The sequence below is a fragment of the Typha angustifolia genome, chromosome 5 (genome assembly GCF_048772165.1).
Source record: "Typha angustifolia cultivar Huaian chromosome 5, ASM4877216v1, whole genome shotgun sequence".
NCBI classification, from domain to species: domain Eukaryota; kingdom Viridiplantae; phylum Streptophyta; class Magnoliopsida; order Poales; family Typhaceae; genus Typha; species Typha angustifolia.
This window is the reverse complement of record NC_133243.1, coordinates 1,195,883-1,340,061: the sequence shown is the minus strand read 5'-3', so window position 1 is coordinate 1,340,061 and position 144,179 is coordinate 1,195,883. Positions and strand designations below refer to the sequence as shown.

The window sequence follows — 144,179 nt, the reverse complement described above, 5'->3', positions numbered from 1 at the left end:
GTCAAAAAAAAATGACGATTGGTTATCCAACTTTAATTTTGAAAACTCTTATAGAGTTTCCGCGTAATGTTACATAACTTTGTGTTAATTTATTTATTTGATGATATAATATGTCGTTGCGAAGAACTCAATAATAGAAATTCCATTGGTTTGAATCGTAACATAAATGGATAAAGAAAAAATAAAAAAAAATTATATATTAAATTTTAATTTATAAATTTTATCTTTATTTTAACCATGATATATATTATTTTAGTGGTAATAGTTTGATACGACTCAGTCAGATTGGATCCACTCGCGGTATTGGGTTTATTGGGATAAACCATTTATTTAATTTGTGTTTGCTTGAGAAAATAAGACATTTTATTGGAGGGTGTTGGAACGCTAGTGACCCGCGTTTGAACACACCATTTGAATGCTTGCACACGTTCACAAAAACCAAAGAATGAGAATTGGACGTTTGGAGGGCCCTCGGCCTATTCAAATGTCTGCACGCGAAAGACAAAACAAAATTTGCGCATTTGAACGTGATCGAGCGTGTTTGAACGTGCCGCGTTGAGAACGCTTGATTTTTTAGGGATTTATTTTGGTTGTCTAGGTCAAAAGGGTGAGCCTCTATAAATATGTCAAAGAAATCCAAATTGGAGCTTTATCTGATAATTGTATTGGCATTGCTACCCCTTTCTCCTCCTTGCTCTAGCCGTCGGTGCCCTCTCCCACCTCTTTCCTTCCACCACCCAAGTTCTTGGATGGCCTCCTCTAACTCCTAATCCTCATCTTCTTTAGTAACTTCTCCCCTTTCACTCTAAAAGAAGAGTTCTCTTAGCACCTATATAGTCATTGAAGGGCTAACAAGTTAGGATTTATCCGACCTTCGGTCACTGTTTGGCTGATATCTTGAGATCTAGCCATCCAAATCCTGGTATCTTAGATTCATTGGAAAGATCACTTCAAGAACAACAACATAGCCTCAAATCTATCGGCTAGATCCTCCGAAATATTCTTCGAAAGTTATATCCTCAAATCTGTCCATAACAACTATCAATCGAATTAAACCAATTTGTAGCATTTGGTATTAGTGCCACCATTCCTCGGACCATCATGATCACCATGAGATTAAGAGTGACAATATATCCAAATTTTAGTAAGATCTAACGGCTAGATCCTTCAAAATATCCTTCAAAAGTTACGTAATCAAATTTGTCCAAAACCACTATGAATCGGATCAAGTCGGTTCATAACATAGTTCTATGGAGGCTAAGTGTTGTCAAAATCGCAAAAAAATGACCATAGATCATCCAAATTTAACTTTGAAAACTTTTGTTGAGTTTTTTCGCGTAATGCTATATAACTTTGCATTAATTCATCTATTTTGATCACATAATATATAATATGTTGCTGCGAAGATCTTAATAAGAGCATTTCAATAGTTTCAACCATAACTTAAATTAATAAAGATCAATATATGTATATATATTTAAAATTTAAATTTCTAATCTATAAATTATTTTAATTATTTTAACCATGATATATATTATTTTAATGGTAACAGGGGGGTTCCCGCTCGTCGGCTTCCTTGCGCCTACTGAGTTTTTGCGCTCGTTGACTCACGCACATGTCAGACTCCTCGGTCCATGTTTCAAGACGGGTCGTATGGGGAGCCGGTGGGCCGGTGCTTGGAGTGCTTAGGTGCCCTAAGGGGCATGCCATGACGACGCGCACCGCTTTATCGACCGGGTCGACAACGTTATTCGGACATGAACAACCGCCCAGGCTTAGGCCGCCGACGCGGCCCACAACGATTCGTGCACTGAGCCGAGTGGCGGACCAGCTTAGAGTCATTCCGCATCCGACCTGGGTGCATCGCCGGCCCCCATCCGCTCCTCCCAACAATTTCAAGCACTTTTGACTCACTTTTCAAAGTCCTTTTCATCTTTCCCTCACGGTAATTGTTCGCTATCGGTCTCTCCCCCGTATTTAGCATTAGACAGAGTATACCGCCTGATTGGGGCTGCATTCCCAAACAACCCGACTCGCCGATAATGCCTCGTGGTGCGACAGGGTCCACATCGGACGAGGCTCTCACCCTCCCGGGCGCCCCTTTCCACGGGACTTGAGTTCGATCCGTCGCTGAAGACGCTTCTCCAGACAACAATTCAAATGGCAGGGGAGTCTGATTCTCAAGATGGGCAGTTCCCGATTCGCTCGCCGTTAATAAGGGAATCCTTGTAAGTTTCTTCTCCTCCGCTTATTTATATGCTTAAACTCAGCAGGTAATCCCGCTTGACCTGGGGTCGCAGTTTGATGACCGCGCTGCAGTCCCACGGCGAGCCCCTGCCTGGGTTCTGGAGGGCCTTCCACGGAGGGGGCCAGAGGCACAATGTTCAGCTCGCGCACAGTACGTCCACCACTTGCCGTGTCTTGGCCCCTACCGACGGATCGTGCTTCAAACCGCCGCGCCCGTGGGCACGGAGGGCCATTGTTTGCTTACACCACCGCCGCCCCACCCGAGCGGGGGTGGGGAGGGGGGTGGAGTGTCGTTGGCATGACACCCAAGTAGGCGTGCCCTCAACTAGAAGGCCTCGGGCACAACTTGTGTTCAGAGACTCGATGGTTCGCGAGATTCTGCAATTCACACCAGGTATCGCATTTCGCTACGTTCTTCATCGATGAGAGAGCCGAAATATCCATTGTCGAGAGTCATCTGGTATTAATTTTGGTCCGCCACGGGGGGCGCTCCGTGTTTCCGTCTCTTTGTTTTCCTTGGCGCCAAAGCCAATGTCCCCAACCTTTGGCAAACTCAAAATGAAGTCCAAAGAGAAACTTTCCCGTGGCCGCTCAAGAATACAGAGCGGTTCCAACAAACCACAAGGCTTCACACGCTCCACCTTGTCCTATTGGCAAATGAGACAAGTGCGCACATACTCTTCAACGTCTTCCCTAATCTTTGGCCAATAGTAAGCTCTTTCCACAAGAGCCAAGGTTCGATGTACGCCCGAATGACCTGCCCACAAGGCGTCATGACACTCCTTGAGCAGTTCTCTTCTCAAGTTATTCGCCTGTGGCACATACACGCAGTTTCCTTCTGTCATCATGAGTCACTCCTGGATCCAATACCATCGCGTCTCCCCTTGGTCTACAAGGTTCTTGAGGGTCTCCGCCTTCGGATCCCTTTGCATTCCCTCGCAAATCTTCACCGACGCTTGCACTTGGCTTATACTCTCGTTCACCACCGCTTTGAGAGTAGCAAGTTCAGCCTTGCGGCTTAATGTATCTGCAACCTAATTTGTCGCAATCCAAAATAGGTGCATCGCTTGTGAAGTGAACGGCTGACTTAACTTTGCAACTTGAAAGTTGAATACCGGGCGATCTTTTGTCCATCTCAAAGACTTAGTCCGTGACAGATGGTATCAGAGCGGGTCGACAAGAGCAACATTCTTGCAAAATGGGGCGTCATAAGCAAGGCGGAGAGACAAGTCAAGCGGCAAATGCAGTAGATTTGGGCTAAGGACCAACAGTGCCAGTGCTGATTACAAAGCCACATCTGAGCGATTTTAAAAGGCACCGAAATAACAGGGAGCGGCTTGACGATATTGAGGCACACATCTCGCAACTGAATGCCAATGTTGCTCAAATATACACTCTTGGCGATAGGTTGGATCACTTGGAGACGTAATAGCAACACATGGATGACGAGGTCGAAACGTTGCGAGACAACACCAAGGAAGCTGCCCAACATCTCAAAGAGCAGCTAGCGGACCTCTCCACAAGGGTGACGGTACTCACGCGAGCCATGAGCACCGTGCAACCCACCGCATAAGTAGAGTGACATTCTGGAAGGGTCAGAGTGCCGGAACCGCGCTGCTACAAGGGCGCAAGGGATGCCAAAGAGTTTGAGAACTATATTTTCGATGTTGAGCAATACTTTCGAGTGGTGCGACCTGACTCGGAAGAAACAAAAGTCACCTTCGCAACGATGTACCTCGATAGGGATGCCAAGCTATGGTGGTGGACTCGTTATGAGGACATCCAAGGTGGCCGCTACAATATCAATATTTGGGAGGATTTGAAACGGGAGCTGAAGGTGCAGTTCCTTCTTGAAAATGTGGAGTTCGTTGTAAGGCGGAGTTTGCGACATCTCACACAAACAGGGTCGATTCGAGAATATGTCAAGTAATTCTCGACGCTCATGCTGGACATTTGGGACATGTAGGAGAAGGACAAGCCTTTTCACTTCTTGGAAGGCTTGAAGCCTTCGGCACAAACAGAGTTGTGACGTTGGGACATTCCTGACTTAGCGGCGGCCCAAGTTGCGGCAGAGTGCTTGACGGATTATTCAACCCATGAAAATCCAAAGAAGAAACCTTCGATGAACAATGCAAAGACCCAAAAGCTGAAAGGCCTTTGGGGTGATGCAAAGCAAAAAGAAGGGATCATGGCAGAAGGGTGCGAAACCGAACAAAAGTTCTGAGGATGGGTGTTTCCTATGCGGAGGGCCACATTTTGTGAAGAATTGCCCGCAACTCGCTCAATGCAGTGCAAGCCCAAGAGCAAAGTTCATAGAGCGATAATGAGAAGTTGATGGAGAGCCCTCGCATGGGGGCATTGCAACTTCTAAATGCCCTCAATGCTCAAGTGGGGGAGAAGCGACGATCTTTGCCTTCGAAGAACCGAAAGCCTAACGAGCTAATGTTTGTTGACATTGAGCTCAATAGAAAGTCGACCAAGGCGTTGGTTGACACTAGTGCTACTTATAACTTCATTGTGGACCATGAAGCACAATGAATTGGGTTGCTCCTTTCGAAGGACACAAGTCGAATGACTCAAGTCAAATGAAGGCGATGAATTCGAAGTCTCAACCGATCGCCGGGCAGCGAAGGATGTGCATGTTGCGGTTGGGTCTTGGAGAGGCAAAGCCAATTTCATGGCGGTTCATTTGGATGACTTCAAAGTCACTCTTGAAATGGAATTCCTGCAAATGGTAAGAGGAGTGCCAATGCCATTTCTTAATGCTCTTTGCATGATGGGGGATGAGTCCCCTTGTGTCGTCCCAGTTGTGAAGACAACGACAAAGGAGACAAAGCAACTTTCAGCACTTCAGCTGAAGAAGGGTGTCAAGAAGGGTGAGCAAACATTCTTGGCGGTATTGAAGCTTGAGGCGAATCCTTTGGAGAATGGCCCAATTCCTTTTGGGGTCGCAAAGGTCTTGAAGGAGTTTGGGGATATTATGCCGCCTGAATTGCTAAAGACCTTGCCTCCTCGGCGAGCGGTGGATCACAAGATTGAATTGGAGCCAGGGACAAAGCCACCAGCTCGTGCACCATACCGCATCTCTCCTTCGGAGTTGGTGGAACTTCGGAAGCAACTTGATGAGTTGCTTAAATGCGGATTGATCCATAGCTCAAAAGCACCGTTTGGGGTGCCAGTGCTATTTCAAAAGAAGCATGATGGAGAAGTGCTATTTCGCACAGGAGGAAATCGTATTCCTTGGACACCAAGTTGGCGTAAGTCGTATTCGCATGGACAAGGAGAAAGTTCGTGCAATTCATGATTGGTGAGTCCCATCGGAGGTGACGGAACTTCGCTCATTTTTGGGACTTGTCAACTATTATCAGCGGTTAATTGCAAGCTAATCGCAGAGGGCTACGCCGCTGATAGATATGCTGAAGGACTGTTCATGGGAGTGGTCAAGCAAATATCAAGAAGCCTTTGTTGATTTGAAGAGAGCAGTGATAAAGGAACCCGTGTTGCGGTTGAAGTTCACATGGACACCTCATATTATGCCATCGGAGTTCTTGTGCAAGAAGGACATCTTATTGCTTATGAAAGTCGCAAGTTAAATTATACGAAGCGAAGGTATACCGTGCACGAAAAGGAGATGACGGCGGTCGTACATTGCCTTCGTGTTTGGAGGCATTATCTCCTTGGGTCTCGCTTTATGGTGAAGACGTTGCCTTGAGTTATTTCCAAACTCAAAATAAGCTCTCTCCAAAGCAAGCAAGATGGCAAGACTTCTTGGCTGAATTTGATATGGTTCTGGAATACAAACTAGGTCGAACAAATCAGGTTGCGGATGCATTAAGCCGCAAGGCTGAACTTGGTAATCTCAAAGCGGTGGCGAACGAGACAAGTGCAAGCGTCGCTTCTAAAGAAGATTCGCAAGGGAATGCAAAGCGATCCGATGGTAGAGACCCTAAAAATGCTTGTAGATGAAGGGAAGACGCGACGGTTTTGGGTCCAGGAGGGACTCATCATGACAAAAGGAAACTGTGTGTATGTGCCACGGGCGAACAACTTGAGAAGAGAACTACTCAAGGAGTGTCATGACACCTTGTGGGCAGGTCATCCGGGCGTACATCGGACCTTGGCTCTTGTGGAAAGAGCTTACTATTAGCCAAAGATGGGGGAAGACGTCGAAGAGTATGTGCGCACTTGTTGGAGTGCACGAAGCATTGTGGGTTGTTAGAACCGCTCCTCATTCCTGAGCAGCCAAGGGAAAGTGTCTCTTTGGAATTCATTTCGAGCTTGCCAAAGGTCGGGGGCATTGGCTCAGTGTTGGTTGTGGTGGATCGGTTCTCAAAGTATGCGACCTTTATACTGGCTCCACTACATTGCACCGCTGATGAAGCAGCTCGTTCGCCACCGCTTTGAGAGCAGCAATTTCAACCTTGCGGCTTAAAGCATTTGCAACCTGATTTGTTCGACCTGGTTTGTATTCTAAGACCATGTCAAATTCAGCCAAGAAGTCTTGCCATCTTGCTTGCTTTGGAGAGCTTCTTTTGAGTTTGGAAGTAACTCAAAGCAACATTGTTGGTCTTCATCACAAAGCGAGACCCAAGGAGGTAATGCCTCCAAACACGAAAGCAATGTACGACCGCTGTCATCTCTTTTTCGTGCACTGTATACATCCAGGCACATCATTGCGAAGGTGACTTTTGTTTCTTCCGAGTCCGATTGCACCACCTAAAAGTATTGCTCAACATCAAAAAGAAAGTTCTCCAACTCTTTGGCATTCCTTGTGCTCATGGCTCATGTGAGTATCGTCACCTTTGCGGAGAGGTTCGCTAGCTGCTCTTTGAGATGTTGGATAGCTTCCTTGGTATTGTCTCGCAACGTTTCGACCTCGTCGTCCATGTGTTCCTGATACGTCTCCAAGCGATCCAACCTATCGTCAAGAGTGTATATTTGAGCAACATTGGCATTTAGTTGCGAGATATGTGTCTCCATGTCGTCAAGCCACTCCCTGTTACTTCGATGCCTTTTAGAATCGCTTAGATTTGTTATTGTATTTGTCGCTTGACTTGTCTCTCCGCCTTGCATATGGCGCCCCATTTCGCAAAGATGTTGCTCTTGTCGACCTGCTCTGATACCATTTGCAATGGACTAAGTCTTTGAGATGGACAAAGACCATGCGACACTCAACTCTCAAGTTACAAAGTTAAGTCAGCCGTTCACTTCACAAGCGATGCACCTACTTTAGATTGTGACAAAGCAAATACAAACAAAATACACAGTTTGGCAAAAAGATTGCGATTCTCTATTGATTGGAAAAAAAAGTTACAAGGCATGCCAATAATAAGAAATTTAAAAGGGCAAGATAGTCATCGAGGGCAAAATGAACACCATTGAACCAGTAGCACTTCGGTTACGAAGCTGGCTCACTTAATGCTTCTCGATAGTTCTCTTATACTACTAAGTATAAGCATTTCCAATTCTGCAACCCGGGGGGTTCAAAGGTCTTGTAGGGCATTACGTTTTGAAAGTAAGCCCCATTTAGATTTTGGCCCATGAGTTTGTACGCATGTGCAGGAAAAATTCCAAACTAGTGCTGTGACGACACTAATATTGCAATCCTAAAATTGCTTCACAAGGAGCTATTGAAAGAAACCAAAAGAAACTCAAAAACATGCAAAAGACATGGGGTTAGCATATCATTTATAGACTCAAAAAGCGGTAAATATAATAGGATCGACATTGCGAACAAAATGGTCCTAACAACGCGGTGCCCCTCCGCACAACGACACTCGTTGCTGTGCCACAAAGCCAAAAATGAGCCCCGTTGACTAGTTTTTCCCCGCATAGGCCCATGCCAAGCGCTATCAGCCCGAGCGTTCGAACGACGGGCGCCCGCTGCTTTCCCCACACAGGCCCATGCCAGGCGTTGTCAGCCTAAGCGTTCGACTAGCTCAACAAGGTCTTCTTTCCCTGCTGATTGTGCAAAGCCCATCATCCTTGGCCAATAATACTATGTTCAAACAAGGCCTGCGATGCGTTCCTGGGTGACCGGCCCCCTGTAGTAGGTTTTGTGTCGTGGCACTCAAGGAGGAGTGACTTGAAAAAATCTCCAAACTAAGGCACGAAAAGCAAATAAGTTTGGATTTGTGACCGAGAGCCCATCCAAACTCTCAAAATTGCATCAAAGAAAATAGAGAGAGAGAGAGAGAGAGAGAGCGAGGCCAAAAGAGCATGTTCAACTTCAAAGACCTGTGTCGCATCAATTAAAGGCTTCTTCGTTCAAGCGAAAAGACCAGCTAAGCATCAGCGGCTTGGTCAGCCTTTAACGGAATGCAAAAACAGCCCGCTCGCGCAATGCCCCGGCGGTAACGATAAGACGCAGGACTCTCAATTGAGATAAGCTAAGACTATCCAACAAGGACTACAATCGAGGGCAGCAACAACAACCCAGCCTGAAAGACAAAGTCGAAGGCTCTATCTCATCAGGGCGGCGAAGGGAAGCAATAATGCGGATGTCATCCCGCTTCCAAACCCCGATCTTACTCTGTCTGGGGAGCTTCCCTTAACTTTACTACTCGGCGCAAGGCACCCAGCTGTGCCATGTGTTTATTCTTTTCTTCAGGTATTCCTTTTCATAACTCTTCTTTGAAGGTCAGACAATTTTCAGATCTTCTTAGTCAGCCTACCCTTCCTTTCAAAAAAAAAAGATCAAGTTCTTTGTAGGGGTGGAAGGATCATCATTAGCATGAATTGGTGTCCTGGAAGCATATAGCTAGCGTTCCTTCTGAGCCAGGATCAAACTCAGATTTTGACTATGATAGCTAGTTGTGGGGCTTTCAAAAAAAAGGCTGAAGGCAAAGCTCTAGAAAGTCAGGCAATGACCAGGCTTCTTTCTACTACAACTCACATAGGCCATTTTCTTCGATTTTTTTGATCGATAATTCAAGTATCTGATCATAGGTGAAATAAATCCAATCCCTTCGCCTCTCGGAAGGGGAGCAGCAAGCGTAGGCGCCCGCTTCTGCTTCAATCGACTTCTCTTTTCCCATGCATGATTGAAAAGATTCCGTGCCGGACAATAATCAGCTTTTCCATTTTTCATATCGGCCAGTCTTATTCTGTCCTTCATGATCGAAGCCCTTTTTCTCTCTCAGGTGTAGTCTCGAAGTCGAATGGAAAAGATTCTTTTTAACTGCAAACTTATTTGCAGTGCTCGGGGATGACCAGGACGAGGGCCGAGATATAGATTTGTTGATTCCAAATGCAGATCCCATTTTAGGGGGCTTACGCCTTACACACGGAAGATTGGATTGTGCTCAACCAGCACAGGGTCCAACCATGGCATGTCGCTATAGGACTAGGCGAGAGGTTTTTTTTTCCTGTAATAAGGTAGTTTTGGGATAGAAGATCACCGCGTGAACAAAATCTAAAATAACGAATGTCACTCCCGAGGGATCGACCACTATCATACATTAATTTTTTAAAGCCACGATCAGGACTCGAACCCAAACCCCGAGATGCACTTGACACTCGATGAAATACATTTTTTCTATCGTGACTTTACACAACCAAGATAGGCTCACAAATCAACCACCCGAACCCCTTCCTTTTTCATTTAGAACACAAAAGGAGAAAGATCGCTTGTACTCGTTTGGGAATATGCTGCATCACGAGATTGATTTGGCACAAGGATCGAATCCCGAGACATGCTTTCACTGCTTGGAAGGCTCTTATGGCTAAGTTACTCACTCAGACCGAACTGAAGCTAGAAAGACGCCGATCTTCTTGCGATGTCAACTGAGGTTAATACCAAATCTGGATTTAGGTTCCCTTGGCTGTGGTTTTGCTGGATAGTAGACAGGGACAGTGGGAATCTCGTTAATCCATTCATGTGCGTCACTAATTAGATGACGAGGCATTTAGCTACCTTAAGAGAGTCATAGTTACTCCCGCTGTTTACTCGTGCTTGGTTGAATTTCTTCACTTTGACATTCAAAGCACTGGGCAGAAATCACATTGCATTAGCATCCACAGGGACCATCGCAATGCTTTGTTTTAATTAAACAGTCGGATTTCCCTAATAGATGAGCTGATTTTGGAATAAGAACGTAACCGAGTGGAGTTAGTGAGATGAGATCCCATGAATCTTATACTAACAATCTCATGCGTAGACCAATATATATACACTCTGCTCTTACCCTTAGCTGAGTGAGTATACGGGTACTACCGAGATGGGATCTAACTACTTGGTGATAATAGTGCAATGTCTAATACACATAGTATGATCATCATAGCTAAAGCGCATACAATATGCGAAATATGTATACAATCCTCATGACATAATAATGCATAAATGTTAATAAATAACACATGAACATAAATATCATAACATTACTATAGAATTAAAATGCTAGCTTCATTACTATGGTTATACTATCCTTAGATTACAGAAGAGTTATTTGCTTGAAATATCTCCTAATTATTTGCTTCCATCTGCATCACAGAAATCCTCCACGTATGGTAGTGAATCTAATAATACGATGAATATAATCACAGCATAAGCAAAAAAAATTTAGTCATTAAACTATTTAATTAAATATAACACGGTAGTTTCTTCGTGGGCTAGCCCAAATAGGCTGTAATCTACCCAATCACCACCAGCTCTCGGTTTGCTAGCTGTCCAAGCACAGCACAGAAGGAGGGGGTTTGGCCCAGCCCAAAGCCCACCTCCTTCACCATCACCTTCTTCCCCTCTTACCCGGTTGAGCCATGGAGGAAAAAAAAAAAAAAGGGAAAACCTCCGTTAAAGAGATGCCAATCCACCCAATGCGTGGTGAATGCGGCCTAAAAACCCCACAAGAAGATAGAGGATTGGAAGCACGAACGGCGGCGGCTGTGGCCGGAGCCAAGTCGCGAGGCCGACGAGAAGAGTCCACATGGCTTAGCCTCAATCGGAGGTTGAGCCGGCCGATGGAAGGTACCATCGGCCACGTGACACCGGGAGGAAACTTCCCGAGTCGAAGCCAGGCCGGACGGCGGTCGGCGGTCGGCGAATTTGACCGAACAAGATAAAATAAAACAAATCGATGATATAGCCCTTTATACTAGGTGAAACCATATTAAACATGAGGAGGCCAAGTTCACTAACCGCCGAAGATAATAGGGTGATCGGAGGGGTCCGGCGGCTCACGACGGCGAGAGCTTTCCTTCAACAGAGACGGGAAAGAGGAGAGAAAAATAAATAGAGGGGGAAGAAAATTCAATCTGCGGTAATAGAGAGAGGCGAAGGAAGAGGGGAAGATATTTATATATAACTTTTTAGGGATTAAGTTACGGCAAAGTCCGAAATCTCGTCGGAGATTTCGGATCAAATTGTATCGGAATCGGAGGTGGGGTGGAAGACGGCTTGTAGCGCACCTGCGGGGCACGTGAGATTTTTCAAAAAAAGAAAAGTAGCGCTACTATAGCAATGGGGCGGCCCCCAAACTGTAGGACCAATCAAATTTGTCTTTTTTCCTCCAAAAAGTAAAGAAATTGATGATGCACACCAACACTAAAGGATTAGTGGTAGGACGCAGAAGTATCAGAGATACTTTGGCCCAAGGCAAGAGTCGTTCTTCGTCGGAGCTAGCGGTGATAGGGGGTGGCAACGGGCACGGTAACGAGGGTAGCAATATTACATCTTACAAATTATCATAATTTGTATATATGCTCATACATAAAATCTAGACATATTACATCTCATAACTTGTCATAACTTGATTACGACTATAATCCATAGCTAATATAAAAAGTCAGTATATTTTACGTCGATTTTGATTTCGATTTGAAGTCATACTAGACTTGAATGCCCTACAAAAATCTCTACTAAGAGAAAAGAGGGAAGAGAGAAGAGACTTTGCTTTGACTTAGATTCCTTCCCTACAAAATCCCCCGTCTCCTATCTCCTTTGATCACCTATATATATTTTTCGATTTCCACCTAATAAATATGAGGGGCCACTATGCACTTTTCTCGGCAAAAATAAAAATGGCAAAATTTCAGCCCAAAGAATCTAGTTGCATCCTAAGGATAATAAAACTCATGCGTTATCTTTAATCGGCACAATAGAATAAAATAACATAAAAGATCAAGAATAGTTTCAAAATTAAGAAATAAGCCAAGTCGTCCAATATATAAATAAATAAATAAGAAATTAGAGATAATTAATTAGAGTCTTAGATAATAAGAGACTTAGTTTGATCCCTTACGATTATGGATCAGAATTTATTTTAAATTAATATTTACAATTTATTAGGTATCTTTTAGGATTCTATTATTCCTTTCACATCTATGAAAAAAAGAAGAAAAATGTTAGATTAATGAAACACTAGAATGAGTGTTTAAGAGAGACAGAAGAGAGAACAAGAATAATGAGCAGATTGTACCCTAGATAGACAGAAAGAGAAGGAGAGATAGAGAGAAAGTGAGAAGAAGATGACGGAAAAAACAAGAAAGAAATCAGAGAGACCTTGAATCCATGCTGTAAAAGCTAACTTAGACATGCATACGTATCTAAACATTAGACATGTGTACGTATCTAAACCTTAGGCAATGAAATCAATCATTTGCTTAAATAAATGCGAAATAAATATCAAAGAGTAAAGCAAATATGAACGTCATAATTTTTACGTGGAAAAACCCAAATGAAAAAAAAAATTACGGATGCAAACTCGGATTAAAACCAATCACTACACTTGTAGTAGTTATAAGACTGACTTACAAAACAATTCGTGATCCCCATACCTTGTTTCTCTCAATCTTGCTTGCTAAAACCTGAGATTCACCGCTTCTTGTGATTAATTCTCAATCTTAGTAGCCCTCGATATTGGTCTTTCGTCTAAATAACCCTTAAGACGAAAGCTTAGTGCATTGTAAAATAGATGGACCTTATTGGTGGAAGAACATTGTAGCTTTAAGAAATCTTTTTCAAAAGCAATCACCTACCTCTATAAAGTTAGGGCATCCCAACCCTTATATAGATTAACAAAATAAGGTCATATTCAAGCCAAAATAGAACTCTTGAAAGTCCAAAAACTTACATATTTTGTGGGTGCGTTCGAAAGCGGCTCGAGTATATTTGAACGGCCAAAATGCATTCTCTATATATGCGAACGTCTTATTTCACGTTCGAACGTGATGTGAAAGGCTGCAGGGTGTGGGGTGTGTTTGAACACGGCTTAAGTGCATTCGAACGCCTATTCAAACAACAAACTAGACAGTTAAATACAGAGTACCTGTTCCTATGCCTTTAAGTAAAATTTCATACTTCTTTAACCATCATAACACCGTTTAATCACTTCAATAATGATTCTAAAATCGTTTCAAATACTTTGACTTCAAAATTAATCTTCCACTTTATTTTTCATCAAATATTTCATAACTTGTCATAATTCGTACATATGCTATACATAAAATCTAGACACATTATATAAATAAAATTATATTTTGAAACACAATTTGCCAACTATATTAAATTTTAAATCTATAATTGACTTTCACTATTTAAACCATGATATATATTATTTTAATCATAATAGTTCCACGAAGGCAAAGTGCCGTCGGAATCGCAAAAATTGACGATAGGTCGTCTAAATTTAACTTTGAAAATTTGTGTCGTGCTTTTTCGTGTAATACTACATAACTTTGTGTTAATTAATTTATATCGATCATATAATATGTTGTTGTGAAGTTCTCAATAAGAGTATTCCAATGGTTTCAATCATAACATAAAGAGAAAACTTTGTGTTTATTCATATATTTTGATCGTTTAATATATTATTGCGAAGATTTTCGTAAGAGTATTCTAATAGTTTTGATCATAACTTAAATTGATAAAGATATGATAAAATAATATACTTTAGAATATTAAAATTTTAATATATTATTTATTTTTATATTCTAGTCATAATATATATTATTTGACTAGTAACAGTTTTACGATGGCCAGTTGCTGTCAAAATCATAAAAAAGAATGACTATAGGCTATCTAAATTTAACTTTGAAAATTTTAATTTGTTTCTTGCATAATGATACATAACTTTGTGTTAATTCTTCTATTTTGATCTTATAATATGTCGTTGCGAATATCTCAATAAAAGTATTCCAATAGTTTCAATCATAATTTAAATGGATAAAAATATAATAAAAAGATATAGCTTAGAATTTAAAATTTTAATATATAATTTATTTTTTAATATTTTAGTCATGATATATATTATTTTAATGATAACAATTATGTGAAAGACAAGCATTGTTGGAATTGCAAAAAAAAAAAAGATGATATGTCATCCAAATTTAACTTTGATAATTTTGGTCAAGCTTTTTGCGTAATGCTACATAACATTGTGTTAATTCATATATTTCAATCATATAATATGTCGTTGCGAAGATCTCACTAAGAGCATTTCAATGGTTTGAATCATAACTTAAATAGATCAAAATATATTAAAACAAAAATTTTAAATATTAAGTTTTAGATCTAAAATTGGCTTTTACTATTTTAACCATGATATATACTATTTTAATGGTAACAATTCTACGGAGGTTATGTGTTGTTGGAATTGCAAAAAAATGGCGATAGGTCATCTAAATTTTGAGATAGACAACGACCGCGCGGCACTCAACTTTCAAGTAGCAAAGTTAAGTCAGCCGTTCGCTTCACAAGCGATGCACCTGTTTCTGGATTGCGACAAAGCAAAGACAAGCAAAATACAAAGTTTGGCAAACAAGATTGCGATTCTTTATTGATTGGAAAGGAAGTTACAAGACATGCCAACGACGAGAAAATTAAAGGGGCAGGATAGCCATCGAGGGCAAAATGAACACCATTGAACCAGTGGCACTTCGGTTGCGAAGCTGGCTCACTTAATGCTTCTCGATAGTTCTCCTATTCTTGTCCGCCCACTTCTTCATCTTTTGGGCTGCCTTCTCAAGATAGGCTTTGGCAATTTCCGCATTCCGATGCCACTCTTTGGCAAGGTGATATGCCGAAGGGCTGCTGCCTGTGTAACCCACCACCAAAGTATGCGGTGTGGAAGGTTGTTGTCCCATGATAACTTCGAAGGGGCTTTTGTTGGATGCAGAGCTCCGCTGCAAGTTGTACGAGAATTGGGCAATGTCAAGTAGCTTGACCCAATCTCGCTGATTGGCACTAACAAAGTGCCGCAAATATTGCTCAAGAAGAGCATTTATTCTCTCCGTTTGGCCGTCGGTTTGGGGGTGAAGGCTTGTGGAGAAGAAGAGTTTTGACCCCAAGAGTTTGAACAACTCCGTCCAAAACCGCCCCAAGAACCGAGGATCCCTATCGCTCACGATGTTTTGCGGGACTCCCCAATACTTGGCCACATGCCTTAGGAACAACCGAGCTGCTTCATCAGCGCTGCAATGCGGCGGAGTCGGTATGAAAGTCGCATACTTTGAGAACCGATCCACCACAACTAACACTGAGCCAATGTCCCCGACCTTTGGCAAGCTCGAAATGAAGTCCAAAGAGACACTTTCCCATGGCCGCTCAGGAACGGGTAGCGGTTCCAACAACCCACAAGGCTTCGCGCGCTCCACCTTGTCTTGTTGGCAAATGAGACAAGTGCGCACATACTCTTCGACGTCTTCCCCCATCTTTGGCCAATAATATGCTCTTTCCACAAGAGCCCAGGTCCGATGTACGCCCGGATGACCCGCCCACAAGGTGTCATGACACTCTTTGAGCAGTTCTCTTCGCAAGTTGTTCGCCCGTGGCACGTACACGCGATTTCCTTTTGTCATGATGAGTCCCTCCTGGACCCAAAACCGTCGCGTCTTGCCTTCATCCACAAGTTTCTTGAGGGTCTCCGCCATCGGATCACTTTGCATCCCCTCACGAATCTTCTTCAAAAGTGACGCTTGCACTTGGCTTATACTCTCATTTGCCACCGCTTTGAGAGTAGCCAATTCCGCCTTGCGGCTTAAGGCATCCGCAACTTGATTTGTTCGACCTGGTTTGTATTCCAAAACCATGTCGAATTCCGCCAAGAAGTCTTGCCATCTTGCTTGCTTTGGAGAGAGCTTCTTTTGAGTTTGAAAGTAACTCAAGGCCACATTGTCGGTCTTCACAACAAAGTGAGACCCAAGGAGATAATGCCTCCACACACGAAGGCAATGTACGACCGCCGTCATCTCCTTCTCATGCACCGTGTACCTCCGCTCCGTATCATTCAACTTGCGGCTTTCATAGGCAACCGGATGTCCTTCAATTTTGAAATTTTTATCGTGCTTTTTCGCATAATGCTTGCATAACTTTATGCTAATTCATTTATTTTAATCGTATAATATGTCATTGCATAGATCTTAGTAAGAGCAGTCAAAGAGTTTCAATCATTACTCAAAACGATAAAAATATAATAAAGAATATACTTTAGAATATTATATTTTTTATCTATACTTCTTTTCATTATTTTAGCCATGATATAAATTACTTTAATGGTAATAGTTATGCGAAAGCTAAGTGCTGTCGAAATTGCAAAAATAATGACTATAGATCACCCAAATTTGACTTTAAAGATTTTTGTTGAGTTTTTCAGCATAATGCTGCATAATTTTCTATTAATTCACTTATTTTAAAAATATAATATGTCATTGTGAAGATCTCAGTTGGAGCATTCCAATGGTTTCAATCTTAACTTAAACGGATGAAGATATAGTAGAAAAATACATTTCATAATATTAAATTTTTAATCCATATTTTATTTTTTACTATGTTAGCCATGACATAAAATATTTTAATGGTAATAGTTATGTGGAGGCCAGGTGTTGTCGGAATCGCAAAAAAAAGAACTATAGATCATCTAAATTTAACTTTGAAATTTTTTGTTGAGTTCTATTAATTCACTTATTTTGATCATATAATGTCATTATAAAAATCTCATAAGAGCATTACAATAGTTTCATGGATGAAGATATAGTAAAAATATATATTTCATAATATTAAAATTTCAATCTATAATTTATTTTCTCTATTTTACTCTTGAAATATATTATTTTAATGGTAACAATTCTATGGATGCAAGGTGATGTCGGAATTGCAAAAGAAGACAATAAGTCATGCAAATTTAATTTTGAATTTTTTTGTCTAGTGTATTGCTGCATAACTTTGTTTTAATTTTTCTATTGTGGTCAAATAATATGTCATTGCGAAGATCTTAGTGAGAGCATTCCGATGATTTCAATCATAACTTAAATAGAAAAATATATATAAAAATATATAGTTTAAATCTTACATTTCAATCTATAATATTTTTCACTATTTTAGCTATGATATATATTAGTTTAATGGTTACAATTCTACGGAGGACAAATGCTGTCTGAATCACAAAAAAAGGATGATAGGTCATCCAAATTTAACTTTGAAGGTTTTTGTCAAGTTTTTCGTATAATGCTACATAATTTTGTGTTAATTCATAAATTTTGATCGTATAATATGTCGTTGTAGATCTCAGTAAGAGGCATTCCAGTTCTTTCAATTATAACTTAAATAGAAAAACATATAACAAAAAATATGCTTTAGAATCTTAAATTTTTTATTCTATAATTTACTTTCACTATTTTAGCTATAATATATATTATTTAATGATAACATTTCTATGGAGGAAAAATGTGGTCTGAAAAGCAAAAAAAGAATGATAGGTCATCCAAATTTAACTTTAAAGATTTTTGTTGAGTTTTTTAGTGCAACACTACATTACATGGTAACACGTTTAAGTAAGAGTATTTCAATGGTTCCATTAATAACTTAAATTAATAATGATAGAGTAAAAAATATTTTAGAATATTAAATTTTAAATTTATAATTCATTTTCTCTATTTAAGCCACATATATTATTTTAAAACTAATAGTCCTCTGAAGGTCTGGTGCTGTCGGAATCGCAAAAAAGTAACAATAAGTCATCCAAATTTAACTTTGAAAGTTTTTGTCGAGATTTTTCGCGTAATGCAACATAACTTTGTTTTAATTCATATATTTTGATCGTATAAAATATCATTGCGAATATCTTAGAAAGAGTATTCCAATTATTTTAATCATAACTTAAATGGATAAATATTTAATAAAATGATATACTTTAGAATGTTAAACTTTTAATCTATAATTTATTTTGATTATTCTAGTCATGATATATATTTTTTTGTAGTAACAGTTTTGTGGAGGCCACGTGTTGTCGAAATCGTTAAAAAAATGATTTTAGATTATCCAAATTTGACTTTGAAAAATTTTGTCTAGTTTTTTTTTCTCAAATAATGATGCATAACTTTGTGCTAATTCATCCATTTTGATTTTATAATATGTCATTTTGAAAACCTCAGTAAGAACATTCTAGTGGTTTCAATTATAACTTAAATGGATAAAAGATATAATAAAAAGATATATTTTAGAATATTTAAATTTTAATATATAATTTATTTTTACTATCTTAGTAATGATATATATTATTTTAATGGTAACACTTCTGAAAAAGCTTTGGTTGAGTTTTTTTGTGTAATGTTGCGTAACATTGTGTTAATTCATCTATTTTGATCATATGATATGTCGTTACAAAGACTTTAGTAAAATCATTCCAAAGGTTTTAATCATTACTAAAATATATAAATAAATTATATAAAATTATATTTTATAATTTAAATATTAAATCTATAATTAATTTTTATTATTTTAGCCATGATATATATTATTTAATTGTAACAGTTCTATGGAGGCTACGTGCATTTAGAATCACCAAAAAAAATGATGAAATTTAAAAAATTTGGTGAGTTTTTTTACGTAATGCTGCATAACTTTGTCTTACTTTATTTATTTTGATCGTATAATATGTCTTGCACATATCTCAATAAGAGAATTCCAATAGTTTAAATCATTATTTCAATGGATAATGATATAATAAAAATATATACTTTATTATTAAAATTTTACTATATACTTTATTTTCACTTATTTAACTAAGATATAAATTAATTTAATAGTAACAGTTTTGCGAAGGCTAGGTGAAGTCGGAATCGCAAGAAAATGGAAAAAAGGTCATCCAAATTTCTTGTGTAGCATATAGATCCATGACTTTGTGTTAATTCATGTATTTGATCATATAATATATCATTGTGAAGATCTAAATAAGAGCATTCTAATTGTTTGAATCATAACATAAATAGAAAAGATATAATAAACAAAAAATTTAATAATATTAAAATTTTAATCTAAAATTTATTTCTCTATTTTAGCCATCATAAATATTATTCTAACAGAATCACAAAAAAACAACGATATATCGTCTAAATTTAATTTTGAAAATTTTTGTTGACATTTTTCACGTAAGTTTAGATAACTTTATGTTAATTCATATATTTTAATTGTATAATATATTGTTTCGAATATCTTAAAAAAAATAATCCAATGATTTTATCATTACATAAATAGATAAAGATATACAATATATACTTTAGAATACTAAAATTTTAAACTATAATTTATTTTTATTATTCTAGTCATAATATATATTATTTTATAGGTGGCGATTTTGCAAATGCCAGGTCGGAATCGCAAAAAAATGACTAAAGTTCATCCAAATCTTTATCACATTTTTTCTCGTAATGTTGCATAACTTTGTGTTGATTCATTTGTAATATGTTGTTGCGAACATCTCAATAAGAGTATTCCAATAATTCAATTATAATTTAAATCTATATATTAGCCATGATATATAATTTATTTGACTCTTTAGCCATTATATAAATTATTTTAATGGAAATAGTTCTGCGAAGATCATGTGCTGTTAAAATGATAATAGGTCATCCAAATTTAACATTAAAAATCTTTGCTTAGTTTTTTCACGTGATGTTGTATAACTTTGTATTAATTCATATATTTTGATCATGTAATATATCGTGGATATTAGTGAAAGCATTCCAATAGTTTCAATTATAACTTAAATAGAAAAAGATATAATAAAAAATGTATTTTAGAATCTTAAATTTTAAATCTATAATTTACTTTCACTAGTTTAGCTATGATATATATTATTCTAATGGTAACATTTCTATGGAGAACAATTATTGTCGAAATTGCCAAAAATGGATGATAAGTCATCTAAATTTAGTTTTGAAAATTTTTGTTGAGTTTTTTAGCATAATGTTGCATTATTTTGTGTTCATTAATCTATTTCGATTATATAATATGCTGTTGTGAAGTCTCAATAAATATTTAAATGGTTTCAATATAACTTAAATAGATAACGATACAGTAAAAGAAAATTTTAGAATATTAAATTTTAAATCTATAAATGATTTTCACTATTTTCGCATGTATATTAATTTAATTGTAATAGTTCTCTTGATGTCAATTTGTTGAAGTCAAAAAATGTAATGTCGGTGGTCGGTCATCCAAATGTAAATTTGTTTTATTTCGTATATTTTGATTGTATAATATCTTAGTAAAAGTATTCTATTTAATTATAACGTAAATCAATAAAAATATAATTTAAAATATTATATTTTTAATCTAGAATTTATTTTTATTATTCTAGTCATGATATATATTACTTTACTGATAACAGTTCTGTGAAAGCCATGTTGAAATCGCAAAAAGATGTCGTTCATCCAAATTTAACTTTTAAAATTTTTGTTGAATTTTTTCGCATAATGATGCATAAATTTTTGTTAATGCAAGTATTTTGTTCTTATAATATATTATTTTAAAGATCTCACTGATGATAGCATTCCAATAGTTTCAATTATAACTTAAATAGATAAATATATAATAAAAAGATATATTTTAGAATATTTAAATTTTAATAAATAATTTATTTTTACTATTTTTTTCATGATATATATTATTTTAATAGTAACGGAAGCCAAGTACTATCAGAATCGCAAAAAAATGACGATATGTCATACAAATTTTACTTTGATAATTTTGGTCCAGTTTTTTCACGTAATACTTCATAACATTGTGTTAATTCATATATTTTGATCACACAATATGCCATTGCGAAGATCTTTGGAAAATCATTCTAATGGTTTCGATCATAACTTAGATGTATAAAGATATAATAAAAAAATATACTTTACAATATTAAAATTTTAATTTATTTTTACTATTTTTGTTATGATATATATTATTTTAATGGTAACAGTTTTGCGGAAAGTCAGGTGCTATCGGAGTCGAAAAAAAACGACGATCGGTCATCCAAATTTAATTTTGAAAACTTTTGTAGAATTTTTCGCATAATGTTGCATAACTTTGTGTTAATTTATTTATTTGATCATATAATATGTCGTTGCGAAAATCTCAGCAATAAAAATTCTATTGGTTTAAATTATAACGTAAATGGATAAAGATATAATAAAATAATATTATATATATATATAATTTTAATTTATAACTTTTATCTCTATTTTAGCCATGATATATATTATTTTAATGGTAATAGTCTGATACGACTCAGTTGGATTGGATCAACTTGCGGCATTGGGTTCATTGGGATGAGCCTATTTATCTAGTTTGTGTTTGCTTAAAAAAATAAGACCTTTTGTCGGAGGGCGTTCAAACGCCAAGGGCCCGCGTTCAAATGCCAGAGGCCTGCGTTCGAACGCACCATTCGAATGCCTACACGCGTTCATAAAAATAAAGAACGAAAATTGCGCGTTCGGACGGCCCTAGGCCTATTCAAACGCCTACATGCGAGAGACAAAAAAGCAGAATTTGCACATTCGAATGTAATTGGGCGCGTTCGAATGCGCTGCGGTGAGAACGCTTGGATTTTACGGATTTATTTTGATTGTTTGGGTCAAAAGGATGAGCCTCTATAAATATATGGAGAAAATCCTAATTGGAGTTTAATCTGATAATTATATTGGCATTGCTGCCCCTTTCTCTCTCCTTCTTGCTATAGCCGTCGATACCTTTTCTCATCTCCTTCCTTCCATCGCCCAAGTCGTTGGATAGCCTCCTTTAACTCATAATCTCCCTCTTCTTTAGTGACTTCTCCCCCTTCACTCTAAAAGAAAAGTTCTCCTAGCACCTATATAGCCATTGAATGGCTAACAAGCTAAGGTTCATCTGACTTTTAGTCACTATTTGACCAATATCTCGAGATCTAGCCATCTAAATCCTGAGATCTTAGATTCGTTGGAAAGCTCACTTCAAGAGCGACAACATATCCAAATTTTAGTAAGATTGAATAGCTAGATCCTTCGGAATATCCTTTGAAAGTTACATTCTCAAATATGTCCAAAACCACTACGAATCGAATCAAGCCAATTCGTAGCATTTGGTATTAGAGCCACCATTTCTCATACCATCATGACCACCATGAGATCAAGAGCGACAACATATCCAAATTTAAGATCCTCCGAAATATCCTTTGAAAGTTACGCCATCAAATTTGTCAAAAGCCACTACAAATCAGATCAAGTTGGTTCGTAACATAGTTCTATGGAGGCCAAGTGTTGTCGGAATCGCAAAAAAATGACGATAGGTCCAAATTTAACTTTAAAAATTTTTGTCGAGTTTTTTCACGTAATGCTATATAACTTTGCATTAATTCATCTATTTTGATCACATAATATGTCGTTGTTAAGATCTTAATAAGAGCATTCCAATAGTTTCAACCATAGCTTAAATTAATAAAAATCAATATATATATATATATTTAAAAATTAAATTTCTAATCTATAATTTATTTTAATTATTTTAACTATGATATATATTATTTTAATGGTAACAGTTTTGCAGAGGTTAGGTACTATTAAAGTCGCAGACAAAGGACAATAAATCATCTAAATTCAATTTTAAGTTTTTGTTAATTCATCTATTTTTTATCATAAAATATATCGTTACAAAAATCTCAATAAGAGTATTTCAATAGTTTAAATCATAACTTAAATAAATAAAGATATAATAAAAAATTATACTTAGAATATTATTTAATCAATAATTTATTATTATTATTTTAGCAATGATTTATATTATTTTAATGATTATAGTTATGCAAAGACTAAGTGCAGAGGGAGTTGCAAAAAATTAGACGATAGGTCTTCGAAATTTAACTTTAAAATTTTTTTTGTCTAACGTAATGCTATATAACTTTGTGTTACTTCATCCATTTTAATTATATAATATGTCCGTTGGGAAATCTCTCTATGAGCATTCCAATTAACGTATGCAACTCTAATGCTATCAACTCTAATCTTAAGGCTATCATGTCGTATGTAATTATTTTATACTACAACTTAACATATCATATCAAGCAATAATAGAAAAGGTTGATAATCCACTTGCTTGACACGCTAAATTTCCCTTGTGTCTAACTGTGGTACACTATGCCCAATCCTCTCCGATGTGGGAGCTAGTTCCGGAGAGCTCTGCCGTAAAAATACCAAGTCAAAAACTCATATCCCAATACTTAAAACAAGAGAATGGAAAAGGCCCGTGAGGGGCCCGCGATCGGAAGGATATGGCGCCGGCCATCAAACGTCGTCGGACCACTATAGGGAGGGGAATCACAGCCCAGGTCACCATGAAGGTGCCTCATTCAGGCGAGCTCCGATGAGCACCTGTCGACAAACGGCGTAGCGAGGAAGAAGGGTGGGGGCCGAGATGGCCTTGGTCCCGGGGAAGGGTCAATCGCCATGGCGAGGTGCCAAACGGGTGGGCCGAAGACTATAGTGCCCAATGATCCAATGGGTGAGAAGCAGGGCACCACCGTTGGCGCCGCGCTGTGCTCCACCACCCTAGGATGCTCATTGACCCCGCATGACGACGGCCGGCTACAGTGCCCCCCCCCCCCCCCCCCCCCGGCGAGGCTACAGTTCAAATTAAGGGATGAGAGAAAATGAATCTTACCGGGAGAGGCGAGACGACACCGGCGAGGGAAGGAAGATATAATGTTGTCTCCGATAATGGCACAGCAAAACAAAAATAGAGATAGGTGAGGTGAGGTTAAGCTTAGCTCGAAACATAGAAGGCTTTGATCGAGGAAGGGGAAAGGGAAGAAGAATAACTAATAACGTGGAAAAGCGAAGGGGAGGGCGCTTGTAATGGGAACTTAGAGAGACTACATCAAAGGGTGGTGGCTGCCGGTGACAGATGGCGAGTTGACGAAGGTGGTGGTGTGGGTGAACTGTGAAGTGAAGAGAAGATGGTGGTGGCCGCAGTTGAGCTCCACTAGAGGGAAGTGAAGATAAAGAAAATAGAGAAGAAAACAAGAGAGAGAGAGACAGAGAGAGAGATGTTATAGATAGCGACTAGAAAATATAATATAATATTTTGGGGGATGTCGGTTTTAACTTAAGTTGGTGGATTTGAGTTCGTTCAGAGACAAATGGGAACAGGCAAGGGAGAGAAGAAAGAAAGGGAGTGCAAGAAAAATAATAATCGAAAGAAATAATGAAAAGGATAATTAAATAGAAAAGAAAATAAGAGGGAGATAAGGAAATAAAGAGAACTAAGATTGGTTTCTATATATATGGGATTACTAATATCATTGCTATCAAGACTACAATATTATTATAATTATTATTATTATTATTTGTACTCATATTGGAATATTATATTTTCAGGCTAGCCTCAATAACATGCTATATTCCTATATAAAAATATATATAATTATAATCGTCAGATTTAATCGTCAGATTTTAGATTTACACTAATATTCATAATATATTCCTCTGAAGCAATTTTAACAATTTACTATATACTATTGTGTAATAAATGAGATACTAAGCTAATTAATTTATTTATTTATTTTATATAATTAAGTAAAGATAACATAGTTCATAAAGTGAGAATCACAACCTAGTGATAACTAGATTTTTATCTATTTTTATATGTTTCTTTAGATTTTTTTTTTATCTTTTTTTTATCAAGATATATTTTTTATATGTTTCTTTATAATTATATATATATATATATATATATATATATATATCCTTTTTATCTTATTTTATAATTGTATACTTAGACTAATTTTATATAATAAGAGCAAACTTTTTAGTCTTATTTCATAACTAGCATTTTATAATAATAGTATGTTTAAAGTATCAAAATTATATGTATAATGTAAATCTAGTTAGTTAATAAAAATAAAAGTAGTAACTCTAAACCTAATAATTATCATATTTTATACGAATGGACTCTAATTGGATAAACGACTAACTTCATAATACTTAAATATTTTCAGATCTCGAACTTCTTATTTGAGACCCCGTGGACTTTACTAACGATGAGTTGATGAATGATTGATAGACATGAGGAATACGTGATTTGTGTCTTCTAATCAGAGGTGAGTAGTATTACCTCCTAAAAGGTTTTCCCATAATATAATATATTACATATTATGTATACACATTATATTTTAGTCTTTAGTATGATTATATGATCCTATATAAAAATGATTACCATTGGGCATATTTCATCATTTATTTGATTAGATTGATCTTAGATATGAGTACACTAATGATGTCTAGAGATGATTGAAGATGCATGACTATATTATCATATCTTTACGTCGAGATAATCTCTAGCATGAGTATGCATGTGATAAACTAGCATGAATATGCATAATAGATATATGATTAGAGATTACATTGCATCATATTATTTTTTTACTTCTTTACTATTTAAATTTCTGAGTTGCATGACTTATTATAGTACTAAATAAATGAATATGATCTATCATTTAGAAGGAAAGTATGAAATCTGATTAGTAAGATAGTTGAGAAAAAAAACGTGAGGATATCAAAGTGGACGCAAGAGATAGGACGCGCTTGGTGGTTGATTGATCATTTGATATATTCGCAATCCTTTGACTTTACGTTCGAGGTCGTTAGTCTGTATACGTAGCAGACATTCGAACACATGTCGTTCGCTAGGGCTTATATAGTGAATTATTCTTATATGATTTCTATCAGCTAGAAGGATACCAAATCTAGATGGATGTTAATATACTCTTTGCGTATAGCAAGATATAATTATGACTGAGATACCTTTTGTGGTTGGTAAGATATGCTTTGAGCTTTTGGGCATGATGATAAGAGCGAGTACTAAATATTAACTGTGCATAGTAGTCATTATTCAACGATAACATTAATGATTGAGATATTGAGAAATGCATATGATTTCATTATCATCTTATATACATGGTATTCGATTGATCATCATGTCTCATTATGATTGCATTTGATATCATAGCATAGTCATAGTCGGCATGCATCATATGTTATATTTGAGAGAGTTATAATAATGATATAATTAGAAATTTATTTATACATTATCGAGAATTATATACTATCGAGAATTATATACTTGATCAGTCATCACATGATATCTGTTATACAATTATATATTATTAAGGACATATTTATATATACTCATTTATGACATGATGTTCCTTTCTGATTCATATTATTCAATACATGATTTGCTCTTTATTTAGCATCACTAATTCGATATAAAATCTATTCACTGAGACTTTAGCTTATGACTCTCTTTATTTTTATTTTTCTAATCCTCAAATATAAAATACCTGATAGAGATTTGAGATATCATAAAGAGATATTTTAGAGCAAAGATTAGGTGAGATAGACAGGGTGTGAATCACAAAATAGGTAAAACACAAGATCTGATTTATAAATATTAAAAACGTATTATGTCGTAAAAATATTAACGAGAGATGAAATTGCAATGAATTGAATAAGTTTTTTTAACATATTCAAAATGATACTAATCAGTGTTGGTATGAAAAAAAAAAAGAGAAAAATTCAATTAACAAAAAATTGATTCTATTATTATCTTACAACAAAATTTTTGACACCGACGAGGTTGAATTTTGTAGATACCACGAATGATGAAATTTAATAAGATTGAATAAAGCTTTTCAATGTATTCAAAATAACAGCAAAATAGCGAAATCAATTGATTTCATAATTTATTAACTTATTATGTCAAGTTCCAACAAATTACGTTATTTTTCAATGAATTATGTTATTATTTTAAGCTGTCATATTTAGCAAATTTTTAGTTCCTAAAAAGGTTGAATATGAAGATATTGATAATAGATAAAATTTTAGAGCTCTCCAATACTACGAAATAATAACGATCAAAGTTCATATGAACAAGATATAATAATAATAATAGTGAACAAAAATTGATTCTATTATTTAATAATTGATTATGTCAGTTACAACGGATTGTGTTATTTTTGAACAAATTACGTTATTGTTTTTTTAAGGTGTCATAAGTTTGTATCTTCTAATAAATATTTAGCCTCAATAAGATTGAATTTAAAGATATTTATGATAGATAAAATTTAAGAGAACTGAATAATATTTTCAATACGACTAAGATAATATTAATCGGAGCTCATATAATACAGATATGAACATTTTTAAATGTCGCAAGTCAATATTATAAAAAAAAAAATGTGCATCTATTCAATATATCTTTAGATAAATATTTAAGTATCAGAATAAATCAAATAAAAGAGGAGGCTCATTACTAGGTTTATGAGCTTTTATATATGTTGTGAAGACAATAATGATAAGTTTATTTAGCAGGTAAGAGAAAGAAGACAAAACAATATTCAATTCCTTGAGTATAAAAAAGGTAATATTTTCTCCAAAAAAAGTATTATATTAAGTGAAATACTTAAAAGTTAATAAATATATATAAAGATGACGCTGGCATTGCCGTAATTGCCTTAGGGGCCAAATAATTAATTTGATAAAAAAATATTAAGTGAAAGTAATCTTTTATTCTTTAACATGATAAAAGAAAAGCTAAACAATACAGACTAAGTTTTCAAAATTAAAAAGTTTTTTAAAAAAACAGCGAGAAGTAATGATGTACTTGAGTAATTTCATATTTTATTTAAAAACCAAGTACATCTAAAATCTTAATACTGTCAAATAATAACAATAATTTTGGGTTTTTCTGCGTATCCACCTTTATTTTAATATTATGGCAAACAATTACTCGTTTATGATGTTATAAACAATTAGATAAAATATGAAAAAAGACCAGTATGAAGATGAAGAAGAAAATTTGAAATAGAAAATAAAGAAGCATAAGAAGATGAGTACAAAGTCAACATTTAATTTAATTAGATACTAAATAATAGGCTCATACGATTCGATCTATATTAGCTCAACGCGTGATATTGCATTCATAGGAATAAGTCTATTTATTTAGTTGAATACGAAGAAGTAATAAAATTAATTTTTGCCAAAGTGCGTTGGAGTGCAAGGATCGCGTTCGAACAGAGTGGTTCGAACGCCTGCATCACATTCACATCGATAGAGAACGTAAATGATGCGTTTGAACGAAAACGGGCACGTTCGAACACGACCGTTCGAACGCCTACATCATATTCGCATCGATATAGAATAGAAATTCCGCGTTCGAATGCAATCGAACCTGTTCGAACACACCGCGACGAAAATAAGGGTTTTGTTAGGGATTATTAAGATTGTTTGGAGTTGTTTAAATTAATCTATATATATGTGGAAAAAGCCCTAATTGAGGTCTTATGTTATTTGGAATTGGTTTTAGCCTTATCTCCTTATCTACTTGACTCTAGCCATTGGCGCCCTCTTCCACCTCCATTCTTCCACCGCCCAAGTCTTTGGTCAGCCTCTAACCACCCTCTTCCACAACAACTTCTCTCCATTCACACCAAAAACTAAACTTAGCATCTATCTAGCCATTGGTGGCCTATCAAGCTAGGATTTAATTAACCTTCGACTACTATTTGGTCAATATCTTAATATCTAACCGTCCGAATTTTGTGATATTAAATTCGTTAGAAAGCTCTCTCCAATAGCAACAACATATCCAAAATTCAAAAGAATCCATTAGTTAGATTGTTCGCAAATTTTCTTAAAAATTATGTGCTTCATCGAGTTCAGAACCGTTGCGGATCGAATTATGCTAGTTCTTGACACAAACAAAGTTGAAAAAAAAATAAAATAAAATTTTCTGGTGCAAAAAAAATTGAAAATAATCCTGCATCCGCAAATTGAAAATCAAGTAAATTTTCAATAAAAAAATCCCAATACAGACTAAATTTTCAAAATTAAAATACTTTGAGAAAAAAAAAGCTAAAAGTAATGATGCACTTGAGTAACTAAAATCTTTACCGTCAAATAATAATAACAATAATTTTGGCTTTTTCTGCATATCCACCTTCATTTTAATATTATCGCAAACAATTACTCATTTATGATGTTGTAAGCAATAAGATAAAATATAAAGGGGTGATATGCAAAAGAACTCTATTTTAATTTCTCTTTTACCTCGGGAATGGGGATCGCCTCGATTGCTTGCGTTGCAAGTTATCCATGTCCATCTTAAATAGGCGTACGTGACGTTTTGAACGTTGTACAGTCTCATCGTAAACAGAAGGATTTACCCAGTGAAGTGGATATGTATCGCATTCTGACTACAATTTTAAAAGAAGAACAAGTACAACTTACTTGATAAGATATCACTCTAAACCAATTAGAACAACAACTACAATTTTCAAGGCACAATATGCCTCGAGAAAATAAGTTAAGAAGAGGATAAAGAACAAAATTAAACCAAAAAAATTAAATTAAGGGATCAATAATATACTTACTGCTTTGATCTTCTACCATTACCATCAACTAAATTAGCAAGATAACCTGCTTTGATCTTCTGCAAGATAACTGGAAGGAAGAAGATACGGTTCCAGATAATTAATTTTACCTTCAAAGAGAAACAAAAACAATTAAGCTAGCCCTTAACCTCCAAGTTCTAGCTTGGAGAAAGAACTATAATTGAGGACACAATATAATCAACAATGAATCAACTACCAAGCTCTTTGTATCGACCTGATTTGCCCACACCCTTTAATCTCCACTTATTCAAAGGGAAACACTCCAGTTCTTCATATTTTAAAACAGAGAGATCCATCGAAATGAAAAGCAATTTACTATAGCCCAAAGAGACAAACCAATACAGAGTGCAAGGTGATCGATCACACACCCAAGATCAAGGTTTGAAATCAAGATAGTAGTAACTGAAACCAACCTACCAAATAGTATTCATCTTTCCACTGATTTCTTCTGACAGTCAGGAGAGAAAGACAAATCAAACATAAAGTGAAACAAATTCAATAGTTCAATGTAAATCATGAGTAGAACAGTATTATGACTTCGCTGTGGCAGCAAAACATAGACTGTCTAGTAGCAATCAAATAAAATCTTACAGGTGAAGGCAAGATGGAAAACCAACAGAACATAAAAAATAAGGAAAAGATATAAAATTCTCCGATAGCTCACGACTCATGAATTTCAACCTCTAAAGTCTGCAGAAATTTATCCCCTTTGTTAGTACAATCCCTAGGACAAGTAAAACTATAAGTTCCTTTTTCAGCAAAGATGTAACAAAATTGATATTCTCTTATCAAGCTAAGAATATAACTTATTTTAACTCATTGCACTACTTGTAATCAACGATGGTCATGCCACAGGCACGGACCGTGCTGGCCGGTTACCGGCCGTGCCGTAAGAGGAGAAGGAAAAAAAAAAAAAAAACCGAGATACTCATCTTCGTCGTCGCTAACCACCGCTCGTCGCTCACCTACCGTCGTCACTCGTCGATCCGGATCCGCAACTTAAGTTTTAACCGATAACCTTATATATCTCTCTCTCGATTTCACCTCTTTTTCTCGATATCATCTTCTCCCTCGGGCTAGGGCACCCGACGCGCTCAGGCGACGGCGACGACGATCGGCGACGGCGACGGTGATCGACAACGGGTAGCTCGACGGTGAGCGACAGAACTATTAGAAGGAGTGCAGCACGGCAAGTGCCGACCGGCACGGCCATCCATGCTTGTAATGTTGAATCAAGGCATTTGCAGAATTCTTGGATAACTCATAGACTGGAACTACATCATGGACCCTCAATGTGAATTGCATTATTGTAGAATGCTTTTATACATTGTCTTGCCAGGTATTGGAAAAATCATTAAAGTGTCAAGACTTGAAGCAAGAGTATGTAACAGCACCCTATAGGATAGTATGGTCTCCTGAGCTTAAATCAAATCAAGCATTTAAGAAGATGAAACCGCATCATTCAAATTAAATATATGTGGCTGCGTTAGGAATCTAAAGCAAGGAAACAAATTTCTACAACTGTTAACTTTTAAAATAATCATGTAATACTTAAGTAAATGAGTCTATCTGAAAAAATTGTGCCTCTATAAGTAACTTTAATAAGAATAACTCATAAGAGAATATCAGAAGTAATTAAACTATAAATAAAACAAACTCACTTCAAAGTATAGCTCCTATCTAAAAGCTTAAATATCATCCCTCACATTCCTTGAACTTTCTATGTGAAAACAGTATAAATGTTGGAAATCTTGTTTGACTTACAAGATTCAAAGTCTATAGAAATTTTAACAATTTTACATTGTCATGAGGCACATTTTTTAAAGCAAATAACATCTAACTAATCAAATAAATATCCAGATATTGTACTATATTTAATTAAACAAAAAGTTTGGATAAAAAAAACTAATCATCATTGATCTACTCAACATTCTAACGTCAAACACACTTTCCCTTTTGGGCCTGTATGCAACTAGAAAGTTAGAGAATAGCTACACAAAATATGACAATAGATCTTTCCAAATAGATAACACAAATATAAGTTATTAGCAAAAAAAATTTAAGCAAAATTACTAAAAAAAAAATCAAATAAAGCAAACATAGTATGTAAGTTGCAACATGAAATCTAAACATTTACTTACAACTTTACCCAAATATTTCTTTGAACTGAATGTTTACAAATTAAATTAATTACTTAAAGATCAAATTAAAAGCTTTCCTTCATCGAATTTTAAAATAAAAACAATCTACTATGAACTAGCATTATAACATAAAAATTCCTTACCCTTACATATATTAAATCGGCAGTATACCAAATATCCCACCATATTGGCATGAAAGAGATATCCGTTGCAATTAAAACTTGATTAAAATTTTGTGGTACGCGCATGAAATCCATGAGCATCTCAACTAGATCTTAAGATATGAAATTCGGAAATATATATCACAAACGAGACAAGACAAGTTTAAAAACATTTAATTACTGACTACAAGATGTGTTTCTATTAGAACGATGACATCAGTAAAGAGTTCTTCTACATAAGTTAATTTAACTTCTATTTTATACCATCACTTTCCGCAAAAAACTACTAAGATGGTAAAGACAAACGCAAAAGGAGGTAATTTTCACATCATCAAAGCCACAAACAAAACCTTGTAACTTCTCTGCTTCCAAACTTCACGATCTCGATAGCACACTAACAAGCCCTTTGGTCAGCTTTAATCTTTTCAAGCGAAGCTTCATTATGCGAAGCTCCAAATTCGCTTCCTCGGCAGCCAAACCTCGAAAATCTTCGGTAAACTTATCAGCTAGCTCTTCATTCAAATAACCTAGTTGGTTAGTAAGATAAATAGAAACTAAATTGCTCTGTTTTTTTAGTGCTTCGTACAACATAGGATGAGCGTGCCCATCGCGAGCTTGGCGCTGCCCCATACTATTACTTTGCTGCCCCCATAAGGCACGGCCTGGCTCCTTTAAGGCTTCGTCGAGATTACCGCGCTCGAATTTCCTCTTCAGCATTCGCATCTTTTCACCCACCTGGGTCCGTGTGGGATCCTTCAACGAGATGCGGTCCCTCACGGCATCGCATAGCTGCTTACCGCACGGAATCATTCCACTGCTATTCCGGATCTCCGCCGCTGCCTCTAAGAGTATGATCTCGTCCTCATGAAGCCATTTCCTTGTGAAGGCAGAAGTCGGGGTAGTGGGATCCAACCTCTCCGTCTCCGGCGCCTCCTCCTCCTCCTCCTCTTGCCTTGGAGACGCCGATGGTGAACCGACCTGAAACGCCATTACTAACACAAGCAAGGACTGAGAAGAGGACGACGGAGGAGAGGATTGTAACCCTCGCACTTTTCAAAACTCGCGCAGCGAAGAGGAGGGAGGGAATGGGGGAAGTAAACCGACGGAGGGTGGGATGGGGTTTTCCTTTTCAGGAAGGTGAAATGGGGGTTAAAACGATTGATCGCTCGGCAAAATGATGGTAATAAGCACCGCCAGCTTTACCTTGGGTTTATAAAAGGCCAGCTGTATAAATTTGCTCCTTTTTTTTATAAAATAAAAAAATCATTTGTATTGAAAATAAAATTAGTTTTAAATTTAGCAATAAAATGTGTCTTCCTGTAGTTGGACTCTAACTCTAATAATGTGAAAAACTTATTTAGTGGTTTGATGGCTTGATTCAATTCTATTAATGACATATAATTTGAAGTCTAGACTAGATAGTTAAACTTAGTAGATGATCATATATATATATATATATATACACACTTTATTTTTATATATTAAATTAAAAAATTAAATATAATTAAATTGAAAATATCCCTGCGACATCCCAATAATATTCTTCCGTATATAGGCCTATTAGCATAAAAGGCTTTTAGATTTTAGTAATAACAAGTTTTGATCTTAAACTTAAGACTTCGTGTTTTATACTAGACACATTTTTTATAATAAAATATACACAATTTATATAAGAAATGCATATAAAGACTTATATTATTTTGAAAACTAAAAGACTTTTTATGCCAGTGCCCACAACTTGATTTGTTTTTGCTAAAAATAAAATAAAGGAAAAGGCGTTATAATACGGTTACCTGGTTTAAGTCGAATCAAATAAAATATCATGATTTAAGACCCATGATATATTGACCATTCCTATGTCTATTATATCTTTAGAATCTGCTTTCAATACAAGTGGGTGATTGATTGATCAACGTAGATCATGTTTGAAAAAAGAAACAATTGAAGCACTTATGTGCCTGCAAGTTTTGTATGCTACTGAATCTAAATCGCAAATGGACGACCATTTCGTAATAGAATATATTGGATTTGAGTTTTTAAATCTCAATAACTAATGTAATTTTATTTTATTTTTTACAATTAATAGATAGATTATGCAAATGATAGATACGTGGGTAGGTGCTAACCTAGTTGGGATGTGCTCAATCTATACCAAAAAAAAAATCCTCCTAATTTTGGTGTAACTATATGTTTAATTATAAAAATATTTTTATTTACTCATTTGTTTAATTATTTATTTTTATTTATTTTAATTCTAATTTTTAATTTACTTTTTTTTTGTTAAGAGTTGTAGTGTACAATTTTGGGTGAATAATAATAATGGTGAAATATGGGGTGTTTTTTATAAATCTATTAAAAATCCCTTTTATAAACCTCTAAGACAATTAAACTGTCAAAAGACTCAAAGGCCAAGAGGCCGAGTTAAAAAAAATACAGGCCAAGCGGCCAACTGGCAACAACTGACCACAACCCACAAGTAGCAGTTGTAGCCTGTAGCATACTAGCGCAGTAGCGCCTAATATGGGTGCTGGCCAATGGCCATAAGCAGCGCCCCAACAGCTGGGTGCTGGCCGCTGGCCAATAGCCACGTAAGCAGCGTTGAGCCAGTATCGGAGGAGGAAAGAACCACCACCACCACTCGAAATGGCTAGTTGTGCTCAAGAACGACACCAGAGAAGTCAAGGATGTGCAAGTTGCGTACTACCGTCGATGTCGAGGATGTGCACCGCAAGATTGCCATCATGCGCCATTTGCCTTGAAATCCTAGCATCGTGAGCTTGAAGGAGGCATGCAAGGACTAGAAGACGAGAGTGTGGTGCATTTGGTCATGGAGCTTTGTGAGGGCGACGAGCTCTTTGATCAGATCGTGGCGAGGGAGCATTACATGGAAAGAGCCATCGCCGCTGTCACGAGGACCATCGTCGAGGTTGTGCAGCTCTGCCACCAACATGGCATAATCCACTGCGACTTCAAGTCAAAAAATTTCCTCTTTGCAATAAGAATTCGCCGCTGAAAATCTTAATCGGCAGAGCCTAGCCTGGCTTGGCTAGCCCGATATCTCACGGGTCAACGGGTGGTAACGAGATAGACTATTCTAGCCCGGCTTGAACCCGGCCCGGACCGAATGATTGGTGGGTCGGGCCGTGAACAAATACTTAAGCCTGATTAGCCCGAAAAGCCCAGCCCGAACTCGAACCTGAACCCGAACCCGAACCCAGCCCGGCTCGCCCAATGATCACGTCTAAATATCCTCAATAAAGGAAATGGTAACGTCAATTACTATTTTAAGCTATCATTGATTATCTAAAACTTAAATTATATCATTAAATATCATTAAATTATACTATATTAATTATAAAAAATTAATCACGTGCAATTCCAGATAATTAGAATTAGAATCAAAAGTAATACAAAATAATATAATTAGTTATTTTAAACATTTAAATATAAAAATATAAAAATACTAATAATAAAAGAATAAAAATAAAATTTGAGTAATTAAGATTATTAGTTTTGTTATTTATATATCTAAATCTATTATTTCTTTTATAAGGGTAATATAGTAATAATGCTCTTATCCCTCTCTACTCGGGATATATCATCGCAACACTTAAGATATAGATCTCATCTATTAATTGCATACCAAATAAGAAATGATGTGGAGCCCATGGGATAATTAATCCAATCTCATTTTTATATCTCTTAAACAAATGCACCTAAGCTACGGTATGCTTCTTTATTGCTATATAAAGAGTAGATCCATCTACATGTAAAGTATGAAAGTATCTCGTTAGGACCTCATTTAGAGTATTTAGTTGTTACTACTTAAAAAAAGCCTATGCAAGCTTACTCTGCTTTGCGAAGCGCAAAGAAGGAAGAGTGCCGCACAGATCGATCTTCAACTAAGAAAACAGTTAAATTTGTGACAAGTCGTTTTGCACCGACTATTTGTACATTGCACCTCGACAAAAAAAGAGATATGGATTCTTTACATAATTGTTACCAAAGACCTTAATAACATCATAATTACCACCACATTCTTTAAATTATCATAATTATAAAAAAATTAGAATTACTATTGTGGTTAATCTTTGAAGAAATATTTATATAAAAAAGTCTTTTGTTTAAAGTCAACAAATGCACATGAATAACCAAAGTAGACTATTTTTTCTTTTAAGTTTAGCTTGTAATTTATCTATCACTAACTTAAAATATATATATATATATATATATATTTTTTTTTTTTGATCTTACTATATATCTAATAATAATGCACACCTGAAATGATCTATTCTTAGTTCAATATTTGAAATATAATTTCAAAAAGCTCTACAAAATCCATATCTATTCTTCCCTGTCTTCCTATCCTATCTATGAACTCTATCATCATTGAATCAAAACAAAGTCATTACTACTCTCTTTCAATTGCTACAATAATGGCACTAGTGACTTCTTTATTTCCTCAAGGTATTATTAGTTTACTATGTGTTGGATACCACTTAGCACTCATCCACCCAATCATACATTGACTTTGTTACCTGTTAAAATTTCATATAAATTTCAACATCATGGTCTCCACCAAAGAGGAATGCATATAAGTAAATGGGGTGCCCCCACTTGATAGCTTAACTTTATTCGTGACCTTTTTCCAGTACATGTGACTTGGTCAAATATTTGGGACCATTCAAAGGAGTTTTTGACCAAATTAGCCCTATTTCTCTTTTAAATAATAAAATAATTTATTTTATCGTAGCCGTTAGTAAAATACTGATAAGATCAATATTTTACTTTTTAATAAAACAATAACAAATTCAACGCTTTATATACATAAGTTAACAAAATAAAACACTAATCTTATAAGTAGAGTTTTTTTTTCTAATACCAAATTTAATAATTATTTAATAATTATTTTTTTAGATATATCGATAACGAATTCAGTGTCTATATTTGTAAGTTAATAAAATAAAATACTAATTTTATTCGGTGGTTTATATATGTAAAACATTGAATATATTTACGGCTTAATTCTTAAAATTTTTGGATAAAATGCTAATAGATTTTTCAGACATAAAATACCGATCAAATTAACATTTTATACATAAGAATAAGACATTAAACTTGTTAACGTATCATCTACTTAGATAGAACATTTATAAGTTTAACGATTTACTAACGACTATAGTGAAACTGATCAATATTTAGTTTGAAAAATAGTCTATTTCGGTAAATAAAAGTTCGATTGAGGGTTAGTTTGGTCAAAAAAAAAGTCACTTTTCATTCAAAAAAAACAAAGTGAGAAGCTTCCTAGATAACACCTTACATTTTTAGTGATGTTTTTTTTTATCAACAACCCTATGCTTTGAGATATTTGTAATCTCACTCCATTTTTATCTATAATTATATCTAAGATCTCCTAACCATTTAACTGTTAAGACCCCCTTAATTACATAAAACCTCTAAAAATACTTTTTTTTGGTCCAATTATCCATCTTAACATAGAAAAAATAAAAAATAAAAAATAAAATAATTATTTAATTTTTTTTGTTACACACTATATGATAGTAAAGCGTGAAAAAAATTAGACTATCAAGGGTCAAAGTGTTATAAAAAATAAATAAATATTATCCATATAGTCTATATGTAATTAACCCTTATAAATTGGTCTCATTTGTTTAGGTGGATTAAATTAACTCAAGTTGGATATTTTTCCATCTAAACGTGACAACTGACAGCAGCTTAGATTTGTTTGTTCCATAAACTATAATAAAATATTTAGTACGTGAATCCCAGTCTCTTTTTTCCCTAAGTCTGAATCGAATTTAAAATTTGATAATTGTCGGCCCAGGACATAGAAATTAAACATATATGGCAAAAAATATTGTCGCCAATACTTATATTATATTTTATAAATTACATCTTATATTTTATCTATTTTATGATCTACTTGACTTTTTTTTTTAATTTTTATTTAATACTCTTAGTTAACTCAGACGATACTGAAAAAAAATATTCTATTATAATATATAAAATAACGTGTAAATACGTAAATTATTTCTATCTTCTTTATTTTTTTTCACTTTCCAAAAAGAAAGAAGAAGAAAAGCAGGAGAAAAGGTAGTGACAGCGAAAGCGATGACCATGACGACAGAAAAGATACGTGAGAAAGATAGTGGAGCGATATAGAAAATGAGAGGAAATAATGATGATATTTTAGTAATTTGATCAACGTTAGTTTGTTAAAATAACTTTAGACTGTTAAATAAGAATTATAGGGAAAAAAGATAGGTCGGATTATAAAATCCTCAAAGATGGAGTGTGAATCATAAAATAGGTAAAATATAAAGTATGATTTTTAAGATATCATTTGAAATCTCATCAATATTATATTAGATGTGTTGTAAAATTTATTCAATTATTTATAATTTTATTTCTAATAAGTCTTTTTAAATTCAACATATAGTTTTAATTAAATATAATAGAAAAACAGTAAGTGAATTTAGAAGACCGTATTTATATATGTTTTAATTTTTTTTTTAAACCCTTAGAATTAGAAATGGAAGTCACTCCTCGCCACTCCCCACCTTTAATAAAAGCGTGGGGGAATAAAGGCTGTCCCCATGCCGGGCGGAGATCCCAAAACCGAAAGAACGAAAGCGAAAGAAAGATGAAGGAGAGAGTGAAAGACTAACCAAATCGAAGACTAATCATAAAACCGGAGATAGTGATCTCACTCTTACCACTTTCCAGTTTCTCCACTCTCTCTTCTTCCATTCTTTTCTTACTCATTTTAATAGTAACTATAAGTATATTTGGGAAGTGGAGTTGAAGATTTATTAGTATATTTTATTTATTTATTCTCACCCCACCCACCAATAAAACTCCACGCCAATGGTTGGTGGTATTTGGGAGGCATAGCAATTATAGCGTTGGAGAAGGGAGGAGGGAGGACTGGAAGAGAAGAAGTGGGTATGCTGTGCCTCAAAGCGGAGGCTTTGGGTCGCGAGATGTTTGCTTCCCATGGCGTTGTTCTTTCCGCGAATCTCCAAGAGTTGTAATAATCTCTTCCTCCTCCTGCTCCTTTCTTCTCGGATCCTTTCTCTCTCTCTTTTTGAATTTTTTTTTGTTCTCTTGTGATTGGAAATTGGGACTGTGGCTTTGTTCTTTGGGGTGGCTTTTGGCATTACGCCATTGTCGGTGCTCCCGTTGGCCTGGTGCTGAATTCTTCGTGGGGGTTCCTTCGCAGGGGAAGCTCGATTCATAGGGCGATGAAGAAGGTTGGTGGGAAGAGGGGGTTTGGATCTCGGCGTTCGGATCCGGCGGCGTCGTCGGCGTCGTCTTCTGGGGATGCGTCCGCGAGCTGTTCGGGACTGGAGGTGGGTGCTTTTCTTGATTTAGATCGATACCCATGTCCTCTTTTTTGCTTGATATGCTTGTTTCATGCTTGTCTAGTGTTTTTCTGCTATGCCTACATCTCAATTTGGTGGAATTTTTAGATTGGTTCGTTTCTTTGACAGTGATACCAAGCAAGCGTGTTTTGTTTTGTTTTTATTTTTTCTGTCTCATGTCTCTATCGATTTCAAGTAATTGGGCAGTGGAATTGAGGAGAATAAGAACAAACTTACTTTGGGACCCAAATGGAACAAAACTTTGACTTCTACCTTTGTTTCTGATGAATACTTTCTTGTGTTACTGTTGACCAATTGTCCTACCTTTTGATGTTTTCGTGTCGCGTAGGATGATAAGAGCAGCAGTAATGGAAGAAGAGAAGGAAAGCGCAGTGGAAGGATGCGGCGTTACCGAACCCATCTTGAGGAAGAGGTAAAGTGTGCTTTTCTCTTGTTTTGCTTACTTCTATCAGTAGTTGGTACATGTTTGTTCTATAATTAATCAGATACGCTTGTTGGTAGGATGACAGTTATTTCCATGAGAGTGTTACTGAGCCCTGATCATGTAACACATCTGAGGTGCTACAGGATTATTGTAGGAAAGTGACCAATATTATGTCTTATTCTAAAAATTTATGGCATAAGCAGACCAGCACCTGTTCTTTCTATATTCAAGGCTATTCTACTAGCCTTTTGGATCTATTATGCCTTTTCGGATTAACAGTTTCGGTTGGCTTGGATAATTCACTATCTACATGTTTGGTCTCTTTCTGATTTCGCAACAGCCAAGTGCCAAACCAATATATCATTTTGCCAGAGAACACCCTGATTATCTGTCTGTATTGGGTAGCAGTTTAATGTTGTCTGCAAGGTTTTGCCTTTCCTATTTTGTTAATTGATTAAGTGTGTGTCAATAGTTTCCTTCTTAAATATTAGTTATGAACATCCATAAATCTTCAGTGCCTGTGATTTTGATTAGACTTCCTTAAATGCCTTAACATCACAAATTTTGTCCATCGATCTTAGTGGGTCCTCTCGTGTATGTATTTACTTTAAGGACTTTAAGCATGTTGACCTCTTTCTGCCATCTGATCAAAGGTACATTCCAAGAACTATTTTGTCTGAACCTCTAGAATTTGTTGCTTGTAATTTTAGTGTACAATGTCAATCATCTGAACTACCTAAGAATATTGCGTGATATTGGACCCAGTTAAGTATTTATGATCGCAGTATATTTACCAGACTGCTACTAACATAACTCTGCAGGTTAAGAAGTTACAGAGGAAGCTTCAAGAAGAGATAGAATTGCATGTGGCTCTAGCAAATGCTGTAGCAAATAATTCTATCCCATTATTAAATTCTCCTACCAAGCTTCCATATAAGGTAATCTTCTTTAAGTGAAATCCGATGCTTTCCTTTCTTTTTCTTGATATTGATGCTGCATAACTGTATCGAGATATATCTGGTTAATGTAAACTTTCTAGGCTCAGGAGCTTCTAGCTAGCATAGCTTCGCTGGAGATTACAGTTTCAAAGCTTGAACAAGAGTTGGTAGCCTTGCAATTACGATTTTGCCATGAAAGGAAAGAGAGACAAATGGCGGAATCAAATCTAGGATTTGTACCATCTGTATCATCAGAACCACCTACATCGATTTCCAGTTGTACGTGGGAAGAGGTACATAATATATTTTCTACTGTATATGTCTTTGCATGAGGGTGTCACTTGGTATGATGATTAAATCTTTCCTTATGTCTCTTGATAGTGTCATTTCAAAATTCCCTTTCCAATAGGATGAGTTAACTTACCCTCCCAAGATCCTGCATCGATAGGTGTAACAAGCATTTGAACATTCTTCTTTTTTCAATCGCCTGTTATTTTTCACTGTCTTATTCAAGTGTCAGTTGTAATATCTTGGTGTTTCATTGCTCTAATTTCTTTGTATCTCATTTAGAGGATATCTTCATTGAGAGATTTGAAATTTGGAGGAAGTCAGATATCTCGAGCAATGGAAGAAGATCTATCATCTGGATATGAAGATGGACAGTTGGTTTCAGGAAATATACTTTTGGACAATAACCAAGTGGAGGTCTATTATGTTTATTTTCACCTTTGAGAAGTAGCTTCTTTTGTTTCAAATTAGTAATCTTCCAGATCTTTAGACATTAACTAAAGTAGAGATTTGTCCCTTTTTCTCTGCAGATGTTAGAATCATGCAGTATGAATGGAGGAAGGGAAATGAATGCATCTTTCCAACAATCTGATGAAACAGACTCGAAGATGGACAATATTAATAGGGACCTTTGGCAAAACCCGAATCAGCTTTCAGAAGAAATGCTTCGATGCATGAGAAACATTTTCCTCTGTTTGTCTGAATCATCTAAGGTATCCTCAAAGGTGTCTTCTTCCGAGTGTTCTTCATCTTCACCACTTGGGCACCTATCTAGTTCTTCATTTACATCTTTCTCGAATTCATCAATTATGCCTTCTATGTTACGAAGTCCTTCTGTTGAGTCAAATCACAATGATGAGATTATGGATCAAATTAAAAATTTTGATCCTTATGGAGTTAATGGGAGGATAAACTGGAGAGATATTGGAAGCTACAGTTTTGCACCTGAGGTATCTTGGATGTCTGTTGGAAAGGAACAACTGGAATATGCTGCTGAGGCGCTAAGAAAATTCAGGTTTGACACTAGTGAAAATTTTTCGTTCATGCTAGAATTGATAATATAAATCATTAAATTGCTTAATTAAGTACCCTTGAGACACATTCTACATCCATAATATAGTTGTGTTTACTTGAGCTTCAGTTAGATTTTATGAAAGGATCTGAAGGACCTTATCCTGGAATGCTCTTTCCTTTGCACAGTCTTTTATTTATAAAAATTTCCTTCTTAAGTTGCATATTCATGTGAAATTGTTCACATATTCTGTTTGGACAGAGCTTCAAGAGATTTGTGATTGCCAACAGAACATCAATAATTCAGGTTAGGCACCAGATTGGAAAATTTAATCAAAAGGAGGAAGTCATATGAAACCTAATTCATTAGTGTAGAATAGACAGATCTACCTTAATTCGCACTAATATATATGAAATATCTCAAACAATGAACAAGAAATTAGAAGATGGGATATAGCATATAACTAGAGAAAGAATGAGACTGAAATAATCTTTATTACTGGTAGTCTCAACTACTGATAAGTCGTTACAATATCCCACTTATAAAATTCTGATTGCTACAAAACAAACAACATTGGATGCCTCCACAGGAGAACCAACTAGGATTGCTCTGATAAAAAAAAATATTTTTCTTCAGTGTTCCAATTTCCTAGGTTTGAATCACTTTCAAAGGTATCACAATAACAAAATGAGATATATCTTTTAACAAGCACACTATCAGATTAGAGGGAAATCAATGTTGCCTATCAATTTTCTGCAGAAATCAATGAAAATAAAGATCGATCTGAATTAGATTGTTGATAAGATTAGAGAAAGTAAAGAGTTTGGGCATACAACGTACCTACCATGCACTTGGTTCAAATTCTATTATAGTGATTACAAATGATAGTTCACCAGTCTTATTTGGACATGTAATTTCAAATGATAGTTCACCATTATAGTAGTTACAAATAAGAAATATGAACTAATTCGATTTGCACAGTAGGTTATGACAGGAAACTCCTAATCAAATTCTTTCTCTTTTCTTTTCTTTTCTTTGTATGCTGTCCTTAGCTTCACAAGTCTATCCAGCTTATCCTCAGGGTAAGGTAATTACATGCTAAATAACTCTGTTTTCAAATGTGTGAGGATGGATTTTTTTTTTTAAAAGACGCTTGAAATGTAGGAATATATTTTCAGTTGTAGATGAAAATTAAGAGCATTTCCAATAACATTGCTCTTTCTTCCACCACTAAAGCAACCTATGCAGAATTCGTTCCCCCCTATGGCTCTTTATTGGTGATGTTGGTGAAGTATTCAAATTTCAACCCATTTTGGAAAAAAAGATTTACTTGTTAAGAAGTTGTTGAGCATTTACTTCAGCCTCATATTAAAAGAGAAAAAAAAAAGAAAGGCATTTACATAGATACTCTATCTACTCCATTGGTTAATCTTTTAGCTTGGCTCATTGCACTCGTATGTTGTTTTCTACCTGCTCTATCCTTTTTGATACATCCAAATATGTGGAGGACAAACTGTAATAGAATACGTTCTAGACTGAAGTGTTATCCAATTGATAGAAGCATGCACAATGCTTTTCCAAGCAACTTGTGCTTTCTCAACAAGAACCAAAACTGGGGGGGAGACGACAATTTGATGATTTCAAGAGCTAATGTGTTTTATGAATTGTCTTAAGTTCCAAAATATGTGATCTTCTGACCCACATGGAAGAAAATCTAATGCATAATACTGGTGCTCTCTGAAATGATCTCATATTCGTACTTTTAAGCACATAGAATGCTTAATTTTGTTTGTTTAACAAGATTATATAATGTCCTTGCAGTATTAGCTTTTCAGCGCACCTTACCTGGAAATCAGTAATCACTATTATTCATACAATAGCGTAGTTCTAGAAAGATACTCAGCTATGAGTATCTATACAATTATTTCTTTGATTATATCGATTGCAGATTTCTTGTGGAGCAACTGGCAAAAGTTAACCCAGCTACTATGAGTTGTGATGAGAGGCTAGCTTTCTGGATAAACTTGTACAATGCCTTGATAATGCATGTACGTATCGTACCCTTCATGCCAGTTTTCCTGTTTTCTTAATTGCATTGTCTGGTGGACTGCATGGCATTTGTGTATTTAGGGCAAAAGTTTGTCAACAACCTTTGGCACTTTAATACCTTCTGGTGCTTTTTCTTAATTGATGATTATATCCTAGATGAACTTGTAATTGAACCCTTCTTTTGATGCTGGTCAATTTTGATTTAGAAACTGCATGTCATTCTTGTCTATATCTATCTTCAGATGGATGTAATCTGACAGGAAATTGGCAAGATTGTTATTTATCCTTTAAAATCACAAATTCAATTACCTTGAAAAATACTGAAGAAAGATCAGTGGAGGAAATGTCCCACTTGTGTGTGGTTGCCTGACTAAATTATTCTGGTATCTGCAAAACTGTACTTTCTTAGTTCCTTCAACATATGTGGATATCCAACATTAGTGGGTTGGTTACGACATTGTTGATCTGTGCCGTATTTGCTTTAATATGCTATTACATTATATCTTCTGTTGTTATTGCTTTAATGAACTGAAATTTGTGCCACCTGATTTCTGTCAGGCCTATTTAGCTTATGGAGTTCCTCGAAGTGACATCAAGCTTTTTTCTTTAATGCAAAAGGTTTGACTAAATGGCTTTGCAGTCTCAGTTGTTATATCCTTGACAAAAGATAATGACAGAACAATATGTTGGTGCAGGCATGTTACACAGTAGGTGGCCAGTCAGTCAGTGCAGCTGAAATTGAATATGTCATTTTAAAGATGAAAGCACCAGTTCATCGTCCGCAACTTGTAATATTACATTGACTCTTAAATTGTTGTCTTCAATTTTGGTCATTAGAGCCCTTATTCCAACTATTTTCAGGCTTTGATCTTGGCTCTTCATAAGTTTAAGATTACTGAGGAGCACAGAAAATATTCGATCGACAACCCTGAGCCTCTAGCAGTATTTGCCCTCAGCTGTGGGATGTTCTCTTCACCTGCAGTGAGTTAATTGGTTGCTACATTTTCCGTATTATTAGCATAGGCTCTTTCTGTGCAATCAAATTATGCACCTAACACTATCCCTGTTTTGAGAAGATATGCCTTCATGCAATAAATTATATGTTAAGGATCAGCTGAACTCATCAACATGATAGACAACATTTATAGAACTCCGATCTGTTATTGTGCAGGTAAAGATCTTCTCAGCTGAAAATGTTCATCAGGAGCTGGAGAACTCAATGAGGGACTATATCAGAGCATCGATAGGTATAAGTGACAAGGGAAAGTTGCTTGTGCCAAAGTTGCTGCACGGTTTCGCCAAGGGTGTCGTGGAGGATTCTCTGCTTGTTGACTGGATCTGTCGTTACCTTTCCCCTGACCAAGTTGCAATTATTCGGGATTGTACATCACAGCGTAAACAAAGGCTCCTAACTGTCCGAAGTTTTACCGTCGTTCCATTTGATTTGAGGTTTCGGTACCTTTTCTTGCCTGACAACAAAACCATCGAGAGCTCTTCCAAGTATGAGTCTCCTGCCTAAGCTAAACATGGAATTGCTGAGAATTGGCATCCTATCTAAATGCACGAAGTATCCATTCAATGCTTAAAGTGTAGGTTGTTGATAGAAGGGCGGATTTTGAAGCAAATACTATTCCATTCAAGAAGATTGAAGAGGTCTGACCTAATGATGGTGTGACTAATGGCAATCAATCCTTGTATATTTTTGTAAATTGTGAGGAAGGCCATTCATAGAAAGGAATAAGCAGTAGATCATTAACAAGAAGTTCGTCTGAACATTTAATTCGGTGAGCCATGACTAAAAGGAACATGGATTGTAGGTTCTTCAGTGACTACTTGCATATTTGTGCTTGATGCTAGCAATTTTTTTCTAGGGGATGCATATCCAATAAAGGTGAGGAGATATTCTGTATAATGTGAGAGCTTGTAAATTGTAACTTGTCTTTCCTGAGGTTGGGAGAGAAGGTTGTATAGATGGTCAAATTTCATTCACTACAATGTATTTCAGTATAGTATTGTCAGTTGCTATTTTCTTAACTTCACTAGATGACATAAATGACAAAAAGCTTCCAAGTATTGTATGGTTGCATAACTTCAGATAGTATTGTTTGGTAGCATAACTGGTACAGATAAAGATTTGTAAACTTTAAAGAAAATATTACTAAAACCATTTTATCTCTATTTTAAAAGAAAAAAAAGGATGAAAGTTGAGAGTAAAATAATTTTGATGTTTTTTGTCTATGCTATCAAGTGATATTAAATAACTGAAGAGTTGAATCACCATAAAAAATATATGTTGAGTTATATGTGAACATGGCGATAGTTTAGGAATATCAATCATCATCATATGAAGAAGAATTACAACCCAACAGTTTTACAATTTTCCTCTCTCAGCTTAAACTTTTCTTCAGACCTCTCTCTCTCTCTCTCTCTCTCTCTCTCTCTCTCTCTCTCTCTCTCTCTCTCTCTTTCTGTGGATGGGCACGTCCTTTCCTACTCATCTTCTCATCTTTACCATGATGATGCATGTAATCTCGGACATATACATGAAGAACAGACACAACATCTCTCCTTCTCTCCTTTTTGGATGGGCACGTCCTCTTCCTACTCATCTTCAATTACCATGATCAATATACGGATACATGAACAACAACAACAACAAAAAGGGGAAAAAATGGCGGTGAAAAAAGAAGAAGAAACACAAAAGAATGGAAAAGAATGGAAGAGAAGAAGAAGGAGAAGGAGAAGAATTAAGAAGGATGAATGATAGATGGATAGATACATACGTACGTATAAACTTTGTGACATGAAGAAAAAAAGAAAGAAAAAGTACTTAGGTGCCTCCTCTCCTCAGGCAGAAGGATATATTAAATTAATTATATATGAGCAGGCTCGGAGTAGTCCTCCTCTCATTCAATTGCATTGCCTCAACGAACAAGCCACCGCTTGAGCCCAGTGTCTCAGCCTAGTCTTCACATGCTGCGGTTTGTCCCCTGTCAAATTTATCCATGCATTCAAAGAATTTCCAACCATTAATTCTCATAAATAATCAGCAAGAAAAAAAAAATAAAACAAACCAAAAGAAAATAAATTTTGAATATATATATAGATATATATACCAGGTCTAAAGATCTTCCAAGTATCTGCCGACGAGGACTTTGGCGGCGGCGGTGGCGGGGGTTGCGGTTGCTCGATAGGGCTCCTTGGGCTCGGAGTGCCGTAGAGGATGGAGGAAGAGGAGGCGGCCGAAGGGGTGGACGTGGCAGTCGGTGAGAACCGCATCTTAGGGTCAGAGAACTGCCGGTTGACGGCGAAGTAGAGGTCGAGGGCGGGGAGGGTGTTGCGGAGATGTTGCCCGCCGTCATCCTCGTTGAACCCGAATCCAAGCTCGATAGATCCCCGCAGCTCATCGAGATCCTCGTCCGTCAAACTCCGGACCCTCCCAGCTAACGGAGCTGATCCGCATCCGTCTCTCTTCTTCTCCTCCATCCCTTCAACCTCGCTGCTGCTCTCGCCTTCTTCCTTACTCTTCGACGTCATCCTGCGTCGCCTCTGTAGTATTTGGCGCCGCCGTTTTTCCCACTTCGCCTCCCTCGTCGTCTCCTTCATGGATAACTGCTTCGATAGCAGCCGCTTTCGGTTTCCGATCATGCTGCTGCTGTTGGCAGTAGTAGTAGTAGCCCATGTTTGAGGGGGCTCGTCCGTCACCGCCATCACCGTCATCACCACCACCTCCTCCTCCTTCTCGTCCTCCTCTTCCTCATCATCATCCTCCTCTTCATCATCGTCATCGAGTTCGCTCTCTAACGGCCAAGACGAGGAGGAGGAGGAGGAGGAGGAAAATGGTATGCAGTCCTTCACCTTTGTATTACTCATCATCCTTCTATTTATTTCCCAATCTTCTCAAGTACCAGAAGCTCCTCCTCTTCTGATGGGCATCGGAGGAGGAGGAGGAGGAGGAGGAGGGAGAGGAGGTGAGGAGAATGGTCTCCTAGCTCCTTCAAAAAAGAAGGAGATCTAAGGAGAAGAAGAAGAAGAGGAGGAGAGGCCAAAGAAGGGAAGGGATGTTAAGTCTCTTGTTTTCTTGAAGGGAGAAAGAGGAGCTCCCAACCCCCCGTCGCTCCGGGCTGCAATGCCCACCGCTCGTCTCATCCACTCTAAATTTGTATTTGCTGAGGGGGGGAAATGGTATGACCACCACTCCTTAATTTAGGTTGGATGAGCAGGAAAATAGGAATAAATCTAAAACTAATATATATATATATATATATATATATATATATATATATATATATGACCGAAATAAATCTCTTAATATTGAGAAAGCGATTCATTTTTAGTAAAATCACTGACTTAGACAACGACTTTTAACTCACATATTTCGCCTTCTCTTCCCTCCCTCTCTACTCTTCCACCCAAAATTCTTTCCTCTACCGCCCATCCCACCTCACCTCGACCACCTATTCTTCTCTTCTCGTCTTCTTCCCTCCAGAACCATAATTACCTATCTCTCTCTAGTTCCTTGACGTCGTAGGGTGAGTGAGCAACAACCCAAGCCAAGCCAATAAAGGAGGAACGCCGATGCCGACTGGAGCAAGTGGAGCCTATTGGGGGACTCTAAGGCGGTTGCAAGGGAGGATGGTGTTGGAAGGGGACGGGGAGGAGGAGAGGGAAAGTTGGTCTTGGCTTTGGGACTCTACCAATCACTAATGAACTCAATCACCGGTGGATAGAAAGATTATCTTTTAATGAGTAATTTTACTTTTTGCAGAAATTAAGTTTTTTCTTGCTTTAAGAAAATATGAAGTAAGAATTTTAAAGTATTAGATACATTTTTTTAAGAAAACAATTAATATCCGATATCTAAAAATCTAATTTATAATAGAAGAAGGAAGAATCGATTTATAGCCCGTAAGAACCGGCATGAGGTTTAGATTAATAGAAATATATATATTAACCACAAGCTTCTTCCTCAATCTTAACAGAATTTGAAATTCATCACATAGTTAATAACACAAATAAAATAAAATTAAGGAAAATTTTCAAAGTAAAATTACCGTTCATCATCTTATTTAAGAACATTTCCCAAAGAATCTTCCATCTTATTTAAGAATCTCTCTCATCTTCCATATCATCTCATCCTGTGATTGCTCCAAAGACTCAATTGAGGCAATAATTGTTGCTCAGACATCCATGGCCACTAGTAAGGAAATATCATCAGTACACTCTGCACCATTAATAAAGGTAATTAAACCCCCTATCTCCAAAATGAGCTCAAGTTAGTTTTATATACTAAATCCATGATAACTGATTTCTTTGAAAATTGAGTTGTGATTTCTTTTGTGTAATTTACAAAATAAGCCCAAGTTAGTTTTTCCTTTCAAATATTCATATTAATTTTCATCTTTATTTTTTTCCTATGTTTGATAAACAAAAATATGTTTTACTGTTGCCTTGGATGGACAAATATAATGCACTAATTTGGTGGGTATAATACAAAGGGATAAGGTAATTTCTTAATAATAATAACATCTATTTGGAATAATAACAGGAAGATCAATGCCATTTTTTTGTTTTTTTGCATGGTGTGATGATATCAACTTTAGATCTAAAGTACCATCTTAGTATGGTTGAGGCTAAAAGATGGAAAACAAGATGTGGACTTGCTGGATAAGAAGATTGCTTGTCTACATATATTTATATCCATTTATTTTGTGATTATTGTAATGGCCATCATGGTGTCATGTTTGGTGAATGTGAGCCATGACTAGTTATGTTGTTGTAATGAACTCCATTTTAAGGTCATTGTAGTAGCCTCTTTCTGTTCTTTAAATTATTTTGTCTAGATAGAAGACATAATGTACTAATTAGATTGATATGCTACAAATTTTGTATTAATGTAAAATAACTTGACCAAATAACTGCATTAATTAAAAATTTAGAAAGCTTGATATTATAAACAAAATGAGAAATTGCTTTAACCCTATTACTTGCACATAATTCAATTGCACTAACCCTATCACAAACATGAATATCCTATTGCATATAACTATCAAAACAAATATTAATATCATAAATATAGATATCAAAATGTGTTCCATAGTATGTTAAATTTTATAGATGGTGCATATAACTTATTTATCACCTGCACTACATCAAAATAGTTACAGGACCACCAGATACATCTCCAAATAGGTACAAAACAACTAGTTGCATCCCCAAATAAGTAGAAACCAATCTATGTCCTATGGCCAAATTCATGGACCACTTGTTATGATGATTTAAAACTCATATAAAGGGCAAACTTATCTAATATTATTTGAGGGCTCTTTGGACATTCTCCAAAGAGTGTAATAGGGATTTCTAGCCCATTCCATCGTGATGTCTAGATAGAGAGGGTTTTTTCTTCTAGGGCTTGGGTTTCAATAAGAGTGAAAGAAAGAGGGCGAGAGAGCTTGGGTTTGAGTTTTTTTTTTTGGTTAGACAGATTATTAGCACTCAAAGTCTTGAGCATGGTCATCTTATTTGGCTATTAAGGAGATGGTGGCATTGTCTCATTTGGGCTTCTCATTCTTGTAATATTTAACGAAGTAACCCCAAATATAGTTCTTTGTAAACTTTCTCCCGTGGTGTAACAACAGGCACAAGTCGGCTAGAATACTTTGAAAAAACAGCTAGACACACGTATGTATCTAAACCCTAGGCAATGATATCGCTCGTTCGCTTAAGTAAAAGTCAGAAGAAATATTAAAAACGAAAGCAGAGATGAACGCCGAGATTTTAATGTGGAAAAACCCAAACGGAAAAAAAACCATGGATCCAAACTCGGATCAAAACCAATCACTAGAATAGTAGCAGTTACAAAACTGACTTATAAGACAAACTGTCGATCATCACGACTTTGTTCTTCTCAGTCTTACTTGCTAGAACCCATGATTCACTACTTCTCGTGATTGATATCCAACCTCAGTAGCCCTCGAGATTGATCTTTCGTCTAGATAGCCCTTAAGATGAAAGATTAAGCTTTTACAAAAGTAAGACCTTGTCAATTGAAGAACCGATGTAGCCTCCAGAAGTCTCATTCAATAATACTTCTTCAACCCCCCTAGAGTTAGGGTATCATAATATTTATATATGATCTCAAAGATAGAACCAAATCCAAGTCTTATCCGAACTCACAAAAGTCCAAAAATTTGCAAACTTTATAGGTGCGTTCGAATGCGGCCCGAGTGCGTTAGAACGACATAACTTAATCTCATGTGCGTTCAAACGGGCTATGACTGCGTTCGAACGCACGCAGAAACTGAACTTTCTGTCTGTGCGAACGTTTGTACCCGCGTTCGAACGCGCTTGTGAACGTGGTGTTTCTGTCTGTGCGAATGCATGTACCCACGTTCGAACGTGCTTGTGAACGCGATGTTTCTGTCTGTGCGAACACATTGTGAACGTGTTTGAACGCGCTTATGAACGTGATGTTATTGTTTGTGCGAACGTATATGCCCGCGTTCGAACGCGCTTGTGAACGCTGCTCTCTATCTATGTGAATGCCCTGTGAACGCGGTGTGAACGCGATGTGAACTTAACCTTCTCACCATTAATCTTGCAATCCATCGAAACAAATACTTTCTAGACTTGTATAAACGCTCATGTACATGTATAAAAACACTTAGAATATTTTATACACAATTGCCAACAATTAAAAACTTAACAATCTCCCCCTTTGGCAATTTGTGACAAAACATCTAGATTACAAGTTATTACAAAGAATCCTAAATGAACATTCAACAAGTCTAGAATATTTAGCACGTTAATCCCTGCAAATAAAAAAATATATCAATCCAAGATCAAGTGAAAATAACTTAAAATGAAAAACAATTCAAATACAAGTTATCAAGCAAACACAAGTTCACAAGTAAACAAAGTTAACCATAGTAAAGCAAACAAAGTTCACAAGCAAACAAAGTTAACCACAGTAAACTTCCCCTACACTAGTAAACTCCTCCTAAAACACTTAATAGACTCACTCCAATCACATCTAACTCTCCCCATTTTTGACACAAATTTCCAAAGACTAAGAACTAGGAGGAAATTGACGGTGAAGGATTGACAACACGGAGTCGAGCATAGTCCCTTGACGAGCTTGCTCAGCCCGTAAATCATTCACGGCCAAATATAAATCTTACACCTGAGTGCTAAGTTGATCAAACCGGTCAGAGAATAGTGGTAACTCCCCCTCAGGGTGATAGGAATCATTGTCAGAACTGTCAGCAGAATTGTCGTGATGTGATGGACGTCCAACGGCAGAAGAGGAGGTTGGCTTGTAAGGTGACGACGGTTGATCATGAGCTTGACTCCTCTTTATTGTTATCCGATCCGATGGTTTTTGTGCAGTAAGCGAAGGTTCTGAGGCGTCCATTCTTACCTCACTCTGAGTGCACAGTTTGGTAATGAAAATACCAAACGACAAACTTTCACGAGGGGCTTCTTTTTGTGCAGCAGTCGAAATAGAATCGTATATGATGGCAGCCAAATCAATAGAAATCCCCGTCAGCATGGCATGAAGGAGGAAGGCTTGATCCTAACTGATGGCTTTCACACATGAGTAAATAGCCATTTTCTTGTAGTACAAATTAAACAATGTGCAAGTAGATATTCACATATATCATTTTTTTTTCTTGAATTTGCAAACAATGTACTGAATCAAACTGGACTCTAAACAAGACGACTTTCACACTAACTCATTGTAGCCCTTTTCATTGATCTTTTATGAACACATTTTTGATGACTAAGCATGAGGTCAAACTGTGCAAATCAAAGTCAATAGTGAGATATTTAAAAAAATATTTCGTGATGTCATGCTCATATAAGAATATACACACGTTATGAGTGCATTAAATTTTGTTTAGTTATTATAGAAGTCGAGAGAGTGAATAAATCAGAAAAGATACAATATACTACAAGATGACAAAATTGACTATAATAACTCATAATCAAGAAAAAGTCATATTCATATGTCAAAAATATATTTTTGAATCTAGAAGTGCATCAATTTAAAAAAAAAAAAATATAAAACTCTCGACAAATCTGAAACTAAAACCAAAGAGAAAATTTTAGAGTAAAAGAAAACCTAAAAAACGACATGAAATACAAAAAAACTCACAAACCAAAACACAAATAAAAGAAAATCAGTCCAAAGCAAAAATTTTAAAGAAGTACGAAGATACTCAAATCTCTGTATATCCAAAGGTTTTTAAATAAATTTCCCAATTGTTTTTCTGTCTCAATATGTTCCAGTAATATCATTTTGTCTTCAACTAACTCGCGTATAAAATGATGTCAGATATCAATGTGTTTTGTACGCGAGTGTTGAACATGATTTTTCGATATATTAATAACACTCATATTGTCACAATAAAGCACCATAGTATCTTGTTCAATACCATAATCCTTGAACATCTGTTTCATCCACAATAACTGAGAACAACAACTCCTTGCTGTAATGTACTCGGCCTCCGCAGTAGATAAAGATATCAAGTTTTGTTTCTTACTGTGCCAAGCAACCAGATTGTTTCCAACATAAAAACATCCACTTGAAGTACTTTTTCTGTCATCACATGAACCTGCCCAATCAGAATCCGTGTATCTCGATATGATAGCACCCGAGTCATAAGTAAACCAGATACCTAACTCAACTGTGCCACTGACATATTTTATGATACATTTCACAGCAAACAAATGTGTCTCCTTAGGTTCAGACTGAAACCTAGCACACACACCGACACTAAATGCAATGTCTAGTCTACTAGCAGTTAAGTACAAAGACTACCAATCATGCTCCTATATAGTGTCTGATCAACACTTTTTCCTGAAATGTCTTTACCTAGTTTGGTAGTTGTACTCATAGAAATTCTAGCATGTTTTGTATTTTCTAAACCGAATTTAGTCACAAGATCCTTAACATACTTGGTTTGAGCAATAAAAATCTCTCTCTCCAATTGAGTAATTTGAAGCCCTGAAAAGAACTTCAACTCACCCATCATGCTCACCTCAAAATGACTGTGCATGAGATCTGCAAACTCCTTAGCTAAAAATTGACTCGTCGCTTCGATAACAATGTCATTCACATATATTTGTGCCACAACTAAACTCTTGTTCTCATGTCTAATGAACAATGTCTTGTCCACTCCCCCTCGAGTGAACCCCATATCCACTAAAAAGTGGTCAACTTCTCATACCAAGCTCTTGAAGCTTGTTTTAGCCTGTAAAGAGCCTTTTTCAATTTAAAAACATGAGAAGAAAATTTATGATCTTCGAAACCTTTAGGTTGTTCCATTTAAACATCTTCATTCAAGATACTATTCAAGAAAGCACTTTTAACATCTATTTGAAACAATTTAAATTTTAAATGACAAGAAATGACAAGCAGTATACGAATAGACTCTAATCTAGCAACAGGAGTAAATGTCTCATCAAAATTTATACCCTCAACCTGAGTGTATCCCTGTGCTACAAGTCTGGCTTTGTTTCGAACTATATTGCCATGTTCATCACTTTTATTCTTATATATATATTTTGTTCCAATTACGTTCACATTCTTAGGTTTAGGAACTAAAAACCAAACATCATTCCTAGAAAATTGCTCTAATTCCTCATGCATAGCATTAACCCAAGAATCGTCTAACAATGCTTCCTTCACATTTTTAGGTTCAAAAAAAGATGTATAACAAGTAAATGATACCTCACTTGGGATGGTCCCTCGTATCCATAATTTAATCCATCTAGAATAGGAGGTCTAATAGATGATGGTCTATTTCTATGAAAATCCATGCCTATTTGATATCTCTCTTAGGGTGAGAGAACCTGCTCTGATACCAATTAAAAAAACAGCTAGACACACGTATGTATCTAAACCCTAGGCAATGATATCGCTCGTTCGCTTAAGTAAAAGTCAAAAGAAATATTAAAAACGAAAGCAAAGATGAACGCCGAGATTTTAATGTGGAAAAACCCAAACGGAAAAAAACCACGGATCCAAACTCGGATCAAAACCAATCAGTAGAATAGTAGCAGTTATAAAACTGACTCACAAGACAAACCGTTGATTATCATGACTTTGTTCTTCTCAGTCTTACTCGCTAGAACCCACGATTCATTGCTTCTCATAATTGATATCCAACCTTAGTAGCCCTTGAGATTGATCTTTCGTCTAGATAGCCCTTAAGACGAAAGATTAAACTTTTAGAAAAGTAGGACCTTGTCAGCTGAAGAATCGATGTAGCCTTTAGAAGTCTCCTTCAATAATACTTCTTCAACCCCCCTAGAGTTAGGGTATCATAATACTTATATATGATCTCAAAAATAGAACCAAATCCAAGTCTTATCCGAACTCACGAAAGTTTAAAAAATTGCAAACTTCATAGGTGCGTTCGAACGCGGCCCGAGTGCGTTCGAACGACATAACTTAATCTCATGTGCGTTTAAACGGGTCATGGTCATGACTACGTTCGAACGCGCGCAGAAACTAAACTTTCTATCTGTGTGAACGTCTGTACCCGTGTTCGAACGCGGTGGTTCTGTTTGTGCGAACGCATGTACTCGCGTTCGAACGTACTTGTGAACGCGATGTTTCTATCTGTGCGAACGCGTTCGATCGCGCTTGTGAACGTCAAGTTACTGTCTGTGCGAACGCATATGCCCGCATTCGAATGCGCTTGTGAACGCTGCTCTCTGTCTGTGTGAACACCCTGTGAACGCGGTGTGAACGCGGTGTGAACGCGATGTAACCTTCTCACCATTAATCTTGCAATCCATCAAAACAAATACTTTCTAAACTTGTATAAACGCTCATGTACATGTATAAAAACGCTTAGAATATTTTGTACACAATTGTCAACAATTAAAAACTTAACATACTTGTTTCACCTAGATCGCATTTTCGTTAACTCTGAAATACCGGACTTGCTTTTGCGATTTATTGTGGACTATTTGCTTCGTATTGCATCTGATCATGCCCTTATTCTTTTAAATTTTGGTTCCTTCGATCAGATTAAGAATACCTTTCAAATTTGAATGGTCTTGGTTTTAAATATCAGGAAGTTTTTGATTTAATCTCTGAGCTTTGGAATATCGGCATGCCTACTCTTCTGCCTCTCCTTTACTCTCTTTCAGTGACAAACTTAAACTTGTCCTAAAGGAACTCACTCACAAGATGGAATAAATCCTATTTAGGCCGTCTTGAGGTCCGGTTGGCATAAGGTTAAAAAAGAAATCACCTCTATTGAAAGGCAAGAGAGCAGGATGTCGCTATCTATTAATGATAGATAGCGACATTAATGGCATTGTGTTTACTACTGATTTGAAAGTAACGAATGATTTTGTTGACTGTTATCATGAGTTTTGGTGGTAAGGATGCCCGGGCACCCACTGCTTGGGAATGGGATCACTGGCCAGAGCTGCTACCTCATATTGGTAACTTTCGCTATGATGAACTCTTCACACCTTTCACTAGTATTGACTATTGAGGTGAGAAAGGCCTTAGGTTCTATGCCAGCAAAGGAGATCCTCTGGTCCTAGTGGTTTTCATTTTTTATAATAAAAAAATAATATTGGAATTTTGTAGGTCCCCATCTGGTCAAGTCTCTTTTACATTTTCAAAATAGTAGTACTATTCCTTGCTCTTGGGGTCAAACATTTCTTACTTTTATTCCTAAAGTGGGGAACTCGGTCAAGATTGTGGACTTTAAGCCAATCTCTCTCTCTCTCTCTCTCTCTCTCTCTCTCTCTAATGTTAACTATCGGATCTGGGCTAAGTGTTAGCAAATAGGATCAAGCCTTTGCTGTCTGATTATATTAGTTCTGAGTAAACTGTATTTGTCACAGGGAGACATATTCATGATAATACTGCTATTGCCCATGAAATTGCCAACTTTATTAATGGTTGTGCTTGTGTAAGTATATGTATACTATGATCAAAGTTAATTTAGACAAAGCTTATGACCGTCTTAATTGGGAAGCTATTTCTACACCTATGATCAAAATGTAGTTTCCTACCAAATTTGTTGGATGGATAACTGGTTGCATTTTTTTTCCTCCTACTTTTGCCGCTTTGATTAATTAATGGTTGCCCCTTAAATTGGTTTAAAGGAGAGAGAGAGGCATCCACCATGCCGACCTTCTTTTGCCTTATTTATTCATCATGAAGCGGTCTTTGAAGGGGGCTTTGTCCCCCCTTCAGATCAATGCGGATATTTATATCAGTCATATGATGTATACTGATAACCTCCTTGTTGTTATCAAGGTTTGTAATAGGTCTTGTAGAGCCCTCATATCTATTTTTGAAAACTATGAAAATTTAACAAACCTTTGGATTAATAATCCAAATCTGAAATCTTTTTTCCTAATTAGATTGACAGACGAGCTTAATTAGATCTTTTTCACCTATATTCTTAACATGAATCCTAGCACCTTCCCCTTTAAGTATGTATCTAGGATCTAAGATTTCTCCCAAGCATCTCCTGATCAAGGATCATAGAAGTTTTCAATCACAAATTGAGTGTAAACTACTTTCAAGTTGGAAGAGAGCCAATCTTACTCAGGTTGGACGGAGTTGTTCTCATCAACTCAGTCCTTAACTCTATGCCGGTTCATCTTATCTTATGGCTTTCCACGTAGACCCCCTTTGCGGTAACCGCCCGCATTGCAAAAATTTCGCATAAATTTTTATTGGGAAAGCGGATCCTCTAACAAGGGCCTTCACCTTATAAGTTTGAGAAAAAATTATTAGACCTTAAAGGGAAGGTGGTCTTGCTATTAAAGACCTGCGTACTGTGAAGTAGTACTCTTTGATGGCTTAGAAATGGTATTCCTTATCCTTAGTTCAATTGCAAATTTAGGAATAATCCTTCTTGGTCTTGGCGCCTTCTAATCATGGTGTTAAATGAGATTAAGGAGGGTCTAATTAAAACTTATTCAAAATGGTAAGTCCCACTAATATCTAGCGGGATCCTTGGTTGGATTCATACTATTCCATTGGATAAATGGCCCACCTTTGTTAACATAAATATAAATATGATGAGCTCTCTTTAAACTCCGTTTCTGATCTTATGCTATTCTCCTGAGGGATAGGGATAGGGATGATGTTTGGATTTTGTGATAATATAGGGATAGGGATGATGTTTGGATTTTGTGATAATATAAGCAATCAGTGAAAGTGATCACATGCTACCTTGCTACTTCACTTTAATATAATAATTTGTCTGAAAAAGAAGTATATTCTTAACTATAATACTAAAAATCTCTCCCAACGACAACAAATGCAAAAGGGATCAAAAACCCCCCCAAACTCTACAAAGAAATATGAAATGGGAAAAGAGGTGATTTCTCAAAATAAAACACTAAATTCTCACCTCCGGTAGTTCTTAGTGCAATTTGGGTACGTGATATTGACAACCTGTCATATTTGTGCCTAATCTCAAAAACCCTAGTTACGGAAGGAGCTAGAGTCGCTTAAATGAGAAAAAGAGCAAAACCCTGTCGATTTTGATCTAACAAACCAACGAGGTATTTTAGTCATTTAGCCGCACTCTATTAATATAGACCATAAATTTGATAGTATCAATTTAATCAACGTGGGGGCATTTGAGAAACAAAAACAGTGCCTCTGTATGTGCAAATACGATGTAGGTATTCGAACAGCGCATTCAAACGCCCTTTCCTTGTGTTCGAATACACTAGCTAGAAAACCTTATTTATCAAGAAAAGTAAGCATTTGAAACATGAAATAGATTCATAGGTTGTATTGATGCATGTGATGACCCTAGTCATATTAGTATCTCAAAAAAAGTTACTCTTATACATGAAAAATAGAAGGGAAATAAAAAAAAAAACAATGGAAACAGTGCTTGCTAAAGGAAATTACTTCTACTAGTGGGATGTCGCAACAGTCGATCTACTGCTAGAGCATATGGATATTGGTAGATGGTGCAAAAGGCGGGACTGTCGACCTTCGGTGCTTTGCTCCTCGATGATTTCTTGTTGATTGGAAATGATTACTTTAGTTGCCTCTTGGTTGATTGGAGAGATGGGAGATGTGTGCTCTTGCAAAGAGAGTGTGTGCGAAATGTTCTCACAGTGCTTCGTTGGAGGAGAGGTGTGCGGAGGATGAGAGAGCTTAGTGCTGGGCTCGGTGAAGGAAGCCATGGCCGCCTTGAGGAAAAGAGAGAGGAGAGAAAGAGGGAATCGTAATTGTAGCTGATTTGATCGGTAATTAGTGTTGTCAACTCAAAAAGGTAAAATAATAATATCAGGTTATTAATAAATTAGTTTTTAAAAATTGTACGTAATAAGATAAGAAAGAATGTTGAATAAATATACAATTTGTTTAGTTATTACACCAAAATAAGGAGGCTTATTCTAGAATAAACCTATTTTTATTCCATTAGTGAATGGGGGATTAAATTTAAAATTGAGCTATTTTAATATTTAACTATCATTTTGAAATAAGATGTCGAATTACACAATAAGAAAAAAATTATTCCCGAAGACCATGTATTTTTTTTTTGCCGCAATTGTGATATTTCAAAGTTGGGTAGCAATTAGAGGTGATCATCCGAAATCATATCTTACCCGTATTTAGAAAATATTATATCTTATTAGGTCGAGTAATGGGCCTCATAAAGATATTTCAATTTTCTTTTACAAACCTATACTTATATATTGATATCTAATTTACTAAATATCTAATATGTGACTAAAAGATAATGAGAACAGACATGCATAACGAGCCGGACGATGAATGAAGTTAGTGTATCGGGCTTTTAGGCCGAGTCAGGCGGGCAAAGGCCTAGCCTATGCAGCCCATTACTATCTTTGGCTCGAGTAGGGCCGAGCTTAGCGGCGTTAAAATGATCACCTCTACTAGTAATTATGTAAAAAATCCCTTAAAAAGGAAATAGTAGAACGGGAGAGCGAGACGAAAAGAAAAATGGCCGATACGATGAAGGTGGAGGGTAAGGAGGAGGGAATGGCAGGGCAAGAGTCACGTGACATCCGCTACCTCATCGTCCGGGCCGGCGACGGGAATCTGGTAGACCTCTTCCGCTTCTTATCCTACGGTGGCAAGACCCACGTGTTCCTCGGGGAGGACGACGGGGGCCCAATCCCGGCCGGCCACCGATGGGTCATCTTCGTCTCTATCCTAGTCCGCCGGCTCATTGCGTTCTTCGGGAAGCCCATGAAGTGGAATGGCATGCTCTTGGAGTTCCTCTTAAACCTCCTTTCCCAAAACGGTGGCCTCTTTGGCTTGCTCCGTAATCTCTTCACAGGTATCTTTAATTTTTTTTCTATGCTCTTGGAGATGAGATTAAACCATTTAGACGGCATTGCAATGGCATATAGAGATGTTGATGTTATATTTGAAGAAATAAAACAAATCTAAAAATAAATTCTTCATAGTGGTAACTGGTGTTGTAATCCTTTATTGAAGGGTTAATGTTGATGGTCTGATAGTAGTTGGATGGTCTTTCTTGTAAGAATTAACCTCAAGTAGTTAAGAGGGATTTGAACTGTTTTGGAACTAGTTTGATGTTGTATTGTACTTGTTATAAAGGAGGATTGGAGTAAATTTCTGTGTTATGGAATTGCAGGGAATGTTGTGGTTCCACAGAGAGGATCAGAAAGCTTTATCAGTGCTATTGGGCACTTGGACTTGCGGTTGGACCTCTGGAAGTTTGATTCTTCGACATTGGGTGTGGATGAGATCAGTAAGTTGGCTATTGATTCTCCCAGTACCGGAAGTAGAGTTCTGATGGATCTCTGCATGATGGCCTCAAAGCTAGCATATGAGAACACACACGTCATCAGGAATATCATCAATCATCGATGGAAGGTAATCCCTTTTGATCTCTCTTTATGAATTAAGAGTCATCTTAACGTAATATTTAGCTGAAACAAAAGAATGAATCTGCTATCTAATGATTTAGACCACCATGAGCTATTTTGAATGAAATTGGAGAACTAGTAATTTTATGAATCAAAGTAAGGCAGCATCTATTTAGAAGAGGTCAAATGCATGCCCTCAGACTAATAAACCTAATTGATGGATTAGGCTATGTAGTATGGGAAAATCTTGAGACTAATGAGTTCCCAGTCATTATACTGAAGACAGTGATAACATTTTCAACAAAGAATTTACTAAAGCTAGCCGCGGAATTAGTATCTTGGTCAAGTCGGTCTCATGTTTAAAACTATTAATTCAAACCAATAAGATGATTTACTTGGTTCAATTGTACCTCCAAAGGGGCAGCACAGTGGTGAAACTCAAGAAGCTTTTGAAGGATGTAAAAAGCAACCACTTTGTGCCAAAAGAAAGGGGAAAAAAAAAACTATAATTACTTGAACTCCTGCATGAGAAATGCTATTAATTCTATTAATTCAAACCAATAAGATGATTTACTTGGTTCAATTGTACCTCCAAAGGGGCAGCACAGTGGTGAAATTCAAGAAGCTTTTGAAGGATGTAAAAAGCAACCACTTTGTGCCAAAAGAAAGGGGGAAAAAAAAACTATAATTACTTGAACTCCTGCATGAGAAATGCTATTGTTGTTGTTGCCTAATGTTATACTAGGTTCAATGTGTTTCTTCTTTTCCTGGCAAAATATTGTTCTTGTTTTTTTCTAAAGCTAACCTGCCATCTCTTTTTATCTGAGGCAAGACCAGATGCACTTTGTGGACTTCTACAACTGTTGGAATGGTAAGCAACTGAATCCTCCAAATAGATAACATTGGATTAAAATCAAAAACTTAACTCCACACCTTCAGCATGTTCTTTTTTATATCCTTTTAAATATTTTAGCATCTTATATATGCATTTGATATGGATACAAGCATACAATGTCCTATATATCTTAGCTTCTTTTACATGCATATCACATGGATACATGCATGCATTATGTACTTGCATATTTTTTCTAGCTTCTATTGGATTTGTGCCTTACAAACAAATATCCTAAATCAAAATCTCTCTCTCTCTCTCTGTTACTTAGTCATTTTCAACTTTCATAGCTAGAGGACATCCCAAAAGGTTGCTCATGGATTAACCACAACCAAGTAGGTTTGTTGGGTTCTTGGAGTAATCTATAAATGGTTAGGGATCCACAAAAGTTGGTTAAGCATATACTAATATAATATCCATCAATGAAAGAACCTTTCAATGTGATGAAACTTGATGGACTAGTAGAACTTTGATCTCCAACATTGCTACCAAAGAAACTACTACGTTCTCTTTGCCTTTTGAGATAACTTCGATCTTTAGTGGATTTAAAATAATTTGAAAACATGACCTTATTGGTTAAGTTTAACTAATTGATCTAACAAAAGGGTAATTTTTGTACATATGCACTAAATTATAGGACTTAATATACAAATAGTGAAAATATAGAGTGCTAACCACAATTTTATTAAAACAAGGTCTTATATGCAAATTTTCATATTTTATTATAAAAAGCTCCTCTCTCACCATAGCTCACTAAAAAATATCCGTACACACCAGTTAAAAAATATTAATTTTTTTTAATATAATTTACTGATAGGTTTAATATGAATTTAAAATGGCTAACTTGCATTTATATTTTATAAATTTAATAATAATATTTTGGTACTGTTGCATGACATGCTCAATTTCCCAAAGAAAATAAATGTTTTTTTAACTTTTTCGTGTCACATCAATGTAATAATTACACCCATATTTCAAATCTTTTCTCACCTGTCTCTAATTTCCCTCCACAAAATAAATACATTTCACTCCAATTCAATTTTTTTTTAAAATTTAGTAAGTACACAATAAATTATCGAGTGCAGACTTATGAGCTTTTAAGCCTACAATAACTTTCTTTTTTTTTTTTTAGTTTGCAATACGGAAAACTTCTTAAAAGTATTCTAAAAATAATATTAAAAATATCATTAAAAAAGTTATATAGCCTTACATGTGGGCTTATAACCAAAAAAAAAAAAGAAAAAAAAAGAATCTTATATTATTATTTAAAAAATATTAACCTTACATTATTTTAGAAAAAATAAAATTAGATTAATAAAATAATACGTAAATACATGCTGCATGTAAGCCCGTTTGCGAGCATGTATGTACAAGCTTGCAAATTGGCTTACATGCTACATGTAAGCCCACAAATCAGTAATTAAAAAGCTTTTAATTAATTAAGAAGATAATATTTTTGAATTTTATCATTAAAGTCAAAGGGCATTTTGATCCATTAATTTTATATATCTTTTATTTTCCTCCAAGACCAATACATTTTTCACTCTCTCACATCACATAAAAAGTAATAATTACACTTTAGCCTAGTTCACAATTAAACACTATATTTTTTCTTAGCCCAGTTCAATGTATCTAAATAAAACTAAGAAATAGGGCCAACTAATTAAGTTCGGGGCTTAACCTCAAACCAAACACAACCTTATATGTTTTAAGGCTTCCACATTCTTTGAGCCATTTTGTGGAAGAAACAGGGTTTTCTACTTCATGTTAGCCTTGTCGGGCTATCTCCACAATCTTGTGGACATATGAAGGTACGTCAGAAAATTAAACTAATAATACCATGAGCAAGGACTTCACACTTTTGGTTTCATGAGATTCAGGCAAATTTTATTGCAAGAACATCACAAATTGTTAGTGATTCTTGTGCCACTATGAAGCAAGTAGACAAACAGTACCTAGAGAAAATCATAAGAACTCTTGTGTGTAAAGAAATTCATGATTAATTTCATCACAATCAACATAATACATTATTTATTTTTTTCTTGATTAGCTTAGGAAAGATAGAGATTTGTGGTTCGGTGAGCATGCATAACTAAAAATTATTGTGTGTAAAGTAGCTGGCCAAGCAGGTACTTAAGTAAGCAAAACTCCAATTCTGGATGAATTTGAATCATTGATTTTCTGATCCCTGACAAGGTCCATATTTTGTTGTTTTTCTTACCTTTTTAATGCAATCATAGATTTTCAGAAAGCAAGATCCACTCAAGCATTCATCCTCTGCGACAAACCTGAAGATGCCAATGTAGTTCTGATCAGCTTCCGTGGAACTGAACCATTTGATCCACATGATTGGATCACAGATGTTGACTACTCCTGGTATGAAATCCCACAAATGGGAAAGGTACACATGGGATTCCTTGAGGCTCTTGGATTAGGAAACAGAAATAATCTTTCCACCTTTCAGTTTGCTCTACAAGAAGGTCTTAAGTCGCAAAGCAGCTTCTTGACCCATTCAGTACATACTTCAGATAGTTCTGGTTCTTACACTGGTCAGAAGGATGAAATAATGGAGATGGATGAGATGATAGCATGCTATGCTATCAGGAATAAACTCAAGAGTTTGCTTAGTGAACACAAGAAGGCTAAATTTGTGGTCACCGGTCATAGCTTAGGTGGTGCACTGGCCATACTGTTTCCTGCCATCTTGCTCTTTTATGAGGAAAATGAGCTAATGGAAAGACTGTTGGCCGTCTACACATTTGGACAGCCCAGGGTAGGTGACGAACAATTTGAGAGGTTCATGGAAGGTCATGTCTGTCATCCAGTTTCAAAGTACTTCAGAGTGGTATATTGCAATGATCTTGTTCCTAGGGTTCCTTATGACAACGGCATTTTCTTGTACAAGCACTTCGGTCATTGCATCTACTACAACAGCTTCTATGTGGAGCAGGTAATCCTTTGACTTTGTCCTGTAATAATTTGTTGGAATGGACAATAAGAACTTATATAGTTGAATCTCTGTTCTTATAAGAAGGCACGGAAAGGAAGAGAATGTTTCAGAATTCATGGTGTCTTCGTTCCTCTATATTCCTAATAATAGATAAAATTCTCTGTTCTTACTAAGTTTCTCTTGAGGCTGTGTGATGGTATTTAACAATGGTTGCTCTTCCTTGATATAGAATGTGAATGAAGAGCCTAATAGGAACTACTTCGAGTTACGTTATCTACTTCCTGAGTACCTTAATGCGGCTTGGGAACTCCTAAGGAGCTTAACCATGAGCTACACATATGGACCAGAATATAAGGAGACCTTGTTCTCAATTTCACTCAGGGTGCTTGGATTGGCAGTGCCAGGAATTTCAGAGCATTGCCCTTCAAATTATGTCAACAGCATCAGACTTGGGAGGAGCAGTACCAGAATGGTTCCAACTTCCAAATGAAGAAGCACTGCAAGAAAAATTCAGAGTAGCATATGGTATGGAACAGTTAAATAAGCTTGGACTAATATTCCAAGGGTCTTATTTACTACTTTCCCCTTTTTTAATACTACTTCCAACATGAGAAAAACTTGTTCTTGGAGTTACTTTTCTTGATGGAATCTTTAACTCTATAGAGCAAACTTGTCAGGCAAAACAAGTTATTGATATATTCAATCTAGGGACCAAATAGTGGTAGCTAATATCCGAATCCATTCTTTTTACCAAATACGGAAAGTAAACGGATAATAAACATAATTATCATATCCGCGAAGTATATGCATGCATACTGAGTGGATGTTAGGTACATCCACATCTTCTCCTTTATTTTTGCAATAGATAAGAAAAATATATTACAGATCCACATAAAAGTACAAAATTTACTACTTATATATCACTGTTTTTATTATATTTCAAACCCATCTAGGTATTGGATATTATTTTTCGATTCATATCTATGTCTGCATAGACTATCTAGATGGTCATGTAGTTACAAATGTGGTCTATGGATATGGTCTATGGATTGTATATAAGGTCAGGAGAAAGATGAAGCATGTTATTTAATTCTATGGATAATAATACATATTTATTCCTGATCTTTCCTATTATTTATGAAAATGCCACCAAATCTCTCATTAAAAATGCCCTTTTTGCATCTAAACTTTCATAAAATGTGGTGCAAATTGGCCATTTTATCCCCAAGGAAGTAGTATGGTCTATGGTTGTATGCAGGCCTGGGTTACATTAAAAGGGTTTTTAAGTCATTCTGATTGGAGGTTTGATAGGTTGTGGAGGTCATTATATAGCAAGTTTAAATTAGCTTGATTGTGTTCAAATGTTGGAAAGAAAACATGCTCTTCCTGTTCACAAATTAGGCTTAGGCTAGATTTTGTTTGGAGATCCAACAACTCTCCATCACTTTTCAGTTTTTCAGATATCACTTTGGCAAGACAGTTATTCCATAGATTTCTTGACCTACTGATCCGTGGCATAGTTATCAAAACCGAATTGGACTGGGTAGTTGGACCGGTGAGGTGAATCAACCACTAAATCGGTTCAATTTTGTTATCAGACCGGATAAGTAATCGATCCGATAAAAACTAACAACTAATCTGCCGGTTGGTTTGGACCAGTGACACCTGCAACTGAATCATTTTTAAGCGAACAGGTTATCTGATTATCCTTAATATTTAATTATTCTATCATAACGGTATTTCAGTCCTAAAATTTTAAAATCATTTAGTTTTTTTACACATTTACTCTTAAAAAGGCTCTTATTTGCTTGTACGTCCTTCTAGAGTTCATGTTTACATATATGTAGCTCAAAATACATAGTTATTACATGTCTACATTTTAAAATCCTTTTTTTTTCTTTGCACGAATGTCCCTTGGAGTGTAATACCATTAAATTTGAACAATTTAAATTAAAAAGATTAATGCATAGTTTTTGCATGTATACGTTTTTAAAATTTTAAAATGAAAAAGATTAAAATATTATTATATTAGATTAAAATTATTTCTCTTAGTTAATTGTATTTTTATCTTTTTCTATTAAATGATCTAATTTGAAAAGTAACCATGATGGTATTTAACTATATATCCATATAAATAATATATGTTTTGAAAGATATACATACAATTATACTACTTTTGTATATATTTTTTAATTTTTAGAATTATTTAGCTATTTTTTTTTTAAAAACCTAGCAATCCGACCAAGTGAACCATCGGTTAAACTAATAACCCAGTTACTCAACTGTGATTAGGTCAACATTTGGTCTGATTCTAATTATATCCTTGTCTTTCTTCCTTTTTTACATAAAAAAAAAAAAGAAACTTCAATAAGAGGTAGCACAACAGCCTAAAAAACAATTACACAGAGCTATTAGGCCGGACCGGAGTCCCTAAACTAATAGTCCTAAATTCAGGTGCAGTTGCACCTGGCATGGACCACAAAAAATTGGACTAATTGGTCATAGCAAAATTGGCCAACCAATTGATAGTTTGATTGGCCTTGTGCAAAATATGAAGAAGAGAAATATGCTGAAACTGTTTAATTAACTATTACGAACTGGCTTGATTCGATTCGAAACAGTTCTGGACTCGATTAGGCTCATAATTTTCGAAGAATTCTATGAACAATCTAACCGATGGATTTTTTTGAATTTTTAATATGTTGTCACTCTTGGAAAGATCTTTCCAATGAATCCAAGATAAGATCTTGAGGACCAAACAATAGTCGAAGGTCAAATAAACCCTAGCTTGTTAGCCCTCCAATGGCTAGATAAGTGCTAGGTTAATTCCTTGGTGTTAAGAGGGAAAAGTTGTTGTAAAAGAGGGAGATTAGGAGTTAGAGGTGGCCAACCAAAGACTTAGACGGTGGAAGGAAGGAGGTAGGAGAGGGCATTAATGGCTAGTGACAGTTGAGAAAAAGATAAAGGCACAATATCGATTTCAATTATTAGATAAACCTTAATTAGGGTGTCCTCCATATATTTATAGAGGCTCACCCTAGAGACCCATTAACTAAGTTAAAAAACCTTAACAAACCAACAACTTTCGTTGCAATGCGTTCAAACGCCCCCGATCGCGTTTGAATGCGGAATTACAGTTCTCTATCGTTGTGAATATCTGCAGGCATTTGAACGGCCCGATTCCGTTCAAACGCACAATTTGCATTCTCTGTTTTTGTAAACGCGTGCAGACGTTCGCATACCCGTGTTTGAACGCCCCCCCAGCAAAAATCTTTTTATTTCTTTTAACAAAAATTAACTAGATGAATAGGCTCATCCCAATAAACCCGATGTCGCGAGTGGAGTCAAGATGGACCGAGTCGTATCATTAACTCATTGTTCAGATTGGTCATTAGCAAAAGGGTAATGATAATATTTGCATAAGTAGACCAACAACTCCAAATCTGTTTCACCCTCTAGGTGGTTAATGTTTAGATTGACAGCAGTCTTCAAGGCCTCCTTCAGAGCGATAGCTTAAGAATGAAAAGCGTTCATAAATTTGACTCCCGAAAAATCCATCTAATACCACTAGTATGTTTATGTTCAATCGAACTCAACCCTAGCGGATGCGCTATAGTCGAGGTTGCTATGCTTAGGGCTGTGGTGAATGTAATCATAGGTCATGAGAATAATATTCCTCCATATGAGATAAGCTAGGGGATTTATCAAGCCAAATTTGGTATCCTTGTCATACATGTCACCCTCCTTCAACTAATCACCCATAGTCAAATTCGAATTTTGTTGGGCAAGAATGTTCAATATTTTCAATATCATATTTTTCAGATTTTATCTCTTGTTTGCAGCCTCCCCCAAATCATTTTCCAAAAAAAAAAAAATCGTGCAGGAGCAATGGCGATTCCCAAAGTAGATTCTATCGAACCTTATCATCACATTCTTGAGATTGTTTATTTCTCAAGAAACGATAAGCTTGAGATCCGACACTTAGAATCCAGAGTCCAAACCCATTTGTCTTTAATCTTAGGATCACTCGAGAATGGTAAGACGCTAGGGAAGGCCCAAACCAGAGATATTCGATTTTCTTAGCGTCAAACCTAATGTCTATATTGATGTAGGTCGGTTTTCAAGACAGTGGCATGTTAAAAAATCTAGGGGTTATTTTTTTTCATCACCATTGTTCTTAGAGAAACCCTCCTTAAAATCATCGGCCCACCTTATCAATTAAGTTTCTAGTCTACTTTTCTTACCCCCAAAGATCCACCTTATTATATGTTTAATATTTAATCCACCACAATCTTTAGGTAGCTTGACAATATCCCAATTGATCAAATGTTTAACATTTAATTTCTAGTGTACTTAGTCATAGAATTAATAATTGACAAGGGAATGGCAGAATTACTCAACTCGTAGATAGAAATAGCATTAAAAAAAAAGAATTAATAAGCATAATCCTACCTTGAGATAAAGTATCTCTGATGCGAATATCACTGATAGGACGCGATGGCGTGTATACCAGCGCAGAAGGCGTCGACAGTTGATGATTCCTCCTATGGGGATCTGGTTCTGATTTTGATTTATTTAGGGTGTCTATTGTTTATTTTCTATGTAGGGTGTTTTTTTTACTTAATTCCATTGTAGGTCTATATATAGACCCATTAAATTTTCTTTGGAACTTAATGAAAGTTTATGTGATTTATTCTCTAGAGGATTTTGGTGTGAAACCATTTCTTAGGGTGGAGGTGTGAAACCCCATTCCTTCTCTTATATTATTTCCCTATCTCATCTTTCTCCACCACGTTTTGCATCAATCTCTCCTCTAGCCACCGAGTTTAGCCTAAATGCGATCAGTGGTATCTTTGAAGGCATTTACTCCCAAGCTCTTAAGAGAAAAGGAAAATTACCATGATTAATTTGCAAACTATTTTTAATATCAGGAATAACATAAGGATTAGTCCAGGATGGTGGATAGAAAGCAGATTCTTTTTGTTAATTCTTTGGTTAGCTAATTTATTATAATCATGAAAAATGTCTAGAATACCATAGCGGTTCTAAGCAGTGGTCGTCAGCATACATCATATGACATAATTTACAATTAGCATCAATAGCTAAGCCATCAATCAAGCTCTCATTCATTTTTGCACATAACATAGTCTAAAGAATCTAAGCAGTAATAATAAACAAGTAGGGAGACATAGGGTCCCCCTCCTGCCTGATACCACATTCACCCTTAACCCAGCAAGAAGTAGAACCATTTATTTATCAAAAAAAAAGAGTAATTAACATAAGTGATGCAAGAACTAATCTAAGGAAATCCAACTATCCGGAAGCCCATATGGTGAAGAGCCGTGAAAATAGCATGCCAATTCAATATATTATAGGCATTTTCCATGTCAAACTTAATTAACATGTTTAAATTCCAATTTCATGAGCTAAAGCAATGTTGTCCTCCCAGCTAAAAAAGGCTGATTGCTCAGGACTATCAATATGATGAAGCAAAGGATTCGTTCTATTTACCATTAGTTTGGTTAACAGTATATATGACATTGCACATAGGTGTGGTTCTAGGAGGTCGAAAGGCTTCCATTGAGTTGGGATTGTCTTAGGGCAATGCATACATCCAACCCCACATGGTGCTAATAATTTTTATAAAACTCCATATAGAAACCGTCAAGCCCAGCGGCCTTCTCAAAGGGCTTACTCCATAGCGTATTCTTGGTTTCATCTTTCGAAAAGGCCAAGATTAGCTCATCACAACAATTCGAAGGTATTCGGGGCAACAAAGGCCAATTCCATTCGAAGATATCCACATCCTCATAATTAGCCCAATTATCTTTATAACAGTCAATGAAAGCATTTTTAATATCCTCAAAATTCGAAACATGAAATCCAGGGTCAAGCAGCAAAGAGTTAATCCTATTTCGTCTACATCTTATGATGACAATAGTATGAAAATACAGAGTTTTTATCCCTAGCCTTGACCCGATTGTCCCGAGCCTTAACCATCCACTTAACTTCCAACTACCTCATCAAAGTAGCACGCTGGTTATAGAGGCATTGGAGATGAGGGTTGTTAGAGGGAAGCAAGGGCCCTTGCTATTCCATTAATTCACACTTAGCAATTTGGTTAACCACCTTACCAATTCTATTTTCAGTCTTTCCTATGTCTGTGGGGTTCTAGTTATAGACATGCCTTTTTAACTCAGACAACTTGTTGTTTAAGTTACTAGAACTATTATGATACAACTCAGTCGGATTGGATGCACTCACGGCATTGGGTTTATTGGGATAAGCCTATTTATCTAGTTTGTGTTGCTTGAGAAAATAAGGCATTTTGTTCGAGGGCATTTGAAAGCTAAGGACCCGCGTTCGAACACACCATTCGAATGCCTACATGTGTTCTCAAAAACAGAAAATGGGAATTGCGCGTTCGAACAACCTTGAGACCATTTGAACGTGCTCATTCGAACGCGTCACAGCAAGAACGCTTGGTTTTTAGGGATTTATTTTGGTTGTTTGGGTCAAAAGGGTGAGCCTCTATAAATATGTGGAGGAAACCCTAATTAGAGTTTATCTGATAATTGCATTGGCATTGTTACCCCTACCTCCCTTCTTCTTGCTCTAGCAGTCAACGCCCTCTCCCATCTCCTTTCTTACACCATCCAAGTCCTTGGTCAGCCTCCTCTAACCCCTAATCCCCCTTTTCTACAATAACTTATTCTCCTTCACTCTAAAGAGAAGTTCTCCTAGCACCTATGTAACACTCGGAAATTTTTTTTAAACAAAAAAGGGACCCATGCACGCGCCGAGCGCATGCGTGCATCCCAGCCCCTACCACCCGTCCTCCTTTCCTTCTTCTTCTTCCCCTGCCGTGCACGCCATCGATGCCCCCGCCCTTTTACTCTGTCCACCCCACTATCTCTCTCTCCCTCTCCTCTCTCTCAGGTATATCTCTAGCGGTACCCAACAACGCAGGGTTAGGGCGTTAGGGCGTCCATTGATGAGCTGGGGGTTCTTGACTCTCCCACTAAGGGCAGTGATGATTTAGAGATAGTGAGATATGGGCCCATGACTAGGGTCCTTAGTCTGATGGTCACAGGCAACCGGTGACACACAGTGTCGCCATGCATGTTTGGATGACATTATTGCTAGATGTGTATATATCCTTCCTCGATGTATGAGATAATGGATTGTTATGTGATGGATGATTTTCTAGATAATATCTACATTATGTGATGAATGGTTCGATGAGCTATGATAAAACATGATTAATGTCTAGGTGAGCATGTAATGACTAAACCTCCCTGACTTGCGTGAATACGAGGAAAACCACTATTTTACTTCTACGCATAACATGTAAATATTATAATTGAGATTTGTATGAATAAGAGATTGTATCAAGCTTTATACCTGTGTGGACTTATCCTTATATGATTAGGAGTTGGCATGTTCTAGGATAGTGACACATAGTCTTTATCGATTGCATTGACTTAGTAACTCATTGTAAGTCATTTAAATAAGCTTATTTTGCTGCTAGCAACTATAGGCATGCATTAGATTTGCATATGTGATTTCATTGTTATAAATTGTATAGATTCTACTCGCTAGGTTGTATGCTCACCACCTCTTGGTGGCATCATTTCAGAGCTAGGGGAAGCAGATGTGGGTAGCGAGGAGTAACTGCTTTTATTTCAATTATGGCTATTTCTATTAGTTGTATTGAACCCCTGCGATGGTGTTATGATTGGCATTGTATTTTTGGATATTAGAGTTGTATTTTGGATGTGTATCTTTGAAGGCTTGTTGTGGCCTGTGGAACTTGTATTCGGACTCATATTTGCTTGAGATTATTTATGGTATGAACTTATATTTCTATATGCCTTGTGGAAACATTTACTAACAAGTCACATGATGCACCGCATAGGGGGATCTACCCATGTGGTATACACGTGTATTTCGAGGTTTGGGTGTTTCAACTTTAGTATCAGAGCCTAGGTTCACCATAAATTCGGCAAGTCTTCCTAGATACTATTCAAATGCATAGGAAAGTAATAATAATAATGAATAACTAGTAATAAATGAACATCAAAGTCACGTACGATATTTGACATACTTGTGAATTGAGAATTAAACTGCGTTGAACTTACCAAGAATACTACCTAGACGTGCTCGGTCTGTGCGTGCGACTATTCGTGGACGGGCTTCAACTCCTATTGACGAACCAGCTGTCGGTACTTCAGCCAGTATCGAGGTCCTTGGACAGCTTGTCAGACAGCAAGAGAGGCTCATTGAAGAATTAGTTCGAGAGCGCACGACAGCTATGTCTAGAATGCACATACCGAGGGAGCCATTATTGCAGGTTGCTTGAGCCGAGCAGACTAGAGGTGGGTCCGCCTGGTCGCTGAACCATTTCATGCAGCTCAACCCCCCTTTGTTCAGTGGCACGACGAACCCCATGGAGGCGAATAGGTGGATAGTGGATGTGAGGAAGATCATAACTGCTTTTAAGTGCCTAGAGAGTCATCACTTTGCCACCTTCCTTCTCCACGGAGAGGCGGAAGAGTGGTGGAGAGCCAATGAGCGTATGATACTAGATCGCCTTGCTAGAGAGTACATCACTTGGAAGGCGTTTTTAGATTCTTTTGATCAAAAATATTTCCCTACATCCCTGCGTTTCAAGCTGACGAGATAATTTACCTAGTTGAGCAGGAAAACATAACAGTGGCACAGTATAAGGACGGGTTTAATGCCTTATCCTATATTTGCCCCAGAGTCATACCTGATGATGCTAGTAGGGCTGACCAGTTTAAAATGGGCCTCCGAATCAATATATGCAAGTAGGTGAATATGGTGAAAAATCTGACCTATGCAAAATTGGTGGAGAATGCTGGGATAGCTGAAAGGGACTTACTAGAGGAGCGCTCGTAGCGTTAGGAGCAAGTAGCAGGATATATAGGCTACTTTGATGAGCGTTTGTGTGGAGGTCATTCTAGTGAAACCTTCCTGTGATTGAGGTGCCATCCTTATGCTGATGGTGCAGGCTATAGTGCTACCTCGAGTAGACCTAGCCCTTAGGGTTCAGGCGAGCCTGGTAAGGCTCGACCTGCTGTTAGTGGTGGGAGGTCGGCAACAGTTTCGAGTAGTTCTGGTAGTGGTGGTTTTGCACAGCCGGGTAGAACCTGTTATGCTTGCGACAAGAGGGGTCACATATCTCATGGCTGCCTCAGTGCTCGCATTACATAATTCAAGTGTGGAGAGTTTGGGCATGTCCGCACGTAGTGTCCCCTATTAGTCAGAGCGCTAGTCACTCCTGCCACACCATCTATATCTGAAGCATCGAGAGCCAGCGACTAGGGGTTGCGGTGGCGCACGATCGGGACCTTCCAATAGAGGGTGAGGCGAACGTATTGGCCGAGTTTTTACAATGACCCTGCAGGATGCTGAAACGTCCAATGAGGTGGCCATAGGTAACAGAGTAAATTAATCATGTTATTTAAGTTTTACGTATGTTCTACTTATACATGATATCAGATCCTCCTTCCCAACCCTGTGCAAACTTACATAATGTGAAAATTGTATTTTCCTATTTTAGTTAAAACTTATATACGTAATGACAGGTACTATGACCTTATTTGCACACACCGCTAGGATTTTGTTTAACCCCGGGGCCACCCACTCTTTTATTTCTTCGGCCTTCCTGGAATATGCGAATGTGGCGCCGGGACCTCTTATTGAGCCCTTGGTCATAGCCACCCCACTTGGTGATTTTCTGGAAGTTCGCCATATTTATTGATCTTACACCTTGACGTTTGGCGAGTGGGACTTTTAGGCAAACCTCCTACCTCTTGAGATGCATGACTTTGATCTAATCCTAGGGATGGACTGGTTAGCCGCCTACCATGCCAGTATTAACTGTTACAGCAAAGAGGTTATCTTACAGCTTAATGATGGTATGGAGTGTCGACTATGGAAGGATTGACAGGTGGACCATTCGTAGTTAGTGCCAATCATGTCCATCGAGTCAGTTGGGACCCAAACCCTGACTGACTTACCAGTGGTACGGGAGTTTCCAGATGTTTTTCTAGAGGACTTCTAGGGGCTTCCTCCAAATAGGGGAGTTGAGTTCACATCGACCTGGTTTTGGGGGTAGGACCGATCTCCAAGGCACCTTACCGTATGGTTCTGAAGGAAATGGAAGAACTGAGAGAGCAGATTGATGACTTACTAAGTAGGGGACTCATTCAGCCTAGCTCATCCCCTTGGGGCGCTCCAGTCCTGTTTGTGAAGAAGAAGGATGGTACCCTCCACCTTTGCATTGATTATCGGCAATTGAACCAGCTGACTGTGAAGAACAAATATCCCTTGCCTCGTATTGAGGACCTGTTTGATCAATTGTGTGGGGGGCACGTCTTCTCGAAGATTGATTTGAGATCTAGGTATCATCAATTGAGAATTAGGGAAGCGGATGTCCCAAAAACTAACTTCCGTACTCAGTACGGGCTATATGAGTGGTTATGCCTTTCGGCTTGACCAATGCACCAGCTATCTTCATGGACTTGATGAACTATCTTTCACCCTTTCTTGGATCGATTCGTAGTGGTCTTCATTGATGATATCTTGATTTACTCGGCCTCATAACAGGAGCATGAAGAGCATCTTCGGTCGGTACTACAGGTTTTAAGGAGAGAAAAATTATTTGCTAAGTTCTCCAAGTGTGAATTTTGGCTGGAGGAAGTGGTGTTCCTTGGGCATGTGGTCTCAAGAGAGGGCATCTGGGTTGATCAATCCAAGATCACTGCCATTCTCAATTGGAGGCAGTCGAGTACCGTCTTAGAGGTCCATAGTTTCCTAGGTTTGGCCGAGTATTACCAGCGTTTTATGGAAGGGTTTTCAAAAATTGCCAGTCCTGATTGTGAGGAGAGCTGCCAAGAGATGAAAAGGAGACTTACATCTGCACCCATCCTTATAGTTCCTCATAGTGGGAGGGGCTACTAGTTCTACTGTGATGCTTCATTCTCATGTTTGAGCTGTGTTCTAATGCAGGAGGACGGACTTGTCACTTATGGTTAACTATGAGGCCGACTCTAGTGAAGAGGCTCAAAGTTGCATAGGCAGAAGTCCCACATTTATTGCAGGTCCTCCAGTAAGTTTAAGACTCAGGTAAAAAGGGTTTTTGCCTTGATGGAATGGGAACCCTAATGTATGAAGATAGATTCTGTGTACCTAATGTGGGCGAATTCCGTCGGGAGATTTGGAGGAAGCTCATCAGACCTCTTATAGTGTGCACCCTAGAGAGACGAAGACGTACTAGGATGTTCATAGATACTTTTGGTGGCCGAGATTGAAGAAGAGCATTGCAGAATTTGTATCTCGATGCTTGATTTGTTAGCAGGTCAAGATTGAACGTCAGAGGTCTATTGAGACACTCAGACTCTTATCCATTCCTGAGTGGAAGTGGAAGCATATCACTATGGACTTTATGGTGGATCTGCCAAAGACCTTGAAGAAAAAGGACTTTATATGGGTAATCATGGATCGATTGACCAAGTCAGCTCACTTCCTCCCAATCAGTACCACTAATTCTATGGATCATTGAGCCACTTTATTTCGGGATGAGATCTTTGCCCGCCATGGGGCACCAGTTTCTATAACTTCCGATCGGGACCCCAAGTTCACCTCTAGGTTGTGGCATCATTTTGCTAAATCACTCGATACCAAACTGTAATTCAACACTACCTATCATCCTCAAACCGATGGTCAGTCGGAGCGGACGATCCAAACTTTAGAGGACATGCTACGTGCTTCAATTGCAAACTTCAGACTCAATTGGTACCGACACCTTCCCCTAATTGAGTTTGCCTACAATAATAGTCATCACTCCAGCATTAAGGACGAAGTGGGAGAACGGAAGATAGAGAGCTCAGAGCTGATTCAAGAGACCGTGGATAAGGTGCGGAAGGTGCGAGAACATTTGCGGGCTGTCCAAAGTCGACAGAAGAGTTATGCTGACTGTCGATATCGAGACCTAGAATTTCAGGTCGGGGACAAAGTTTTCCTCAAGGTCTCACCGTGAAAAGGGTTAGTTTAATTTGGAAGGAAGGGCAAGCTGAGCCCTCGATATATAGGCCCTTATGAGATCTTGGCACGAATAGGACTGGTTGCTTGCCGGGTGGATTTGCCATTGGAGCTGTCTCAGATTCATAACGTGTTCCATGTGTCAATATTGAGGAAGTATCTGTATGACCCATCACATGTTTTGAGAGAAAAACCTATCCAGCTGAGGAAGGACTTGTCCTATGAGGAGAAACTAATGTGGATCATTGACAAATATGTGAAGACGCTCGAAGAAGAGTCGTACCTTTAGTTAAGGTTCTTTAGTGGCACCATGGAGTAGAGAAAAATACATGAGAGACTGAGGAGGAGATTTAGTTTAGTTACCCTCAATTATTTATCGACTCAGGTGCGTATTAAAAAAATGGGGACTCGCGCACGCGCTGTAACAACCCAATCTTTAAAAAAAAAAAAAAAAAAAATCATGGGCACGACGCGACCGGCCACACTGTGGCCGGTCTCGTGCCCATGCCAGCTGCTCATGCAGCTTGGTGGGGCGCCACGCGCCTGCGGCCGCTGCCGCAGCCAACTGGCTGCAGCCAGCTGGTCGCGGTGGGCCCTGGCGGGCCCCGGCGCCGCCACTACTCCTCCTCCACCGCCTTCCCTCGCTCTCTTTAAATCTCTCTCTATCTCTCTCTCTCTCTCGAGGCTCTCTCTCTATCTCTCTCTCTCTCTCTCGCCGAGGCCGGTTGTCGCCGTCGCCACCTCCACGAGCGCCGGTGAGCTCCTCTCTCTCTCTCTCTCTCTCTCTCTCTCTCTCTCTCTCTCTCTCTTTCTTGCCCGAGGGTGGGCTTGTCGGAGCCGAGCCACCGGCGAGAGGCCGGCCGTTGGCTGGCCAGCAGCGGCCGGTGCCCTCCCCGCCGGCCCGAGTCCGCAACCGCCTCCCTCTCCTCCTTTCTTTCTTCTCTTTCTCTTCTGTTCTTCTTCTTCTTCCTCCTCTTCTTCTTCTTCTTCTTCTTTCTTTCCTTCTTTCTTTCTTTCTTTTTCTCCTTCTTCCTCAGCTCCTTCTCTTTCTTTCTGCACAGTGTTGGGCTCGGCCCAGCACTGTAGCAGACAGTGCTGGGCCGAGCCCAGCACTGATGGCAGATGTGATTAATTTATTAATTAATTAGTTTATTTAGGTTATTTATTTAGGTATTTTTCTTCTTAATTAATGCAAATAGATTATTTAGACATGAACTATGTTAATAATATTATATATCCTTCAATATAATTTTATTAATGATAATTTTTATCATTAATGATTAATTGGGTATAAATATATGTAATACTTATATTTATTTATTTATTTACATATCTATTAGATTAATAGATAGATTTGTAAATTATAATTATTAGATTTATATTCTAATATTCTTATGATCTACATTTTAAGTAATTCTATTAATTTATTATACATTATTATTTTGTAACAAATAAGATAATGACTACATAGTCCCTAATTAATCAAGATATAATTTAATTATAATTAGGTTTTTATCTATATTTATATTTTATTTATAATTAAAATCTAGTCAATCATAAAAATAAGTAGAAATTCTAAAATCTAATAAATCATCATATTTTACTCGAACGGATTATAATGGGATAAACAACTAACTTTATGTTACTTAAACATTTTCAGATCCCGAACCCCTTATTTGAGACCCCGTTGTCCTTGCTAGCGAGAAGTGTCACACGGTTGATGGGCGGATGTAAGGGATACATGGTTTGTATCTTCTGATCAGTGGAGTAGTCTTATCCCCTAGATCCCTTTCTCAAATTAGGTTATATTATATATTATGTACATGCATGTTTTGGCCTCCAGCATGATTATATGACTTTATATAAAGATGATTTCAGTCGAGCATATTTTATCATGCACTGGATTAGACTGATCTGGGATATGAGTACATTGGTGATATATAGAGATGATTGGAGATGATTATGCTATTATGGTTTTATGTCGGGATGATTTCTATCATGAGTATGCATGTGGTAGATTAGCATGAGTATGCATGTGTTAGATACATGGTTGGAGTTTGCATTACATCATTTTGCTCTTGATTCCTATTCCACCTAAATTCCTGTTATGCATTGACTTGTTATTGTACTGGATATATGCATATGATTTGTCATTTAAAAAGGAAAGCATGAAATGTGATTGATAGGATAGTTGATAGAAAGCGTGAGGATACTCGAGTGGGCGCGAGGGTTAGGACGCGCTTGGTGGATGATTGATCGCTCGACATGGTCGCGATCCTGTTGGCCTTACGTCCGAGGTCGTTAGTCTGTGTGCGCAGCAGACATTCGGACACATGCCGTTCGCCAGGGCATATGTGGCGAGTTATCCTCACGAGATTTCTATCAGCTAGAAGGGTGCCCGGGCTGGATGGATGTTGATACCCTAGCGGATGGCAGGGTATGGTTATATTTGAGATACTCCTTGCGGATGGCAGAGTATGCTCTGAGCCTTCGGGCATGATGTTGAGACCGGGTACCGGGTGTTGACTGTGCACAGTGGTCTAGTATGATGATATTATACCGAGATGTCGGTGATGATCGTGATGTTGAGAAATGCATATGATTTCATTATCATTCGGTTACCTGATTATCGAGTGGTCAATATGCATCATATATGGTTGCATTTGATATCATAGCATAGTCATGATCGGCATGCATCATATGTCATATTTGAGAGAGAGTTATGATGATAGATGACATGGAGATTTGTTTACTCATGGTCGAGGATTATATACTTTTATCAGTTATGACATGTTATCTACTTTTCATTTATATATTATTGAGGATACATTCATATACTCATTCATGACATGATACTCTTTCTGATTCATATTATCCAGTACATGATTTACTCTCTGTTTGACATCACTGATTCGGGGTAAGGTCTATTCACTGAGCCTTTTGCTTATGACTCTCTTTATTTCTTTTCTAACCCCCTCAGATATGTGGTACGTGATAGCGACTTGAGAAGATATTTTAGAGCGATGATGAGGTGAGCTATAGATACGAGATGGTATAGATGATAGTTTATATAGAAATCGAGTTGTACCAATATTTGATATTTGTACTCTTTTGTATTAGACAATGATTTGTATAATACAGGTCGAATCATAGTGTACCCTTGTATTAGTTATTTTAGTTGTATCTTGATGGTTTGTTGTAGCCTGTGTGGGTCCTGCCAGATTATGTGGCGGTCTAGTGTATTATTGTGGACTTTGATATTCATATACTAACAGGTTTATTTGGTTAAGAGTATGATTTATTTGGTGATGGATTATGTAATCATGGATATGTTAGCAGGTGTTATTTGATGATGTCATGATTGTATGTGCACAGGAGAGTATCCGTGCGTGACGGGCCCCGCCCGACCTGTCGCGTGCGCCGCGCGTGCCGTGTGGGCGCGTGTGCGTGCACGTGCCCGTGCCGGGCGGGGGCGTTACACGCGCCAAGCGCATGCTTCCAGCCACCCGTCCTCTTTTCCTTCTTCTTCTTCCTTGTCGTACACGCCACCGATGCCCCCGCCCTTTTACTCCCTCCACCCTGCTATATATCTCTCTCCCTCTCCTCTCTCTCGGGTTGCCGATGTCGGAGCAGACAAAGCCAACAGCATGACCCCCTTAGTAAATCCCCTCTTTTTTTCTTTCTTTCCATTTACTTACCCCTCTCGGCTGTCATGCCTTACCCGACCGTGTGGCTGCACCGCCGGCACCGTCGACCTTGGTGGTGGCCGCGTCTCTCTCCTCGATGTCCTCCTCCTCTGTCGCCCCCCCCGATGAGGGTCGCAGGCCACCGGCGGCGTGGGCCACTGATAGTGCCGAGCCCTTTCTCTCTCCCCTCTGTCTCCTTCCCTTGGAAGGGGATGGTGAGGGAAGGTGGGGGTTAAACAACCCCCACCCACGCCCTTGGTGGGTTGCAGCTTAGACCGCAGCCCATGATGCTTGTGGGCTGCAGTATAAACTACAACCCATAGAACTAGGTGGGCTGCGGTTCAGACTGCAGCCCATAGAGCCTTAGAGTTTGTGGGATGTGGTCTCACCCGTAGCCCATGGAGCCCATGGGCTACAGTTTGGACTGCAACCCACGAGCCATTTCCTCCCTTGCCTATTGGGTTGGCTTGAGCCCAACCCAACACTCCAGCTTAGGCCCATTTCGGATCATTCGGATCCTATAGCCTCATTTCTCTATTCCACCTGATTAATTAGCCTAACCATTCCCTTAAAGATAAATTATTATCACCTAAATAGTTTTTATGATGACATTAAACTCAAGGGGACCCTTGACTCATGTATATGCCTAAACCTAAATTTTCTAATAAAGTAATTAACTCTATTAATTCTCTAACCTTATGTATGACTTTACTTACGTGAAAAGGATTTTGGGATTCCGGAGGAGCAGGCTAGCTGAAGAGAATTAGAGTACTATGGTGACCCCCCAGGCAAGTAGAGTTTATACAACTAGAATAATATAGTTGCAGTTATTATACCTTCTATGACATTGTAGGAATGTTAGTATTAATACATGCATCTAGTGTACCATGATATATCTTGACATGTGCAATTATTAATAGTTTACTCATCATAATATTATAAGAATATTAATGTTAGCACATGCATTAGTGTAACGATGATCTACATATATCATGTATGAGAATCCCTTGCATAAATATCTATTGTGAATATAGAATATAACGACTATCATGACTATGACATGACTTATACACTCACAGACATTGCACCACTTACACCTATCATTAGTAGTCAGGTTCTAATTAGGCAATACCCTTACTCGCTCAGCCCTTAAGGGTAGAGTGTATCATATATGACTTATATTATTAGCGGCCTACACCTGAGGTCAGGAGCCTGTGTGGCATTCAGGTAATTATATTGCATAGTCCTGATTAGATTATAATGATAGTAAGAATATAATTGTGAGGCGGAGATATATCTCTAGCGGTACCCGACGATACAAGGTTAGAGCCTTAATTGATGAGCTGAGGGCTCTTGACTCTCCCGCTGATGACAGTGATGATTTAGAGATAGTGAGATATGGGCCGACGATCGGGGTCCTTAGTTTGATGGCTACAAACAACCAATCACATGCAGTGTCGCCATGCATGTTTAGGTGACATTACCGCTAGATGTGTATATATCCCTCCTCGATGTATGAGAGGATGGATGGTTATGTGATGGATGATTTTCTGAAGAATATCTACATTATGTGGTGAATGGCTCAGTGAGCTATGATAAAACATGATTAATGCCTTAAGCATATAATGACTAAACCTCCGACTTGTATGAATATGAAAAAAAACCACTCTTTTACTTCTAAGTATAACATGTAAATACTATGATTGAGATTTGTATGAATAAGAGATTGTATTAAGCTTTATATATGTGTGGATTTATCCTTATATAATTAGGAATTGGCATGTTCTAAGATAGTGAGGCGTAGTTTTTATTGATTGCATTGACTTAGTAATTCATTATAAGTTATTTAAATAAGTTTATTTTGCTGCTAGCAACTATAGGCATGCATTGGATATGCACATGTGATTTCATTATTATAGATTGTATAGATTCTACTTGCTGGGATGTGTCCTCACCACCTGTTAGTGGCATCATTTCAGAGCTAGGGGAAGCAGGTGCGGATAGCGAGAAGTAGTTGTCTTTATTTTAGTTATGACTATATCTATTAGTTGTATTGAGCCCCTATGAGGGTGTTATTATTGGGTTGGATATTAGAGTTGTATTTTGGATGTGTATCTTTGAAGGCTTGTTGTGGCCTGTAGAACTTGTATCCGGACTCATATTTACTTAAGATTATTTATGATATGAACCTTTATTTCTATATGCTTTGTGGAAATCTATTATGCACCGCGTGGGGAGATTTATCCACGCGGAATACACGTATATTTGGAAGTTTGAGTGTTTCAACCTATCTAGCCATTAAAGGGCTAACAAGCTAGGGTTCATTCGACCTTCGGTCACTGTTTGATTGATATCTCGAGATCTAGCCATCCAAACCCTAAGATTTGAGATTCGTTGGAGATCTTTCTTCAAGAGCGACAACATATCTAAATTTCAGTAATATCCAATAGCTAGATCCTCCGAAATTCCCTTCAAAAGTTATGTCCTCAAATTTGTCCAGAACTGCTACGAATTGGATTAAGCCGGTTTGTAACATATTAATATTACCAAATGGAAAAATAATATTAGCCATCTCATCCATTAGAGAGTACTCAAACCAGAAATGTTGAAATCTAAAAGGTCGTTTACAAAATTTATCCTTAGGAAAGACCTCAAAGAATAACAAAGCATGATCAAAAGTTGATCAGTGTGAGTAACTTTTACTAAAGGAAACTTTTGGAGCCAATTAGGGTTGGCAAAGATTCTTTCAATATGACAACCAACCTTGAAACCCACATCATAGTGTTAGGCCAGGTGAAAAGGGGGCCACTAAAGCCAAGATCAACAAGATGAGAGTTAACTAGACAGTCCGCAAAGTCTCGAACAGCTATGTCCTTTATGAACAGTCTTCCCCCTTTCTTGCCCTCCTAGTTAATCTGATTTTCACCTTATCAGGTGCATGGTCATTCCCTTCAACATCCAAGAGCCTTCAGTAAAGACTTACGTCATGTCTTCTTCACGACAGACAAAAAGTGAAAACCCTCAACTTTGTCAACGATTGTCACTGGGCCTGAGGTGTGCCATTGTTTGGCCAACTCTATTCTAACCAAGTTTATTGGAGGAGGCTTACCCAAAAAACTACCAATCAAAGCATTCCTCCATTCCATTCTACTTTCTGCCAAGAGGCCAAGGTCAATTTCCACCACATTCGTGATCGAATTCTTCACCTAGGCCAATGCTCCTCCAAGATTAATCTAAACCTTGAAATGCGAGATACTCATCCTTTAGCCATTCCTTGCTCCACCATAGTGCTTGTCGCCTTGGGAGAAGGATCCTGCTTACCATTATCTCTAGGGTTATCCTTGGACTCATCCTTCAAGAGAGATGAAGAGGAGGTGACGATAGGGCTTGGAGTCGAGGGAGGCCCCGCCGGTGGCAGCCTCACTCATTTCCATATGAATTAGGGCTCAGAAGAGAGGGTTGAAAAATTGCTAGGGAATCGCCGAAGAACCATTGTTTGCTTGTGACTAGGGTGAGTACCTCGTTAAGATAATGTGATTCTTCCTACGAATCTCAACATTATTATAAAGAACATGCGTAAATAGGGCATAATCACTTTCTTTAGCTCATTACAAATATTGAGCTGCTTTGTGGGTGTTAATTTTGTCTCTTTCAAAAAAAATAGTCAGATCCATGTCCTAACAAGTGTTCATCCATTTATAAATCCACATTCAATACTTCAATATTAACTTTATATCACATCAAATATATTTATCACTCCTTATACTAGTATTAATTTTTTGTAATATTTAAAATTAGAATAGTTATACTTATTACACCCTTATTTCAAAAGTAAACACAGCCTTAGTTAAGTGCCAACTTAAGAAAAAAATTTAAATACAATGTAGTAAAAATATATAACACATTTAAGTTCACAATTGTCATGAAATATATATTACTAGCACCACTTTGCATCTAATTAAAGATATTAACATCAACTTTTATGTCATCAATATTTATTATACTAGTATTCAACTAGATATTATAAAAGTTTGTACTGATAATAGACCTTATTCCTAGTGAAACTGGGCCTTAGAGATCATATACTGAATTAAAAGCCATCATGTCATGTGCCTATTATTCGTCATGTTGAAACATTAACACCAGGTGAAAAACTGAGAATAATGTGACTACCATATGTTAACAGTAGGTGAGATTAATGTGATTACCATATGTTACTGGGTAATTTACAATGCATCTGTTAGACACTACCAGGATGATCAACTCCTCAAAATTTGAACACTATCAAGCTCTATGACATGAATTACAGAAATTTGATCACAAGGATGTGGATGTAGAAAGAATATACAAACAAATTTACAAATGCCAGGGTATTCTCAAACTCTTGATCTAATCTAGAGTAGCTATTGGCCCCCATCACCATTACCAGGTGCAGGATTGGGCTTCCCCCAATCACCATTGTTGGGTGCTGGATTTGGCTTTCTGAAGTACTTCCTGTTAAAGGACTCCCCATGCTCTGGGAAGTTCTGCTTGACGAAATTCTCCATGCACTTCTTATAGGAGAAATCAGCACTAGATCCATCAGAAGAGACCACATAAAAGCACCTTGTTTCCTGAAAAACTTTGTGCTTGTCGACCTATCAGATTAAATGAATTGCATTAATAAACTCATTGTTGACAAGCAAATGGAAAAAGTAATTCAGTAGATCCAGCATTCTTTTCGTCACAATCATATTCGTTTCCCCAAAATCATTCTTTTCTTCTCTTTGTAGTATTTAAAGTTCATGGAGCTCACCATTATGTAGTCAATCTTCTCAACAACCTTCGCTTGTTTATCGGGATGATACTCAAAAACATTATCCCTAATGAAATTTACATCTTCCTGGGAGAGCTTGTCACCGTCACTGCAAACAATTAAGTAAACAATGCATATGTTAAGAGCAGATTATATTCAGAGAACCATGTACATCACTCTTCTATATCAGGGTAAACTTTACAAAAACTACTGTTATATTTCTGAACTACAGCCGTGCAGGTAAATTCTCAGTGAGTCTTGATCTAACCAGTGGATGGACAAAATAATGAAGTGGAAACTGGAAAGAAATGGAGAGACCCTCTCTTAGAGAGGGAGTTAGGTTTAACTTAGGTAATCAAGACAAATAAACATGAAACAAGTCAGAATTTATCAATTCTTATCTCTTTCCACTAGATGTTTAGCTAGAGCTAAACCAGAGTGCTTTTGGAGCAAAAACATGGCATATGGTCTGAACTGCAATACCATTAAAATTTTAGAACATTAGGTGTGCAACAACATTCTCAAACGTTCAAAAGAAATAATATATCACCAACCAACATCTATACTCTCATTTTACTCAATCTTTTTGGTTAGACTATTTTAGTCAAAACAGATATTTATAAAGAACTGTTATGGAGTTCTATACACTTCTTTGGAGAACAATAACAAATCATGTTAGTAATTCATTGTATTCATAAATCTCAAGAATGTCAGAAAAAACAACTCAACCAATGGTTTTGGAATGGATGACTAAATTAGTCGCAACTAAACAACCTAGGACTTGGTAACTAAACAGACCCTCAGCAATGCAGCCAAACCTCGCTGAGCCTAAAAATTTTTGAAGCATAACTTCTCAACAACCACTGCTGCCAGCAGTGAGCAGAGGGGGTAAACGGGTTCCTAAAGGATAAAAAAGAACGGAAACAAGGAGAAAAAAGAAAACTCACATCATCAAGGACACTTTTTCAAAGCTTCAAACTCACTGGATATCTCTCTAATTAGTTGGATCTACCTTCAATTTGTCGGATTAACCTATGATCAGTCGAGTTCTGACAAGGGGAACTGAAGAAGGGAATAATCTTGTCAAAGGTAGACTTCGAGTTGGATCCGGCAATATCCATTCCAGACAAGACCCAATCTAAAAAGAGAAAAGAAAAGTATGCTTCAGCCATCTTGTCCGATACAAAAGCTGGATTAGCCAAAACTAGCAATCTTCCTAGTTCTGGCCATGGTTTTGGATAGGCATTGGCTGATACTTATATGTATCAATACTTCAAACCATGGTTGTTTCAACTGTTTAATCATGGAAATATTTTTCAGAGACCATAGCTGCAAGTCTATCTCTAGTTCACATTTCTAAACTAACAAGTAGCAATACAGTGGCGAGCTTCATCTAGATAGCAATATTTTATAAGCAAAAGAGGTGCAACTTAAAGTGAATTTTTTGGTAAGATCCGTGCTACTTGCCAAGCTTTGTTATTAATATTAAAGGAGAAAATGTGATTCTAATGCAAGCAGTCACAAGGGCAAATATATAATTTACCTCGAATCACGCAGAATTCTTTTAATATTCTGCATGATTGGCTCGACTTCAACAAGTATCTTTTCTTCCTCAGTTGTTAATGATTCTAATCGTCGTCTTGTGGACGTGAGGCTCAAATTAGGATTCCAACCTTTCCGGTCATCATTCTTCCTCTGCGGCCTGCCAGGAGGATTTTTATGTCCTCTCCAGTTAGCAGAATTTGAAGAACCCCAAGCATCAGATTTCCATGCTTGATTTCCAAGATCAGATCCTCTGTTCTCATTCCATGGGTTTGTATTTGACAATCTTTCATTATCTGGAATACCAGAGTTCTTACTATTCCAATTATTTGATGTGGAAGATGCATTTGCATTCCACTGACTACCCATTTCGTATGAACTATTTGTTACATTACTATCCCACATTTGTTGACTTGGTGATTCTATCACTTCAGTCCATGTCTGTTCATCCTTACTATTGCATGTACCATCTGCCAACTTCACATTATGGGATCTACTAGAACTTTCATTGCCCCAGGCTTCTGATCCCAAAACTTGGGAATCACCTGGCTCAGTTTTAGGGCTTCCAGAATTTCTGTTCCACACTGGTGATTTATCATGCTGCTCCACCATATCATTTTCCACCTCATTCCAAGAATGTGTGTCAATCACTGTATTAGCTTGACTTGTAGAAAACCAGGCATTTTTCTTCACGTCAGATTTCCAGTTCTCCGAAGTGTCAGGCTGGTTTATAGAGTTTGATTCTTTCTGGACATCCATCTTATCACAAGGCTTATATTGTCCAATCTCTTTTGTTGAATTTTCAGATTCAATGGTATTTCGTTGCACTTTTGTAGAACTCCAACTAGACAAAACTCCAGATCTGCTATTTACTGTTTTGAAGTTCCCTGAATCAGCTGGTTCTCCAGATTTCTCCGCTAACAAACAGGACTTCCCTGAGTCAATTGGCTCTCCATTTCCCCAACCTCCCCAATTATTTGTATCCATACCAGTGACTGAATGTTTATTCCAATTTTTATTGTTCCATGAATCAGTTGGCTCTCTAGATTTGGCTGATATTAATCCAGACTTCGCAGAGTCAGTTGGCTCTCCATTTCCCCATCCTCCCCAATTATTTGTCTCAACACCAGAAACTGAGAGTTTTTCCCAGCTACCAACTTTTTCATCTCCCAAGATAATACTTTTCTGAATATTGTAGTCATCTTCAATATTGTCCTCAAATGTGGGCTTACCAAAACCACCATCAAATTCAGGGGATAAGCATTCTTCAAAATCATTCTCCTCCTCAAGGTCATCAAAATCTTCAAAACATGCACCATTTGACTTTCTTTGGCCAGATGTCCTTACCAAAGACAAGAAGTCATACAAGCCCTTTCCAGTGTCTTTTTCATTTGCCATCTATCAGAAAGGAAATATAAGTCTTGTTTTGTCAGAAAGGACACAAGTAATAGGAAATTACCAGTATAATATAAAAAAAAAAAGAAAACCAAATATGCACAAAGACACATCGAGATGATATTATTAGTCAGAGAAATCTCATTCTAACCTGCTTTTTGTCCCAAAGGATCTGGAAATGTGAGCCCGTACCGATTGCCACGCGTTTGCCCCATGAACACGATGAAACAACACAGTCTAGTGAATCAGAATGACATTTTTCAGCAGCTCTTTCAAAGCATTTCATAGGTGTCTGAAAAGAAAACTCTCATTAGATTGAATATCAGAAATATTATATGAACAGAATGACATGTAAAAAAATCAGCAAAACTAGGACAAATATTACTTACAAATAATGTGGCCTCCGTAAATGGTACTTGGACTTTTAATGAACGATACAGTGCTCGAAAACCACCAGTATTAAAACCATTTACATTACCCGTACATGCCATGCTACTTGCAACAAGAATTAGGTGATCTTTGAGAACACCTTTAGCAACCGTCTTGATTGATCTTGACAAACGCTGAAAATGGTCAAGTAATGCATTGTGTATGAAAAGCCTCATTGACTGTAGATTATACATCAAAAGAAAGGACAAGGAAACAGTATTTCATAGGTAAACAACAGCAATACAATCAAATTAAGAAAAGGAACCCATCCAGTACTGCAATACCAGTCTTCTATTTAAAGCGGAAAAAAAAAACTGAACACATAAACTAAGCAAATGTTGTTCAACCACGTAACAATGCCAAAGTGGATTCATTTTAATTCAACATGCATTTTACCTATAAATAGAGGGCAATGTATGTACCAAAAAATGATATCCTTGAAGCAGGAAGAAAATGGCATAAACAGCTTTTTTACAAGGCATTTGTCATAGGTCGTGTTGGACTAGTTAGAAGCACACATTTGTAAAATTTACGCCATGTTAGCATCAAAGCAATTACTTAAGGGAATTGCATGAAAGCCCAACTTATTACTAATAAGTTATTAGTAACATAAGCATAAGGAACATTAATAGCTCGTCTATGAAGATATCTAAAACTAACCTGAACCGTTTGGTCAAAGGCACAAGAGATGCCAAGAAGTTCTCGAATTTGTTGGACACCGTAAGGAGAAGATCTCCTAATATCAATGAGATGCATCACAGGTAAGCAAGCATCCATTGCTGTTCTCCATGCATCACCATTACGTTGAGCCACACCCTTCTCAACCACAAGTTCAACAGCTAGCTCCCCTTTCAATGTTCTGCATGAATTTCTCACCCAGGAAGTTGAATCTGGTCCGACCCACACAATCTTAGCCTCCTGAATTCGGGAATCGCCTGCAGATTGATAGAGAAATGACATTACGAAAATTTCTAGGGTAAACACAAAAAGCTAAAATAGTACAAACATCAAAACGAGTGCAAATAACTTGTGAATTGCCATGAGATGGTGAATATATGGCCCAATAAACATCTCCAGATTTTAGCTAATTATGGGGACTCTAGTTAACACACATTCAGAATAACAAGCACAGTTTCCTTGTTATTATCAGTTCAGTCCAATAGTACAACAAACAGGGAAAAAGAAGAAATATATAAAGTGAATAGTTATCTTTATCCATGAATGAGTATACTTTGACACAACTCTTCTCATGGTCCAATGAGAAACATTAGCAAATTAATTGGCCTCAAGGTTAAGCACAATAAGAGAATGTTTCATGGTACAGTTATGTACACTGAACACTTGTATGACATGAACTTGACTATTTTTTGTAAGCAAAACAAATAGAAGAAAAAATTAACATGTAATAAGAACCTAAGGAAGCCATTGCTAATAATACCTACAGAGCAACCCAATATTTGTATCAATGGGCTAAAGAAAGTGATTATGCCCTATTTACACATGTGTTTTATAATAACGTTAAGATTGGCAGGTACAAAAGAAGAAAGCCAAGGATATAGTTTATTACTGTCTCCAAAAGTCCTTGCAGATAAAAGCAAAAGACGAAAAGCCAATTATTCAAGACATGATTAGAAGTACAACAGACAATTGCCTTCACAACTCAGCAGGAAACAAGATAGCTGAATCAATTTTAGAATGATCTCAGATATAACAATGGCTTGGTTTTCGTAGTGAATGACGAAACTCACATGACCCCAATGACTAGAGTGTTTACAAAAACAGACCCAAATCTAGTGTGGATCAGTGTAAGGGTATAGGAAAAGGTCATCAAATCTAACGAACAACTGTCTTCCCAAGATGTCTGAAAACTGAAAACTGATGGAGTTATTGGATCTCCTAGACATGCCCCAACAATGCCACCGACCTAGCCCATATTGTGAAAAGGAAGAGCATGCTTTATTTCCAGCATTGCACTCGGTCAACATTGAGAAGGCACCAAATGACTGATAAAACAAAGTGACCATGTTAGGCAACACCATGCCGACAATCAACACAAGTGGTGCCTCTAACAATTTATCATATCTCCTACTATTTCAAAATGTTTGAACACTAAGTTTTAGATTTACAAGATCAAAAGGATACTTGATCAAAATGATTATATGTTCCATTGGGATTTTAACTAAAACTTCACAATTATATTAGCCAATGGTAGCTATACTTTAGGGTTAGCAAGTAAGGATTAGTACAAAATATAATAAGATTGGTCTTCATTATGATGTATAACCACATATCCCATTATAAGATAACAGTGTCATGAACTCGTCAAAGCCTACTAAAGTTCTTGAGATTCAGAAAAGGCAACATTAGGATTAAATATATCTACGTGCTTCAAATCATGAACTAACAAGATAATGATTTCTCAGTTATATGCAAAGACTGCATGCTCTTTAGCAAAAATATTTTCTGTTCCTTTTTGAAGAAAAGCATGTGTTTTGCAAAAGTATATTCAGACCAACAATGATGGTTGGTACTGAAGTGTTGCAATCACAATTATTTGTGAACAATCAAGATAAGCTTGGTTCATGATGACCTCACAACCAAGGTTTTAAAAGGCCGTAAGTGGAAGACAGGCGGACAAGGAATCATGTAGCACCTAGATGCTAGGCAAGTGCCTAGGCGAGCCTCCAGAATTTAAGATGGTTAAATAAAAAATAATAATTAGAGAAGAAGTAAAAAATTAATACCTATAATCTAAACAATATATTAATGTATTCTTGTTAAATCTATAGTAAGCTATTTAAATCCACTAATTCATCAATATGTACAGTACTTGTGAATTTCAAAGTCAATTTATATATTAAAAATTTTAAATATGAAATGAGATGTTAAGATGGTCACCTAGGCAGGATCTAAGCAGAGATTAATCATATTCTATCTAAGGTGAGAGCCTAATCATTAACACGAAAGTTTTTTTAAACAGTGCTCACAACCATCAAATCTTCAAGTGGTATGTATGACTTAAAACCTTCAATGTAACCCCCACACCTGGATACATCTGTAGTACTTCCTTGGGAATAAAATGGTCAATTTAGACCGCATGTTATCAAAGTTTAGATAAGAAAGGGCATTTTGATGAGTGATTTGGTGGCATTCATAAATAATAGGAGTAATCAGGAATAAATGTATATTATAGATAGAATTAATTATCTGAAGACATTTTACCATAATACTCAAGGGATTGACTAGAATTGCCAATTAGCCATGTCACCATAAGCAGGCTAGATGTACCGCTGTCTGATTCACCCCTTCTTTGATTATTTCAATAAATAGGAGGTTCAAAGTTATTTTCATAATCACAAATTACTTTCACCTTCTACCAATAACTTCCAACTGCCTAAGTGTGAGGTCCACTTCATTTTCGTGCCACATGTGCTAGAGGAAAAGGGGATATGACATATAAACACCTTAAAGGCTTAATCTTCTCCTGACCTTAAATATTTTTGTTCAGGTAGAATCTTCTTATTTAAAATCTTGTTGATAAATTTGTATTAATAACTTAGGAAAACTCTTATCATTAGTTTACCCACTATATCTAGAAATACAGACACAAATGACCAACATCTAGCAATTAAGCACTATTCAATAGAAGGTACGTCAATTTTAATTGTCAGAACAAAAAGCATAGTACTATAGTAGTAATTGGAAACAGTAGTTAATGAACTAGTCTATTCAATTTGCATGTGCAGATAAGACTGAATACATCAAAATATGTGCGTGTAGGGATCAAGCAGTACGTTGTAAAAGAGCAAATATGCAATTTTCATAAAATCAAATACAAAATGAGTGAGCATTATTGATACCCTTAATGATTGTATCCAATAGAATAGGACAGATAGTATTGGCCAAAACATGGACTGCTCTCTCAAAAGATTCAAAACATGGAGTAGCATTCCCGTCACAGTGAGAGAACTGCAGGCATGGAACATGAGAGAGTATATCACTATTTGGCTTCTGGGTGCTGCAACATTCACTACAAAATGAGGGAAACAGAAAAAAAAATTAGGAGAACTGTTAAAGAATAAAAAATCACAAGCATAGCCACACAAGTAATGTCAACTTAGGAAAAAGGAACAAATCTCAGTTGCAAATACAAAACTTCTTTAAGCTTGTAGACTGTGGTGACCCTGAATCTGTGATAAATCTTTGGGATGTTTACATAATTACCACTAAAAACTACTCAAATATCATAATTGTCACAATATTATTCAAAATATCATAATCGCCACTGAAATCATTAAGCTATTTCAGAAATGTCATTCAGTCATTCAGTAATCACGATTAAAACAAAACCTAGATTAAGAAAAGACTATTTTGAGGAAGGACTGTGGGGGTGGGGTTGGTGGGGGCCGTCAGCACCCCTTGAATCAAACTTTTTTAAGGTTTTGTCGAGAGGAAGAAGACAATCTAATTGAATCATCTTCTGTTATCATGATCTGCGTGAGATAATTTAGGATCTGAGAACAGATGTTCACATACTCTCAAAACAATATCCGCATGAGAATAAGTTTGGATTCACAAGCAGATCCTACCTTATTCCCAAGTGGATCGTCTTAGATCATCTTATTCCTCCAATCTTCCTCCTATTAAAAAACCCCTAAAAATGCTTGAAGGAGGCAAAGGCGGAGCTGGGTACAGAACGAAAGAAGGCAGAGCCAGGAGAAGATGAGGGATATTGACAAAGGAAAATAAACTTATCTATCGTTCTTGCAACACATGCCCTGCCATACCATGTCAACAAGTGACCGGCACAGGCCATCCCTATTATACAACAATCCTTGATTTTGACCTCATAGAAATTGTTTAAGATGGTTCAAAATCTAATGATACTCAATACTATAGTACAAGAAAATAAATCTTTATGCAAGAAAAATATTTTACACTCTGAACTTCAACGAAGTAGGATATCTTGGCCATTTAGATGCATGTTACTTAAACAAAGACCTGTTAGTAATAGTTAATAGTATCCCTATAAAATTTAACCATAATGGCAATTCTAAATTGGGAGTATGGTTAAACAATTGCCATAATATCAAAATTTAAATTCTAGTGACACGAACAGGTCTGAAATTTAACGGCAATCCCATTTGTCTCATTCATGTCCCTAAAATTTAAAATGGGACAGGTGCCTTTTAGATGTTAGGACTTAAATATTTGGGGTTTAGTATGATTACCAAACAAATATAATTCCAAGGGGCACCGAGCTAGTTGCTAATATTACACCTCATGATAAATTTCCTAGGGAAGGCAAATGTACCAACGGACAACCAAAAACATGTTGATTCTCTCTAGAGATGGAGAGAAGAAAAGATGGCACTCAAGCAATCTTTCTCTTGGACATGTTTTTGATGCTAAATCTCATTATTTTGAAAAGTCGACCACATAGGCAATGTCGGTGGGTCAACCACCACATATATGAATTATGCAGTCTGCCTGCACATGAGCCACATATACAGACCGTATACACATGCACTCGTACATTAACTGCATATGTGAATCATATACCCATATGCACCCACATATTAACCGCCAAAGACCACATATGTATATGAAACGCTATGTCATAATAGTGATATATTTATAGTGCTTCATATTAATTTTCTATTGGTTAATTTTGTTGGTGCAACTTATCATACTTGAGAACATTTATTCAGTAATTATATGATTAGAAAGTAGCATCTTCAGTGGATATAAACATTATGAAAATGATTCTCTATATATTACTTTGCAACGTTGACAGATTTATTTGCTTGTTATGCTAAAATATTCAATAAACTAGATAGGTAAATTATATATAACTTATTTTTAATACTTCTATTGCTAGACTGCATATGCGCTACCATATGCACCCACATACAGCAGAGGAGCTATGCAATCACATGACCACCTGCATTCTGAAAGCATCTTTCACAAAGCATTGCTAAATCATAAATTCTCACTTTTCCAGGTGTGCAGTCAATGGTAGCACAGATTAGATACAGAGAAATAAGGCTTCAATCAGATTGATGGATTCTGTATTAAAGCTTTCTATGCAAATACTTGTTCCTAATTCATTACTAGGTTTCTATGCAGATACTTGTTGACTAAAGGGACTAATTGTCTTGTAGGAGTACAATTGTCACAGTGGGTTGTTCAAATACCACTGATTAAGTTATTACTTTGAGTTAAAATGGCACAAGGAATGATCAATATCATGAAAAATTCAGATAGAATTAGCTGAAAACATTAAAATTTATGGACTGTATATTGATAGGATGAAATGGCTAGCTTTGATGATGCAAAGGTGAGTACCTCAAGTATGTATCTGAATTGTTCAAGCTAAGATCCAAGGATATTTCTGAGGGTGAGTGGAATTGGAAACTTTTACTATTATAGCACAAGTGTATAGATCAGTGTCCCCACCTATGTATGCGAATGTTTTGGGAAAACATGTTCACAACTATTAAAACTTGGATTTGTCATGAGCTAATCTCTTTAATTACTTGGATGCAGTTCTTGTTTACTACTTTTCTCAAATTTTAGTGGATATGGGCTTTATGATGCATAGAGATATTGACTTATCTCATGCTGAAATGAGCTTGACAATTCTGAAAACTTTCCAACGAGCTCAATGTTAAATATAGACTTGAAAGCCATTACTTGATGTTGCACATAAAATGAAACTTGAGAGGGATCAAAAAGACAAAGAGAGGGAGAATATAAGGCCTTGTTTGATTGGAGGGTAAGCCCTGAAATTGATTAGTTGGCCCCATTTCTTAATCTTAATTTAAGCACCTTAAACCAAGCTAAAAAATAGGACGTTTGATTATGTACTAGGCTAAAGTGTAATTATTACTTTTGGAATGATGTGCAAAAATAAAAAAAGAAAGCATTGATTTTGGAGACAAATAAATGATGCATTAAATCTATGGACCAAAATGTCATTTGACTTTATGATAAAATTTAAAAATATTATTTTTAAATCAATTAAAAGAATTTTCATATTGATTTGTAGTATTTAAGCCTATTTGCGGACTTACATGCCCACAAACAAGCTTTCATGTAGCACGCAAACCTATTTGCGAGCTTACATATTTTCTTTTTCAAAATAATGTAAGGTTAATATTTTATTTCAAATTATAATGTAATATTACTATTTTTATTTTCGTTTTCTTTTGGTTTTAAGCCCACGTTTAAGGTTATATTATTTTCTTATTTTTTTTTCATAATATGTAAGTATTTTTTAAGATATTTTTAATAATTTATTTTTTAACAAATTAGTTTTCAAATATTTTTTAAGAAGTTGTTTGTATTGCAAACTTTTATAAAAAAAGGTGAACTATTACGGGCTTAAAAGCTCACAAGTTTGCAACCACTCTACAATTTATTTTAAACTTTGTAAATATAAAAAGAACTATTGGAGAAAACTATATTTATTTTGAAGGGAAATTATAAACAGATAAGAGAAGATTTAAAATAGGAGTGTAGTTATTTCTTTGATGTGTCATGAAAAAATAAAAAATATTTTTAAGGAATTGAGCGTGTCATGCAAATGGTACTAAATATTATTATTAAATTAATTAATAAATGCAAGTTAGCCATTTTAAACTCATATTAAACCTACCAGTAAATTATATTAAATAATAAATTTTTTTATCTATGTGTACGAATATTTTTCCCTGTTACTTTTTTTGTTAGCCATGGTGAAACAAGGGATGTTTACAATAAAAAAATATATATTTTTTGGAAGAAAGAGGAGGGAAGGAGTGGAGAGTGAAGATTGACACGACATGAAATTGATAGATTTAAGTCGTGTTAGGGATAAAATTGGAATTAACTTGAAAATATATTAGAATGTATATATTATTATTATTTATTTATTTATTGCAGACTGATAGGATGAAAAAAGGGCAATTTGACTCCCAATAGGATGATTAAAATTCCCATTGCACAAGGTCCCACCTACATGGGGTTTAGGGAGGGGAGATATACCATTTGTAACTGCTACATTATTTTGAAAATTACAGTTGTTATACTACTGCTACAGTCTACTAAAGTAAAAGCAGAAAAAGATTATAAGTGCCCCAAATAGAGAAAATAGAATATTAGAATAGTAAATCAGAGACATGCTTATATGAACTACAAAAGATTATTCGTCAGTCTTTTTTAATATAGCATTTTCAGATATCACTAAGAAAATCACAATTAAAAAGGACATTATTAGAAGAACCAATAATATACTTCTCAACACACTAGTCATGAAATGGAGTTTGAATAGTTTCAAGCTTTAACGCTTCACTGCTTCAGAGTAGAAATTTTAGGAATTCACTCTAGAAAATGTGATCAACTTCACTATATATATAGATAAAACCAAATCTAAGAAAAAACATTGGAATGTAGAAGAGGATTACCTAGCAGTCAAAGTAATTCTCCTAAATAGGTGGCTGAGCTGGCCTTTCTTCTTTCCATGTCTAAGAATAACTTCTTGACACTTCTGAAGAATCTCATCTGTACTTTTCTTTAATAATTCTAATTGCATCTGTCCAACAAAGCCAGTGCAACAATCTCCGTAAATGAAAATCATTAGAAATAGATGAGCAGGATATCAATAGCATGCCCATACTAGGAAGCATGGGTACTTCTATACCCTACCAATAATTGTATCAGATATGCTTAAGATATAATACTCATCAAAAATTCTTCGATCAACGTCGGTACTTCATTTACATATCCAATTTTTTAAAATAAAATAAAAAAAAATGTTGGAAACAGTTTGAATACTTCTAGGATACTTTTAGGGCCCAGTCCAGAAAACCCATGCCAACCATGGAATAAGCAAATAAAATAAGAAAACAAAATAAGTGGCACTTATCTCGATATCTTTATCCTAGCTTTTAGAAGGAATAATATTTTGGAATATTCCACCAAGTTATTCCAAAATGCAAATTACTCATTTGCCATCTCCAATAATATATTAGAACAGATTGCAGTATCATAATATGACTAAAATATAATTATTGAATTGTAATGTAAGTATAATATAATATAATATATTAGAATACATTTGTAATGAAAATGATTTAATATGGGATGTCTATTTGTGATGGTATCTATATTATGTAAATATGATGAATTAAATTAAATTATTTTTTGGTCAGAAATTCTAAAAATAATCATGTTATGATAATATAACAGTTGTAAAATAAAATTATAAATTTTCTATAATTTTAAGCTTATTTCCTATCTTTCTCAAAAGAAAAGGAATGATAAATATATAATTATATTAAACTAAGAAAAGGGAAATAAAGTCACTTTGATCATTTTCATCTCTTATTATAATTATCACAACTAAACAATATCATATCCCATATTTTCATCCCAGCACTTATCCCTCTTTTTATTACACCCAATGAGAAATAGGAATAAAAATTTCCTTTATCTTAAAATAAATCCTCATTTTATCCCAATTCCAATTTTTCCTTATCCTGCAACCAAGCGGGCCCTTGGATAACTTTTATGAACTTAGATAATTGAGAGTTTAAAACTTTTACAAACGTAGATAATTGAGAGTTTAAGAACAATTTAAGTTGAAAATATTCTACACAATTATATTCGTAATAAATGATGACTCTTAGATGTTATTTCATGCAGCATGAGTTATTAATATGTAGGTTTACATTAGGATGTTATGTCACAATCAAACTCATGAAGTACAATTGTACAAATCAATTCTTTTGATTTAGTAACTAACAATTTATTATAGTTAGTTAGTTCTGAAGGTTAATAAATTGGACATATGCTTGCCATACTATCATATGTTACAACAATTAATTAAATAATATAAATACACTAGAATATATTTTCTACAGGAAGTCACATTTTAATTATATACATATGCATATATGAATATGTATCCCTAATATATTGTATCCTTGTTTTTTGTTTTGTTATATCAGAATATCCCAATCACGTCATATCCATATCCCCTATCATCGCTCCTTAGTGCTTCTGGAATAATGGAACAAATTACAGCTGAATGATAATAGAATAAACAGACCTGATCAAGGTGAATATGGCCAACAAGACCCGAAGTTGTTTCAGAACTTCCACGTATTGGTATTTCCTTTTGATACCTAAAGTTAGCATTGATACCACGTTTGTCAAAGCAGAAAGATAATATAATGCATATTGTGAATATATAGGAACCAAACAATCAAGGTAGCTAATTACAATCCTATGTAAAAGTGAACAAAAAAAAGATGTTGCTTGTCAGAAGTTAATAATCCTATGTAAAACTGATGATAACAGTGCTAAACACAGAATAATTGGCACCAATTTACTCTACAATAATGTGAGGATGAAGACCAGCCACTTGACATCCAAAATTTTTTACCCAACAAAGAAAAACAAGAAAGAGGAACTGAAGGATACAATATACAGTTTCAAAGAGACTTTCGTAAGGGAAAATAATATGGTATTCCTATTTGATGATTGAATAGGATAGAATTTATTTATCTTTAAAATGAGCCGTAGCATATCTACATACTGAATGGAAAACTCTGTGGTGCAGTCCTGCAATATGACTCTTTTCACAAAACTTTGAACAGCAATTGCTGCCTTTTCCTTGCAAAATCTTTTACCGCAGTAGCAATCGTTCAAATACAGAGTTATCCTTCGATCGTTGAAATCATTTTTGTAACTTGATTTTGTAAGCAATATCTCCTGTGGACATAGAAAAGTAGTATTCAATTACAATTATACAAAGGATGCATTCAAATTCCCAGAAACTTTTTGTAAATTTGAAAAGGTAACAATAGAATAAAGATCAAACAATGATATTCACACCTTCATTAACTCCCAAGAAGAGTTGTTGCTTTGAGAGGAATCTAATACTGCTTTATATGCAGGGTTTGATATTGCAGTGGCAGCTAAGACTCCAACAGGTTCTCCAGGAGGTGATAGACCAAGGAGGTCGTCTGTTTCATCCTCTCCATATTCAAACTGAAGAATTGAATTGTTGCATATGTTTCTGACAGTGCCATCGTAGCATATGATAACATCACGAAGAATTGCCATTAAGTTTTTAAAAAGAGTACCAGGTTCTGTTAGCCCTCTAGATGATCGAACCATAACTTCTCTACAAGAGATTGAATGGACCAGCTCCTCATAGGGATTTAAACCATGATAAAAAGAATTCTTAATTAGGCCATATGCTTCGGACGGATAAACCCCTCTACCCAGCGTGTATTTATTAACATAGCTTGATAAACAATCCTCAACCAAGCCTCTTGAATAGAACTTTCCTTGGGAATACAGTTGAAGGCCCAAGAACCCAAGCTGTTGGACAACTTTCATAATAGCAGAATCACTTTTTGCATCGATCAAATAACCCACAGAAGAAAACTTCAGGATGAAATCGACAATGGGCTGTTTGATACTTCTAAGGTGGTTTTCAACTCGTAACTCTGATTGATTCTGAAAAGATGATGATTTATCAAGTATGTATGAGCTTTCCTGGAGATTTTTTTGAATTTCCTCAATAGCATCCTTTGGAACATCAAAATCTTTTAAACTTACAGTAAAACCTTCCAAAAACAATATCTCCATTAATAGAGGCTGCAGCACATTCAAAAAGTTTAAAGCCTCCTTTGGACCCTTAATGATAAAAATGGAAGAAAGGATCTCTGTAAAAGATTCCTGCATAAAATCCCTATCAAAATCTAGTTTGACTATCTCACTATTTCTTATCAAATGCTTCTCCCCAAAACAATCAAGAAAGGTTGGGAAAGCACTCTCCAGTATTTGAGTAACAGTCCAAAATGAACCTGATTTATGACCCTTCAAAATGGCAGGTGGTGGGAGGACTGGAGATACAAACATTACCAACTGTTGTGCTGTTGGCTTGTTTAAAAAGGTTCTTGCAGACATGATCTTCAATGACAACAGTGAATCATGAACTATCTGGAGGTTTAACTTCCCAGTATGTGAACTACGCAGTTGGTTTTCAACACTGAATAACTCCAAAACCTCTGCCTTGGCCGCAAGGGACTGTGGATAAAATATATGAACACAGTCCCCATCAAAATCAGCTCCAAGAGGAGCACAAATTTGTGGGTTGATCTTTACAGTGTGATCATCATGAATATATACATAAAATGCTTGTAGTGAGTGCTTATGGGTACTCGGTGGTCTATTGATGAAAACTACGTCCCCATCCATAATTACACGGTTGATGATCTGACCAACTTTAAGAAAAGTGTGCCCCTTTGAGCCCACAGAAATTGCATATGTTGAAGAACCATCTTTATATGTTACGCAAAGTCGGTCATCCACCACTTTTTGTAAGCGATTCATGTTATATTCTGTCACTCGTTCTTCAAATGTGATTTTTTTTGCTATTTCTGATGGTAGGCCAATTACATTAATTCCTATATATGCATCTCCAGTAATCACACTGCGTGAAGAGAAACCTGACCCCTTTCTGATAAACAATGTTCTTATCTTGTCAAGCCACTGTTTGGTAGAACATTCATTTGCCTCAGTAGTACCAATGGCAAATCTTCTGGTTATCTCTTGAGGTCCCTTCACAGTATGTGAGATGAATTATAAAGGTTGAAAATGTATAAGAAATGCAAGACACATAACTAGCATAGCAAAATGAAATCGTAAATGCATAGAATGAGATAGTTCTCATACTCATACAGCATAATACGTACCTTTGTGGTTCCTCTTAGATGCATATATTGTGCAATAGATGACTGTAGGTCATTGGACTCGACTTCATGGGACTCAAAATTTGGAGAGCCAGACCTTGACCTCTTGATCAGCTCAATCTTGTTGAGAATTCTTTTAAGCAATGTAACAGAAATATCCTAAGTAGTCAAAACAATGTCAAGAATACTAATCTTCCAAGTAATTTATATTTTATAGATAAGGAACAGAGAAAACTCACATAGGACATTATAGTTTTTCCATCTGAAATTTCTGGCGAATATAAGCAATTAGGAGGAACAGGAAGATGCTGCATGATATACCCAGTCTGAGGAAAATATCCTTTTGCAGCAAGCCTTCTCCTCGTTTCTTCTGGAATCTCTTTCAAAATATTAAGGACCTAAAGGAGAAAATAAGGAAAGAAACGAGGCTATAATTCAATCCACAGGAAAGAAAAGAAAGACTAAAAGATCGGAAAGAGGAGAGACCGAAAGATTGCATTCAACCAAACATGTAGGTTAACTTAAGAATGTCTTAATATATACAGGCTAGTAACTCCATTTACTCATGGTAGCTTTCCATATGCTTAACAACAATGATTTGCGTCAAACAACTGGGATAAAACGTAAAAGCTTCCTTTATCCCATTCATTTTGTCTGGCATATCTGGCACTAAAGAACGGTAAGTTCAGTAGAACTAACATCACCGGGAGCAATGTTTGCAAAATAGGTTTGAGAGAATGAGAATATAATGGAAGATCACCATGAGCTAGACATTAAGAGGAATTTTCGACCTGCCAAAAAGTGAGTGAAAAAAATATGCTCACTAAAAGTCTGCACTTTGCAGTTCAATCAAAGGAACCAATATTAATAGCTAGAAGTTTCAGCTATCTATCTCAGGAAATGACTTAAAAGATCCGATCAATTTGCTGGTATATGTAAGAGCATGCTTAGTTAATGATGAAGGTACAGATTTGGGAACAAACTTTGTTTAGTCTAATGTCTCAAAAATATCATATCTGATGCTTTATGCATATAGACGAAATAAGTGAGTGAATGTATCCAATGATTCCTATAATAAGTTAAGAGTTATTTGGCTCACAGATGCGATAAGTCTGTTACTTGAATGGTGTGATAATACTTATTATCGATTTTCAAAGTTTCAAATGTGAGTCTGGTCTTGCAAAAACAAAATTAAGTTCAATCAATTCTGCCCATATTATTCTAGCTTTGTTGGTTTTGGTCTACTTTTTAGTATTAAGAACCAAGAAATGTGACAAGTATTAGGTCTTATTTGAGTCAAATGTAACCCAAAATGCGACCCAACAATAATTGATATTTTAAATTTTGATAGGGATGGATGAAAACAAGCTTGCAACATATGAAACCATGACAAGAATTACCAGTTGACTAGTCGTTTGAATGTGGGAAAATTTGCAGTCAACATTTGTCCAACCAAAACAGATTGGTTTCAAACGAATCACATTGTTGTCAACCAGAACATATTGATTTCAACTAGAATCTCTGGTTATTCCTTGTAAGGTTACAAAAGCAATCAAGGCAGCCACCTTAGGGAGGGTGGCCACCAAGAGATGTCATTGATATGTTACTAAGAGATGTCATTGATATGATAAGTAAACTCCTTAAGCAGTTTGAGCTAGAACACCTACCTAGATGGTGAGGTGGCATCTAGGAGATCAGTCAATCGCTAGGGGCAAAGTGATTTTGAAGTTTTATTCTTTGTTGATCACAGGCGCAATGCACTCATGAGGATTAGTAACAGCAATCATGACCACTATAAAGAGCAATGACTAAAAGGACTCTTGTTATTACTTTTCCTTGAAAGCAACAGTGATGTTGCTGTCATTCTAGGAGGATCAAAGACAAGTTTGTTTGCAGATCTATTCTTTATACTTTTCTTGATGTTGCATAGTTACTAGACAAGAAACAGCAGTGTTGTAATCCAACTATTCTCTTGGTTATATGAAATATTTCGAGATTTTGCATTGTATGACCATCTTAATTCAGGGCACCTGCCTAACTGCTACACATTATGCAACCCTTGGTCATACACCTACCGCATACACGTCTTTTAGAGCGTTGACTACTTGCTACACAATAAAAGTCCATAAAACAAGTTAATGTTATCTAACCTTTATGCTGGTGACACAAGAATATGCACGTGCATAAAAACATGCAGAAAAGAAATACACTTCATACTTTAAACTTTCCTTCTAGAATCAATTATATTCTCCAATTAAACAATTAGATGACCATTTTGTCACTGTCATACCAATAGAAAAGCTTATCCCTTCAGTTTAGATTGTTAATTGCCAAAGACTCACACAAGAATATAGTAAAACTAGAAATAGCGTATCGTATTGAAGCACCCTAGATGGAAAAGCATACAAGCACCCTAGATGGAAGAGCATACAGACTAAGTAATACATAAACTCACAAGAAGTTGTAGCCACAGCAAACATTCGGAAGGATCTAGGCAAGTGGGAAAAATTAAGCACCTTTACTGCCACTATATGTCCATACAAGCATCTAATGACATATTCTCTCCATAGATCCTGTTGTTTCTAAAAAATTAAAGAATGACAAGATACTCTACGGATTGCTTATTGGATATAGCAATTCAGGATATCCACAAAGAAAGATCAAACATCTAACATATTCTCTCACTAAGTCCTCTTGTTTTTAAATATTAAATACATAGCAAGATACTCTGACGATTGCTTATCGAACATAGCAATTCAGGAGATTCAATAAGAAGATAGATCAATTATTTGAAATATGTGACTTATACTGAACTATGTTATGGAATGGTATAATTATCTTATTGATTTTGGGGGATTATTTGTACAGCGAATGAAAGTGTTGCTAGCTTGCTATGACTTCGACTCAAAATGTTTTGCCATCACATTTTCAACATAATTATGTTTTTCATCATTTGTACTCAGCAATCAAATATGCACTATCAGTCTATCATTTACATGAAAAAGAAATCCACTTTCTGATTGTTTAAAAATATGGATACTTGACATTTCGTGAATCAAATGTTTTTGCTATACAGGTGAATGTGTTATACTGATATTGCTTGTCATTTCACATGTACTTTGATGATTTTTTTCATTTTTTATATTCTACAAGCAACATCTTTAAAGGGCTGGAAAGACTGGAAACCCTGACGTCAAAGGTTCAAATTACTGGTGAGTTTCAAGTATGATAAATAATTAAATTACTTGAACTTTATAAATAAGAAAATCATGTTAAAAATTATAATAGATCATAAGAACACATGAACCATCAGTTTAACATCCAATATTAAATTGTAATTCAATGTTGGCCTAAGCACTCAAACACTCAAATAAGGTAGAAGACAAAGCAATGCCTACATATGGAGGCAGAAGTGGCTTGCTTGCTAGGGCTGCCTAAAGGCCTAGATTATTACATGCGGCAATAGGGTCAAGGATTAGACAGTTTGTGTCAGATTGAGTACATAGTATTAAGTTTGACATTTAAAGCCAAACACGACCCTTATATTAAATGGGTTAGAGTTTTTTTAACAAACACAACATTTTATTACATGGTTTACACAACTAACTCGCATAACTTGTATATAACCAATATAGCATACATAACTTGTATATTATCTGTACAAGCATGCAGTGATTAAATGTATTGACCTGAACATGACCCAAGTATGAAACAAACATCCCTTGGACACAAACAAACACTAAGGTTCTGAAAATCGGTATCAGTATCATTATGCGGAGAAAATCAATATCAGCCGGGCCATTATATCAAATCATTTTTTAATTACTTAAATTCTCAAAAATGATTTAACATATTAGAATCTTAAAAAGTTCAGAAAAACTGACAAGAAGTTAATTATCCTTAAGATAGTTGAAATATAATATGAAGAGAGAAATATTCATCACTTGATTAACACCCTAAAGCTGGTGGTGCACGTACAGTATGGTGCTACCAAATTTCGTTGATCCAACTTGCCAGCATAAAACTTTTTAGTCCAACACTAATATATGAAATTATAAATAATTTAATTATCCTAGTTGAAGTGTTTTTATAGTGTGGCAGGCCAACATGCTCTTTCAGACAGTTATCTGCCCTTACATGCAAAGATTTGGGTAAATACTGCCTCCAGAATAACATGTTGAATACCAACTGTGCATGCATTGAGATTCATTTGAGAGCCTTGCTGAACAACCTTCACGAGACTCTCACGAGCTGCAGGCCCATGATAGCGCGCCAATGTTCAAATTTTGATTTTTATGCAAACACAAAAAGGTGGGTTTTCTTGTGACACAATATTATTTCAGTTATAATTAAATATGGCCATAAAATTTAATAAGAAAATTTGGGATTTATTAGCCGAACACCATGCTGGCATTTCCACCAATTCGTAATACCCAACAGTCAGTCCAATTTAGCCATCTATGTACCGTATCCTTAGCTCTTGCACTAACATTTTAGCCAATTCTACATACCAAAACAATGCAAAAATTTTCTCCTAGAAAAGGAATGGTTAAAAGTCGAATTAAAATGACCTTTACGACGTGAGCCCATTTACACTATACACGCCTGAGTTATAAGTCTTGGATAAAAGATTGCCACCTTCATAGTAGTCTTTCTCAACAATGGTTTGGGAGATAATGACATCTTATTGATCTCATTCTAAATTCATCAGACAACTACTATCTATCCAGTAAGTTTGTCAGAACCAGAAACAAAAAATAAAATAAAATAAAAATAAAAATAAAAATTAGGGGTTGAGAGAGGAGGGTGCACGTGCACTGCACGTGCAGCCCCTCCCCTCTCCTTCTCCAGCACGCGACGAGGCGCTGATAAGGGGGGATTTCATCTAATCCGAATCAGATTAGATTTAATCCTCTTCTAATCTATAAATTAAACCCTAATCCTCTCTCTCTCCTCAACCCCCCCAGCCTTCTTTTCCTCCATCGTTCTCTTTCTCTTCCCTCCGTCAGAGTCGTCGCTGTGGGATCGAATCGCCGGAGCATCACCGGAGAAAATTGGGACCACCACCCTCCTCCCCGGTGAGCCTTCTCTCATCCCTCTAGTTTAATTTAAATTTAAATAGGTAAATCAGAAATACCTAATTCGCGGAATTCAGCCTCGTCGGCAAATCTGGCCGGCCGGCGGCTTCGGGTCGCAACCGCATCGTCACCGGAAGCTTCGTGCTCCAAGCCGGTGTCAGTGATGTCTTCTAGGGAGCCCTCGTGGCTCCGATTGACGTCGACTTATGTTCCGGCCGTTAGTGGTGAGTTCTTCACCTCGTGAGGACGACGAAGTTGAGAGAGAGAGAGAGAGAACTGTGAGGTTGAGGGTGGTCGTGAGCCGCCGCCGGCAGGGTTGTCGGCGGTCACTCCCTTCCTCAACCCTTCTCTTCCTCGCGTTGGACGTGAGAAGAGAAAGGATTTGGATGGGGCTCGGGTTTAACCCGAGCCAACCCTTTTCTTTTAAAGTTTGGTTCAGGTTCGGGTTGGATTTCGGATCCAAGGACCCGACCCGAACCACTTATTTGGTGGGCTGCGGGTTAGCCCGAATCCAATTCAATTAGTTTGGTGGGCTGTGGGTTAGCCCAAGCCCAATTCAATTAATTTGGCTGGGTCTCGGCCCAACCCGATTTAATTGATTTCTATTTGGATTGGGCCGGGCCAGCAGCAGCCCAGCCCAATCCAATGGGTAATTGTAAACCCATTTTAATTCTTTTTTTTTTAATTTTAAAAATATTGTTATTATTCAAATTAAAATTGTGATTATTATTTATTATTCAAGGTGGTGATTTTTAGTACGTGAGCTAGAGATTTGAGATTCGGTTATCTTGCCTAGATTCAGGTGAGTGCGTTCACTCACATGTTTATTTTATTGTATTTCGCATTTTTGTCAGACCATGTAAATTGTGTGCAAATTATTTATTTCACCCTTATGTGTAAAAATTAAATTGTTGCAATTTCTGTGCAAATCTATTTATTTCATCCGTACGTGCGAAAATTTAATTATTTTATTTTCTGTGTGTATTTAATTATTATATTCAGTGCATCACCATACTTCGTGCAAATATTGAAATTTGTGAAAAGAAAAATGAGACTAGTATTGATACGACTTAGAGAACAGTCCCGGTATAAATCGTTTGCGATTTTCCGTGGTAACTCAAGTCTATCTGGAAGTCTAGGGGAAAGTCCTAAATTAGATCACTGCGGTGACTTTCTTAGGTGACTCTGGCGGGTTTAGGAACAGTCCTAGGATGAATGAGAAAATTTCCTAGGTGATTCTAACTTCTCTCAACGGTTAGAGAAAAAGACAGAGTGTGTTAATCACGGGGTGATACCCTCTGATGATCCTAACCGGATCAGCTATGAAGAAAAATCTCGAGCGTCATTTCGAGGTGACTTCCAGTTGATGTGAATCCACAGGGTTTAAACCCATTGAGACATATGACAGTATAAATATCAAAAGATGTTAATATGTTGAAAACGTGCAAGGTTACAAGTTATGACATCTCTCTATTGTTATCATTGTTATTATTTAGAGAGCATGCCTATTGTATATTGTTATGGATATTGTAGCTTTTAGTTTAATTTATTCAGCATTAAAATGATTTAAAATTTATTTGGCTTTCGAGTGGATTCCACTCACTGAGCTATAGATGTTGGCTCATGGGTTCTATTATTTTTTTTTGTATTTGTTTATGTATTTCAGGTAATAGTCAGCGGGGCGACTGAGTAAGATGTACCCGGACTCCACCTTCACTTAGTATTCACCAATTTACCTTTCCGCTCTTTTAGATTTTATGCTTTAGATTAGATATTTTATTTATTTAGTTTAGAGACTCAAAAACATTAACATTGTTTTAAATTTTATTGCAATTAGTTATAAAATTTAATAAAGCACATTCTTATTTTATTTATTTATTTTGCCATCGTACACGTAGAGAGAGTATTAATAAGGCTTCGTGCATCTCAAGCATATTGAGATGCATGGCCGGTCATGATTCCTATTTTGGGTCGTGACAAAGTTTCACCTCAGCAATAGAATGATATAAGGATTCATTTTCCTTAGGTGGTTTTACAAACTTGCTTCACAGTTAATAAGCTGCATGAGTTTTGACTTTAAATGATTATAGATAAAGCTATAAGAATATGATTAATAATTTAATATAGTAGTTGCACAATTTGCGCAACCTACTCAAAACAAGTAGTCAAATACACTCACTCCCAATCCTAGAATTTCACCTATTAAAGCTCAAAGAAACCTCAGCACCTGAGAAGAAAAACCTTCATTCACACAAAGTTCATATCAAATTCCCAAATTAGGATAATGATGTGAGTTGCGGAAATGTGCTGGAAAATTATTTACCTCGTATCAGAAAAAGTAAAAAAAATTTAGCTAAACAGATATTTAGTAAATTTAGCTAAGCCTAATCATATAGCAAGAAGAATCTAGATAGACAACCAACAAGCCTACATGGTAGGCCAAGAATCAATTGACATAGTAGAGGACCACAAAAATCATTTTAGGGTTAGTGTCGCGATACTACTGAAAAAATAGAATACTAGAAATATAACTAGACACAAAGAAGACCACAATCTTGTACTTCATGATTGCAATGGAAACAAGAAATATTTCTGCAAGGAAACTAGAAAAACTTGTAACCTCAAGGGGAAGCAAGGGGCGACCAGAGGAGTCACCATAATGACAGCCGAAGCGATCTAAAAAGTTCCAGAAGCCATCACGTAATTTTTTCCTAGATGGTGCTCTCAGCTCTAAGAAAAGAGCGCCATCTGTTGTCTTCACCTCTTTAACAGATAATGGTGGTAGATCCTGAAATATGAAAGGTGGTAGGGAAACATAAAAAAAATTTTAAGATTATGAATAACAAGAACTCACCTAATTCAGTGCAATAAACAGATAAGCAGGAAACCGTGCAGTTACAATGCTTCCATCAGTGCTTTACAATGACACTAAGACAAATTTTACAAGTCAGAATTTGACCAGTTGCATCATAGGTGTTAAAGCAATTGCAAAGGTGTCACTATGATGAAATAGAATGCTAACTTCTATAAAAAATTTAGAGACATCAAGATGAAATACAGTTTCAACACATGAATTCCTCTGCTGAGTTAAAATCAAAAAGTCAATAAAGACAGCATACATTAGAGAGTAAATATGACCCAAGATTACAAGAAAATTCATCAAGTTCATGGTGCTTAAACAATGATGTGCGAAAAATTAATCAACTTCATGGTGCTCAACCAACTTTTTTGTCCCTCATCTGACATTGCACCGTAGTATGAGATTACATCAGTACATAATAAGATTATACACAATCGAGAGGAAGAAAGAAAGAAAAAGGAAATGACATAGTAGATAATAGGGCATAAATTTCATTAAAGTCGAATTGTACACCACATTTTAGCGAGTATTAAACTATCTAAGAAAGTGACAAAGTAGATTTTAAAATGTAAATTGCACATCTAATCATGAAAGAAGCATTATAGACTACACTTTAGTAAGTATGACTGTAATTTCTGTAGAAATTTCCTGCAATTAGGAAACTTTCTGCTTATCCCTCCCCCCTAACTCCCTTCATGGAGCTTCCATCGATGCCATGTCATGTGGCATGCGGTATCAGAGTGTCACATGTGGCAAGCAAGAGTGTCATTAGTCTAAAATACTTCGTCAATATAGAATTTGACCTTTAAGGTTCTTGCTCAACACATAGTTAGATCTGTTTAGTGGTCAAGTGCTATTGCACTATCAGAAAGAAAAGGTCTGCTAAGAATATCTAATAAATATTGTCTGGGGGGAGTACAAAAAGATTCATGGAACTTATATCTGACAATGAAATGTATTCACCACAGAATTCTGGTATAGAGAAATAGTAAAAACGCAAAGGGAACATGGGATCTAATGAATACCCGACAATAGAAACATGAAGTAGTTGAGATGCTGTCTTTTCCAAGGCTTTGTTTGACCTGTTGATTCAAGCCAGAGGCAGAAAAGTTGCATATAAAAGAGTATCATATATTTAAGAAGCAATGAAGTAAATTAAAACAGTCATATCAATGGTGTAGTTCTTGAATTGTCTGAAATCTACAAACTGAAAATGTATATTAGCATATCAAATAAAACATGATTATGAACCTAGATAATATTCAATATAATGCAAAATTAAAATGAAAAATTCTTCTTTCCGTTCTCTTTTCCAAGTGAGATTACTAGTTGTAAGTCACTACATAGATGATTTAACAAAAGCAAATAAACAAGTTGTATATAAAATAAGGCCTAGAAGTTCTTCACTAAAGATTGATTAATTTCATTAACCTTATATTTGCCCTACCAACTTCTCGGATTTTCTTTTACAATCTTCACCATTGGAATGCAAATAAGCCAGAAAATCAAGCATATTTAACCAGTCCAAGTCACATGCAGGACCCCTTAATGTACATCAATGTATTGAAGCCAACAAAAGAGTGATTAACATCATATAGGCATTTACAATTGTCTAAAACCATAGAAGTAAATCTCATCATACTTTCATGATTCCATAAGCACTTTTATGTATTCTTGGTTTTATTTTCTAGGAAAAATGTTTTATCCGACACAAGTTAGATATAGCACCTAACCGTCACTTTTATCTTTTCTGCCACTTCTCTTTCTCTTATTATAGAAAAATGTACTGATGACAATACGCATATCCTAATCTTCCCATTAAGGACAGTCATCAATCATTATTTATTTTGGCATACCAACATATCACAGCCGCTACATTCTCAAGACACTCTCAAGATCATATCAACATCTGATGTAGGAACCAAGCCTAGTCTTTCTTTTGATTTCTTAGTTGAGCTAGCTTAAGTATGGGGGCTTCAACAGATTGATATTAGTCATGGATCAAACTTTGTTAGGAATTTAGGGAAGGTTCATATAATTTTTCTCAAGTACAATTGCCCTAATTTTAGTCTAAAGAGTGGAGTGATAATCTAAAACTGGAAGGAATCCAGATGTGCTGTGTCTAGCTAATAATCAAACGTAAATACCAATTCTAACCTAACTGAATTCTAACCATGATGCGCGGGCAATCATAACACAAAGTGTGAATCCTTCTCTTGTTTCTATCAGCATCCCAGCCTATTCCTATTTGAGCCAATTATTTGTTTCCTAATTGGGCCTGCATTCTGTAATCAATTATGGATTCCACATAGAGTCCAACTAAGGCCTAGAAATCAGCATTTTAACACAATTTGAGAGCCAAACTTCAGAGTGGCCTAAACTTTTGGGCTATACTCCCACTTTTGCTATAGTAGTTGCTTCCACTGCCCCTCTTACGTCTATCTTGTTGTTATGATTGCTAACTCTTCCTTCTCCCTTTAATCTTGCTGCTACTGTTGCCTTATTTCCTCCATTACTGGTTTTGTCCTCCAGGCCTAGTTTTGGCTGAGCTTCCACAATGTAGCAAGTCTTGTTGATACTCTATGCTGGAGAATAGGACCATACTTGGTGTCTATTTTTATATACCCTTGGTTGGCCTAAATTATCTATTTCGAAGCCTATCTTCAAAACTTCACTACTTCCCAAGCAACCTTATTAATTCTATGCCTAAACACTAGACTCACATGATAACTTTTACCTCAATATTTTAGTTGATTCTTTAACTTGATTTTAGTTTTCAACTTCTTTGAGAAAGAAGCTCTGGATTAGAACCAGTCGACTGAATGGAGTTTTTTCTAAGAACAAGGAGATGGAGACACAAACTAAATAGCCTATCAGGTTAAGGGAATAATTGTTTCAACGACCATATACACAATTTTGCTGAATTTAAGTTCATGACATCATATACACAATTTTGCTTCAACGACCATTTGTAATCAATGTTTTAGAAAGGGTCCAAGACAGCCCTTGGCAGGGCAGTGCACTAACCACCCCACAAACTGGCAATGCAGCTGGGAAATGGCAAGAGAGCACAATGGCAGTCATGATAGGCTGCCTTGGAGCCTAGCAGGCCAAGTGGCCCACTTTGGTGTTTGGCCCACCTAAGCTAACAGGTCGGTGCCAAGTGAACTAACCACTTTATTAATAAAATAAAAAAAATCCAATCTCTCCTCACACCCTCTCTCTTGATTGGTGTCTGAGCCCTAAGCCCCTATAGCATTGCATCCCTCTCTCGAGCGGCAGCGAGAGACGGCAGCGAGAAGCAATGGCAGATACAACTACCCTCTTCTTCTTCTCTTTCTTCGGGATCTTCTCTGTTTTTTCTCTTTCTTCCCTTTCACTCCCCTTTTTTTCCTCTTCTCTTTCTTCCTTCCACTCTCCAGAGGTTCTTCTATTTCTTTTGCTCTCTCTTCTTTATTGTAGGAACCACTAATTCCCAATCCCTGCTTAGTTCTATACTTCTCTGTCAAGTTACATACGTATGATCTTATCTTCGTAGAAGGTTTCTCAAACAAATCATAAGTTCTTTGTATTTAGCACAATTTTATACTTTTTGTGATCTTTGACTATTTACTTTGGTAGTCATTCAGTATAGGTGAATTGATACAGTTTGCCATATCATTTCCAATTACATCATATATAATTATTTTTTATTTTTCATATAGCAAATATACTAGACTTCCTTGATGTCCAACTAGGCGCTCGGCGGTGCGATGTGGTGTGAACACCACAATCCGTATGTTCACTCTTGTATGTGCAAGAGAACTTACCCGTGGCTCTCTAGCTTAACGAGGGATTAAACTAGCCTTGCAGGGTTATTTTCATCATTTTGCTTCTTAAGCTTCTTTTTTTGTCTTTTGCTTATTAATGCATCATGGTTAGTGCGGTCTTTTGCTTTGCTTTGCTTGTATAAAGGCTTGTAATCTTTTTTTAATTAATGAATATTTTAGAGTTTTGATATATGCAATGTTAATGGATTCTGACACCCCATTGGTGAATTCCCAGATTTGGAATAAATTTCTTAGGCTTCATTCAAGAGAGCCTAAGCCATTGCGTTGTTCTCTAAGCCCTTGTGTTGTTCTCGTCTTGCTCACGTCAAAAAAAGATGGGTCATGGCGTATGTTTTGATAATCAAGTCATTAATAGAATAACGATCAAATACTGTTTTCCCATCCCGCAACTTGATGACATGTTAGATATAATAGCCGGAGCTTCAATCTTCTCCAAAATTGATCCCAAATGTGATTATCATCAAATCCAAATTCAACCTGTTGATGAGTGGAAGACCGCTTTTAAAATGAAAAACAAATTGTATGAATAGTTGGTGATGTCTTTCAATCTATCTAATGCACCAAGCACTTTCATACATTTATGACTCAAGTGCTTCAACCATTCATGAGTAAAATTCTTGTGGTATACCTTGATGACATTAATTTATAGTCAATCAAAGGAACTTCACTTAGACCATTTGCATCAAGTATGTCTTGAGCTTTGTGCCGCACAACTCTATGCCAATAGAAAAAAGTGTTCTTTTCTTGTGGATCAAATCAGTGATGGCCGTGCCACCATCGACCGAGCAGCACGCCCCCCGGTGCTAATGGCACACATTTATAATATTTTTAATAAATTTTTTAGGATATTTAGAGATATTTTTGGGTCTTTGGCATATCGATCTTTGTTTAAAATCTACATTACAATGTTTTATATTTAGATTATTTTTGTAAATAACTTATTTTATTAAAGATAAAATAACAATTGAATATAAATATTATTCAACACATAATATGATTGAATATATTTATTAAAATTCATATTAATGATTAGACACTCCATAATATGATTGAATACTCCATAATATAATTGAACACATAATAACATTCAATACATAATTGATCATTCAATACATAATTGATAATAGTTCAATAATTAAAACTAATATCTAGTTGAACGTAGAATGACGAGGATAATCAAAAATTTCATTTGCTGACACAAGAATAACACGAGAATGTTGCATTAAATACTGTCGATATTTTTCAAAACTTATCCACTGATGATATTACTCGTTATAACGTGTCACATAGTCTTCATAAAAATAAGAATTTTGTAATTATTCGATGATATGATATGGATATTGAATATACACGAGCACGACCGGCACAGGCACACCATAAACATATGCAGATTGTGAATATGAAGTATAATAAGAGTGTTGTGGCTCTGGTGGATGTGATTAATATGATGGTAATGATGATGAACTCATATCATCCTATGGGAGCACCTCTCCTAATGTCCTGCTACCTATGAACTCAAGTTCTTTTCTCATCTGACTGTAATCATATTGAGCTTGAGAATATCCTTTTCCTTTCTTTTGTCTCTGATAAATTCGGTTTTGTGGTTGTCTAGGTCTAGTAAATGAATTGTCATTCCAATTTTAAAAAATGACAAATAACAAAAGTTAATTGATAGAAATAAGAAAAAGTTAAAAAATGAGCTACATGTCATATTATGTTTCTTAAGAAAATAAGTAAAGTTGATTTGATAAAGATTGATGGAAATAAAAAAAAATTTAAAAAAAGTCTCTACATTGGCATATGACCGACACGAGGCTATGCCGGACCAGCACGAGGCATGCCAACCGACACGGCCATCCTTGGATCAAATCATATTCCTAGGGTTTGTGGTTACATCTGAAAGAGTCTGCGCCAACTTTGAAAAGATAAAAGCAATCATTGATTGACCCGAAACCGCAAAACATCCATGATGTGCGTAGTTTTCATGGCCTTGCTACTTTTTATCAATGCTTCATTTAAGGGTTTACCACTATCATGTCTTCAATCACGGTTTGACCGAATAAAGAGAATTTTCATTGCGGTAAATATGTAAGGCTTTTAAAGAAATCAAGAGAAAAATGACTGTGACGTCTGTAATGCGTCTTCATAACTTTTCTAAAACCTTTGAGGTGGAATATGATGCCTTAGAAATCAAGATAGGCAGTGTTCTTAGCCAAGAACATTATCCTATTGCCTACTTCAGCAAGAAACTAAATGAAGCCAAACAAAAGTACTCCACATACGATAAAGAATTTGTGGTTATTCAAGCTTTGCATAATTGAAGCCATTACTTACTCCCCTATGAATTTATCAATTATTCATACTATAAAGCTCTTCGATTTTTGAATTCTCAAAAGAAACTCAGTACAAGACATGTTCATTGGATTGAGTTCTCACAAAGCACACTTTTGTACTCAAACATAAAGTAGGATTAAGAATAAGACAGCTGATGCGCTTAGCTAACATATTAGCCTTCTATTTGCCATTAACATCAAAGTCACTAGATTTGACAAAATAAGAAAAGACTACATTTTATCTTGACTTTGAAAAACCCTATGGCACATGGTTGGCACAAAATTGAAGTTCTCCACAACCTATCATCTCTAAAACCGATTGTCCAACTGAGGTCGTCAATCGTAGTTTTAGAAATCTTTTACAATGCCCCACAGGTGATCATAACATATTTTGGGATGTCACTCTTCCTGTAACCTAATTTGCATGCAATATCTTTATCAATAGGTCTATAGATATGAGTCTATTTGGAATTGTTCGTGGTTTTAAAGCACGCAAATATTTAAATATTTTGCCCATATCATCTCATAAGTATTTGCACATCATGTTCATTTGTTGAATTAGGAAATCACTAAGTGAATTGAGATGAATAATCCTCAATATGAAATACAGGTCGACTTGCACAAGCGTGCCAAGGAGTTTAACGTAGGAGAATTTGTCTCAAACCCGAAAGATTCCCTTCAGGAGTTGTTTGAAAGTTGCATGCTCGTAGTGCAGGACCTTTCCAAGTTTTGAAACATGTATGAACTAATGCTTATATCATTGACATTCCCTCTGATTACGACATTAATTCTACTTTTAATATTAAGGATTTAGTGGCTTACAAACCGCTTAAGAATATTCCTACTGAACCATATGCTACATCTACTACTATTCCAGACATACCTGATATGCTACCCACCACTTCTCCTTTTCCATCCACAATACAAGAAAACAATAATAAGCTATTTTAGATGATCAAATAACATCTATTGGAGAATGAGTTCACCATTTTTTAGTTCGCTAGCAAGGACAATCAAAGTTTGATTATACATGGATCACTCGTGAAGAGCTACATCAGCTTGACCCTGACATATAAAAGTACTATCAGAGTCGCCCACACCTCCACTCAGCTAGGTCAAGTTTCTTGCACCTCGGAAGAGTTGATTTGGACACCATTATCCATCATGTTTACTCTTGTAGGGGCAAGAGAGCTGCACCTATGGCTCTCTAGCTTAACAAGAGTTTAGACTAGCCTTACAAGGTTATTTTTGTCATTTTGCTTATTAGGCTATTTCTGTTTTTTTGCTTATTAGGGCATCATGGTTACTTTGATCTTTTGCTTTGCTTTACCTATATATAGACTTGTAGTGGTCACGATGAAGCTCAATGCCCAATCTGTTAGTACTTTTCTTTTATTTAGACCATAGGCGCTATCGAGCGGTAAGCCATGAAATTTCTAACTAAAGTGCAATATCCCAACAAGTACTACACTTATTAGATTATCCTCTCTTTTCAATTAATAAACATTTTGAGAGTTTTGATACATTGAGTGTTCTATAGGTGAATTCCAACACCCCGATTGGTGAATTCCTCAGGTTTGAATATTTTTACTATGCTTCTTCTCAAATTTGCGATTAAGAAGTTTGTCCTACATTAAGATGACCACCCGCCACCAACAATCACCTTTTAATACATTGTTTATAACTTAAGGCATCGATTGAGATAAGGAAAGAACATGAAGTCTATCATTTTCTGCTACTTTGGGTGGCATATAATTGCAATAGTTGCAAAGGAATAGACACTAAGAGTTGTATCAACATGTTAAAGCTTAATTGTCTATTAACCTCAAAGGACATTGCTTCACATGTGCATAAAGAGAAGTGACCAAATTAAGTGATCTAGAAAGGTCAGGCAAGCCTTGACTCTCTTCATATATATTTGTCTAGAGGTATAACTTTTCAATTCTCAATATTAGGTCACATAACGATATTTTAGGCAGAACATATGATAACGATTTTCAACAATATAAATATAAGTTACAGTTTAATTACACAAGCAAGAAATACAAGAAGGAATGAAAGGACAAAACTTTAATATATCTACTTTCAACATCACATTGCTTAACCAGATAGATAGACAACTACTAAGAACATATTAGACAATCAAACATATTCTAGCAGACAAGTTCTGCAACTTTATACCTCTGGGGAGTGGAGACCAAATAAAAGTATGCACAGGTGAAAAAAATTAGATTAGCAAATTCCAATTATATTCTCTGTAGTACATGTTGGAAAATAAAAATAACCATATGCAAGTAAATCAATAACGTAACAAATATTCCTACATGAAATCCTTGCAAGAAATGGACGTGTTTAGCTTCTTGCAACACTTGCATGCACTAAATCCTCTTACAATACATCTGTTAAATTCTTATGCTGACTACCAAACAACCACAAAGAAAAATGTGCATATAGTTCTACGAGTTATTGTCCTTGACACTCTGAAAAGTTATAATTTCCTATTTCGAAAATCAAATGCAGCCAACATTTTAACAATTGCAATATCTTTTCTATATATATATATATATATATATATATAGCATTAACTTTGAACTTTAACCCTGCTAGACACATTTCATGAAAGATAAAAAAATCAAGAATCAAAAAATGTTACAAGATAGAAATGTATTGCAAAGATAGAAAAGTATGAGATACAAAGTGAGAAATAACTCGACAAGTGCAAAGTAATTTTTTTTTATATGCTTATGGATACCTTTCCCTTCTTCATTCGCAAGCACTTCAAACAAACCAAGCTCAAAATATGCTTCAATTCACTGACATGGGATGGATGATATACAGGTATGGGCAACTGTATATACCCAAAATGACCTAAGTTGTTAAAAAGGAAATCTGTTACCTAAAAGCTCTTAAAAGATCTCTTATCCTACTAGCAACGTAAGTTACCATGAATAAATAGCTAACACTTGCAAACCTTCGCATTGCCCTTGTTCAGCAGTTCCACAAGATTCACATTTCCCAAATTCCAACGGCAAACCAAGGAAAGGATTTGTTAACTGGCTTGGATGCGAAATTGGGCATTCACTTATGGAGTATGTACACTGCCAAGAAGATCATCACATGTTAAACATCATCTTCTAAACATTGGAGCAAATGAAAGAACAAGTTGAGCTTTATATTACGTAACCCCAATGGGTGATATGATTCATGATTGAATTTATATGATTGTTTAAATAAGGAGCTATTTTATCAATCAAGAAGCTAGATATGTTCATTGTGTTTAAGAAGCCTAGCAATTAGACTAATAAGCTTTGGGAAAGTTGCCTAAGAAACTAAGAAACTATTCATCTTTTTTGTGATTTCAGTTCAAACAATATTCACGAGGTTCACACTCAGAAAGGGAGAAAATTCCTTTAGTTGCCATGGAGAAAACTTGAAAGGAAAGATGGACTGACAACTCATCACATATTTTACACCATCAATTAACATATAGTTATGCACTACGATATTTCCTTTGTGGCACAACAAAAGAAAAGGAAAAGGAATTACTGACTATAGAGGATACTCAGATCATAAGACTATATATATTAGTCCTGCATAAAATTTGACTGTATAAGTAGAAAAATTAAAATAAAAGAATGCCAAGAAAGTCCAACAAAACCGTTTAGCATAACAGTCAATCATCATAAGAACATTGGCTGCTAGGATTAATCTTTTAGTACTGTGAATCAGTCATAGAAATTTTAGATTTGAAGTTGTAAATGAGCTCCAATACACATATATAATGATGTGTCACCAGAATTACATGGGCTTCTGCACCTTATATATCCTTAAAATCTAATAATCTAAATAGTAAATATGTGTTCACCATTTCATCGTGGTTGTTTAATAACAAGCAACTAAGTTTACTGTGACAGTTTACGGAACGATTCTTTTAAAATCTAAATTTATTGCAGAAAGCAGTCCACACAACCGAGGAAAAATATTCCCCAAACATTCACCCGTAGTCAGAAAATTACGAAACTAAGTGAAATCGATCTATAACTCCCTGATCTATGTTTTTCGTATTTATGCCCTTCGCAAATTTGAACCGCAACTAGGATGAAAGCACAATATAGTGCGAATGATGGTGATAGTGATGGATTTAATGGATGTTAGGGTTATGGATGATAATGGAGATGAAAGTGGGTGATTGATGTTGTTTAAAGGCTAAAGACGAAGAAGAAGAAGCGGTCAAGATCTCAAGGAAAAGGGAGGACTTGACAGACAAGGAAGATTAGAAGTTAGGAGAGACCTTGCCAACAGTAGAAGTGGCTAATTGGTGAAAAGGAAGGAAGGAGATTAGGATAGAGAGATTAGAGAGAGGATAGAGAGGTAAAAAAACTAATATTCCATAAGTATAATAATTTTGGTTGTCATCCACATCTTTATAGAGGCTAGCCAACAAGCCAAAATAACAATTATTAACCCTAATTCTAGTGGACTCCCGCCGATCGCATTCGAACGCGCCGAACCGCATTCGAACGTATAAAATGTGTTCTCTGTTTTTGCAAACCTGATGCAGACGTTCAAACGCGCCCTCTTCCACATTTAACGCGACCTACAGAAAATTTGTTTTGATGAAAATAAATAACTAATGCAATAAAAAAAGGACTCTAACAAGGTGTATCAGAGTCTTTTCTTATGGCATTAGTTATTTATTTTATTGGTACATATGTATCTATGCTCATATATAGATATACATAATATATTATAGATATAATCAAACCAAGTCATCATAAATTTTGCAAGTTGTAATGTTATGATCTAACCATGAAAGTCAAGTCAATCGAGTCGGGCCGAGTTAGTTAGTTAGATTTGCTTATTGTTTTAAATTTCAAATAAAACGGATGTAAGCCCAATAAAACAAATTGGATCCAACCCGTTATAATTATACTCCTATACATAGGAAAGATCATGAGTTAGTTATCATCGTGAAACGATTATTGAGTTCAGCTAATTTTATAATTTGCATTTATCTTTTATTATAGCCATTAGATCGTCCTTATCTTCGTTAAAGTATATTGCAACCATAGATTCATTCCAAGCATCCAAATCCTAGCCACCCTCTTCCTCAACGAGTTATCCTATCTTACAGTTGTTCCACTACCACCCATAGTCATCCGCCACTTCTGACGACTATCGCAACATCGGATATTTACTAATATGTCCAAATTCAACCTCCCCTCACTATTTTATTTTTAATTTTTCACCCCCGACCTCGAATTCACATGAAATCAAAGCTGTTAGATTCGTAACTCGTGGGGCTACCACCTATAAAAATCTCATAATTTTATCACGTGCAGATTGGTCTAGATCTAGTTCATAACATGTAACACCTCTAAGAAATGTGCATTGTTCCACCTTAAATGCCAATAGTAGTAACATAGTATTGATATATACAAAGACAAGGGAATTAAAGGATTATCAAAAAAAAACATTAAAATGGAAGATGCTTGAAGTATTATTACTTATTACCAAAATACTAGGATGGCAAAAAGAAAATCTATATAGAAAAAAGTAAATCAAAAGCCTAGATTATATGAAAGAAACTTTCCATTGAAGAGCTATTCTCTTTAAGGATACTTATGAAAGACGGTTAATATGTAGTTGTCAACCATCAACATCAATTTTGGAATTATTGATAGTCTAAGGAAGGTTAAGCAAGATTAGCTATAGAAAAACTTATACGCCTTCATAAAGAAAATTGTCATTCCAAGTTAATCTCTCAAGATTCAGATTCTCTTATAGCAAAATGAGAAGGAACCCTAGCATTATTGGTTGTCTTGGCTTTTATTTCTAGATGGGAAGAGGCCAAGTTAGGTTTTCTAAACTTCGGTGATTGCTGAATCCATGATTTCTTTGTATATGTTGTCCAGGTGGGAGGATATTTACCATTCTCAAAAGAATGAAAATCAATTCATGATCATGTAAAACTCAATAGAGTAGTTATATCGTCAAACGGGTCCACCATGCATATAATATAGTCCAACAAAAGATAGACTAGTTGTATGCTATCTATTTTGTGAATATTGCAACCAACTTGATTAAGTGGAGTCCTGTTAACTGATTATACTGACGGGCAAGAAAGACTACTGCTAATTTCAACTTTATTAAGTTTTAGTTTGAGTTACTAATTGCTTACACACTACTACGATCCTATTGTTTGGAGACAGCCGACAACGAAATTGATCCTTTCACAACTTCATTCATCATTTCCATCTTCCTCTTCTAATAATCAAATATCATTCTTAGCAATATTGCTGCAGAAGATATTAGGTTGCACACCTAAGTTGGGTCTGGACAAATATTGACACAGTATAAAATTATAAAAAAAATACCATATCCTAGTTAAGAACTTTTGAAATCAATAGAACAGAGCACACAAATTGGGATCTACTGCAGCAACACAATGCATGATAATTTAGAGCAATCAATTGCTGTTTTAGCAAGAGAGTTGATTTGAAGTCCTGGCTAAATTTGAGCTTATGCCCCATCTTTTATCTTTCATTAGATATTACTCAAAAAATGAAGAGCTTGAAGGCCACAATCACAGAAAGTTACACATTAAACGAAATCTGAGAAATGCATCATCCATGATAATCCTTCTGCAATAGCAGCATTCTGTTCAATACTCGCTTGGTCTTTGAAGAAGCAAAAGTGCTCTTCGGAACTCCCATGAATCGCCTAAAGCACTATGGTAGCTCAAAAAATATAATCAGAACACGATTAATCCTTCTGCAATGAACCTTCAACACATAGCGGCAATCTGTTCAATCCTCGCTTGGTCTTTAGAAGAAACAATCGGAACTCCCATAAATATTTATCCAAACACTCCCACGAATCGCCTAAAGCACTAAGGTAGCTCACAAATATAATCAGAACGTACACCAAACACTAAACTCCGTCGCCCAAAAGAAGCATAAGATAGGCAAAAACACATACAATTTCCGCGTCGGTCGCGGCGCTGAACTTGATGCTCCTAATCGACCCATCCAACACAAGAGGAGATGCGACATCCTCCTCCATCGCGTCGCCCACTGCTCCCGCAAAACCGATAGCTAGGCTGCAACACGAAATGCTCAAGTCAAGCACCAATTCGAAGGGAATAGGAGCCGCATTTAGGGTTTCTTCCACTAAATTACAGCAACAAGAAAAGGGGTGAACAATGCAAGAGAAATGGAGGAGGATGAACAATCGGAGATCGAACAATGCCTGCGATTTTCTCCTTCCTTTCTTCGAGCTCTCTAGAAAGAAGTAAACCCCCCACCCCCACCCCAGGAGAGTAAAACCCTTCGTTTGTCTTCTCCCTCTCGCTCGCTCGCTTTTAAGAGAGAGAGAGAGAGAGAGAGAGAGAGAGAGAGAGAGAGAGGTGAGTAAAGTATTGGGCGATGCTTTCTATATGAGTTTTTGTATATGGATGACGGTAAGATTACCGTCCCCGATGACTGAAGTGCCCTCGTTTGGGTGCGTCGTCCCACGTCACCCCCCACTGATCCGAGCTGTGAGAAGAGGCAGTTCGCCACGTGTACGCCAGGTGGAAAGAGAGGAACAACACGACACGTGGGGAGTACTGGTTGGTGGATCGGAAAAGAGTATGGACTGAGACGGGAGCGTCCAATTCACCGCTACGGTCAGGCTCCAACCAAGCGCCAAAACAGGAATCAAGAGTCATTTTCAAATAAAAAAGAAGTACTCAACAGGTGCCGTGATATGATTAGTGAGCAATGTCTAGATTTTGTATTCCTGTTGGAAACTCATGCAGGCTGGGCGAAGGCGAAGGTGGTCGGTCGTGCAATGGGGCAAAACTGGTCCTCATTTACAGTACCAGCTGAAGGAATATCTAGAGGTTTAATAATGATGTGGAAGACGGCGTTTGAATACGTCGATGTGGTGGCGGTGTCGCGGTACGCGGCGCACATGGTGGTCTCCTCCAGGGAGGGCGAGACATGGCTAATGACGATGGTGTATGCTAGTAACCAGCTGGACCAACAGAAATTGCTATAGGAAGAACTAGTGGGGCTAGGGAGCCTAGGCTTGCCGTGGATAGTTGCCGGAGACTTCAACGCAATCCTATCTACAGAGGAGAAGAGGAGCTATGCCCGGGTTACTCTTGGACTGAAATCCTCCACTTTCGCCAAGTTTGTAGAGGAGGCCGGAGTATGTGACCTGGGGTACGAAGGGGTGCTGTTTACGTGGTGCAACAACCAGCTCGGGGACAACCAGGTCTGGGTCAGATTGGACATAGCGCTGGCAAATACTGACTGGGTCCGGAAGTATCCTAGGAGCCGAGTGGTGCACCTGGACCGGTCTACCTCAGACCATGCACCATTACTAGTCCTGGTGCAAAGCGAGCCGGACAGCAGACGAAGGCCCTTTCGATTTGAGTTATATTGGACGGAGTACCAGGAGTGCCGCAACATTATAGCAAGGGTATGGAGAGGTAACGCGCATGGGAACCCCATGCATGGCTTCACTCATAAGGTAATGAACATGTAGCGGCACCTCAGAAGCTGGAGCAAAACAGGTCTGGGTCGCCTGGAGTCAGAGATGGACTTGGTGAGGATGGAAATCAAAAGGCTGGAGGAAAGGGATGCCGGAGAGGCTTTGGATGATGCTGGTCTCACCAACCCACGATGCTGTTACAACAGGAAGGTCGCGCTAAGCCGACAGATCAACCTGAAATGGTTGCAGCGGTCACGACTGAAATGGGTGCAGGAGGGGGACAGGAACACTCACTTTTTCCACCTCATGGCAACATTGCGGGGACGACGGAACAAAATTCAACGTCTCGTGTCAAAAGAGGGGGAATGGATCTTGGATCAAGAACAGATTGTAAAGGAACTTCTTGATCACTACGAGGAGCTGTAGGGACCAAACAAGGAGGAGAAGTGGGCCTTGCCGGGGGAGCTGGAGCTGCCAGCAATTTCTAATGAAGATCGGGTGGGTCTACTGAAGCCGGTGGACTGCGAAGCATGCCGGTGGGGAAAGCCCCGGGCCCAGACGGCCTACAGGCGGAGGTCTACCTAATGCACTGGCAGGAGATGGGAGCTAACCTGTGTGAAGCTGTCAAATACTTCTTCGAACATGAGAGGCCCCCACAACAGTGGGGGCAAACCTTTATAACCCTAATACCAAAGGTGGATAAACCAGCCATAGTGAGAGATTACCGGCCGATCTCACTTTGCAATGTGGCGTATAAGATAATCGCCAAGGTGCTGGTAGGCAGACTGAGGGGTCTTCTACCACGGCTAGTGGACCATGAGTAGGTGGCCTTCGTTAGGGCCGGAATATCTTCGACAACATTCTGGCGGCCTAGGAAATCGCACATTTGATGAACAATGACAAGCACTTGCATCCACTGATGATGCTAAAACTAGATATGGAGAAAGCATACGATAGGGTTAGCTGGAGGGCTGTTCTAGGAGTGATGGAAGCCATGGGTTTTCCAACCAAATGGTGCCGGTGGATCAGCGCCTGCATCAAGTCACCAAGATACGCCATCCTGGTGAACGGCTCACCGACAAGATGGATTACGCCCCACCGCGGGCTAAGACAGGGAGACCCACTATCCCCGTATCTATTCATTCTAGTATCGCAACTGTTGTCTAGCCTGTTCAAAGATCGGATGGCTCGAGGGTTGCTGCAAGGATATCGGGCTAGGGAGGTTCATTTGTCACACCTTCTTTACGCAGACGACCTGCTAGTCACAGCGGAGGCGTCTGTGGAGAATGTGGAAGCCGTCAAGGAGTGCCTGGATATATACTCGACAGCCACAAACCAAAAGGTGAACTCAACAAAGTCAGAACTGTTCCTACCTAATTGGATGGAGAAGGGGGCAGCAGATAACATTCGCAACCTAGTGGGGATGCCGGGATCGAGGATGCCTTTCAGATACCTTGGTGTTCCTATCTCAGGTAGGCGAATCACTGTCCGGGAACATAGCTGGTTGGTGGAGAGAGTAACTAAGAAGCTTGCCGACTGGAAACGCAATAGCATATCCTTTGCCGGCAGACTAACTCTCCTTCGGTCCACCATGTTGGCAATTCCAAACTATTGGATGAGCTGTTCATGGGTGCCAGAAACGGTGTTGGAGGCGATCATCAAAGTGGCGAGGGCCTTCCTATGGTCCAATGGTAGAAACAAAGGAATGCATCTGGTAAGCTGGGGGAAGGTGACACAGCCAAAGCGGGAGGGAGGCCTTGGAGTGTGCAGTCTGCAGCTTACCAGAACCAGTTTGCTTGGCAAGCAGGTATTTCGTGTCCTCAACAGAGAGAACGTGATTTGGATTAGAATCATGAAGGAAAAGTATGGTGGCTTGCATCCTTGGAGACAAGACAACTGGAGGACGGCGTCTGGTGTCTGGTGTCTGGAGAGCCTTATACAAAACTGCTCGCGACATTAGAATGGGCTGCCGGAAGCTGATTGGCGATGGAACTGACACGATTGCTACAGACGACCCGTGGACGTCGACCGTGCCATGGAGGTGGCAACCACTCATTATGCACTTGGACCTACTAGAACGGACCTTTCAGTGGCGGAGGTTCTGCGAAGCAGAACAAGTAGTGGGCATAATCTTGTGGGAGTGGCTGAGGTGGAGTTGGCGTTTGAGATAGCCAGCACCAACCTGGCTACTTCGGAGGTCAAGGATACTTGGATTTGGTGGCCACACCCACTAGGGGTCCCGAAGGCCGCATCCATTTATCGATTCCTCAAGCATGCCGAGGGCGAAGTGTGGCTTGGTTGGCGTGGGCTGTGGAAGCTAAAGGTGGCGCCTCGGGTACGATTGTTTTGCTGAAAGCTCCTATGGGGAAGATTACCTACTAAAGAAGTGTTGCATGCTATCCGAATAGGAGGAAAGGATAGGTGCTGCCTCTGTGGTCTGTTCACTGAGACCATCAATCATCTGTTCTATGCATGCCGATACAGCAAAGAAGTGTGGTCCAAGCTGGGCAAGGCACTATCGGAGTTTGTGGAGTTGAGCGACTCAGTAAGCTCGGAATGGATAACTATGGCATGGGGTAGGAGAATAGTGGGTGACGACTATATCAGGGCGCTAATAGCGACCACGTGCTAGGGCATTTGGAAGCAGCGCAATCGAGTGGCCTTTGGTGAGAGCTTGGAGGTGGTAGATGCCGTGGCGAGGCGTAGCCTCTTCATGACTGACGAATATGCTCCGGCCACGACAATCAGAGCAACAGAAGGAAGACAAGAGCAAGTCGAGTGGCGTAGACCACGGGAAGGACGAGTGAAACTAAACACTGATGGGGCCTTCCGCACCGGGGCTTGCCAAGCAGGAGCGGGGGTAGTTATCCGAGATGACAAGGGAAGGCTTGTATTGGCCAGGTGGGAACCAGCGCCGGCGGTGTCGCCCTTATACGCAGAGGCTTGGGCTCTACGAATGGGACTGAGCTTACTCGGGGCAGAGCAGCCAGTGGAGGTGGAGTCAGACTCAGAGGTCTTGGTGAAGATAATGAAGGAGGACAGTCCCGCCCTTGGCAGATTAAAAGTATCATTCGTGATTGCAAAACCCAAATGAATAGGCTAGCTGAGTGTATTGTAGCTCATGTAGGAAGGAAATGTAATAGGCTTGCTGATTGGGCCGCACTGAGGGGATTGGTTGCAACCCGGGCCGAAATGATCCGAGCGGGAAACCAATTCCTCAGGAATTGTATGTTTTGGGCGAGGTGGGGCGTTACCCATGTGAGCCAATCATCAATAGCTAAATATAGCTCATTTACTCAAAAAAAAAATCAAATAAAAAAGCTTGGTGATTATAATTTTTTTTAAATATATCATAAATTCGCTCTTGTCTTGGAATAAGGGTGACCTAATTATAATATTACAAGATAAGAGGTGACACTAGTATAAGTTATTCTAATATTTCGTTTGATACTCGTATAAGAAGTAATAATTATATTTGACCTGACATAAAATTGATAGGAAAGTATTATGAGTATGTAAGGCTTCGTCTCAAACTGGATTAGTTAGTCTTATTTCTTAGTCTTGATTTTGGTATTTTAAACAAGTTTAAGGTAATTTTGTGTTAATTCTGAACTAAGTTAACTATGTATTTATTATTTATGAATAATTTTATAGAAAAATATAACCATGAGCTGATTAGATTCATTGCAAAATTAGTAATATAAAAGTCGAATATTATTAGAAATTACAAGTCTCTAGTATGACGCCTAATCTCAAATTAATTATCGATTTTTTAGGCATGGCATTGTGTTTTATAACACATATTAAGTGAGCCGTTATAAAATACCATTCTTTTTCTTTCATACGTGTTAATTATTATCGTGGACTATTATTTTTATATGTGGCAGTAGTTTTGTATGAGATAACAAACTCTTATAAATAGCTATTGGCAGCAAAATATCAAAGAAAAGTAAGATCTGTAATTACTACAGTGATAATGCAATTGAAAAATTGATTATATATATATATATATATATTATATTGAACAAAATATAACACAACACCTTCATTATTCTAGCATAAATGATTGAGAATATTATTATATGATGCAAACCCCTTGGCCGATTTTTAAAACAAATGGAAATAATTCATTTTCAAATCTCTAGAACTTAGAGATAGATTGTCAGAAACCGGCCTAATCCGATCCGCAACGGTTCTGGACTCAATGAAACACGTAACTTTCAAGGGAATCTACAAATAATTTGAAAAAAAATAAATCCCTAGACACACGTATGTATCTAACCTCTAGGCAATGATATTTCTCGTTCGCTTAAGTAAAAGTCGAAAGAAATATTAAAAACGAAAGTAGAGATGAACGCCAAGATTTTAACGTGGAAAAACCCAAAACGGGAAAAAACCACGGATCCAAACTCGTATCAAAACCAATCACTATAATAGTAGCAGTTACAAGACTGACTCACAAAACACCCCATCGATCCAAACGACTTTGTTTCTCTCAGTCTTGATCGCTAGAACCCACGATTCACTGCTTCTTGTGATTGAAGTCCAATCTTAGTAGCCCTCGAGATTGATCTTTTGTCTAGATCACCCTTAAGACGAAAGATTAAATTCTTGTAGATGAGTGGAACCTTGTTGGTAGAAGAACCGATGTAGCTTCAAGAAGTCACCCTCAATAATATTTCTTCCATCACCCTAGAGTTAGGGTTTCATAATCCTTATATATGATATTCAAGATAGAGCCAAATCCGAGTCTTATCCGTACTCATGATCTTCAAGATAGAGCCAACTCCGAGTCTTATCCGTACTCATATTCTTCAAGATAGAGCCAAATCCGAATCTTATCCGTACTCATGATCTTCAAAATAGAGCCAAATCTGAATCTTATCCGTACTCATGATCTTCAAGATAGAGCCAAATCTGAATCTTATCCGTACTCATGATCTTCAAGATAGAGCCAAATCTGAATCTTATCCGTACTCATGAAAGTCTAATATTTTTAAACTTTGTTGGTGCGTTCGAACGGGCTCGAGTGCGTTCGAACGCGACAGCTTGAATTCTTCAGGTTGCGTTCGAATGCGTTTGTGAACACGGCTCTCTGTCTGTGTGAACGCAGTGCCCGCGTTCGAACGCGTTTGTGAACGCGGCTCTCTGTCTGTGTGAACGCAGATTTCGCGTTCGAACTCGTTTGTGAACACACCGCGTTCGAACGCGTTTATGAACGCGGTGTGAACTCAACAGCTTTTCTCCAATAACCTTGCAATTCTTTAGGCCAGAGATATTCTAGACTTGTGTAAAGCTCATATACATGTAAAAAATACACTTAGAATATTTTGTACACAATTGCCAACAAATAAAAACCTAACAATCTCCCCCTTTGGCAATTTGTGACAAAACACCTAGGTTACAAGATATTACAAAGACTTCAAATTGAGCAATCAACAAGTCTAGAATATTTTGCACATCAAGCCCTGCAAATAAACATATACCAATCCAAGATCAAGTGAAAATAACTTGAAATGAATAAACAATCTAAACACAAGTTATCAATGTAGCATAAATTCAAAAGTACTTAAGCAGTTCACAGTTACTTCAAGCAAAGTTCAAAAGTACTTAAGACTCTCATAAACTCCCCCTATGCTCATACTCCCCCTACACACCTAGACACTTAGACACTAACCTAGACACTAAGACACTCTCCCCCTTTTTGACACAAATGCCAAAGACTAGGAACTCGGAGGAAACTGACGATGAAGAATCGTCAACACAGAGTCGAGGTAGGTGAAGAAGGCGGCCTTGGTTTCTTGGTAACTGTAGCTTTTTTAGGCATTCTAGAGAAGAAAAAAAGTCGCAAGATTCAACATATGCCCAAAGAATACAAAAAAAATCCAAAAATTCTAGAAACCATGAAGACCCTAAGTGAAATCCATCTTCCACTTAAAAATGCAAGTTATCACATTCAATCGCACAAAAAACATCAAGATATTAACTTTAACGTGATCAAAACTTGAAACGACACGAAATCAATCAAGATCAATAGACTTTGGAGATGCACTTCTAGAAATTCAAAATACATTCAAGACATAGAATATGACAATCAAATGAAATAAGTCATACACAGATTAATCAAGTCATCAAAAGCATATTATAATCAATTCTAATGCATCACTCAAAATTAAATTAATCTTGATTGATCATAACGATACGCATATGCAAGATGAGCATAGATAACATGAACCAATCTTCTTAAACAAACTTCATCTATAAACAATGATGCAACACAGTAGTCAAACCGACTTAGTATTGAAATTTTGCACTTTTCGACTTATTCTCCATAACATAACAGGAATTTTTTCTGTATTTTTTTTTTAAAAAAAATAGGTGCAATGATGGCTTTCACACATGAGTAGGTAGCCCTTTTCTTGTAGTACAAATCAAATAAAGTGTAAGAAGAAATTCACATCTATCATTTTTTTTTTTTTGCATATAATGTACTGAGTCAAACTGGACTCGAAACAAGACGGCTTTCACACTAACTCATTGTAGCCCTTTTCATTGATCTTTTATAAAAATATATTTGATAACTAAGTATGAGGTCAAACTGTGCAAATCAAAGTTAATAGTGAGCTATTTAAAAAAATATTTATGATATCATGCTCACACAAGAATACACATACGTTATGAGTGCATTAAAATTTTATTATTATAGAAGTCGAGGGAGTGACAAAATCAAAATTGAAACAATATACTACAAGATGACAAAATTGACTATAATAACTCATAATCAAGAGAAAAATCATATTTTTATGTCAAGAGTATATTATTGAATCTAGGAGTGCATCAATTTTTTTTTATAACAAAAACTCTCGACAAATCTAAAACTGAAACCAAAGAAAATTTCAGAGTAAAATGATTGGTTTTGATCCGAGTTTGGATCCGTGGTTTTTTCCCGTTTTGGGTTTTTCCACGTTAAAATCTTGGCGTTCATCTCTACTTTCGTTTTTAATATTTCTTCCGACTTTTACTTAAGCGAACGAGAAATATCATTGCCTAGAGGTTAGATACATATGTGTGTCTAGGGATTTATTTTTTTTCAATTGGTATCAGAGCCAAATCCGAATCTTATCCGTACTCATGATCTTCAAGATAGAGCCAAATCTGAATCTTATCCGTACTCATGATCTTCAAGATAGAGTCAAATCTGAATCTTATCCGTACTCATGAAAGTCCAATATTTTTAAACTTTGTTGGTGCGTTCGAACGGGCTCGAGTGCGTTCGAACGCGACAGCTTGAATTCTTCAGGTTGCGTTCGAATGCGTTTGTGAACACCGCTCTCTGTCTGTGTGAACGCAGTGCCCGCATTCGAACGCGTTTGTGAACGCGGCTCTCTGTCTGTGTGAACGCAGATTTCGCGTTCGAACTCGTTTGTGAACGCACCGCGTTCGAACTCGTTTGTGAACGCAGCTCTCTGTCTGTGTGAACGCAGTGCCCGCGTTCGAACGCGTTTGTGAACGCGGCTCTCTGTCTGTGTGAACGCAGATTTCGCGTTCGAACTCGTTTGTGAACACACCGCGTTCGAACGCGTTTATGAACGCGGTGTGAACTCAACAGCTTTTCTCCAATAACCTTGCAATTCTTTAGGCCAGAGATATTCTAGACTTGTGTAAAGCTCATATACATGTAAAAAATACACTTAGAATATTTTGTACACAATTGCCAACAAATAAAAACCTAACATAATTTAACTAACAAATCCTTCTGAATTTTGAATATGTTGTTGCTCTTGAAGATGGATTTCCAACGAATCCAAGATCACCGGATTTGGACGGTTAGATCTCAAGATATCGACCGTATAGTGGTCGAAGGTCAATTAGATCCTAGCTTGATAGTCCTCTAATGACTATCTTGGTATGAAGGGGGAGAAGTTATTGTGGAAAATGATGATTAGATGTTGGAAGAGGCCCACCAAAGACTTGGGCGGTGGAAGAATGGAAGTGGGAGAGGGCGCTAATGGCTAGAGTCAAGTAAAGAAGAAGATAAGGCTAAAACCAATTCCATTAACATCATCATTCTCCAATTAGGGTTTTCTTCACATATATATAAAGGCTCACAGTGTGACCGGCCTCGTGCCCATGCAGTGGGGCTGCGTGGGGGAGGTGCCACGCACCCCCCCTCGCGTCGCCGCAGCCAACCGGCTGCGGCCATCTGGCAGCGGCAGGCCCCAGCGCCGCCGCAGCCACCGCCAACCTCCCACCGCCTTCCCTCTCTCTCTTTAAATCTCTCTCTCTCTCTCTCTCTCTCTCTCTCTCTCTGGATGCTCTCTCTCTATCTCTCTCTCTCTCTCTCGCCGAGGCCGGTCGTCGCCGTCGCCACCTCCTCGAGCGCCGGTGAGCTCCTCTCTCTCTCTCTCTCTCTCTCTCTCTCTCTCTTCTTGCCCGAGGGTGGGCTCGTCGGAGCTGAGCCACCGGCGAGAGGCCGGCCGCTGGCTGGCCAGCAGCGGCCGGTGCCCTCCCCGTCGGCCCGGGTCCGCAACCTCCTCCCTCACCTCCTCTCTTTCTTCTCTTCCTCTTCTCTTCTTCTTCTTCTTCTTCTTCTTTCTTCTTTCTTTCTTTCTTTCTTTCTTTTTCTCCTTCTTCCTCAGCTCCTCTTTTCTCTTTCTGCACAGTGTTGGGCTCGGCCCAGCACTGTAGCAGACAGTGCTGGGCCGAGCCCAGCACTGATGGCAGTTGTAATTAAATTATTAATTAATTAGTTTATTTATGTTATTTATTTAAGTATTTTGCTTCTTAATTAATGCAAATAGATTATTTAGACATTAACTATTTTAATAATATTATATATCCTTCAATGTAATTTTATTAATGATAATTTTTATAATTAATGATTAATTAGGCATAAATATAGGTAATACTTATATTTATTTATTTACTTACTTATATGTATATTAGATTAATAGATAAATTTGTAAATTATAATTATTAGATTTATATTCTAATATTCTTATGATATACATTTTTTTAAGTAATTCTATTAATTTATTATACATCATTATTTTGTAACAAAGAAGATAATGGCTACATAGTCCCTAATTAATCAAGATATAATTTAATTATAATTAGGTTTTTATCTATATTTATATTTTATTTATAATAAAAATCTAGCCAATTATAAAAATAAGTAGAAATTCTAAAATCTAATAAGTCATCATATTTTACTCGAACGGATTATAATGGGATAAACAACTAACTTTATGTTACTTAAACATTTTCAGACGATCCCGAACCCCTTATTTGAGACCCCGTGGACCTTGCTAGCGATGAGTATCACTCGGTTACCTGACGGACGTGAGAGATGCGTGGTTTGTATCTTCTGATCAGACGGTGAGTAGTCTTATCCCCTAGATCCCTTTCTCAAATTAGGATATATTACATATTATGTACATGCATAATTTTGGCTTCCAGCATGATTATATGACTTTATATAGAGATGATTTCAGTCAAGCATATTTTATCATGCATTTGATTAGACTGATCTGGGATATTAGTACATTGGTGATATATAGAGATGATTGGAGATGATTATGCTGTTATGATTTTATGTCAGGATGATTTCTAGCATGAGTATGCATGTGTTAGATACATGGTTGGAATTTGCATTACATCATTTTGCTCTTGATTCCTATTCCACCTAAATTCCGATTATGCATTGACTTGTTATTGTACTGGATATATGCATATGATTTGTCATTTAAAAAGGAAAGCATGAAATGTGATTGATAGGATAGTTGATAGAAAGCGTGAGGATACCCGAGTGGGCGCGAGGGTTAGGACGCGCTTGGTGGATGATTGATCGCTCGACATGGTCGCGATCCTGTTGGCCTTACGTCCGAGGTCGTTAGTCTGTGTGCGCAGCAGACATTCGGACACATGCCGTTCGACAGGGCATATGTGGCGAGTTATCCTCACGAGATTTCTATCAGCTAGAAGGGTGCCCGGTCTGGATGGATGTTGATACCCTAGCGGATGGCAGGGTATGGTTATATTTGAGATACTCCTTGCGGATGACAGAGTATGCTCTGAGCCTTCGGGCATGATGTTAAGACCGGGTACCGAGTGTTGACTGTGCACAGTGGTCTAGTATGATGATATTATACCGAGATGTCGGTGATGATCGTGATGTTGAGAAATGCATATGATTTCATTATCATTCGGTTACCTGATTATCGAGTGGTCAATATGCATCATATATGGTTGCATTTGATATCATAGCATAGTCATGATCGGCATGCATCATGTGTCATATTTGAGAGAGAGTTATGATGATAGATGACATGGAGATTTGTTTACTCATAGTCGAGGATTATATACTTTTATCAGTTATGACGTGTTATCTACTTTTCATTTATATATTATTGAGGATACATTCATATACTCATTCATGACATGATACTCTTTCTGATTCATATTATCCAGTACATGATTTACTCTCTGTTTGGCATCACTGATTCGGGGTAAGGTCTATTCACTGAGCCTTTTGCTCATGACTCTCTTTATTTCTTTTCTAACCCCCTCAGATATGTGGTACGTGATAGCGACTTGAGAAGATATTTTAGAGCGATGATGAGGTAAGCTATAGATACGAGATGGTATAGATGATAGTTTATATAGAAATCGAGTTGTACCAATATTTGATACTTGTACTCTTTTGTATTAGACAATGATTTGTATAATACAGGTCGAATCATAGTGTACCCTTGTATTAGTTATTTTAGTTGTATCTTGATGGTTTGTTGTGGCCTGTGTGGGTCCTGCCAGATTATGTAGCGGTTTAGTGTATATTATTGTGGACTTTGATATTCATATGTTAAGAGTATGATTTATTTGGTGATGGATTATGTGATCATGGATATGTTAGCAGGTGTTATTTGATGATGTCATGAACGTATGTGCACAGGAGTGTATCCGTGCGTGACGGGCCCCGCCCGACCTGTCGCGTGTGCCGCGCGTGCCGTGTGGGCGCGTGTGCGTGCACGTGCCCGTGCCGGGCGGGGGCGTTACACTAAGTCAATTTTAGAATATGTATTCCTCTTTGTTATGTTTAAAATAAAATTTTTATTCTAGAAAATACTATTCTTATGTTCATTTATATTTTAAAATAATTATATAATAATTATTTTTAATATAATATAAAGTGAAAAAGATAGGAAAAAGTTTTTTTTTGTAAAATTACTATAAAAACTATTTGATTTAATATAAAGTAAGTTGATGGATAGATATTAAGCGTAAATTAATAATTGAGTTACTATATAGCATAAGATGTAATTTTGATGAATAATATTTGTATTCAAAAATAGAATTATTATGATATTCTTGAAGTAAACAGGGGCTAAATATTTGGATTTGGAAAAGGTGAACTAAAAATGTAAAATCGTATATTTTTTCTTTTAATAGAAAAAACTATATTCTTAATTACGCCGTCATTACTCGAATAATTTAGGTAACTAAATATCTTTTGAAATATCCAAGTCAAAAGAGAATTTTAAGATTTTAAAAGAATATTTAGAGAACGAAAGTAAGGAAGAAACAAATAAAATATATAGATAGTGTTGAAAATAGACTTAATAGTGTTAAGTTTGGCTGACAATTAGAAAAAACAATTCTAAGATAAATTTATTGACCCACATATCATGATAGCAAAATGAAGTGATTCGGACTAGATCCGATCACTTTGAAAGACATTGGGCTTCATAGATTAAATTTAGTTATCTTATTTATTATTCTTATGTAGTTTAGTTAAGGTCTTAATATGTTAGGATTTTATTTAATTAGCTAATTTATTATTCTTATGTAGTTTAGTTAAAGTAGTTCTACATATTTGCAGTTTCAAAAAAATATTCACAGAATGTTCTACATATATCCGAATAATATCAAACTAGTTCGATAAGATTGAAAACCTCCGGATTTACAACTTTGGTATTCACGACTTCTCCAGATTCGGGATCTATCTGCGGCAAAATAATGAGTTAATCCGAGAAGTTAAGGAAGACTAATTTAGTTAAATTTGTTTTAGATTTTTTGATTTAATTTCTATAAATAGGGCCTTATGGCTTGTATCTTAGACATACTTGGAATGAAAGATTAATTGGTTTTGCCCTCGATCTCTCTCAACTAGGCCGCTGGCCTCTACGTCTCCGACCTCCCTCTTCACCAACCAGTGCCACTGTTTCCGTTGGCACGGTCTCGTCTAGCTTCTAATCTCCTCTACTGCCGATCCTCCTAGTCCGGTAAGGCATGCCTACTTCTCCCTCTTTATCTCTTTATCTTAAACCGTATAATTTTTACCATAGTTGTAGGCCAATCATAGCCTTCAACTATCTATTGCATCCGCAAATTACGATCATCTATTACCGAGCCACCTCCATCAACTATTCAGTTTCCACTCCATCATCACTTCCATCCTATACTTAGGAATCTATGCCTCCACCCGCGGATCCCAAATCCCGTGCAGAACCGTTACGAATCGGATCAAGCCGGTTTGTAACACAAAAGGTGCACTAAAAAAGAATAACTTTTTTTAATGAGGTTTGAAGATATAAATGTGGATATTGCATTATCTATGATATATGAAACATTCTTATTCAACTTTACAGAACCACATATCATTCCACCCAACTAAAGAAGTTTTAAAATAAAATTATTAGCTTACTTAGTTTCACTTATGTCTTATTTTTGGTTGACAATTTATAATTTGTTAATTTAACTTATACCTTATCTTTTACTTTCAGGAGGGTTACACAACTAATCATGATTCAATTATAGTAAATAAATAAGTAAAATAGAAGTCTTTGAAATAAACATAATTATAGATTACGACCATATAGAATATATTGCGCTTCGAGAATGATCTAGATCGTTGGAGCAAAGGAACATCTTCTAACTAGGGTCTTCACTCAAAATTGAGATTAAAATTAATAATAAAGAAGAGTGTAGATTAAGACTAATTGACAATTTTACAAATTCTAGTATAGAAAATTCTAGCAAATGCTATTATAAGAAAAAGTTAATGTGAGAAACAAATATTTTTATGTAAGAGATATGGCTATAACAATAATCAATCTAAATTTAATAAATTAGATATGTGGTCTGATACGATTCGGACTTCACCGACATCGTCTCGAGTTTGGATTTACCTTAGGATAAGATTGAGTTTTAGGATAAGATTGAGTTTTAGGATAAGATTGAGTTTTAGGATAAGATTGTGTTTTAGGATAAGATTGAGTTGTTGGTTAGCCTATAAAAGTATGTGTAGGGCAACCAAAATTATTATTGATTATTGAGAATTGAGTTTGCCTTGCCTCCTTCATCTTCTTCGCTCCCGTTACCTCAATCTCCCCGGCGACGCCGCTTCTAATCTCCCTCGACAGGCCAATCACCCTAGTCCCTTAGGAGTGGCCCTCTTCTCCCCCTTCTTCCAATTTATCCATCGCTATCCCTAACCTTTCCATCATCCATAACCCTTCCACCATCACTTTTACACCGGTGCCACCCCATCAACACCGGCCCTCCACAATCCACCATTACCTAGGATTTCGTGCCTTCATCCACGGAATCCAAAACAGAGTATCCTGACGTTCGTCCACTAAACGAACGATATTTCGAGATCCCCATCTCCGATTCGCCTGAAACTAGATCCGTTGGAAAGCTCTTTTCCGGGCCTACAACATATCAAAATTTCACAGAGATCCAACGGCGGGATATTTCGGGATCTGATCTCAAAGTTCCGTGCAAGATCGTATTAATCTTGAATCAGAGCCATAGCACCAAAAGAGGGTTCGTATCAATCTGGTATCAGAGCCTATAGCCGAGGAAGGATCGTAACAAGCTGGTATCAGAGCCTATAGCCGAGGAAGGATCGTAACATGGTCCAAAAGGATGTTACTAATCGTTATTTATACCGGTCAATTGAGTCTGAAAAAAATAAGAAGATAAAATTTAATCGACAATTAGAAGCCTATGCTAACACTGCATCTAATGATACAATTTGAAACATAATGCAAATATCCGATTTGAAAAGAGATGATGTAAAATACCTAAAAGATTGGGCTCTTAATAGAGTCATAGAAATTTTGCTATGTTCCGAAGATGTTGAAGAAGGTAAATTTTAAAAATAGAGATACGTAGAAAAATACTCTAAGCTTCGCACTTCAGGGTTTTGAATTCATATCAAAAAGTATCTAGAGATTGTTTTATTGAGTGGAATAAGTGAGTTATTCCAAAATAAATCCTCTTTATTCTGTAAAATATTTAAGCCAAATATGAGATGAAATTTTGGGATTGAAAAATAGAATAAATCCCCTTATTATGGATATTTTCATCCCCATTTTTAGTTAGGAATTTTTTTTTTTGGGAATATATACATTTATCTTAATGATCCACACATGACCAATATTTTTTGCATACTAGTTTGTTTTGGAGCTTCTTACATAGGGAACTTCATTTCTCCCATATGCATTATCTTATCTTGTATTTCTTCTTCTTCTTTGATCGAATTGAAACATGAATCTCACTAGAGTGTCCTTTTAACTGCATCTCATACATTTTCTTTTGATTGGATATACTTGCAATCTGTTCTTAACCATAGATATAGTATTCAGGTAATAAATTAAGAACGATTTGCAAAACTAAAACAGATAGCTTAATTTATGCTCATTTGATCATTTTCATAGAAGTGCATACAAGTTTCGTCTATGGTTGTCTTTTTTAATTGTAAACCGTATACATGTACGTGTGATTTATCCCAAACTTTAAGTTAGATGAGAATATGATCATAAAATCAAACTTGATAATGTCAAACTTAGTACGTAGCAGATTGTATTATGAAAAATTGAATAGATAGAACAATTTAGAACAAATTTTGTTATCGACGATGAAGGAGAAGAGAGGAGGAGACTGACGATGAAGGAAATCGATCATTGTGAGGTCCTAGTAGGACATACTTGATCTTCTCATCACCCGAGAGAATGAGATTGTAACATGGAGAAGAAATTATGGCTTTTGAGAATGAGCTTCTTGTTAATGCCGAATAAAGAGAACTAGAAATATAATTATACTTTGTAAAGGTTATAAAATTTAATTGTATTTAATGTAAGAAGATATTATCAAATTTAGTGCATAGATAATTTTGATATTTTTAGAAAAGATTGCATAAAGCAGTGAATGAAAACTACAATAAGCAGTGGTACAAAAATTTAAAAATATTTTAATTTTCTAATTAGCAGAAATAGGCCTGTATTTTCAAATTGCAATTTCGGATCCTTTTTACTAATTTAACACTAACAAACTTTAAAAAAATTATTGTCTCCTAAACAAAACGTCATATATTTCCTATGTAATTTATATATATCGCTTATGTAAAATATAAGCTCTAATTTTAACAATATGTATATCGAGACTATAAAAAAGGTCACACATTACTTATATAGTTTATAAGCCCGTCTATGTAAAACGTACGGCTAAATAAAATATAAACTGCAATTTTCAACAATGTATAAAAAAAATGGCGACGTATTATATATATAATTTTAGGGGTGGCAAAACTTGACTCAACCCGATAACCTGACACAATAACTCGACTGTTAATCGGGTTTGGGTTTAAATTAATCGGATTCGGATCATAAACGGGTCAACCCGTCTAACCCAATTATTAATCGGATCGTGTTCGGGTTTATTTCTTTGACCCGCTTGACTCGTTTAACCCGTTTAAGTAAACGGGTCGACCGGCGAACCCACCACACACATATATTCTAAATTTCTAATTTTACTCGGATACGCAAAGACTGCCAAATTCCCAACTCCCAACTTCATTTCCTCAATCCCCACACCAGCATGCCGTCGCCCCCTTCCCATCTACACCCGAGCTCCTTGTGTCACGCCGCGGGACACTCGATCCCGTCGCGCCGCGCCGCCGGACACCCAAGCCCGTCGCGCCGCGCCGTCGAACACCCGAGTCCCTCGTGCCGCCGGACACCCGAGCCCCTCGCGCCACGCCGCCGGACACCCGAGCCCCTCGCACCGCCGGACAACCGAGCCCCTCGCTACCAAAGAAATTTCAGAAGCTACAGTTTTGTAAAGTAAGAAACTTTTTATTACCTTCTCTATTGCTACCAAAGAATGCAGTCAGTACTCATGGAGTCATCGTGGACCATTTCCTATTGATATGTTCATATGAATCTAACCCAGATCTGTCTTTATACATTGAGGACTTGACGTTCTAATACATTTTATTCATGATATTTTTAGATTTTTTTTTTAATTTTTAGAAATAATACATGGTCTTGACCAGAAAAATAGCATTAGGATTTAAAATTTTATAAATATCGCTTAAATATTACTTATATTAAAAGTGCGCTTTAATTTTTAACATTATGCACATCGAGATTAAACGGTTGAATTGAGTGAGAGAAAATATAATTGAGTCCTAAGTAAAAAATGTCTGGATTTACAATTCAATAATAGAAAAGCCTATTTCTACCTATTAAAAAATTAAAATTCTTTTTACTGTAAATCGCCCCTTGCGGTCATGCCAATTTACTATTGTCATTATATTTTCTTTTCATCTAAACTACGCATCAATATCTATTTTTATTTCATAAAGATGGAGAAAGAGATGGAAACTTTCAACATATACAAAGTAGGATGTTCCTTGTAAACTTAAAATAAGTTGAATTTTACAAGACATACTGAATGTCTTTGCATCTCCATTGATCTTAAAGTCATAATGGCAGCAAGCGGAGCAATGCATACCGAGTTATATCATAACTCTAATAGAAGGGCCAAAAAAAGTTTCTATTTATCTCCCAGGCTCCCCTACAGAAAGAGCGTTCATATCTTTTTTTTCACCAACCAGCGCCACCTCTTACGTTGGCAACTTCTAATCTCCCTCTGCCGCCGATCCCCATAGTCTCGTAGGGCAGGCCTACTTCTTTCATTTCGTCTCTTTATCTTAACCATTTCTACTTTCCATACGGTTTTTACTATAGTTGCAGGCCAATCATAGCCTTCAACCATCTATCGCATCCGCATCCGCATCATAATACATGCAGTATAGTCATGATGCAACTCATACATAACAGGTAGAAATATTTGACCAAAACATCTATGCATTTTTCCTCACATCAGTCTCCCTCTCATTCCTAATAGAGGATCAAGCAGATTAAGGTACATGTATTATATTTCAATACTTCAAAGCTTAAATATGCTACTAATAAACAAGAAAATTTACTGATAGTAAGGAACTACAAGTGGAAACGAATATTCCACAAAATTGAGAATGAGAAATCCAAGATAAAGAAAAAGTAATTTCCGCTTGACTTTGAGGAAAGTAAGTATCACAGAGCTACATATGCCACTGTAAAGTTATCTTTAAATTCTGATACCAAATGATGCAAAACATTCTCTATTTATTGCACACAGACCGGAAAAAACAAACACTAAAACCATTTGAAAATATTTCATTGCTGTGTTCCATCATTCATTTTGACAGCTAAGCAACTTGTAAGCAAGCAAATCACAAAGAAAGAGCATGATAAGTTTGATTTAGGTACCGAGGGATTTCACCAACGTTGACGACCACCCCAACCGCCAGACTGATTGCCCCAACCACTAGGCTGATTGCCCCAACCACCAGATTGATTGCCACGGCCGCCGCCACCACCACCACCACCACCACCACCACCACCACCTCCTCCTCCTCTTTGTTGCTCTTGCATCTCGACAACTTTTTCTTCTTTCATCTTTTCCACAATCTCAAGTACTTTGGGATTAAAGAAACGATCTCTAACATACTTCTTCTCCTCCGCCTGTATTTCTTTAATGGCGCTTGGGTATGGGTTTGGAGGTGGCTTCTTCCCTTGAAGGCGTGGAATTTGTTTCAACTCTGTGTATGCCTTCTTCTTTTCCTTCTTCTCAGCTCGATACTCCATCTAAAATGGAAAATGTTAAACGTATAAAGGAGTAGATCCTCTGCAAATGTTCAAATTTAAATTATAAAAGCATAATCGAAGTAGGAGATTCATGCATTAATAAGAAATAGAGAAAAAGCACAGAATATCTATCATCCATTCTTATAATGATTTATTTTTTGTTGAAAACTTCTAATGGCAAGTATTTACATCAGCTACAACCATAGCTTCATCTTCCCTGACTCCCTGCCCTTTTAGCTCCAATACACGCTATGCAGAAACTCGTGAAGGAGGTGGATCAAATCCACTTAAATCGACTGAAATAGGCTTTTCTAGTATCGAATTTTAAATTCAAATATTTTTACTAACTTAGACTTAATTATATTTTATATAATTTAATCGTTTAATCTTAATGTGTACATTGTTAAAAATTAAACCGTACCTTTTGTATAAATAGTATGTATAAATTACATATATAATGCGTGGTCTTCTTTTTTTAATTTTGATGCGCACATCGTTGGAAATTGCAGCTTATATTTTGTATAGGTAGTGCGTATATATTACATAAATGATGTGTTGCGCTTTTTTTTTTTTTTTAAATTAGAGCATACATTTTGCATAGGCGAGCCTATAAATTATATAAGTGATGTGTGATTTTTTTTTTAAATCTCAATATACATAATGTTAAATTTTAGAGCTTATATTTTGCATAGGTGATGTATATAAATTACATAGGTGATACGTGACGTTGTCTAAGATGCTAAATAAATTACAGCTTGTTGAAAACATATTTCTTTTATTTTAAATCTCTTATATGTTCTTAATGCTAAATAAGTTCTTCTTTCTTTTACATTAAATTTATTGTTAAGAATTTAGATATTAGTTATTTTTCTTAAAAAGGATACATCTAATTATTTAAAATTCTTACTCCATATTTTCTAAAAATGAAAGAAGAACTTAATTTTTATGAAAATTGAATTGTTCATTCAAAGATAATCTTCCGATCCACTAGTGATTGAATTCTTAGTAAATGTAGATAAAGAAGAGATTTATATTATCTAATAGAAATATAATTTAATTTGTCACAACAGTTTCTCTAAATTTCTCAAGGAGAATAGTCATAAACAATTGAAAGTCAAACTCATTCATCAATAGGTTTAAGAAAAGCTCTCATCTTTATCTTTTCAATAACAATGAGAAGCCTAATAGTAAATAAGTCTTCTTAAGGTAAATCTATATCTCTAGTATTTATCTAAATTAAGAATAACATATTTTAATACCAATTGAGGTTTCGGGAGAGATATAAAAACCTAAACCGACTAAGAGAAAGAGATATAAAAAGTCAAACTAGAAAAGTTAAAAAAATTATACTAAATCTAAATTAGTTTAGAAAATTGAATCATATTAGGTTTTAAAAAAATCAAACAAGAACCAAACTCTAAAAATTGAAATCAAGTAAGAGATGAAAATCTGAATACTACCCTAACCCCATCCAGCTGAGGTCCTAAAAACTAAAGCTTTAATCTTCTTGCTTTGACTTGATTTATTCATACAATCTGATATTTCATAAACTATGTGATCAGACCATATATCCGAATCTAACTCGTACAACTCAAATAAAAGTTGGCATTCCAAGAGCAACAGAAATTTAAAAATTAAATATTCTTTTCTAAATTCTTGTATGTTAAGATGACATGAGCTAAATCAACCCAAAATTTTAAATAAATATTTTTTTTTTGTAAATGTCGAGAAACTAAAACCCTACGGCAAGGGAGGGGCAATTTGCAATAAAAAGTCATTCGGATTTCTAATTGGCAGAAATAGGCCCCAATTTATCAAATTACAATTTTGGGCCTTTTTAACTAATTCAGCCCAAAAAAATTCCTAAAAGACTACGGTGTCCTAAAAA

General features: G+C 36.7%; 5 protein-coding genes and 1 non-coding gene across 7 annotated transcripts; 3 read left to right on the top strand and 3 right to left on the bottom strand.

The window, feature by feature from the left end:
* Positions 1-2,546: 2,546 nt before the first annotated feature.
* Positions 2,547-2,702, bottom strand: LOC140760687 (5.8S ribosomal RNA). The gene has a single exon (XR_012104449.1). It is a non-coding gene; the product is annotated as a 5.8S ribosomal RNA (ribosomal RNA).
* Positions 2,703-39,008: 36,306 nt separating this feature from the next.
* On the top strand, positions 39,009-46,413 carry LOC140760158 (uncharacterized). Its single transcript, XM_073096994.1, has 12 exons — positions 39,009-39,283; positions 39,476-39,605; positions 39,967-40,050; positions 40,884-41,000; positions 41,102-41,293; positions 41,571-41,705; positions 41,819-42,303; positions 44,249-44,348; positions 44,908-44,967; positions 45,045-45,137; positions 45,211-45,330; positions 45,521-46,413. The coding sequence occupies exons 1-12, from the start codon at positions 39,201-39,203 to the stop codon at positions 45,866-45,868; spliced, it is 1,947 nt and encodes a 648-aa protein (XP_072953095.1). The 5' UTR covers positions 39,009-39,200; the 3' UTR covers positions 45,869-46,413.
* Positions 46,414-47,002: 589 nt separating this feature from the next.
* Positions 47,003-48,500, bottom strand: LOC140760501 (uncharacterized). The gene is made up of 2 exons (XM_073097482.1): positions 47,466-48,500; positions 47,003-47,339 (listed from the first exon to the last, which is right to left on the bottom strand). Exons 1-2 carry the CDS (start codon positions 48,223-48,225, stop codon positions 47,260-47,262), a joined length of 840 nt encoding a protein of 279 aa, XP_072953583.1. The 5' UTR covers positions 48,226-48,500; the 3' UTR covers positions 47,003-47,259.
* An 11,798-nt stretch (positions 48,501-60,298) lies between these two features.
* LOC140760279 (triacylglycerol lipase OBL1) lies at positions 60,299-65,760 on the top strand. Its single transcript, XM_073097178.1, has 5 exons — positions 60,299-60,668; positions 60,990-61,231; positions 62,062-62,095; positions 64,357-65,066; positions 65,296-65,760. The coding sequence occupies exons 1-5, from the start codon at positions 60,329-60,331 to the stop codon at positions 65,554-65,556; spliced, it is 1,587 nt and encodes a 528-aa protein (XP_072953279.1). The 5' UTR covers positions 60,299-60,328; the 3' UTR covers positions 65,557-65,760.
* A 19,221-nt stretch (positions 65,761-84,981) lies between these two features.
* On the bottom strand, positions 84,982-123,198 carry LOC140760163 (DNA-directed RNA polymerase V subunit 1). Of its 2 annotated transcripts, XM_073096997.1 has the most exons (19): positions 123,084-123,198; positions 122,814-122,934; positions 118,804-118,930; positions 118,585-118,700; positions 110,695-110,751; positions 109,430-109,597; positions 101,971-102,129; positions 101,735-101,890; positions 99,864-101,600; positions 99,565-99,740; positions 99,076-99,151; positions 97,430-97,557; positions 92,843-93,012; positions 89,643-89,917; positions 88,943-89,116; positions 88,705-88,845; positions 87,160-88,556; positions 85,617-85,725; positions 84,982-85,458 (listed from the first exon to the last, which is right to left on the bottom strand). In XM_073096997.1, exons 2-19 carry the CDS (start codon positions 122,895-122,897, stop codon positions 85,225-85,227), a joined length of 5,484 nt encoding a protein of 1,827 aa, XP_072953098.1. In that variant the 5' UTR covers positions 122,898-122,934; positions 123,084-123,198; the 3' UTR covers positions 84,982-85,224. The 2 variants fall into 2 exon arrangements, with proteins under 2 accessions (XP_072953098.1, XP_072953100.1); XM_073096999.1 differs by lacking the exons at positions 110,695-110,751; positions 118,585-118,700; positions 118,804-118,930; positions 122,814-122,934; positions 123,084-123,198 and adding an exon at positions 109,664-109,695 and having other exon boundaries at positions 109,465-109,597.
* A 114-nt stretch (positions 123,199-123,312) lies between these two features.
* On the top strand, positions 123,313-124,739 carry LOC140760389 (uncharacterized). Its single transcript, XM_073097322.1, has 4 exons — positions 123,313-123,463; positions 123,634-123,843; positions 123,952-124,301; positions 124,368-124,739. Exons 1-4 carry the CDS (start codon positions 123,313-123,315, stop codon positions 124,737-124,739), a joined length of 1,083 nt encoding a protein of 360 aa, XP_072953423.1.
* The last annotated feature ends 19,440 nt before the right edge of the window (positions 124,740-144,179 follow it).

Bases quoted from the DNA above. Each gene is read 5' to 3' on its own strand.
- LOC140760158 (XM_073096994.1), top strand. From the start codon at position 39,201: ATGCTGTGCCTCAAAGCGGAGGCTTTGGGTCGCGAGATGTTTGCTTCC. The intron at 41,001-41,101 runs GTAATCTTCTTT...TAAACTTTCTAG, and splicing joins CTACCAAGCTTCCATATAAG to GCTCAGGAGCTTCTAGCTAG. The intron at 44,349-44,907 runs GTACGTATCGTA...GATTTCTGTCAG, and splicing joins ACAATGCCTTGATAATGCAT to GCCTATTTAGCTTATGGAGT.
- LOC140760501 (XM_073097482.1), bottom strand. From the start codon at position 48,225: ATGATGAGTAATACAAAGGTGAAGGACTGCATACCATTTTCCTCCTCC. The intron at 47,340-47,465 runs GTATATATATCT...TAAATTTGACAG, and splicing joins TTGGAAGATCTTTAGACCTG to GGGACAAACCGCAGCATGTG.
- LOC140760279 (XM_073097178.1), top strand. From the start codon at position 60,329: ATGGCCGATACGATGAAGGTGGAGGGTAAGGAGGAGGGAATGGCAGGG. The intron at 60,669-60,989 runs GTATCTTTAATT...ATGGAATTGCAG, and splicing joins GCTCCGTAATCTCTTCACAG to GGAATGTTGTGGTTCCACAG. The intron at 65,067-65,295 runs GTAATCCTTTGA...TCCTTGATATAG, and splicing joins ACAGCTTCTATGTGGAGCAG to AATGTGAATGAAGAGCCTAA.
- LOC140760163 (XM_073096997.1), bottom strand. From the start codon at position 122,897: ATGGAGGAGGATGTCGCATCTCCTCTTGTGTTGGATGGGTCGATTAGG. The intron at 93,013-97,429 runs GTAATCCTCTTC...CTCATTTTGTAG, and splicing joins AGAATTACTTTGACTGCTAG to TGAATGTTGCAGCACCCAGA. The intron at 85,459-85,616 runs GTGAGCTCCATG...TTAATCTGATAG, and splicing joins AGAAGATTGACTACATAATG to GTCGACAAGCACAAAGTTTT.
- LOC140760389 (XM_073097322.1), top strand. From the start codon at position 123,313: ATGACTGAAGTGCCCTCGTTTGGGTGCGTCGTCCCACGTCACCCCCCA. The intron at 123,464-123,633 runs GTATGGACTGAG...AAACTCATGCAG, and splicing joins GGTTGGTGGATCGGAAAAGA to GCTGGGCGAAGGCGAAGGTG. The intron at 123,844-123,951 runs GTAACCAGCTGG...TCCTATCTACAG, and splicing joins AATGACGATGGTGTATGCTA to AGGAGAAGAGGAGCTATGCC.